General features: G+C 39.3%; 6 protein-coding genes and 2 long non-coding RNA genes across 14 annotated transcripts in view; 4 read left to right on the top strand and 4 right to left on the bottom strand.

Annotated features, from left to right (window-relative positions):
* polr1a (RNA polymerase I subunit A) overlaps positions 1-23,002 on the bottom strand; it is a 46,646-nt gene extending 23,644 nt beyond the window's left edge. Inside the window, exons 1-16 of the mRNA XM_082178073.1 lie at positions 22,831-23,002; positions 20,836-21,040; positions 18,888-19,037; positions 17,975-18,082; positions 17,808-17,893; positions 17,625-17,692; positions 15,605-15,685; positions 15,416-15,521; positions 15,173-15,317; positions 13,955-14,131; positions 13,712-13,834; positions 4,982-5,209; positions 4,165-4,419; positions 1,898-2,089; positions 697-846; positions 1-56 (exon numbers count right to left, since the gene is read on the bottom strand). The exon at positions 1-56 is cut by the window's left edge and continues 128 nt beyond it. Coding sequence (XP_082034199.1) covers positions 1-56; positions 697-846; positions 1,898-2,089; positions 4,165-4,419; positions 4,982-5,209; positions 13,712-13,834; positions 13,955-14,131; positions 15,173-15,317; positions 15,416-15,521; positions 15,605-15,685; positions 17,625-17,692; positions 17,808-17,893; positions 17,975-18,082; positions 18,888-19,037; positions 20,836-21,040; positions 22,831-22,907 — 2,207 coding nt within the window. The 5' untranslated portion in view covers positions 22,908-23,002. The remainder of the gene's footprint in view (positions 57-696; positions 847-1,897; positions 2,090-4,164; positions 4,420-4,981; positions 5,210-13,711; positions 13,835-13,954; positions 14,132-15,172; positions 15,318-15,415; positions 15,522-15,604; positions 15,686-17,624; positions 17,693-17,807; positions 17,894-17,974; positions 18,083-18,887; positions 19,038-20,835; positions 21,041-22,830) is intronic.
* Positions 23,003-23,451: 449 nt separating this feature from the next.
* Positions 23,452-34,928, top strand: ptcd3 (pentatricopeptide repeat domain 3). The gene is made up of 24 exons (XM_082178084.1): positions 23,452-23,602; positions 23,822-23,874; positions 23,976-24,006; positions 24,402-24,447; positions 24,575-24,643; positions 25,184-25,288; positions 25,377-25,500; positions 26,180-26,289; positions 27,330-27,412; positions 28,132-28,219; positions 28,714-28,774; positions 28,866-28,948; positions 29,975-30,119; positions 30,221-30,271; positions 30,382-30,471; positions 30,728-30,756; positions 30,841-30,947; positions 32,065-32,143; positions 32,216-32,306; positions 32,977-33,062; positions 33,503-33,651; positions 33,738-33,779; positions 34,494-34,652; positions 34,729-34,928. Exons 1-24 carry the CDS (start codon positions 23,511-23,513, stop codon positions 34,772-34,774), a joined length of 2,019 nt encoding a protein of 672 aa, XP_082034210.1. The 5' UTR covers positions 23,452-23,510; the 3' UTR covers positions 34,775-34,928.
* A 41,882-nt stretch (positions 34,929-76,810) lies between these two features.
* immt (inner membrane protein, mitochondrial (mitofilin)) lies at positions 76,811-95,517 on the bottom strand. 4 transcript variants are annotated; one of them, XM_082178080.1, is made up of 14 exons: positions 95,326-95,517; positions 94,273-94,337; positions 92,751-92,943; positions 90,788-90,938; positions 88,030-88,128; positions 87,334-87,435; positions 87,089-87,222; positions 85,191-85,294; positions 84,803-84,938; positions 83,484-83,613; positions 82,570-82,793; positions 79,916-80,047; positions 78,858-78,987; positions 76,811-77,928 (listed from the first exon to the last, which is right to left on the bottom strand). In XM_082178080.1, exons 1-14 carry the CDS (start codon positions 95,365-95,367, stop codon positions 77,321-77,323), a joined length of 2,250 nt encoding a protein of 749 aa, XP_082034206.1. In that variant the 5' UTR covers positions 95,368-95,517; the 3' UTR covers positions 76,811-77,320. The 4 variants fall into 4 exon arrangements, with proteins under 4 accessions (XP_082034206.1, XP_082034207.1, XP_082034209.1 ...); XM_082178081.1 differs by lacking the exon at positions 88,030-88,128; XM_082178083.1 differs by lacking the exons at positions 87,089-87,222; positions 87,334-87,435; positions 88,030-88,128; ... (2 more) ...; positions 94,273-94,337; positions 95,326-95,517 and adding an exon at positions 87,000-87,026.
* On the top strand, positions 80,545-82,529 carry LOC309504799. Of its 3 annotated transcripts, none has more exons than XR_014208167.1 (3): positions 80,545-81,853; positions 82,025-82,447; positions 82,494-82,529. It is a non-coding gene; the product is annotated as an uncharacterized lncRNA (long non-coding RNA). The 3 variants fall into 3 exon arrangements; XR_014208168.1 differs by having other exon boundaries at positions 80,549-80,639; positions 80,685-82,447; XR_014208169.1 differs by having other exon boundaries at positions 80,550-80,687; positions 80,730-82,447.
* Positions 88,135-89,388, top strand: LOC309504801. 2 transcript variants are annotated; one of them, XR_014208172.1, is made up of 2 exons: positions 88,135-88,400; positions 88,471-89,388. It is a non-coding gene; the product is annotated as an uncharacterized lncRNA (long non-coding RNA). The 2 variants fall into 2 exon arrangements; XR_014208173.1 differs by having other exon boundaries at positions 88,135-88,404.
* A 1,433-nt stretch (positions 95,518-96,950) lies between the features above and the next one.
* Positions 96,951-104,809, bottom strand: rnf103 (ring finger protein 103). Its single transcript, XM_082178072.1, has 4 exons — positions 104,232-104,809; positions 103,954-104,096; positions 101,458-101,573; positions 96,951-99,715 (listed from the first exon to the last, which is right to left on the bottom strand). Exons 1-4 carry the CDS (start codon positions 104,455-104,457, stop codon positions 98,347-98,349), a joined length of 1,854 nt encoding a protein of 617 aa, XP_082034198.1. The 5' UTR covers positions 104,458-104,809; the 3' UTR covers positions 96,951-98,346.
* A 1,315-nt stretch (positions 104,810-106,124) lies between these two features.
* On the top strand, positions 106,125-121,209 carry mxd3 (MAX dimerization protein 3). Its single transcript, XM_082178092.1, has 6 exons — positions 106,125-106,313; positions 106,955-107,057; positions 108,094-108,123; positions 108,962-109,076; positions 111,241-111,406; positions 120,012-121,209. Exons 1-6 carry the CDS (start codon positions 106,244-106,246, stop codon positions 120,125-120,127), a joined length of 600 nt encoding a protein of 199 aa, XP_082034218.1. The 5' UTR covers positions 106,125-106,243; the 3' UTR covers positions 120,128-121,209.
* Positions 121,210-123,483: 2,274 nt separating this feature from the next.
* prelid1a (PRELI domain containing 1a) lies at positions 123,484-132,741 on the bottom strand. The gene is made up of 6 exons (XM_082177355.1): positions 132,586-132,741; positions 130,593-130,708; positions 127,652-127,877; positions 125,560-125,673; positions 125,064-125,142; positions 123,484-124,145 (listed from the first exon to the last, which is right to left on the bottom strand). Exons 2-6 carry the CDS (start codon positions 130,682-130,684, stop codon positions 124,024-124,026), a joined length of 633 nt encoding a protein of 210 aa, XP_082033481.1. The 5' UTR covers positions 130,685-130,708; positions 132,586-132,741; the 3' UTR covers positions 123,484-124,023.
* Between the last annotated feature and the right edge of the window lie 11,438 nt (positions 132,742-144,179).

Genomic DNA, 144,179 nt, shown 5'->3' with positions numbered 1-144,179 from the left:
CCGTACTGAGCTTTATCCAGAACCCCCATCAGGAGCTCGCCCTGGCGGATCACCACCTGACACACACACACACACACACACAGACACACACACACACACAGACACAGACACAGACACACACACACACACACACACACACACACACACACACACACACACACACACACACACACACACACACACACACACACCACATCAACACACCGGGGAGAACACAGTCAAACACTAATGCACAGTGTTGGGGAAAGTTACTTTGAAAAGTAATACATTACAATATTGCGTTACTCCCTTAAAAAGTAACGAATTGCTTTACTTAGTTACTTTTTTAGAAAAGTAATAAATGTTTTATTTAACATGTTTAGTTATTGGAGGTTTGCACAGTATTCTGATTCTACATTTCACTGATTTTATTCATTTTGAGGAATATAGAATTTTTTTTTGTGCAAGTAAGATGAGTGAGATGTGTTATTTATTTGAAAAAGTAACGTAGATATTTTGTTGCAAATCGGAAAAGTAATGCGTTACTTCACTAGTTACTTGAAAAATTAATCTGATTACATAACTCAAGTTACTTGTAATGAGTTACCCCCCAACATACCCCCATCCATACAGAAGTTATGCATTAATGGAATTATGTGCAACAGCTTTCGGAGCAACTGAACTGAAGCCCTGTTACAGAGTGTATTCCTTCATCACCTGGGATTCACACATGGACTCGGGATTGTATCCTGGAACAGATCTGGGAGGTTCCTTCACCCAGGCTTTACTGGGAATCTTCGCCTTTCCTGTCAAGTTTAAAGGGATGCAGTTTTCTGGGATGACGTTCAGCAGAAGGGTTGACACCACCTTGGAAAAACAACAACGAAATGTTGGTACTCATGCAAGTCCAAGAATCAGTTTTCGGGCTTCTGGAAGAACGCATTCGGGAGTCGCTGCATGAGCACAACAGCTCAACACACACACCACCAGTCAAACGCCTGGGATCGCTAAGGGTTTTCAGTAAGAAGTCTCTTCTGCTCACCAAGGCTGCATTTATTTGATCAAAAATACAGTAAAATGTGAAATATTATTCTAATGTAAATCATCTGTTTTCTATGTGAATATCTAGTAAAGTGTCATTTATTCCTGTGATCAAAGCTATAATGTTCAGCATCATTACTCCAGTCTTCAGTGTCACATGATCCTTCAGAAATCACTCTAATATGATGATTTGATGCTCAAGAAACATTTATGATTATTATCAGTGTTGAAAACAGTTGTGGACAATTTCTATTTCAGGAGTCTTAGGAAGTACAACAGAACAGCATCTATCTGAAATATAAAGCTTTTGTAACATTAAACACGACCGGTCAAAAGTTTGGGGTCAATAAGATTTTTTTTTTGGGGGGGGGAGAAGAAATAAAAGAAATTGACATTTTTATTCATCAAGGATGAATTAAATTGATCAAAAGTGACAGTAAAGACATTTATAATGTTACAAAAGATTCTGTTTCAGATAAATGCTGTTCTTTTGAACTCTATTCATCAAAGAATCCTGAAAACATTGATAATAATCATAAATGTTTCTTGAGCATCTAATCATCATATCAGAATGATTTCTGAAGGATCATGTGACACTGAAGACTGGAGTAATGATGCTGAACATTCAGCTTTGATCACAGGAATAAATTACACTTTACTAGATATTCACATAGAAAACAGATGATTTACATTACAATAATATTTAACATTTTACTGTATTTTTGATCAAATAAATGCAGCCTTGGTGAGCAAAAGAGACTTCTTTTAAAAAACCTTACCGATCCCAAACGTTTGACTGGTAGTGTGTGCGTGAACACCTCTGATGACGATGTGAAAGTCATGCGTCTGAAGATATGTGTGATGATGTGAAGATCACCTGCTTCCCTGTCCAGAGCATCACGGGTTTGACGAGCGCGGGCCGGAGGAGCTTCACCCGGCCGGTCTTGTCCGTCAGGCCTCGGTAGACGAGAGCCGTGTACTGATCCCGTGTGAAGAAGCACCCGCGGATGGTCATGCTGGAGCCGGACACCATGTGGTCCTGGATCAGGCCAGCCAGAGGCTTCCCATCCTGCAGGAGAAGAGCAGTACCAGTGAAGCCTTCCCTAAACTACACACAATTACAGTCCTCGGGTGCTCCTCGCGTGTCGGGCAAACATGAAAAAAAAAAAAAAAAAATATATATATATATATATATATATTAGGGGTGTAACGATACGCGTATTCGTATCGAACCGTTCGTTGGACCATTTTTCCTGCCGACCAAAATTTCGTTATTTCAAATGAAGGCGCGTCGCGGGTGGCAAGCGCGCTCATAGAGGCTGGCGCGAACACAACATCAACTGGCAAATGCAATGCAAGGAACGAAACTGAGCTACTCTTATTGTGTTTGTGTGGACCGTTTATCAGTTTTGACCTGTGAAGCGGGACTCGCGAGCCCTATGCGCAAGCCTGATCAAGCAACACCACACAGCGCTAAGAGATCCAGACCAGTAAAGAAAGCATTTGAATTTCAAATGCTTTTTGAATTCGCTACAGAAGTAATAACATCGCTGCGAGATCTAGTGAGAAACATGCACATTTCTCTGTTATTAACGGATCAAACAGTGCTGACGTGGAAACCAGGAAGAAACATCGTGCCATGAATGAACTGGCCGGTGTCCACAGATCAGCAACATTCACCATGGATTTGCTGTAGTAACACTAAATGCAAGGTATGGAAGTTTGTCAGGAATAGTGGGCTATAATGCTTTCAAGTAACATTACGTCTGTTTTATTTTGACATTATGAATACAATTGCTGCCCTCAAATGTTAATCTGAACTAAAATAAACCTTTGTTTATAACTAGTCTACTACTACAATATTACATTTCATTTTGTCCAAGGAGCTGTTTTGTTTTATATGCTCATAAGAAGAGTCAAGTATAGCTCCATTATTGCTCAGTAAAAAAAATCTAAAAAAAAATCTAAAAAAAAAATCATACTTTATGATGTTAGTTTCATTAAATAAAAAAATTAAATAAAAAACTTCATTCAAGGAAATTTCTCTGGCATTTATTTATTTTTGCTGTAGCCTATGGAAAACGTACCGAACCGAACCGTACCGAACCGTGACACAAGTGTATCATATCGAACCGAACCGTGAATTTTGTGAACCGTTACACCCCTAATATACTGTATATATATTTTTTTTTTATATCAATGAAATTAATGAACTATATTTTAGTTCGATAATGTTTTTTATTTAATATTTTGCATTTTTAGGGGATTTTATGGAGCTACATTATATTTATGCTGTATTTACTATTTATAATACATTTATTCACTTTTTGGTAAATCTTGAATGCTTCAGAGCTCAGACTTCAGTTTGATCTCTTTTCAAAGACGACACTTGCTGAAGTGAAAAAAAGTTTTTAAAAGAATTACGTAAAAAAAGTTACAGAATTTTACGTTTATTGTTATGAAAAACGCACAAAAATACTTTTTTCAATTTTTATATGAAATGTATATTTTCATAAACATGTTTTACTCTAAAACAGTGAGAAAATAAAAGCCATAAATCTAAACCAGTGGTGCTCCAGATGTGCGGCTGATATGTCAGTGAATGAGCTTTCAGTGAGAGTGTGTTCGGCTGCAGTACCAAACGCTTCCACTAGAGGAAACTCCTCTCATTCATTTACAATGCGCTCGTTTCTGACCGCGAGGAGCACCAGTGTTTCTTTCAGGACCATTTAACCTGTTCTAGTCATGTGCATGATTTTTGTGTGTTCACACAGCAAGTGCCAAAACCTTTACCAAGTTTTGGAACATTCCGATGAAGAAAAAAAATGTTAACACTTTACAATAAGCTTCATTAGTTAAATGTATTGCTCATGGTTAGTTCATGTTAGTTAATACATTGTTACTTTATTTGTTAATCTTTGTTAATTTCACAGTGCATTAAATAATGTTAACAAATTTCAATGAGGTATAAGTAAATGTTGAAATTAACAAAGATTAATAAATGCTGTTTAAGTGCAGTTCATGCTAACTAAAGTAGTTAGCTAATGAACCTTATTGTAAAGTGTTTCCAAAAAAACATTTAATGCAAACTTTTTCAGTCAAAAATGTCCGAAGAGCACCAGATTGGCCAGTGGTTTGACTCACCTTGGGCACGAGGTACTGCTGGTCGGTGCTCACGAGTGTGTAGGCCTCGGCTCGGCCCAGCTCGCTCTGAGGGAAGTGAGCGTTCATCTCGTCCCCGTCGAAGTCAGCGTTGTAGGCCTTGCAGTTGGAGTAGTGCAGACGGAGCACCTTCTCCCCGGGCAGGATCCGAGCGCAGTGGGCCTGGATGGACGGCCGGTGGAGGGTGGGCTGGCGGTTCAACAGGAGCACATCCCCGTTCCTGATGTGACGGTTCACCTGACAGAGACATTCCTCATTAGATCCTCAAATAACATGAAACGCTCAACTATCGAATTGAGAGCTTGCAAATTGAATTGGAGATCTGAATCGATACCCAGCCCTAGTGGTGAGGTTGCAAATTGCACCCAACAGAAGTTATGGTGGCCGACAGGAAGTGATGTCGTCGTCTGAGACGGCAGAGAGTAGCCAGTTCAGCGATGAGGTTTCTTTACAAAGATTAAGAAATTATGTTTACTTAATTATTCAGTAAAATGATGTTATTGCGAATATTATTGTCACCTGCTCATCATTGTGTCAGTGTTTTATTCGCTGGCTTTAGCTGTAGCTTCTTTACACGAAGAACAACACAGTGACGAAACACGTTTGTCCGCTCAGGGCCACCGTAGAAACATGGTGACGCATTTCAATGTAAGGGTACCCGGCTGATTTAATGGTCATGAATGAATATCATCAAATAAATATCAGTGATTTTACAATGCGTCTCACGTATCCAGCTACTATACTGTCATATAAAGCCTGTCCCGATAGCAGCGTGTGTTAGTCAGGCTAGCGGACTCACGATCTTCATGGGCATCTTGTGCTGGCCGGTGGAGGGGGTCATCAGCTGCTTGGCCACGGCCTCTCTCTGGGTCGCGCTGGAGCTGCTGAGGATGGTGCGTGACCCGTCTTCATTGATCACCATGGAGGCCCCGGGGTGCACATCGGGCCCGTTCAGCACCGCCTGACGCAGATCCTTCACGTTCCAGGGCGTCACCGGCTGCGGGTACGTCAGCTTCGTAGCAAACACCTAGAGGAACCGTATGGTAAACAGTTGTGAGATTTGGCACACAGATAGAGGACCGTCTGAACACTAACCATAGCAATTTTCGAGTCTCTAACTCAATCCCTCTAGCGCCACCAACTGGCCAAATTTGCACTCACGGCTCAAGACGATTCGATTGCTCACTATGATGTAATTTTCCGTCCCACAATTTTTCCGCCCTACTTTTTCCGAACGTCTCCTAGAATATTCGTCTGGTTTTCATAAAAATCAAACTAGATCATCTTCAGATCATGGCAACAACAAAAACCCTCAAATAATGAATTGAAAATGAACAAAATGAAATCTCGAAAACGTTTAACAGTATTCAGACCAAACTTGGTGTGTGTTGTGACAACCATGACCTGAGAATACCTGCACAGTCTTGGCACAGTGCCACCTAGTGGTCAGGAGATATGAAAAACTGACGTTTTTGTTTACAGGGTATCTGCACAATTTTTTTAAAGTAAAATGTAAGGCTTTTTAAGACCTTTTTAAGACCTGAAGAAATCAAAATTACTACCGTACATTAGGGGTGCGCAATATTGACAAAAATATGTCTAGATATTTTCAAAGTTTTGTTGATAATAATTAGATGATATTTTACTGATTGTGTTTTTGTACTGGTAGCCTGGCTGGTTTAGGCCTGTTGTTGACAGCAAACCCACGATATTCATATTTTCTATATTCTATGCAGTGGTCAGTTCACAGTAGTGACCGAAATTAACATTTTTATTAAGGGGCAATATTTGCCACCTTAAATTGATTTCCAGGGGCAGTTTCACCTATATATGGACATTGTTTCTAAACGTATTCAGAGGTATGCATCACCTTTTATGTCAAATTCTAACATTCAAATTAAATTATATTAGAATAACACAGTACCAATGTCAAAATAAATCATTAAATTAAAATCCATCCTTGCAGTGCAGAGGTGACACAGAAGCGGCATCAAAACTGGCATTAGCCTACTATATTTACACTTCATTTACAATTGCATAAATAAAGCTATTCAATATTTAAATATGAAATGATTTATAATTTTAACGTTTTAATTAAAGGATAGGCTAGCCTGGGAAAACCCAGACTACTTCCGGCGAATTTTAATTCTGTCTCCAGGATAGTCTGGAGAAGAGCCCATTCAAACTAATTTCTGTGCCGCCGAAATCGCGGCACCAATCAGAAACGTTTGGGGAGGGATTTACATGATGACGACAGCGCAGCGACGCTGAAGGAGATTTCATTACAAAGATGGATGCCGCCGTGGAACATCACTCATTCGAATCATAGACAGTATATAAACGAATCAGTTATCGCGTCTGTTTTGAGCGATTTAAACTTACCGTTTTCGTTAAAACCGGAGCAAAGAACAACACTCGAAGCATACGTCACCTCCTTCATCGATCTGATTGGTTTTATGACTATCCAATTGCGACCAGAGGAATTTGAGCTACGTCGGTTGGTGACTCCCCTTTGGAAATGATTTGTCTACATAGCTTCCCCAGACCCTATACTCAGTTTCAACTGAAAAGGGTCTGGTTTTAACCAGGCTAAGGATAGGATACTTTAAATATGAAACTAAAACCACCAGTAGGTGGCAGCAAGTCACTGTCTTAATAAGCAAATTGTTGGAGTCAACCGATTTGTTCAAACGGCTGATTCATTCAGAAAAACAAGTGATTGTTCATTGAATCGTTAAAATGATTCGTTCAAAACGCGGATTTCAGTAAAAAGATAAAAATCATCTGTTGGACCACGGCTTCATTATGAAATTCTCATCGGTGATATAAAGTGAAAATTGACAATATTGTGTCCAAAAAGTAACTCACAATGTTAACTTTGTTAATTTAACTGTTGTATAAAATAAATAGCACATTTGCAATTGTGCACAGGAAAACGGCACTCTTGCTCATGTGATATTCTAATATAACAACATAATATGATATAAATATAAGACAAAAACTCATTTGGGCACATCTATAACTGCACTGACACATCACGCAGTGAAAGCAAGCATGAGAGAAACGCGATGTCAGCTCACACTCGCAGTGCCTCGTACATAGTTAAAACAATGATTACAATATCATCATAGTTCATAGACAATATCGCACACTCCTAAGCACATAAAGAATGAACTTACAATTGAACTGACATTTACTCGTTTTCTTCTCTCCTCTGGCGTGCAGGAGACAGACGTAGGCTAATATGCTGCCGTAAGTGACGCGAATTGTCACGTGAACAAGCAAATCCACAAGATAGAATTAAAAAAATAATACGTAGGCCTACGCTAATTAGATAGTTTTAATTTCGAAAGCATTTAGATAAGTCTAAGTCAAAGTGTCATCTAAAATTTAAGACCTTTCATAAGTAAAAATAAGTCATTTAAAAAAAAAAAAGTGTATTTTTAAGACTTTTTATGGCCTTAAATTTAAAAAAATCTAATTTAAGACCTTTTAAGACTTTTTAAGGATCCGCGGGGTTTAGTACTTGCCAGTTTGGGCAAAAATCACAAATCTCTTTAGACAGATGCTTGCAGAGTAGGGCTGCACGATCTGGGGAAAATGTCATATTGAGATTATTGAGGTCAATAATGCGACTGCGATATAATAAACAAATGGTTCATGAGTCAACTTGCTTAGTTCTCAAGGAAAATGCACACACAGATTAGTGATAATGGTGAAATATGTATTTCTAAACTCAGTGTTTTCAAATTAAAATAATATTTTTTACAAAATTAAATAATGACATCTTTGCATTACTGCAAACCTGTTATTGTCCCAATAGTACAACAGTATAAAATAAATAGGAACATTTGTATGCTCATGAAAATAAGATGTTTTGAACATTCTGTCCAGACAAACTTGAGTTTTGTCCCAAATGACACACTATGCACTCAACCGTGCAATGCATGATTTTATAAGATTATTTAGTCATTCATCATCGGAGTCTGATGCTCCGCCCCCTCCTCTATGTAATTAAAGCTGAGTCAGTCGATTGCATGAAGTGTCCAACATTCCACACTTAATTAAGTCAAGTCAAGTCAAGTCAAGTCAAGTTTATTTGTATAGCGCTTTTCACAATACAGATTGTATCAAAGCAGCTTCACAGTATTAAATTAAAATAATACAACAAAGTTTGTTTCAAGAGGAATTTATTGATTGATAAAATAAAATAAAATATCCCCAAAATATCCCCAACTGAGCAAGCCAAAGGCAACAGTGGCAAGGAACCGAAAAACTCCAAGTGACCTAATGGTGTCCTAAAACTCCATCAGGTGACCTTATGGAGAAAAAAAAAAAAACCTTGGGAGAACCCAGGCTCAGTCAGGGGCCAGTTCTCCTCTGGCATTTATGAGCTAGAGGCCGGATTGTAGTTTGAACTGTAGGATTATATGAATGCCTGGCTGAAGAGATGCGACTTTAATCTAGTTTTAAACTGGGAGAGCGAGTCTGAGCAACGAACAGTATCAGGAAGACTATTCCAGAGTTTTGGAGCCAAATGTGAAAATGCTCTCCCTCCTTTGGTGGTTCTGGATATCCTAGGTATGACCAAAAGCCTTGAATTTAGTGATCTTAAAGAGCGCGATGGATTATAGGGCGATAGAAGATCCGTTAAATAGACTGGAGCTAAGCCGTTTAGGGCTTTATAAGTCAGTAGCAATACCTTGTAATTAATACGGAACTTTATAGGTAACCAATGCAGTGATGATAAAATCGGTGTTATATGATCATATTTTCTTGATCTCGTAAGAACTCTAGCGGCGGCATTTTGGACTAACTGTAGTTTGTTTATTGAGGATGCAGGACAACCAGCTAATAAAGCATTACAGTAATCCAGTCTCGAGGTCATGAATGCATGAACTAACTTTTCTGCATCAGAAACTGATAGCATATTACGTAGCTTAGCAATGTTTCTAAGGTGGAAAAAGGCTGTTTTTGTAACATATGAAATATGATTTTCAAAAGACAGGTTGCAATCGAGTATAACACCCAGGTCTTTTACTGTAGCGGATAAAGTAACAGGACATCCTATGATGTTAAAGTTGTATTGTGTGAGGTTTTGTGGGCGGTTTTTTTAACCGATAAGTATTACCTCTGTCTTGTCTGGATTTAATAAAAGAAAATTACGCGTCATCCAATCTTTTATATCTTTAACACACTCTGTCAATTTGGAAAATTTAGCGTTTTCATCCGGCCGTGATGAAATATATATTTGAGTGTCATCAGCATAACAATGGAAACTAATTCCATGTTTCCTTATAATATTTCCAAGTGGCATCATATATATGGAAAATAACAGAGGGCCTAATACAGATCCCTGCGGCACTCCATAGTTTACTGGAGTTATGATAGATTTTTCTCCATTTAAATAGACAAAATGGTAGCGGTCAGATAGGTATGATTTGAACCAGCTTAATGCTTGTCCTTGAACACCAGTATAATTTTGTAGTCGTTCTAAGAGTAATGTATGATCTATAGTATCGAACGCAGCACTAAGATCAAGTAAAACTAGTATTGAGATACAGCCTTGGTCAGAAGCTAAAAGTAAATCATTTGTGATTTTAACGAGCGCAGTTTCAGTGCTATGATGCCAGACTGAAACTTTTCATAGATATCATTTTGTTGCAAGAAAGAGCCCAGTTGAGCGGACACCACTTTTTCTAATATTTTAGACATAAATGGAAGATTTGAAATGGGTCTATAATTTGCTAGATTATTATGATCTAATTGTGGTTTCTTAATGAGTGGTTTTATAACTGCCAGTTTAAATGTTCTTGGAACATGACCTAAAGATAAAGACGAGTTAATAATATTGAGGAGAGGCTCTTCCACTACAGGTAACACTTCTTTCAGTAGTTTAGTTGGTATAGGATCTAATAAACATGTTGTTGTTTTAGATGAAGTGATAAGTTTATTTAACTCTTTTTGTTCTATAGTTGTAAAGCACTGTAATTGTTCTTGCGGGGTGATAATTGAAGCTGAATTATAAGGCGCGATTGAAGATTGAACGTTTACAATTGTGGTTCTGATGCTTTCTATTTTCTCAGTGAAGAAGTTCATGAAATCATTACTACTGAACTGTAACGGGATATTTTGTTCGGGTGACGTCTGTTTATTTGTTAGTTTAGCCACGGTGTTAAATAAAAACCTTGTATTGTTTTGGTTGTTTTCTATTAGTTTGCGGAGGTGCTCAGCCCTGGCCGCTTTTAGGGCCTTTTTATAACGTGACATACTGTCTTTCCACGCGATTCTAATGACCTCTAAATTAGTTTGTTTCCATTTACGCTCTAAAATACGTGTTTCTCTCTTTAAAACATGCGTAGTATTGTTATACCATGGTGCTTTATTTTTCTCTCTGACCTTTTTTAATTTAATAGGTGCAACCACATCCAATGTTCTAGAGAGAATGGTGCTCATAGTGCTAGTTAGTTCTTCTAGTTCATCTGTTTGTTTGGGTTCAGGCAGCAGCTGAGACAGATTAGATAAGCAATTTGAGAAATTATCTATGGTGGATGGAAGGATTGTTCTGCCTGGTTGATAACGCGACGCCGCATGACATATTACAGCAGTACGTAATATGCAAGTTACCATGTAGTGATCAGTGACTTCATCACTTTGTGGAATGATATCTATATCGGTTGGATCGGTTCCATGTGATATAATTAAATCGAGTGTATGATTAAGACGATGTGTTGGTCCGGTGACGTTTTGCTTGACCCCAAATGAATTTAATACATCTGTAAACGCAGCTCCTAACGCATCATTTGGATTATCTACGTGTATGTTAAAATCTCCAACAATTAGTGCTTTATCGACATTGACTAATAGGTCTGAGAGAAAATCTGCAAACTCTTTTAGGAAATCAGCGTAAGGCCCTGGCGGTCTATATACGGTAGCCAAGGCTAGAGATAATAGGGATGTTTTTCTAACATCTAAGAGCGTAACATTTAGTACAAGTACTTCAAATGAAATAAACTTATAACCCGTTTTCTGAGTAACATTTACAAAATCTTTATAAATGGTTGCAACACCTCCGCCACGACCAATCAGACGGGGCTCATGCTTATAACAGTATCCAGGAGGAGTAGACTCATTAATACCGAAATAATCATTTGGTTTAAGCCAGGTTTCAGTAAGGCAAAGTACATCGAAGCTATTATCTGTGACTATTTCATTTACAATAACAGCCTTAGGTGTGAGTGATCTAATGTTTAGAAGACCTAGCTTTAGAAATAGTTTTTGTTTACCAATAGCAACATTTTCTGTTTTAATAACAATCAGATTTTTCCTAGATCCTGCATTAGATTTATTATTTGATCTCACTAAACGAGGAATAGACACGGTTTCTATGCAATGTTCTACACTAGTATTTATATCAGTTGAATTGGTGCAGCAGAGACTATGATTTGGACTTTTGGTTACTAGTCAAAGGGTATTTAACATTTTGGAGATGTTATCTGACAGAAGAGCCGCTCCGAATCTGCTTGGGTGTAAGCCATCAGCACGGAAAAGCCTAGGACGCTCCCAAAACAGATTCCAATTATTTACAAAGAGCAGTTTCTGCTCATTGCACCATGACATTAACCATTCATTTAGCGCAAATAATCTGCTGAATTTTTCATGCCCTAGTCGGTACGTGGGAAGCGGTCCTGACACAATGATCGTTGTTTCAGGCGATGTGCTGCGTACCGTATCGATTAGATTCCTGAAGTCTTTCTTCAGAATCTCCGTCTGGCGCAGCCTGATGTCGTTCACTCCCGCGTGCAGGACCACAGTTCCGACGCACTCGTCACCGTTCAGGATCTCGGGAACGCGAGCAGCGATATCAGAAACACGAGCACCAGGAAAGCAGTGACTTTGCACCTTACTTTTACCTAACGTAGCGTGTACGTGCCGAACGATGGAATCGCCGATGATCACAGCATCGTGTTCTGTTTCGCGTAGAGGGGAGAAGCGGTTTTGTGTGGATAACTCGAAAACCGGGAGGGTCGGAGAAAGTCTTGGTCTAACCTGACTCGCGTCTTCCGCTGCGGAATCACCCAGGCTTCGTGGTGGCGTGTTGGAGCCGGAGTGAACGAGACCATGGTTTAGTGGTAGGGGTGTAAAGTAGACGCACGATAGGCCAAAAAAAAAAAAAAAAAAAAAATGTATGACTAATTAACCGGGCATTTAAAGCGCTCTTTTCATTGTGAACACACTTCACACAGTATTCATACTACAAAACATGTCGTGTAACAGTGCATAAAGGCCCGTACACAACGGGACGAATTTCGCGCGCGATATTCGCCGACGTTTAACGCCTCGTGACTAAACAAAGGGCGCCAATGTGAGTGTGCACACCGACGCGAAAAACGCCACGCGTAAAAGCGTAATTTTTTTTTTAACGCCTCGGGTTCGTTTTTTGGGTTTGACGCGCCGTGTCAAAAACTATCCGACCAATGAGATTGCCGCTTTTGCTCACGTGTCTGGAGCTTCTGAAGTTACAGTAAAACACAGCTTGGGGGCGCTCAAACACAAAACGGTCTTGCCGAGCACACATACGTAACAGCGAAGAAGATATACGCTAAGTAGCGTCTACACTGCCCATAGACAGACACTGCCGGGAAGAAATGACGAGGAAGATGCAAGGCAAGATGAATGTAGAGCTGATGGTCTCGTTGGTGTCGGAATAAAGAACTATATGACAAACGCGACAGCGACTACAAAAATCTTGTTAAAAGAGAACTGTTATGGAGTGGTATTGCAGAGTATAGACTGTTATGGAGTGGTATTGCAGAGTATAGACTGTTATGGAGTGGTATTGTATTTCTGTTTTTCATTAAGCGCCATCTAATGTCAGGGAATAAATTTGCATGTTCACTCGGCTCATCGTCAGCGAAAAACGCTTGGGTGTGAACATAAAAAACGCGTTGAAAAACGCTGGCGAATAACGCGCGCCGATATTCGTCCCGGTGTGTACGGGCCTTAAGGATGCGTATTGGGACACACTTTTGGTGTGTGTCATTGCCACCCAAAACTGACCACACCAAATAAAAAATTTTGGTCAAAAACAATTGACACTGAAAGTGATTGTCCATTTTGCTTAAAATCGTCTCCAAAAGCATTTTATTAATTTTTGCAGTTGGTCTGACTTTTGCTCGTTATTTTGTCTCTGTGGTGCTAAGTCCTTTAATTGCTGCTTACAGCTATATTTATTTTATTTAGTAATGTCCTGATTAAGCAGTTTCACATTACAGCTGTTTACATATACACAAACCAGTTACCCTTGAATTGGATGACTGAGGTAAACTGTACTTGTTTTGTCTTCTGAGAAGCATGTAAATGTCTTATATAGCTTTATTTCTCTATTAGGTAAGTAGTTGTTCTATAGGCAGAATCACATACAGTCAGCCTGACCACCCAGAGTGGGTTTACTTTGCGATAATGACCAGCTGTCCACACATTATCCCTTACATATCATACAAAAACTGGTAAAAATCTGGAAACTCACCATTGGTATTCCAATCTCATTGGTTTCGATGTACATATCAGGACAAATGACAGAGCGTGCAGCGAAATCCACTCGCTTTCCCATCATGTGCTTCCTGAACAAGCCCTCTTTCTTCTCCAAGAGCTGAGGGACACATCCAGAAGAAACAAACATTATTGCACACCTTTTGATTTCATGATGGATTCTGGGCTGTACTTCACAGATAGCCTTGAGCAGGAACACTAGGAGCGGTCACACACTGACCTGACGGACGCCTGGGAACTTCTCAGTCATGAGCTTGTCCATGTCGCTGTCGAACACGATGTTGACGTGACTCTGCAAGCGGATCCAGGAGCTGTAGAGCTTGTCTGTGAGAGTCACTCCAGGAATACCCACTAAGAAGGACTGATCGATCTCGCTGCTCTCTGTGGCTTCATCACCCTGAACAAAACACACATTCGTTGTCATTTGATTCAAACGATTCAAGTTCACTGTATTATGAATTTTTAAGGCCAGACAAGTAATTTGTTGAGGTCAATTTGTAAAGAAGGACTACACGCCTGCACACACGTATATTCAAAATACCTCAAAATTCACTGAAAATTACTTAAAATAAATTTAAATGATTTATGAAGCATTTCTTCAAAATTCACATGATATTCAGAATTTTACCCTGTTGATCAAAGAACATCATTGATCATCACATGATGGGCATTTTGGCATAATTGTGTGTGTATCTGGCAGTTCAAGCACAATACGCCGCTAAAGTGAGCTACATTCAGGATTGTATGCTGTCTGAGAGAGGCGTCTTTCTGTGCGGCACTTCCGGTGTGTGTGTGTGTGTGTGTGTGTCAGTCAGCGCGAGCAACACATTGAGAACTTTTTCATGGCTTATTGTGCTTAAAGTCCCCCTGTGGTCAATAATTGTATACCTTAACACTCATCTTTGATCACCAAAATGACATATTTAAAAACGTATTCCTTGAAAAACAATTATTCATGCCTTAAAATATCTTCAATGTAACTCGACACCCTTGCCTCATTTAGTATGCATGGTTCTATGAATATGCAAATAAGCACCCACCTCCACTCACTCATGACAACATGGTTTGTCTTAAAGCATATTAAAAACACCACATAGACATATTAACAACATTAAAAGCTGGATTTCCACCACAGGGGGACTTCAATAACTCTAACATCAAGCACATTCCTCTTCATAATCTCATTCATGCATGTTTTTTGTTTGTTGTAAAAACGGAAGTTTGCCCAAATATCTGCTTTCAAGAAGTTGTTTATGAACATCAAATGCAAGTGTGATGCATCATAAAAAAGACTATATTAAATTCCACAGCAGGAATGCTTGATGAAAATTTCCACATACCTAAAGAAAGATTCATGCAATACACTAAATTGCTATAATTCACCATGAAAGTCATAAATTAAGTGCATTAATCACTTGTTAACAGAAGTTCTTCTCACCTCATTCATCTCTCCGTTGGTTTTCTCAGCAGCGATTAGTGCGAGCAATTTCTGAATGGTGTAATTATCCTTGATCACGTACTGCAGGTTTACAGTCTGTCCGTTGGTGAACATCTGGTCTCCCAATCGATTAACAGGCCTGAACCTATCAAATGCCACACACACACACACAATCAGCCAGCTAAAGATCTCTCTGTGAGAAGAAGAAACTCTATGATCATCTTATACAGGACATAAACTGACTTGCATGGAGGAACCACCAGCACATCCAGGAAGAAAGCATCCGGGTTGAAGTCTGTCCCCGAGTCGCTCATGTTAAACCCTGATAACAGATGCTTCAGGAAGAAACCTGGAGAAGTCGTAATGATCCGTCTCAGAAAACATGCTTTATTTGCATTACGAATCCTAGAGAGAAAGCTCAGCCAGTCTTACCGTCGTTCTCCCAGAGTTTGAAGATATGCTCTCGCGCCACACTGGGAGTCAGGAACCCACGCTTGGTCAGCTGGTGATCCTCTGGAAGCGAACGCAAACACACGGACACTCACAACACACACTGAATCACGTCTACACACAAGATCTCTGAGAGGATTACTGTACTGTACTGGTCTGGGTCACATTTCCCATATATATTTCCCAGACTTCCCTATTGATATTTCAGATTCTATCTAACACAGGGTTCCCACACCTCAGTTAACTTCACATTCAAGGACCTTTCAAGGACTTTCCAGGTCCAATACCCACAAATTCAAGGACTTAAAGGGATGATTTCGGAGTAATTTCAAACTAGGGTCCTTTGCACCCTGACCTCGAGCCCAAAAATTTTTTTCCCATCTAATATGTGAACACAATGAAAAATTACTTTTTAACCTGGCTTTATCCAATACTCAGATTTCGTTTTTTTTTTTATATGCAAATTAGCGCATATTTAATTAGATAGTGCCTAATTTGCATATTTAAACATTAAATTACAGAAAACTTGTAATACATTTTTTCTCATCTTAATGTAGGTAATCAGCTGGGAAAGTTTCATGGTGATATGTGCTAGTTAAAAATATTACCCTATTCACCTTTAGTGTCTCGCCTTAAAGGAATAGTTCATTTACAAATGAAAATGTTGTCATCATTTACTCACTCTCAAGTTGTTTCAAACCTGTATGAATTTCTTTCTTCTGCTGAACACAAAGGAATATATTTTGAAGAATGTCAGTAACCAAACAGTTTTTGGACCCCATTGACTTCCATAGTATTTTTTTTCCTACTATGGAAGTCAATGGGGTCCAAAAACTGTTTGGTTACCGACATTCTTCAAAATATCTTCTATTGAGTTTTACAAAAACAAAATAAATTCATACAGGTTTGAAACAACTTGAGAGTGAGTAAATGATGACAGAATTTTCATTTGTAAGTGAACTATTCCTTTAATGGCTTCAAAATAACTGGTAAGATATAGTGAACGAGTTTAGCACCCTGACAGATGCTCTGACAGATACTGTTGCTGACTGACAGACTCACGCTGTTGAATGTGTTTGAGATGTGGTGCTTTCCTCAGTGCTTAACTTATATTTCACAGGGATATTCTCCATCTTTAAATGTTAGAAAGTCAAACAAATATGTCCATTTCACTGTCAGGAGAGGATGAGCTTCTGCAAGAGAATCTCCACTAAAACTCAAGCTTCCGTGAACGAGCGCCAACAGACAAACAGTAGTGCAATAACTCTGACTAAAATATACATATTGCTGAAATATTTGTTGTTGGAGACAATAAATGTGTAATTTTAAACCTACAAGCATATTTTTATGAAAGTGACCATTATAACGGGGTAATAAAATTCAGGCTAATATAATTTTGTTCTTCTGTTTTTATTTTCATTTTTAGTTTAGCCTTAAAACACAATATATATTTTTGTTTTTAGATTGTAATTTTACAATGTTAGACTGTAATGTGATTTTAACCACCTTTTTGCATCATACTATACTATGTCAAGTCACTATATTTGTTTCCGTTTCCTTCAATATCAACATTGTTTGTAGGATATCACTGGCCTGGATGTGAAATAAAAAAATATTTTAAATAAAAAGGCCTACAGATTTTCTTTATCCAAATAGAAAAACGTAGAAAGTACAGAGATATATATCGCATATCGCCATTTAACCAAACAATACAGAGATATGAACAGCCCTACCATACACCTGTGAGTTTTGCAAAGGGCTTTTACAGGCTTTTTTGTTTATTATAGTTTTATTATAATTAGCTACTCCCAAAAAACTGGTCACTAAATGATCACAAACTTTCAGCTCAAAACGCCATAAAAAACAAGGGAAAAACCAATATATTCCCAAACTTTCTTCCATACTAATCCAGACCTGGACATTACTAACATCTGATCCACACTGCATAATGTTCTGATGGCTGATTTCAGAAAGAGCGCATACAAATACGATCTGAACTCACCGGCCTGTAGTGAGATGGATGAGATGATGAGTTTGCTGTTGTGTTCTTGACGCACGGTCACTCTGATACTGAAAGACACACACACACACACACACACTTTCTCACAGCAGCTCTCACACAAAGCGTAGAGGGTATGCTTCACTTTAAAAATAAGAGAAAACAGGAAAAAGTTGAGCTCCTCACTTGCAATTCGGACATTTCCTTGCGGACATGTGTGTTCTCCAGAAACTTTGGATGAGACTGATCTTCTTCTCACAGACATGTCTGATCTGAAGGCAGAACAGATGTATGAGATGCAAATATAAGCTGCACAGAGACAACACTAGAGAAGAGGTGAGTTTGGGACTCACAGGAGCAGTGTGATGCTTGTCTGGCCTGGCTTTCAGGATGGGGTTAATAAACGCATCTAGAGTTTCTTGGATTTCTCCTGGGGTCGGCTGAGCATTGACCTCCAGCAACTAACAGAGGGAGACAAAAGCACAACATGTGAGCACTTGGGTCTCAGAAATAGGGTTGCGTATCGTTTCAATTTTAATTTTATGCTTATCGAAGGTAAAAAACAACAACCATTAGATATCATTCACATTTAGTCTTATAGCAAAACATTTAATTGTATCTGAATATCATGAACAACTCTACAGGATAAAGAACACTTACAAGAGGAGCGTTTACCTGTGGTTTAAACACACCACAGAAAAACAACTAGACTAACTAATATACACTTCAAGCATTATTAAAGACAAGCAAACACTCAGTCATTAAAAAAGAACAAATAATAAATTAGCAATCGCAACAAATAGACACAACTGAACAAATATACGACTGAGATAAACAGTGTTTTCAGATGTTCAGGTCTTCAGGTTCAGAAACTAATCAAATGTAAAATAACACTGCACTTTATTAATAAAATATACATTAGAAATATAGTTACAAAAGTAATTCAGTGAAGAACGAGTGCATTTTCTCTGTCTTTTGTTTGATTAGTGTTATTATAGAGACGCCGCAGGAATATTAGTGCTGTCACTTTAAGAGCTGCACTGACACACACGCCTGAAGAAAACAGTGGAAGAGTCTCGCGCTTTAATGGTTTAAAGTCATATTGAAATGCTCACAAAGGAATCGATAAGAGGAATTTAAATTTAAATTTTATAACAAGTATCCGATTCCTGACCTCAAGTATTTGATTCCAGAATTGGAATCAATTTTCGACTCCCAACCGTAGTCATGAATAAGCTGACGAGGAGAGCTTTGAGCGTGTCTGACCTGATTGAGCACTTGCTCGAGCTCGTACGCCTCGTTCAGTGCTCCCACATCCAGGAGCTTCAGCTGGCCCAGCAGCAGATGCAGAGCCGACCGCGGACACAGGATGAAGTGGCACTGGAGGCACGAGCCCCGGATGAGCATGAACAGATTCTGTAAAGAGAGGGAGATTAGGGCTGGAGGATACACTTTAGACATGCTAACTACAGGTTACTACATGTCAACTCACTCTCAGTAGAGTATTAGACGACTGTGAGGTTAGGGTTGAGGTAAGTTGACACACACACTGTTGATCAAACGTTAGGGATCGGTAAGATATATAAAATAATTCTCTTCTGCTCACCAAGGATGTATTTTTAAAAAACACATATAAGTGAATATATAGTAGAGTGTAATTTATTCCTGTGATCAAAGCTGAATTTTCAGCATCATTACTCCAGTCTTCAGTGTCACATGATCCTTCACAAATCATTCTTTCCTGATCAATTTAATGCGTCCTTGATGAATAAAAGTATTGATTGCTTTTATTTATTTCCCCCAAAATAATTCTTACTGACCCCAAACTCTTGAACGGTCGTGTTTAATGTTACAAAAGCTTTACATTTCAGATAAATGCTGTTCTGTTGAACTTTCTATTCATCAAACAGAATCCTGAAAAAAACCTCTACATTTCAACATTGATAATAATCATAAATGTTTCTTGATCATCAGATCATCATATTATACTGATTTCTGAAGGATCATGTGACACTGAAGACTGGAGTAATGATGCTGAAAATTCAGCTTTGATCACAGGAATAAATTACACTTTATTAGATATTCACATTGAAAAAAGATGATTTACATTAGAATAATATTTCACAATATTAATGTTATTTTTGTATTTTTAATCAAATAAATGCAGCCCTGGTGAGCAGAAGAGACTTCTTTTAAAAATTAACAATATTTCCGATCCCAAACTTTATATGGCAGTGTAGGTGCAAATGTACGTAGTCAGTAAAGTTAACCATTGAAATAAAGTGTTATCCAAAACTATTCAATCAGACAGGATCATGATCTCATCACAATTCAGTTGTTTTGTTTTTAAAGGGACAGTTCACCCAAAAATGTCAATTCTGTCATTATTTTCTCACACTCGTGTCGTTCCAAACTCATCAGACTTTGACTAATCTTTGAAACACAAATGAAGATCTTTTAATCAAATCTCAGAGATTTCAGTCCCTCCACTGAAAGTCTGTTCACCCAAAATGTTCATTAAACGATTGTAAAATAAATACATATTTAGAGAACGCGGTTTGAAAACGTAATATTTAGAAAATCAGACTTCTGAAGAGACTCGAACACTTTATATGATGAACAGAAATAATTTAGGCTTTTATTCACATAGAAACATTATTAATTAAATCTGTTCATCATATAAAGTGATTGAGTTTCTACAGAAGTCTTATTTTCTAAATATTACGCTTTCAACCCACGTTCACGCAACAACCTCTGGTCTCATGAACGTGCGTTGGAGATTAATATTTTGTAAATAAACTGGTAAATTGTTTTTTTTGTTTGTGCAAACAAAGCACTAATGTCGTTTCATAAAATTGAGATTAAACCACTGGAGTCGCATGGATTACTTTAATGTAGGGGTGTAACAATCATGTCACAGTATATCACAATACAAAAATGCAACAATATGTTTGTGTGAAAAAATTTCAGTATCGCGATATGTATCGAATTGTGACATGAGGGTCTCGTTACACCCCTACTTTAATGACGTCTTTACTACCTTTCTGAGCCTTGAAAGAGGTAGTTGCGTAGACTGTCAATGGAGGGATAAAAATCTCTCAGATTTCATCAAGAAGAACTTCATTCAAGGGTTTGGAACGACATGAGGGCGAGTAATTAATGGCAGAATCATCATATTTGTGTGAACTGTCTAACCCGTGAGAGCAGAGCTTACGGTGAAGAAGAGCGGGTTGTAGACGGGCAGCGGCAGCTCCACGAGGCCCAGGTGTCCCGGACAGCTGTCGTAGTCCTGCATGCAGGTGGAGCAGATCTCCTTACTGTCAGCGGGACCCAGAGCCAGATCATACAGCCCGTTCGGGGCCGCGTTACCCACACCGTCCAGCAGCTCCGGGTTAGTGACCGTCTTCACACTCAGCCTCCTGAGACACACACACAGACAGACAGACAGACAGACAGACAGACAGACAGACAGATACACACACACACACACACACACACACACACCAGAGGATGACAGAAGGTCAGCTCATCTACCTTCATCTCTAAGAGCTTTATACAACTCAGATCTGGTTTCAAAGCAGCTTCACAGGAGAACAACAAGTACATGTTCAAATTAACTAACATTTAACTAGATTAATACATGCTGTATAAGTATAGTATATTATAATGCATGCTGTAGAAGTGTAGTGTATTATAACACATGCTGTATAAGTATAGTATATTATATTATAATGCATGCTGTAGATTAGAAGTATAATATATTATAACACATGCTGTATAAGTATAGTATATTATAACACATGCTGTATAAGTATAGTATATTATATTATAATGCATGCTGTAGATTAGAAGTATAATATATTATAATGCATGCTGTATAAGTATAGTATATTATAACACATGCTGTATAAGTATAGTATATTATAATGCATGCTGTATAAGTATAGTATATTATAACACATGCTGTATAAGTATAGTATATTATAACACATGCTGTATAAGTATAGTATATTATAATGCATGCTGTAGATTAGAAGTATAATATATTATTATGCATGCTGTATAAGTATAGTATATTATAATACATGCTGTATAAGTATAGTATATTATAACACATGCTGTATAAGTATAGTATATTATAACACATGCTGTATAAGTATAGTATATTATAATACATACTGTAGAAGTATAGTATAATAATACATGCTGTATAAGTATAGTATATTATAACACATGCTGTATAAGTATAGTATATTATAATGCATGCTGTATAAGTATAGTATATTATAATGCATGCTGTATAAGTATAGTATATTATAACACATGCTGTATAAGTATAGTATATTATAATACATGCTGTATAAGTATAGTATATTATAACTCATGCTGTATAAGTATAGTATATTATAATGCATGCTCTAGATTAGAAGTATAGTATATTATAACACATGCTGTATAAGTATAGTATATTACAATGCATGCTGTAGAAGTATAGTATATTATAACACATGCTGTATAAGTATAGTATATTATAATGCATGCTGTAGAAGTATAGTATATTATAACACATGCTGTATAAGTATAGTATATTATAATGCATGCTGTAGAAGTATAGTATATTATAATGCATGCTGTATAAGTATAGTATATTATAATACATGCTGTAAAAGTATAGTATATTATAATGCATGCTGTATAAGTATAGTATAGTATAGTATATTATATAAATAAAGTAGTCAACATTTAATGAGGATCAAAACCTTTCATCAAAGTTATACATGAATTTTGGACAATACCCGTTCTTGTCTTAGCACAACTTTAATCCACTTCAAATGTTGACAACTGTATAAGTATATTCTTAGTTCATGTTAACTAAAATATCAACAAACGAGCCCTTATTTGAAAAGTGTCACCATTTCAGTGCGAAAACTGTGTAAAGTAAAGAGTTATGAAGTAGTGGACCACTTTCAGGAATGATTGAGCTTCTTGATTGTGTTACTGCTTATATTTGACTCAAACGTAACTTAATGTTTTAAAACAGCATTTAGCGTGACAGTATATTGATCATGTTGTCACGAAGCTCCACATGTGTTGTTAAATGAACTGTGTGTTGTCTGGTAATAACGCTTGGAGTCTTTAGTTTACAGTAACGTGTAACTAATCTCCGGCTAGCTGAGCAAGTTAGTTGTGCAAGTATTATTATCATTACCTTAATTCCTTCGCGTCGTACAAGCCAAACGACATGCCCTCTAATCGCCTCCATGGTGTTTCTTTTGAAAACTGCATTTTCTTAATAAACTATGTACATTATAATAGAAATCTCTCTGTATTCCCCATGTGCGTCAGGTAGAGCTGTAACATGTGGGAGCGCGTGCTGGACGCATGGACGAGACCAAAGAACACGGAGGGGTAAATTAGACAGAAACATGGACAAAAGCGACAGAAGCAGAGACGTTGACCTAAGGAACAGTGGTAAATATTAATTATTTGCCAGTAAAACACCTGCATATTAATATTCTACGGGGATGTATGACGAATAACAGTTTTTATTATTATTATTGTTTGGTCAGATGGTATATCCCGGCCGTAGAAAACATATGATTGGTAGAATTGAAATTAGTTTGGAAACTTTCAGAATATTTTTTTTTAACTCTTCGCTGTTTATTTGAATTCAATGGTTATTAAACTTTCTCAGTGTCATTATCAAGACGTACATTATTTTCCACACCGCGATTTAAGTAGAATTTTAACGATCACGTCACATGATACCTGTTACTTTTCTCAGCGCTGATCAGGATGGACCAATGATAGCCCGAGATCGCTTCAGCGCTTCCTGGTGTTTTAAAGGAAGCGTTAAAGCGGACGGTTTTCGATCGCACACTCGGTGTCATGGCGTCCTCCTGTTCGCGAGCTCTCAGGCATCATGCTTGTAAGAGTAGCAGAATATTGCGCATCCATCTGCAGAATTCATGGCCTAATAGGTAAGATGAATGCACAAGAACAGGCTTACTTGCGCCTTTTTATTAAATGACATTTTTGTCATTTCCAAGCATTTAAAGAAATAACTGGTTGTCTCTAGGTCATTTCAAGGGGCTGTATGTGTCAGCTCACGTCGGCATATGATTAATAACTTTCCAAGTTTTACCAGAATATGAAATGTTTTATTAGAATGAAATAGCTCATTATGGGTTTGATTACAGGAGTTTTGCTCTGAATTCTGCTGCAGACCAACAGCCTGCCGTTTCTTCACTAGGTTTGACAACCCATTTCTGTCTTTTAATAGGATAATTCATGTGCGTTGTTAAATTAAACTGCATTCTAATCAGAAATAAATCTTTTTATTATATTTTTTAGAAGAAATAGTCATTCCAAAGAAGAAAACATGGTATGTACTGTTCTGATCAACACATGAAAGATCACTTGTGTATTTTGTTATAACTCATTAATTCACACTGTCAATTAATTTGATTAATTATTTAATTGACTTATTTGACCGGATGCACAATACAGGTCTGATATTGGACCAGTTTCTACTGGCATCCCTTAGGACCTTTTACTTTTTACTCTTTAGTCTTTATTTATTCCTGCTTGACCAACTTTTATGAACTCTTGGTATTAAGTATCACTTTTATGCCGTTGACACACAGATCTATATTCTTTTTTAATACACCAATTTAATATTGTTGAATTATTTTGTATTTTCTTGTATTTTTACCTTTGCGCTTTGAGAAGCTCCTTTAAAGGCGCGATAGAATTAAAGTGTATTATTATTATTATCAGGAGTAAAGAGGCAGTCTTACAGGCACTGTCATCCACCGTGAACAGGGTATGTTAATCAGACAACTCCAACATCCATGTTATAAACCTATTTGTCATCTAATATCATGTAAACATGTTACTGTGTGTGTGTGTGTGTGTGTGTGTGTGTGTGTGTGTGTGTGTGTGTGGTCTAGGATCCTACAGCATCAGATTACAGATTCCAGGATGATCCATATCTCGCTCCAAAAACATCATTAGACTTTGTGAGTAGCTCATAAATATTGAACTGGCTATCAAACCATTAGAGAAGTTCACAATCGGCATATGAATAAAAACTGGCTAACGTTACTGAATGAAATGTTGAACTTTGAGGTGTGGATGAACTCGATCTACTGTGTTTCTGTGTAACCTACTGTAACTCGTCTGTGTTTTGATCCCATCCGGACGAAGACTTTGAGAAAAACATAATTTTCTCCGCTTTTTGCGCCAAATGTTGCTATTTATGAATCTTACCCACATTCAAGTGTTGATAAAAAAAAAGAATGTTTGAAGCTAGAATAAAATGTTTAAAAAAAAAAACATTTCTTTTCACACATTGCATGTTCAGATATTAATACAACAAAATATTCTGTGGCCGATGAAATTTTTGTGAAAATGGTCAAAAACGCTGTTGGTGGCTGACAAATTTAGTTTTTTTAATGCTGGCAGGGAAAGAGTTAATGTATATGCTGCATGTATAAGTTGTGAGCATAGTTGCACATTACATGAAAACCCACACTGACCTCTTTATTTCTCCCACACAGAAATTATTCTCCTTGTCCCAGGAGTCAGGCATAAATGCTGCCAAATATTTCATCAACAAATACCCAAATTACTTCCAGAAAGACTATGCACACCCTCATATTCCCGTGAGTGTCCAGTGCTTGTGTCCGATGGTTTGCTTTGCTCATGCGTGTGTGTGAATGTTGTGAAGCATCTGCTGTGTTCTGTTGGAAGTGTCTGATGCCGGAGACTCTGGAGGCTCAGATAGAGGAGGCGTCTGAAGCTGCGCTCGCAGAGAGAGTTCACCTGAGGAAGGTCAAAGCCGCTGTAGATCTGTACGACCAGCTGCTGCAGGCCGGTGAGTCTGCGTCTGCGTCTGAGTCTGCGTCTGAGTCTGCGTCTGCGTCTGCGTCTGAGTCTGAGTCTGAGTCTGAGTCTGAGTCTGAGTCTGTGTCTGTGTCTGTGTCTGAGTCTGCGTCTGAGTCTGCGTCTGAGTCTGCATCTGTGTCTGAGTCTGTGTCTGAGTCTGTGTCTGAGTCTGAGTCTGAGTCTGAGTCTGAGTCTGAGTCTGTGTCTGAGTCTGTGTCTGAGTCTGTGTCTGCGTCTGAGTCTGAGTCTGAGTCTGCGTCTGCGTCTGCGTCTGAGTCTGAGTCTGCGTCTGAGTCTGCGTCTGAGTCTGCGTCTGAGTCTGCGTCTGAGTCTGCGTCTGAGTCTGCGTCTGAGTCTGCGTCTGAGACTGCGTCTGTGTCTGAGTCTGTGTCTGAGTCTGAGTCTGCGTCTGAGTCTGCGTCTGCGTATGAGTCTGCGTCTGAGTCTGAGTCTGAGTCTGCGTCTGAGTCTGCGTCTGAGTCTGCGTCTGAGTCTGCGTCTGAGTCTGCGTCTGAGTCTGCGTCTGAGTCTGCGTCTGAGTCTGCGTCTGAGTCTGCGTCTGAGTCTGCGTCTGAGTCTGCGTCTGAGTCTGCGTCTGAGTCTGTGTCTGTGTCTGTGTCTGTGAAAGTGTGTGTGACTGCCTGATGATGAGTGTGTGTTCTGTGCAGGGACATCAGTGTCTTTGGACGTGACGAATGAGCTGTTAGAGCTGATCTGCTTCTATGGAGATCGTGATCCCGCACAAGAGAACGTCCCAGAACAGAGGACTGAGGAGACGGTAAGGCCTCTCACACCATAACACACTGTTTAAGATGCTCTGTTGCTTTAGCAGCACTATTCCTGCACGTGTGGTGTAGTGGAGGGGTCCTATTCTGCTGTGTGTTTAGTGTGTGATGTTGCTGTTTGAGCATGAACAAGCTCTGAGTTCTTCTCTATATCAGTATCAGTGTTTCTGAACTCCTGAAACATTCAGTTATGAAGACATTGTAGTCTTGAGTTTCTCCCGGGAACGAACACGTCACAATATTTCTCATTTAACCTTTTTTTTTTATTTTTTTTTTATTGAAATGAAATTAAATAAAATAAAGATTTTTGGACAAAAAAGTATAATTTTAGGCTTCGGGTCATTTTGAGCCTAAAATTATACATTTTTGTCCAGAAATCTTTATTTTATTTCATTTCATTTCAAAAAAAAAAAAAAAAAAAAGAATGCACATTTAATAATAAATAAATAATAATTTAAGGCAAGCTCATTCCTCACATTCTTTCAAATTCAAAATAACTCACAATTTCATGCATAAACCTTTTAATTCAGCTCAAAATATCTTACATTGGGAGTCTTTGCCGACCTTTTGAGGAAAATAAAGAATATAACATGATATTTCATGACTCTTGCCACTAGATGGCCTTATAGCTCTATATGGAGCAAATGAGCTGTTCCTCTGGGTCATAAAGTCAGTTCCCTTCAGTATGCATTTCAGATACACATGTAGACATTATAAAATATTTTATTGGTTTAGTATTTTTAGTTTGAATTTTGGGCATTTTTAGGTTACTTTTCAACCACAACTCTTCGAATCAATTAAACTTTTTTGTGTGTATTAGTGGTTCAAGTGCGACAAAAGTCTTAGGGTCTTGGACCCCTCTTTTACATAGTTTCAGCTCTAAAATCAGTTCGGATAAAATAAATAATAAAACATAAATGTGACTATTGAACCGATGATAGTGCTGAGTTTTATAAAACCAGTGAGACTTCTGAGACCTTGTGTAATGGTGATTATTCTCCACATGTCTATCAACTCCTCTTACCCATGGAAGCCTCAGGAGGACGTCCAGGATGAACCGCAGACTAGAAAAGGAAGAGGACCCAGAGCCTCAGACTCACTGAAGACCCCCTGGAAGTGAGTGATCACGTTTATCTGATCAAGCCTGGTGTATATACTCTACTGGTCTGAAGTGTGGAAATAAGATTTTTTAATATTTTTGAAGGAAGGCTCTTCTGCTCACCAAGCTGCATTTATGTGATTGAAAATGCAGTTAAAACATTAATATTGTGAAATATTATTCTAATGTAAATCATCTGTTTTCTATGTGAATATACAGTAAAGTGTAATTTATTCCTGTGATCAAAGTCACATCTTTACTCCAGTCTTCAGTGTCACATGATCCTTCAGAAATCATTCTAATATGAGGATTTGATGCTCAAGAAACATTTATGATTATTATCAATGTTGAAAACAGTTGTGCTGCTTCTTATTTTGTGGAAACCGTGATACACTACCATTAAAAAGATTGGGTAAATACATTTAATTCATACTTTTATTCAGCAAGGATGCATCAAATTGATCAAAAGTGACCGTAAAGACATTTATAATATTACAAAAGATCATGTGACACTGAAGACTTGAGTAATGACGCTGAAAATTAAAGTATAAAAATACTTCACAATCTAAATTTTGTACCTTTTTTTTCTCAAGTAAATGCGACTCAAATTGAATGTGAACAAAATAATCCTTGGTATTGAACAATTTTGACCGGTAGTGTGTCTGCGTGACAATACAAAGTTGAGATGATACCCGGTCGTGTCATAAGAGGCCACTCTGTCTGTTTGTTCCCACAGAGAGAATAATAATGCTGAGCGGATCTTTGCACATCTGTCAGAGCCGAACACACGCTCATACAGCGCTCTGATCCGGGGCATGGTGAAGGTAACGCGTCGGGAACTTCTGCTCGGGATGCACGATATATCCACCGCCATATCGCTATCGGACCATATATGTGTTCATTTTCCATGTTATCGGCCTGATAAGAAAATGTGGCCGATATATTAAAGCTGATGAATAATGTATTACTCCCTTCAGCTGAGATGCTTCAGATGTTCAACATGATGGGTTTTAATTGCTTGAAATAAGATTTGGAATCACTTCAAAAAAGGAAAATACAGTTCAAGTCTGTAATATAAGCTACATATTATTATAATGAGATGATTATAATTGTGTGTTTGGGTCATGGCTTTTAATGGTGGCTTTTGTTTTTGCAATCAGGCTCTCAAAAATGTACATTTATCGACCAATATATCGGTTATCTGCTTTCAAATATAAAGAATTATCGGTTATCAGCCCAAATGTTCATATCTGTGCCTCCCTAGTTTCTCCACTAGTTTGATGGCAGAAGATGACTGTGTGTGTGCTTGGTTTGACAGTGTGGCGCGTATGCGAAGGCGTTCAGCACCTACACGGACCTGCTGAACCACCGGCTCACGGGTGAGAGGGACTGCGTTACGCTTCAGATGCTTGCTCAGTTACTAGGATTTAGGTTTTTAAAGGAGATTGTGTTTCTGTTTTGTTCCTGTAGCTGATGTGCACATCTTCAACGCCCTGATCGCAGCGGCCCCAGAAGTACAAGAGAAATACAATGAGAAATGGGAGCTGATAGTGGTACGTGACTTCTGATTTCAGTTTACATGTAGTGCTCAATTAAACATAAGTTGAACTCCAGATTTGTTCAATTGTTTCAAAGTATAATTTTTTTCCCCTTTTCACAAAAAAGAAAAAGTTAAATAAACCAAACAAAATTAATAAGGGTAAAAAAATAAAAATAAAAAGGTAACCAAGTATATTTAGGGAGAGAGGACATGTGTCTTAGTTCAATTCCATCCTTAATGACTAATTATTATAATCTCAGATGATTTATGAGATTTATTATTACACACACATGCAAACATACATTATTAACATATACATTATAAATTAATCTTCATCTATTGATGTATAACAGCCAAATCTGACCTTCCTTCTGATACATATTCAACCCATTTCCTCAATGTTTCCAGAAAAACATCATCAATCTCTTTAAATAAACAAAAAAATGATCTTTTCCATCATATAACTCTCTATGGTCACATCTACCCAGTCATCTAATGTTGGTCTCTCTCGTTTAACCATTTGTGTGTGATTGCCTTCTTACTGGCTGCCGAAAGCAGGCCCATCATAGCACTGGGCGGTATACCAGTTCATACCGAATACCAGTGTTTATTTTGTTACAGAGTTTTTATATGAATGTATCTGAAGGGAACTGACGGTCTTTAGAAAGGTTTCGATGTTATTTTAATTGAATCTTCCCATATAAAGCCGCTCCTACAGCGCCTCCTGCTGGACCTCTTTTACACAGCCTTGCAAACCTGTATTAATACCAGTGTGATTTCTTCTACAATATTCACTCATGACAGTAAAATAGGGCGTTTAAGCCAATCTACTGCAGTACTTCCTCTCTCAATCAGTAGAACATGTGTTAAACACCCAGTCATGCTTGAAGAAATAAAGTAAAATACCGTCATATACCGTGAAGCCGATATCATTTTTGAATTAAAATGTAAATTTTTGGTCCCACTGCCCAGCACTAGCCCATCAGCAAAGCCAGCTTGTGCATCAGTGTGTGTGTGTGTGTGTGTGTGTGTTTTGCAGGATCTTCTGAAGCAGATGTCGGAGCAGAAGGTCAAGCCGAACCTCCTGACGTTTAACGCTGTCCTGAAGGCTTTGAGACGCTGTGGTGCTTTGGGGAAATCTCAGGCCTTTCCTGTGATCAGCGAGATGAAGGCTCTTAACATCGGTGCGATGACTGATTCTCGTTTATTCATGCTTTACAGAAATGAAGTGGTTTATGCTTATTTAATTTTGTTGTGTAATTGATTCTCTTTCTTCTGATTTCAGACCCCAGTCTGGCCTCTTACAGTCACATGCTCAGCATATTTTATAAAATAGGTCATTTGATGTCTTATAATAACAATTCTCTCCATTCTCTATATAAAAATATGCATACATGTACATAGGATCACATGATCATGCATTTCCCATCATGCTTTGCTCTGCAGGTGCCCCAGTTCAGGGCCAAAAAGACATTCTACAGGAAGTGATGTACGAGGTGTCGGGGAAGAGCTTCAGCCCTCAGGACCCTGATGATGGTATCTGCTTATGATCACAGTGGGGTTTGCTGAGCAGGGCCTGTCCTAATACACACACTTGTCTATTTACATGATGTATTTCCTGTTTATCAGACATGTGGTTAGTCTTGCACACTTACTTCCTGTCACACGAGTGCTTTCACTTGGCCAACACTGGAAGTGTGTGTATGAGGACTGACCCTAAGCATTATCTTCTGCATGTACTAAAGCTCCTACAGAACTCCTGAATCACAGCTGTAATGCTCTTGTTTTCCAGCACAGTTCTTCATCACTGCCATGAGAATCGTAAGTGCACTGAAACACGACAGGGCTTTATGGGAAACGCCACATAGCTATGAGCGTGACCCTGTGTGTCATCTCTGTCTACAGTGTCTGGACACCAAGGACATTGAGCAGGCGTACAGGGTCCACAAGCTGCTGGGAGTCGGGGAGAACTGGAGACTTATGGGAAATGATTCAAAGCAGAACATCTACTAGTGAGTATATTCCTCGTTAATGAAGAGCTTTCCCTATCAGTTCCTCCATCAAAGCCTCTTAAACTCAGTCCAGCTTATTCCTGCGTGAGTTATGACTTCTGTTACGCTGTAAACACTCAGTGAAAGGCTCGCTCTGTGGACGCAATAAGAGAAAAATGTTTAAACTGGGTACAATGAAGACATTATTCCACTCGCCCTTCAACCAACGAGCATTAAAAGGACATTTAAAGTGTAAAGCATCAACAAGGTGCTTCAGCAGATCATGAAGAACCCCAGCGCACGAGTCTTTCCACTGCAGTAACAGCCGGGTAAATATCACTACTGTAATAATAGACCTCATGCGCCAGAGAAACGAGAATAATCTTTAGAATATTGTCTTTTAACTTCTGTTTTTGCGGTTGCTCTGTATATCTCTATGGCATTCGCTATCCAGGAGTAATTTGCTTTTGAAGTGGATTTACTTAATGTAAAGTTAACAAGAGTTATCATGAGGACTGTAATGTTTAAAGCAGATGACTTAACAAATGTCAGTCGACCGGGAAGATTTTAAAACGAGCCGTTCATTAATAAACACGCAAGATCGCTGTGAAAATACAGACCGAAGTCAAGAGACAACGAGCGCAGCGCTGGAAAGGGGCGGGGCTACAGAAGGGGCGGGGCTACGGAAGGGGCGGGGCTACAGAAGGGCTATAGGCTATATCTGTGTTATGTAACATATAAAAATGCAAAAATGTTCATTAACTTCAGCATTATGTGATACTGTTTCAAAGTGTTTTGACAGATTATAAATAGTGAAAACAATCCGGGAAAGAGACGTGAGAATTTGAGGAGAAGAAAATGAGATTTTTCTGTGTATTCCAGTGAATTATTAATGGGATATATCGTTAATTAAATCGGGAGAACAGACCACAGATGTCTGTTTTTTTTTATGTCTGAACATAAATCATGAAGGAAAACTGACTTTATTTGTTGGGCAACCTTATGATTTGAAATGATTCGTGTCAGTCTTTTTGAATGGAAGTTCCCCAAACCGGAAGTGCCACCCATAATTCAAAGCGCAGTAAGGTGGTGTTGCGTCTAACCTACTCGTGTGTGTGTGTGTGTGTGTGTGTTCCAGCGCGCGCTTCTTCAGTCTGCTGTGTCTGATGGAGCAGGTAGACGTGGTGATGAAGTGGTACAGAGATCTGATTCCCTCAGTGAGTAACACACACTCATGCTCTGCTTCATGTGAGCGCACACAGGATGTGACATCATTGATCTGGTTGCAGGTGTACTACCCCAGTTCTAACGTCATGACGGATCTACTCCGAGCGCTGGACACCGACAGCAGATTAGATCTCATCCCGCAGATATGGAAAGGTGATTGATTGACAGATTTATGTATTATGGGCCGAGCACTGAAGTGATGTCACCTACTGTAATGCTGCTGCTTCTCCTCTTGAGCCTATGGCATCCCATAGATCCACTTGTGGGAAAGCTGTGAGATTTGGCACACAGATTGAGGACCGTCTGAACATTAACCACAGCCAATTTGGAGTCTCTAGCTCAACCCCTCTAGCGCCACCACCTGTCCAAATTTGCACTAATTTATGCTAATAACCTTTGAACCATAATTTTCCGTCATTAACATTTTCTTGCCATTTGGGAATTTCTGAAAAATCTACTTTTTCACGAATTCAATTTGTATGAAAATTTAACCAGATCATCTTCAGGCCATTGTGACAAAAAGTTCTTGAATATCACATGAACGAATGTAATGAAGAGCACGCCAAAGTGAACGTGAGGCTTTATCTCCACAACGCTTTAGTGTGTTCTGACCAAACATGGTGTGTGTTATGACAACCATGACTTGAGAATACCTGCACAATTTTGGCACAGTGCCACCTAGTGGTCAGGAGAAATGAAAAATGGCCATTTTTGCTTTTAACTTCAGAATAGTTTGGCCAGAAATCATCATAAATCGAAACAGTTGACAGACAGTGGTCGTCGGAGAACTCCTGAAAAACACTAATAATGTGTTGTTGCACAGATATCAAAGCGTTGGGCCACGGGAACAGACAGAAGCTGGTGGAGGATCTGCTGGCACTGATGGCCAGAGAGACACACAGTCAGCAGGTACAACCGCATCACTAGTTCAGTTCAATTCACATGTATTTGTATAGCGCTTTCCACAATATGCATCGTTTCAAAGCAGCTTTACAGAAAATACACGAGTCCACATTACAGTTTAGAGTGATCTGTTATCAGTCTTAGTTATGCCTTTCAGAAATGTACATATACAAATCACAGTTAGCTAAAAATGTTTTTAACAACTCAATAATGTATGCAAGAAAATGCATTTAAACAGTGTAATAATTTAAGGCAATGTAATAATGAATACATGTTTGTTAACAAATGATTATGACAGAATAATGTAGCATTGGTGTCAGATGATCTGCATTGGCTGATATAGGAGTCTTACTTCTGCTTTTGTTGTTAAAATTCCATGCATTGTCATTGGAAGCCAGTCAGTGTCAGTCTGAACGTGTGTGTGTGTGTGTGTGTGTGTGTTTCAGGTGCAGGACTCATTGGCCGACTGTGCGCTGGACATTAAGAGCATGTACAGCACCGGTGACCGAGGGAAGGTCCTGATGAGCTGGACGGCCGGTTCTCTCAGTGATGTCATCTCTGTTCTGCTCGCGGCTCACAGGACATCGGCCGCCTGGTAACGTCTCCTATGGGATTCTGTGATGTGAAAAATTGAGTTTTAAACGCCCCTCAGATCTGTTAATTTCACTTCTCTTCATTCAGGGAGACACTGAAACTCTTCAAAACCCACAATAGAGTTCCCAGGTAAGAGCCCGCTCATTTTCCCCATGACTTTTCCAGGCATTTCTGATTTTGCTTCACAAGCATCAAGATTTTTATAACGTGCCAATATGAATCACTAATGTCTATTGACTAGATGTTAATGTAGCAATGTTTGTCCCGTGCACTGTTACTGAAAGGCTTTATTTCAAGTCCTGATGTGTTCAAACAAAGCAGAACCTTCCCGTCTCTCTCTTCAGTCCAACACAGAAGTGACTTAAGCTGCAGTTCATCCACTGGCCACTAGAGACCGGCTGCAGAAGAGACTCAATCCCATAAACCCCCATGTTAAAATGCCCAACTTTACAGCAGAAACAAACATGTTTACAGCCCGTTTTGGTCTATATAGATAATTTTGCCCTTCATGACGACTGAGGGGGGTGAATATTTTAATAACTCATCCGTTTAAATTATACTAAGCCTTAAGGTTCTGCATAATTAAGGGCGTGGCCAATTGAGTGACAGGTGGATTGCTCTGATGTCACTACTAGCCGTTTGTCTGTTAGCGTCACGTCACCTCAGCTAATCCGCCTCGCTGCACATTTTCGGTTATCCAAGATGGCGACGGCCGGCTCCGCCCACTTTGGGCTTCAAAAACGCTCTTCAGAAACACTACGGGTGACGTCACGCACACTACGAACATATGTTTATACAGTCTATGGTTCAGACTTACGTGTGCTGTGTTTGTGTGTGTGTCAGTGCGGATCTGCTGAACCGGTTCCTGACGTGTGTGAAGGAGAGCGGTGATGTGGATCAGGCCGTGGAGCTGGTGAAGATCTCCGCCGGCTTCTGTCTGCCCGACACACACACACTCATCCACAGGATCCAGCAGGAGTTCGAGCTCTCAGAGCAGCACAAGTACGTCTCGCCAACATCGACGTTTTAGATGAATTAGAAGATTCAAGAATGTGATTGTAATCTGGTCTTCTTGCAGGAGCATCTTGTCGGATCTGGAGATTCAGACCTTTAACAGCGATTAAATCTCGGGGCGGTGAGGACGGATCACAGCGGTATCTGAGTATCTGTTGAAATGTGCTGCTCTTCATTTACTGTATACTTAAAATACTTCAACATGTTTGGCACATGCAAAATTGTAACTTGAGATAACTCAATAAAAAAAATTGATAGTTTAAAGTCTTTAGCTCTTTTCCTCACTGGGGTTTTGAGTCTGGATTCTGGCTCTGAATGTATGACCTTGTGTTTTTGCCCAAACTAATCTCCAATAGTACTGATCAAACACAGGATTGCAGTTCATTGGAATTATGAAATTTCATATATAATCGACTTTATTGAAATGTTTCGTAGTCCTGCTATTTTAATGTCGATGCCAATGGGTGTGACAGAATAGGGGTAATAAGAGCATTACTCTAGTAGTGTAACTGTCATACGGTGTGCAGGTGAAACCTCACAGTTACAATAACTTATAACATTAAAGACACCTTTCTACTGAGTCTGGAAAACACCTGGAAGAAGACACCCAGGGTTCCTGATCTCCTGCTGAACATGCCGTAGTCCTGCATAAGAACTGGACAGAGAAATACACTGCAGCGTCCGTAACGTAAGACGCCCGAGAACGAAGGACAGATGATTGTCCTCGCAGTGCCAAACCATGTGTGAACATGTTTCACAAGTTCTTGTCACTATATCACTTCTGTCATATAACAGTCTTGAGTCTCAGACCTTCTCAATGATATGCGTTTTGTCAAGATTAGAAAAAGATTTGATGATAAAATACTGCAGTAAATTGTGTAATGTGAAACATGACACCGCCCACTAGGGGGAGGAGCTTGCTAAAAGGTTTTACAGTTTTTTTAGTTTCTTCTGAATTGCTAAAACGTATTGCTTGAAACCATCACCCACTTTCTCAAAACCTTAAACACAAAACCAAATCTTCAAACCACATTCAGAGAACCTCTGACTCTTCTGGCAACATCAAACAATGCCTCAAAACCATTTTATCTGTGCTCAGATCATACACACATGAGTCAATATTATAAACACTACAGATTATTCATTAGACACATAAAAAAATGGAGAACACAGAATCCAAGGCATGCAGTTACAGGAAAAAATATATATATTGTAAGAAAGTAAACAAAATTTGCAATTGCGTAAAAAAGTATGAGGTGAATAAATTGTATTAAAGTACTGCAAGTATTCTATTGGATATCACTGAATGTCTGTATATTCTGCCCTTGTAATGCAAAAGCCAAAGCCAAAAAGGTTTAAAAAAATTAAATAAAACTCTTAAATCAAAAGAGTTCAAAATCAAGGTCAATGAGAGATTCATTCTGCCTCAGCATCATCTCAGTGCAACATGTTTTAGTGAGTGGGAATGTGTTCAGAGTTTTGCTAAAAGAGTGCATGAGATTTGCAAACCTGAAGTTGTTTACAGAAAGAACTTGATTTACTCAACAAATTGGTTTAGGCTATTGAGAATTTGGTTTAGTGTTTAAAAACTGTAAAATACATTGGGCAAATTCCAGTGGGAAGTGAGCATCCCTGCCCTACTCACTCCAAGGGGAGAACATGGCCATAAATTATTGACTTAGTTATTTAAAAGATTTCTTAAAGAGTCATCTAAATGTAAATGTAACAAACTAACCGAATATTGTCCAGTGTGTCATTTCTGTAATACTCTATCAGCACCACACAGAATTCCCTAAACACACGGGCTGTTTCTCAAAACCAAGAATGCAAGGAACGGACTTGTGTTCTTGGGGAGAACGCTCTTGCTAGTTGTTCTTGGAAGAATGAACTCACAAGGTGACGAGCACTCAGAACGCTGCTGACAGTTTGAGACGATGTGTTCTTGCTGGTATTGCGCAATAATACCCCCGCACAGACGCCGTCTGCATGCAGTACCCAAACATAACGCGATTTAAATAACGGTTTAAACGGGTTAAATAACCCAAACATAACTCCTTCCTCGAATGCCGTTCACACAAGTTACCAACCGCTGCATCCTCTGTAAAATGGGCGTGTCAAGAACACTTCCGGCCGGGATTTTTAACCGTTCTTGCCAAAATGCAAACTTGTGTATTGGGACCAAGCGGCAACCTCCCCGTCTCTCTCTTGAATCCAACACGGAAGTGAGTTAAACTGCAATTCGTTGACTGGCCGCTTGAGGCTGATGTCAAAAGTGAGTCAAATCTATATCTCCCCCATGTTAAAATGCCAAATTTTACAGCAGAAAAAAACGTGTTTACAGCCTGGTGTCTGTATGTGGCTTTGGTCTATATGTAGCAGGGATATGTTGTTACACCAGATTATAAACCATTTTATTTATATTTTTATTTATTTGTATTTGTTTTGGGGTATTTTATTTTGAAAAGTTTGTGTGCTCTTATTAAACGTAAGCATCACAGTATGCACGTCGGCTGACGTCATGCGTAGGAGTGAGGTTCAAACAGCAGTGCAATCGGAGGTTCGTCCTCTTTCCTTCAATGTCTCTTGAGGAGAGGTAACGTTAAAAGAGCTGCGGTTTAACAGTGCCTGTATGTTTGTGTTTTATCACACAGGCATAATTAAATCATCTTTTGCACAACCAGCTTTGTGTGGGAAAATTATTTTATTCAAAACCGTTAACAAGAAAAATAACACAACGCAGAGGAACAATCGCTACAAAACTGGTGCCGTGACCCATCGATTGGTTGATCGTTGTCGACCGCTGGGATTGCTGACGTCGAGTTTGACTGGAGCTGTGGGGTGCTGGTGGAGAGACGGGTCTTCAGTTAACTGTTGCTGTTTCTTCGGTGGCGTCCGGATGTTAGACGGTTTGTGCTGTGTCTAGGAGGAGACTGCTGATGAACTGTGTCACGTGAACTCGACGTTGAGATCGCATTTTCAGACTGTTGGTCTGGTGAGTTGTGACTAAGCTGTATCAAGCAAGCAGCGTGCTGGATCATTGAAGAGTGTCACCGACTTATTTTATTTATTTTTTGCCTGAACTGTTTGGATGAAGGTACTTTGCATCATCAATTGACTGGTTCTTTGATTGGAGAACTGTGAGACAAGTGAATTTTTTTCTTCTTTTTTTTCTTCTTTTTTTTCCTTAATTTTCTAAGGAAAATTGAATTTTATTTCTCTGAGTTAAAACTGGTTCATTACCATTGATTTCTTTAATATTTGTGTGTTTTGAGAGTGTATTCTGACACCTGAGGGGAATGGCTGCTAGACACAGCGATTTGGGGTGGGACAATACATTTACGGCTGGTAGAGGGCGGGGCAGTCTTTTGGATATGCCTGACAAAACTAGGCTGTTTGAGGATCCTGAGTACTGTAGCACAGGCCGGGGTAGAACAATTGGTGGTTCTGCCTATGAAAGAATCGATATGCGGGGTAGTCCAATCGCTGCAGCCAGTAACTATGAGTTCGCTCCGCAGGAGTCAGAAATGTCTGGTCAGATGAGTAGCCTCATAAAACAAATTGGCAGTGAGATTGGGCAATCAATTAGAGAAAGTATGATGAGGTCTGAATTATCCATCTGCTAAGAGGTTCCAAGAAGGTTCAAGTGACCATGTGAATGACCAGTCGAATAGTACAGTCATTGATGCTTCAAAAATGAACTTGATCCTGAAAGCTGAGGTGGCAGCACCACCACATTTTAGAGGAGATAGTTCGGACAAATACTCGATCATGGAATGGGAAGATATGATGAGGGTATATTTGAACAAACTTGAGGTGAAGAATTCTGAAACGGTTGATGAGATAATGAACAGAGTTATGGGGCCGGCCAGAGATGTACTGAGAGTATGGCTGCGCAATGGTTCAACGGCTCCTACAGTTGACTCTGTATTTTCTGTTTTGAAGCAGCACTTCGGGGACCAGAGCAGTTCGGGTATTCCGTTGGCTGACTTCTATTCTGTGAGGCCATATCCCAGAGAGGGTGCTTGGGATTTTTGGATACGATTAAACAAGGCTGCGGATGTAGCTGAGCAAAGTTTAAGATGGGAAGGTAGGACTCTGGATAACAGGAGCAAAGAGGTAGCAGTTATGTTCATTCGTAACTGCCCTGACAAAGAGTTAGCTTTTGTTTTCAAGAGTAAACCTGCACAGTCATGGAACGCATCTGAGGTGCAAGAGCAGCTTGACGAGTTGTTAAGAGAGAGGAAGTTGACAAATCAAGCGGTCAAACAATTCACCACGGTTGTCTCAGAGCCAGATGTTGATGTGTCTATCTCGCCTTCTAAGTCTGAACAGAGTGCGGGCGTAACTGACGAGAATGCATTAAACAAAGTCTTGTCTTTGCTGGAAAAAGCATTAGTGAGCAACTCTCAGTCTGTGCAGGGTCCCTGGCCTAAACGTACGGGCAATAAGATTCGAGAATGTAGAGTGTGTCACAGCAATGAACATAGCACGACTGCTCATTGCAAAATGTATAACTTGTGTTTCAAGTGTTTTGCAGCTGGACACGCAAGCTACAACTGCGACAGTCACTGCGACAGTCAGCAAGACAAGGTCACGTCTCAGGGAAACTAGATCGCTCCCTTCGGGCAGAGGGCGAGGTGGGGTTGTGTAGTAATTCCTCTGAGACTGATCTTGAGTCTGTTTATTCCTTTTACCGTGAAAGCATTGACAAAACAAAAACAGTAGTATTTCAGAACAACATGCAAGTTGATCAAAGTAGCAGTTTGTTTTATGCAAGTGTGTTATTGCAGGACAGAGTTGAGCTTCAGGGGATGTTGGACAGTGGCTCCATGGCGACTACTCTGAGCGCGGACGTAGTTCCTCAACTCAGAGACGCTGGGGTGCTGGACCAGGATATCCTGAGTTCTTCTGATATTGTCCTGGTGGGTTGCGGTGGAAAACAAACTAGTCCGGATGGTGTATGCAATCTGAAGCTTGAAGTTTATGGGGCCAGTTTCAATGTACCGGTTCTGATTGTGAGGGGTCAAAAAGACCCAATTATACTCGGCACCAATGTCTTGAAGCCTCTAATAAGTCAGATGAAGCATACGGAGCAGTTTTGGAGGGTGGTAAATAGACCAGACACGGCTATACTGAGGTCAGCTGTGACACTCCAGCCGAGGAGTGAACACCTTGTTTGGGGTCGTTTGCCCCCAGGGTCGGTGCTGTCCGTAGGGAGCACAGTAGTCATCGAACCAAGTACTTCACGTTGAGTGCATCGAAATGTGCTTGTTGGGAGGGTTGTTTCACCTTTGTGGGGTGATGGTTGGCTGCCAGTAAAAATGATCAACCCGACCAATTCAGAAAGTTTGTTGAGGAAAAACGCGAAGGTGGCCGATGTGTATCCTTGTGTTGCTTTAGAGGACCTCGAACAAACGACGGACTGGGTGGTTAGCCAAAATGCAGGTCTGGTATGTTCTGACAAGTCGTGTGGTAGCCTAACTGTGAGGGACTCTACATGTGGATCAAGTTCAGTGGGTGACAGCAGGTTGGATGATCTGGGGCTGAACAATCTTAATATCAAAGATTGCGAGGTGTCATCCTTTTGGCAAGCTTGTTGACCTAGTCGAGAAATATGAGTGTGTGTTTTCCAGGCACAGTTTGGACTGTGCGAAGGGATTTTGTCATCGAATCAGAGTTACAGATGACAGGCCCTTTCGTCTTCCATACCGCCGCCTTTCTCCTGCACATTACTTGAAGTTGAGAGAGACTTTAGATGAAATGGAGGACAAGGGAATTATTCGGAAGTCGAGCAGTGAGTTTGCGTCACCGTTGGTCTTAGTGTGGAAGAAAAATGGTGATTTAAGAATATGCACTGATTTCCGTTGGTTAAACGCACGCACGGTGTAGGATGCTCATCCTCTTCCTCACCAAGCAGATGTTCTGGCAGCATTGGGTGGGAACGCATACTTTAGTACCATGGATCTGACTTCTGGGTATTATAACGTCCCGTTGCACGAGGATGACAAGAGGTTCACGGCGTTCTGTTCACCATTGGGGCTCCATGAATATAATCGATTACCCCAGGGATTGTGCAACAGCCCAGCAACATTTATGAGAATGATGCTGACTGTGTTTGGTGACCAGAACTTTTTGAGCCTTCTTTGTTATTTAGATGATTTATTGGTTTTCGGGAAGTCTGAGGAAGAGAGTTTGAAAAGGCTTGAGATGGTGTTTCGGTGTCTAAAAGACCACAATTTGAAATTGTCTCCTTCGAAGTGTAGGTTTTTGAGGAAGTCTGTAAAATTCTTGGGTCATATTGTGTCTGAAAAGGGGGTGGCCAGTGATCCAGCAAAAATTGAGGCCATTGTGAGTATATCTGAAAAAGATTTGATGGAGAGTGATTGTGTTACGCCATCAGCAAGTAAAATCAGGTCCTTCTTAGGTATGGTGGTGTACTACCAGCATTTCATAGAAAATTGTTCCATGGTGGCTAAACCCTTGTTTCAGCTTTTGACAGGACAAAAAAGACCCAGAAAGGGAAGAGGTGTGAAAGGATTGAAAAGAAGTCGTACACTTTCTCCGGCGGATTGGACTGATGAGTGCAGAGCAGCTCTGGAGAGTTTGAAGTCTGCTTTGGTGAGTCAGGTTTTGCTTGCGCCGCCAGATTTTTCTAAGCCGTTTCTGTTGTCTGTGGATGCCTCCACTAGTGGGTTAGGGGCTGTTTTGTCTCAGGTTCAGGAGGGATGTGCTGTGGCAAGGCCTATAGCTTTCGCGTCGAAATCTTTGAATCATGCGCAGTCAAAGTATCCAGCACATAGACTTGAGTTTTTGTCAATGAAGTGGGCTATTTGTGATAAATTCAGCCATTGGCTGCTGGGACACAGGTTTACTGTGTGGACTGATAATAACCCACTTAAGTACATCCTCACAAAACCCAAGTTGGATGCGTGTGAACAACGGTGGGTAGCAAAGCTTGCGCCTTATGATTTTGACATTCAGTATATCCCTGGCCCCAAAAATGTCGTGGCAGATGCATTAAGCAGGGTACCGTTTGTGACTTAGAGAATTTTGCACAGATTGACAAGGACACCTTATGATATTTTGTTGCATGAGGCTGAGTCTGTCGCTGTTGAGCGGGTGCAAGACATGTTTCATTTTTCGTGTGAACGTCCGGATGGTGAAGAGGTAGAGGGGCTGTTGGAGTCTACAGATGTAGGTGGAAATGTGAATGTAGGGTCCACTCACCTAACGGGAAAAGTCTCTCACCAAGATTTGTCAGCTGTTCTTCATTCTCACTGTGACTGGGAGCATGGTGCAGCCATTAGAAGTATGTCGTTTGCGCAGCATTTAGAGAGTTTGGGGGATGTAGAGCAGAGTGAGCTCCCTAGTCTTACCCATGAGGAATTGCTGGTGAAACAGAGTCAGGATCCTGCGATTGACTGAGTAAAGTTCTTTGTGGAAAGAGAAAGACGTCCGTCTCGCAGAGAAAAAGTGTTTGAGTCTAAAAGAACTGTGAAGATACTGTGCCAATGGGGTAAACTTACCTTAAGGTTGGGTGTTTTGTACAGAGTTTCTAAGAATCCAGTTTCTAAGAAAAAGACTTACCAGTTTGTGGTGCCGATAGCTCTTCGAGGTACTGTTCTGAAGGGGGTGCATGATAACGCTGGTCATCAGGGTCAGCATCGCACACTATGGTTGGCTAGGCAACGGTTCTTCTGGGAGTCTATGGAAGAGGACATAAAGACATACGTTAATGAGTGTAAGAGGTGTATTTTGAGTAAAAGGCCTGAGCCAGAGGCAAGGGCTCCACTCGTGTCAATTCACACGAGTGCCCCTCTTGAAATGGTGTGTATTGACTTTTGGTCAGTGGAAGATTCTAACAACAAGACGGTTGATGTGTTAGTGGTCACTGACCATTTCACAAAGCTCGCTTGTGCTTATGTGTGTCCGAACCAGACTGCAGAAGCTGTTGCACGTGTCTTGTGGAACAAGTTTTTCTGTATTTATGGGTTTCCGGGTCGAATACATTCCGACAGGGGTGCGAACTTTGAGAGCTCACTCATGGTCGAACTGTTGAGATTGTCGGGTGTGGGAAAATCGCACACAACCCCATATCATCCCATGGGTAACGGACAAACAGAGAGATTTAATCGTACTCTAGGGGATATGATTCGTTCGCTGCCTCCAAGATCTAAAGTCAAGTGGCCGCAGATGTTGAACACTCTTACTTTCGAGTACAATTGTACGAGGCACGAGACCACTGGGTTTCCACCATTTCTCTTGATGTTCGGCCGAACACCAAGATTACCAGTGGATGTTCTGTTTGAAAATGTCATGTTGCATAGTGAGACTGTTAATGTTCACAAGTATGTTCAGTCTCTTAAGAAAGACTTAAGGGAAGCAATGGTAATTGCACAAGAGCATGCTAAAAGGCAACAAGCAAAACAAGCGGAGTATTATGATCGTAAGGGTAAAGGTCATTCTCTTGAGTTGGGTGACAGAGTACTCCTGGCGAATAAGGGTGAACGTGGGAAAAAGAAGTTAGCGGACAGATGGGAAAAGGTGGTGTACGTTGTTGTGGCAAAAAGGGGTGATCTGAACACTTACCAGATAAGGAATCCTGGGACGGGTCGTACCAAGACGGTGCATCGTAATCTATTGATGCCTGTCAATTTCCTGCCGGTGCCAGCTTGGAATGATGGTAGTGATGGTGATGATGATGTTGTGGATTCCACTGTCTGTGTCTCATGTGATGGAGATGATCAAACTCAGAGTGATGTTTTCAGGAAAATTGACATCGCTAATTTGGTAAGACTTTGTAGGCCTATGTAATGCAGAATCTGGTGTAAAACAGTGGGGGTGGATGTAGCAGGGATATGTTGTTACACCAGATTATAAACCATTTTATTTATATTTTTATTTATTTGTATTTGTTTTGGGGTTTTTTATTTTGAAAAGTTTGTGTGCTCTTATTAAACGTAAGCATCACAGTATGCACGTCGGCTGACGTCATGCGTAGGAGTGAGGTTCAAACAGCAGTGCAATCGGAGGTTCGTCCTCTTTCCTTCAATGTCTCTTGAGGAGAGGTAACGTTAAAAGAGCTGCGGTTTAACAGTGCCTGTATGTTTGTGTTTTATCCAAGCGGCAACCTCCCCGTCTCTCTCTTGAAACCAACACGGAAGTGAGTTAAACTGCAATTCATTGACTGGCCGCTTGAGGCTGGCTGCAGAAGTGAGTCAAATCTGTATCTCCCCCATGTTAAAATTACCAACTTTACAGCAGAAAAAAACATGTTTACAGCCTGGATCTCTATGTGGCTTTGGTCTATACAGCTAATTTTGCCCTTCATAACAACTGTGAGGGGGGTGAATTTTTTTATAACTCATCCGTTTAGTTGATTAATATTTAAAGTTCTGCATAATTAAGGGTGTGTCCACTTTTGAGTGACAGGTGGATTGCCGCTGATGTCAATGCTAGCCGTTTGTCTGCTGTTACTAGCCGTCACTTCACCTCAGCAAATTTTAGCTGTTGAACTTGCCATCTCTGCAGTGTTTGTGCTTTTTTCGGGATTATTTCATACAATTTAATACACCCATTACTTCGCCCACGGCTTAGGATTCCGTTGTTGTCGTCGAGTATCGTTCGAGAGAACAACCAGCGCTGTATTTCAGTTGTTTTCCTCTGTGAACATGCACTAATGGATGTCTGAAAATGCATCCATCAAAATGTTCCTTCACTTAAAAGAGCTTAATTATCATATAGAGAAGATTACATCCAATCTCAGTAATATGAAAATAGTATCACAGAGGCACAGGTGTCACCTATAGCTTGGGAGTGACTGAGGGCAATCGAGAACCATCTTGATTAAAGGGACTTCAAACAATCTTATCACTTTAACCTTTGGCTGTTCTTATTTGAAAGAATAACAGAGAACCTTCTGTTGGACACTAGGGACCATGGGGTGTCTCAATTTCATTAACATACAGACCACAGCTGTTGCAAGAAGAGCAACTTCATTTACATTAAGACCAGGATAAAAGGTTTAGGATGGGGTATGTTCGGGGTTCATTCTGACGCTGGTGAACCCAAGGTGCTTTGTGTACCTTGCCACTGCTATGCTGTAATAAACTTCATTTTTTGAGATCTTCGACGTCCACTTCATTTTTTCTTACATTGGCGAGCCAGACCCAGGAATCGACGGATTTCCAACAAAAAAGGGAAAAGGTAAGAAAAAGCTGTTTTCTTTCATTTATGCTGTTTTTGTCAAGGAATTCCTCGGTTTAAAAAAAAATCTAGAAAAGAAAAATTAAAGACAGAAGAGATCGAATTTGGTTTATTCAGTATTAGCAGGTGGAGTTTTAAGCCTATTCCGTACATTTTTGTTAAAGATTCTAACGTAACTGAATAAGCCCGAAGCAGTGTGGTAGCAGACTTGTATTGGAATTGTTGTTTCTAAAGTAATTGAAACAAAGTGCTTAAGTGTAAAGTTTCTAAAGTAACTGAAATTTGGTGTTGGTCTCTTATAATTCTGTTAAGATTCTAAAGTAATTGAATAAACCCGAAGTAGTGTGGTGACAGAGTTATTTCAGATTGGTTGTTTCTAAAGTAACTGAAACAAATGTGTATGTTTCTAATGTACTTGAAACCGATTGTGAAGTTGTAATAATTCTGAGGAAATTCTAAAGTAATTGAATAGACCCGACGCAGTGTGGTCACAGAATTATTTCACAACTATTGTGTGTTATAGCATAGGCTAGACTAGTGAGTCTGATGTGCCGTGACTTTGTGAAGTTTAAAACAAAGAACCCGAAGCAGTGTGGCTTTGCCCGACGTACTGTGGCATTGTTTTAAAATTCATAAATATAGTTTGAACCCGAAGTACTCATAAGCAAGCTGTTTTAAGAAAATAACATAAAAACCCGACGTAGTGTGGTTGTGTCCGACGTACTGTGACAGTGTTAATTTTTTTGATATTGTTTAAGCCTGACATACTGTGGCCAAGTTGTTTTAAGAATATAACATAAAACCAGACATAGTGTGGTTTTGTCCGACGTACTGTGACAGTGTTGCATTTCTTAACTGTTTTGCGTAACGAAATTTAAGGACCAATGGATTGTGGCTGTGGTTAAGTTTAGAAGCCTCAGGTAGTGTGGCTATTTTGATCATTTGTGTCCGAAGTACTGGAGCTGTGAATAATTAGACTAACAGATATCTTAAAGGAACTAGATAACGTGTAGTCATTTAAATCAGACTTTGTGAATAACTATTAGATCACGAGATATTTTAAAGCTTGATAAGACTTTTGAAAATGGAAGAAATTATTGTTAAATACATCGCTAAACACGGTTCTCAGGGAATGTTTGACGGAATAGAGAATATTGTTGATAAACCGTACAAGTGGGCTATCTCTAAGTTTGAAAATGATCCCAAAATGCCTAAGAACAAAAATGGGAAAATTGCTAATGCGCTTCAAGCACTTTTTGCTTCATACAAAGTAACTAGGAGGAGAGTAGATGAGTTAGAGGCTGAAAATGAGCGACTCAGTGTTGGGGTAATTTCTACAAAAAATTACCTGGCTAGTGAAACGATATGGAAAGAAGAAAAGATCAAGATGCAGAATGAGATTTCACTTCTTAGAACTAACAATAGTATGCTTAAATCATCTGTGGAAACATTGTCTAAAAATTTGGAGGAAGCGAAGGCGGCTTGTCAGTTTATGATAAAGAATGGCACAACTGAGAAAAACCCTGGTAAGACATTGTTAGGTGTCACATTGTGTAACCCGGTTCCAGAGATGCCAGATTTGCAGGAAGACAGTGCTGAGGGTTTGGAAAAAGATTTTCAGTCATTCAGTAGCCAATACTCTGACTGTAGAGTTAGATTTCCGATGGCACCAGTTCATTCTACTACGACTACGCCTGCTAGAGAAGGAAGGGAGGAACCAATGACCACTACCATAGTCCGAGGATTTAATCCAACTGAACTAGATGCTGTGATCAAGAATATTGGGAAATTTGATCCAGCCAAACAAGATCCATTAGATTTTCTAAAAAACTTGGAGGAATATGCTGAAGTTTACAATTTAACAGATGGTGATGCATGCGTTTTGTTAAGAATGTGCCTGCCTGACACTTTGTCTGGAGCCTTAACTAAGAAAGTAAAGGACAGAAATGCTAATAAGTCAGAGAGGAAAAAGGCACTGCTGGATGTCCTAGGTGTGATGTCAGTTAATTGGGATAAAATATCTGAGATGCACATGAGGAAAGGGGAGCATCCAGCAGCATTTTCAGAACGATTATTGGAGATGTTTAAAACTTTCAGTGGCAATCCGGACATTACTAAGAATGATGTCACTTTCAAGTCTGCCTTGATTAACAAAATGTGACAAACTCACCCGGTCTGCTGTGACAATGCATGTGACACCACTATCTGAATATAATGACATTATTGCTAAAATGACACAGTTTTACAACAATAATGTTCATGCAAATAGTAAAATGAAAGCTGCCAAATCTAGACATCCAGTTGCTGCCTTTGGTGAGAGAGAATGTTCTATTACATTGCCTAATGGTTTCTATCAGGGACCAAGGAGATTTGCAAGAATAAATTCAGAAGGTGTTATTCTTTGCTATGCATGTGGAAAAGCTGGTCACATTGCTAGACATTGTCAAGACAGTGAGAGACCTCTTCAAAACTTTGTCTGTCATGCATGTGGAAAGGATGGTCACATTGCAAGGGATTGTTTGGAGAAAAGAAAGGAAGATCAGGAAGTTGTTTGTTTTGCTTGTGGGAAGGATGGTCACATTGCAAGGCACTGTCAATTTTCACACAAAAGAAAGATGGACTATCGTTGTTTGCTTAAGAAAATAGGCAATTTAGAAACCAAGTTGGCACTGTTGAAAGGAAATAAAGAAGTCATTCACACCTTGTCAAATATATCACTGCACCAGCAACATGACTGTAGCTCAGTCACAAGCAAATGCTGATGCAAATTAGAATAAGTTTTTGATAGTAACACATTGTAGAGAAAGGTTTACTATCAAAAGGGGGGTGATTCTTTATGATTCTTTGATGTGATTCTTTATGATTTTTGATTTGTAAAGTGTAATTTTATGACATTAATAATGTTTGATGTTTATTTGATTAAACCTTTGACTTTAATGTTTTGAATGTGAAAAGATGATTGTGGGGAAAAGGGGGGGCAACTTCTTTTTGATTATCATTTCAGATATAAGCATAAAGATGTTTGCCTGAAAGGAGTTACCTCATGTAGAAACATGACATGGTCGTTTGAAGGACGAGAAGGAAGTACTGTAGAACCAGTGGAGCCAGGGGATTTTCTCATGAAAAATTACAGAATACAGAGATTTCCAGACCTGCAAGATCATGAACTGCAGGCCTAAAAGACCTAAAAACCCTGAAACCCACCATGGGATGGATGGAACTGATGAAGAGGCACAGACTCGAACAACACCAGTGACTGCTTCTAGAAGGACTTATGGTCCAAGTGGAAAAGAATGGACAATGAGAAGAGAAAGAAAAGGAGATTTCAGAAACAAACCATTTCTGAGACTATGGACAACAGTCTTTCCACAGAGGGAAAACAAGTGGATAAAGGATGTCCACATGGAGAAAATGGACACAAACACACACGTGCACAGTACACACACACACACGCACATTTTATTGTCTATTGATTGTTGATAGTTTGAGTTATCAAAACTAAACAATATGCTAATATCACTGAGGCAAAGGAAAGATTGAGACATTGTGAGAGCCCAACAAGGCCTTGAAGAAAGAAAACAAATGCTTGATGGACACTTTGAGATATGCCCTATTCTGGTTCAATTTGGAATGTCACATTTCAAATGGCTGTATGTATCTTTCTTATTATTTGCCAATGCATAATGCTATTTGTTCCATGTTGAGACGTAAGATTGAAGATAATTCTATGATCAATATTGAATGTTCCAATTGAATATGATGGTTTTTGATTACCTCTAAAAAAAAAAAAAGATTTTCTTTCTTAAACACAAAATATGATAATTCTGCTCAAGTGAAATAGAGCCATAACTCAGTGTGCAGGAGGTGTTTGACCCTATGACGGGTAAGATTCTCTGATGGCCATAGATGGGAACGACCTAAGCCACGGGCTACACCGCCACTGGGGCACCTGCCCACCAGGTTTCGGGAGGTGTTATCTATGAAAAGGGAGTGGTTGTGATGCTACTTTGGGCCAAGAGCATCAAATGGGGGTCTATAAGAAATTATGGTCTGTTCCAAACCACTTCAACTCCAATATATATATATCAAAATGTTCCTTCACTTAAAAGAGCTTAATTATCATATAGAGACTATTACATCCAATCTCAGTAATATGAAAATAGTATCACAGAGGCACAGGTGTCACCTATAGCTTGGGAGTGACTGAGGGCAATCGAGAACCATCTTGATTAAAGGGACTTCAAACAATCTTATCACTTTAACCTTTGGCTGTTCTTATTTGAAAGAATAACAGAGAACCTTCTGTGGGACACTAGGGACCATGGGGTGTCTCAATTTCATTAACATACAGACCACAGCTGTTGCAAGAAGAGCAACTTCATTTACATTAAGACCAGGATAAAAGGTTTAGGATGGGGTATGTTCGGGGTTCATTCTGACGCTGGTGAACCCAAGGTGCTTCGTGTACCTTGCCACTGCTATGCTGTAATAAACTTCATTTTTTGAGATCTTCGTCGTCCACTTCATTTTTTCTTACAACATAGACAGTATATAAACTGGACACAGCGACCCCATTGGATTCAACGGAGACAAGTGAAGTCAATTAGAAGCACTTACTTCCTGATGGCTAAGCGTACTGCGCAGACTCACACTGAGCTTGACGACGTAGATGTGACGTGAGCAGCCCGTCTGTCTTCTAGTAGCTGTGCCGAGAGAAATCTGATTCATTCCCTTCCGAATCTTGCAGAGACGGAGAGCGTGAGTAGGAGGTGTCCATGAGCTAGGAGCAGAAGCAACTTTTGCTAGGTATTCTGATTAATTATTTTGTCACTTTGCCTCCACGTCCCCCCGATTGCCCGCGAGCTTCTCCTCCTGTCCATACGGTAATTCTCTACTGTGAGACAGAGAGTCGCGTGGTTATGACGCAATCGTTAGCCTATTTTTACAAAAACTGCTTCTACGGGGCCATACCGTAAGATACAAGGTAATGGAGCCTTTTATACATTTTCGTGTTTCTTTAGAAATAAATAATGGACAAATGGAGTCTTTAAACGCCTCAGATGTAAAGTTATTCGCTGTCAAAGTGACGCCAAAATGAATGGGAGTCAATGGGATGCTAACAGCAGGTGATGGTCCGCTAGCCAATGGCGGCGCCCGGGGAAACTTCAAAATATTATGAAACTCTGCCCCCCTGGACCAAGATGGCTACGGCCGGCTCCGCCCACTTTAGGCTTCAAAAATGCTCTTCAGAAACCTATGGGTGACATCACAGACACTACGTCCATATTTTTTTACAGTCTATGATTGGAACAGTACTTGGGCAGCGAATGATGACGTTTCACAAGTTCACAAGAACACAAGTACAGACAAGAACGCATATTGAGAAACGGCCACAATTTAGTCAAGCCGCTACTAGCACATACCTGAGGCGCTAGTCAATGACGCAAGAGGGGAGGAAAAGACGTGACGTATCTCAGGGTACAGCCAGAGCCATAGAGAGAAAAGAGGCTTGTTTGAGATGCGCCTTGCCTCGCCTGAAATGTATGCGAGACTAGGCGGCTGCAGTGAGAGGAGGAGTGAAAAAAGCGCAGGCAAGCCGGACAGATCTCTCTTCTCGTAGTGGATCTGACCATTGCGAGATCAAAGATGGATATCGCAGGATTCACGCTCGTGCACAGTGTTGCTAATAAACTGGTTGTAATTCAAGTTCTGTTGCTTTTATATGAAAATAAATAAAATGAACAAGACACCCAAAGTTCTTGTTATTTAATTCCATTCCAAATACATGTTTATCAATAATTTTTCTTTAATACAGACATATGTGTTTTTATTTATTTTATTTTTTTTATAAAAATTGAATTGCATAACCCAAAGAGATCGCACTGTCAGATAGTTTGGGAATATTCACACATAACATATACACATAAAACATGATATTAGAGTTTTAAAATCAAACATTTTAAAAGAGAACAATACATCACAGTTGTTTAAACCAATGAGCATTAAGCTGTGTCGTCAGTAAGTCGTTTCCCATCATGCTTTTGATCAGCGCAGTCGGTGGAGAGCAACTGCGCTCGACTGCAGAATCCGACACGTGCGGCTTGCGCTCGCAAGAGATTTTTGACATACGTCAGCATGACATCAGAGCCAGGCGGACCGCACTCGGACACATTTCTAACCGGCATGCATCTCGCGCTGATCACCGGTGATCGGTTCTGCGCAGATTTTGCTCATCTCAAACAAGCCTAAGGTGTGTTCGACATCGGCTGCGGCTGGATGTAACCGATCGGCGAGAGTAGCCGCGTGCAGGCGGGGAGGAGCTGCAAACGTGAAGTCGGACACTTTCTGGTTCCTTACACTAGGCTTGTTCGACTTCATACAGCTCTGCGCAGACCGATCGGCGGTTGACTTGAAGCAGTGCATGCCGGTTAGAAATGTTGTCCGACTTGATACAGCGCCGACGCCACGTGACTGTGACATATGACATCAAAGTACCGCGAGAGCATTTCGAGAGTAGCCGGAGAACTCAGCCAGCGCAGCTTCTCAAGAGCGGCTGCACTGGGCTGCAGGAGGGCTGATGACGACACAGCTGTCCCACGATTGGCCGGATTCACCGCATGACAACAATCACGTGTGTTTCGTGTTTATTCGAACACCCTTTAGTTACTCTAAAGCTCACAAATCAGTTTTTTATAACAGTAAACACTCTTTTCATGTCGTATGTTATGTGTCATGTTTATCAAATTAAAACTGATTAAAAAACGTATAGACTCCACTTCATTAATAGTAGCAATTATGTTGAACTGTATTCTTGTTCAAACAGACGCTGTATGAAGCAGTACATAAAGTAGGCCTATTGAATGAAAATGTCTCTGAAAATCTGTGTATTATTTGGCCAATATTACATTTATTTCACTTCAGCTGTGGTAAAGTACGCGAACACCACGTGAGCGGTCACTACGGGAACCAGAAAGTGTCCGACTTCACGTCTCCGTTTGCAGCTCCTCCCCGCCTGCACGCGGCTACTCTCGCCGATCGGTTACATCCAGCCGCAGCCGATGTCGAACACACCTAATTCTGAGTTCTCCGGCTACTCTCGAATCGCTCTCGCGGTACTTTGATGGCATACGTCACAGTCACGTGGCGTCGGCGCTGTATCAAGTCGGACAAAATTTCTAACCGGCATGCACTGCTTCAAGTCAGCCGCCGGTCGGTCTGCGCAGAGCTGCATGAAGTCGAACAAGCCTAAAGAGTTGCGACACTCTTTGATGTCGCCGCTATGGCTGTCACGTGGTTCATGTAAGCCCCAATAGTTCCAAAACATACGCTGGCGATTGCATTATTGAACGGTAAATATAAAATAAAACACACACCCAAGTACTTTTTCAGCTGTTATAGCATTATTACATTTTGTTAATGTCAGTTTTGCATTTGGACATAAGTTTTAGGCTATATTTTTGGAGGGAAAAGGTTAGTGTTCATGTTCGCATGGGTAGTAGCACCGGCTTTAGCGGCTCTAACTTAACTTTTCCATATCATTCATCTGATGATGGACGTCTCATGATATTTATTTTAGAACAACTGGGCTGTATTAGGCTATTGATTCCCGTGATTTTGCTTATAAATTCCGATTCAGCCATTAGCCTACCTTCGTGATCACGCAAAGAGGTCTGCCGTGGCGGTCCGTTCAGAATTCGCTTAGAAGCTAGCTCACTTCTTCTGATGAAAGTGGCCACCCCCAGGACCACAACGTGAAACATGATCATGTTAAGACTAAGAATATTATTTTAATATTAAGCCATACACATATTATCAAAACTATAACAGATTAAAAACGAATTTACGCTTTTATGTTTGGATATATAGTGCAGAGTGAAGATTTTTCTCTATGGCTCTGGGTTAGTGTACAGAGTAGGCTAAGAGTAAGGGTAGCAAGTAACTTAAGCAATTAACTAACAAAACACTTGAAGACAAATGAAGGTTTTCAAATAAAATATTTTTTATTAAACAATGGCAGACAACAAAAATGTGTGCTTGTGTGAGTGTGTGTGAACAAGAAAAACAAAAGCCAGGGGCAGGTGATCCATGAAACAGACAGGACTGGTGACGGCCATAACAATCCTAGGTCCAGCATTGTTCTCACAATCCGCTTCACTCAAGACAACAAAACATAATGAAAAGTTAGTATATCCCAAAAAAATTAATTAAATAAAAGTTGCTATAAAGGTGGTAGCGATTCATTACCGAACTCTTACTGTCACAGCTGACGAAGTCGCGCTAGCTAGCAGGCAGTGCTTGAAAATTGGTTGAAACAACCAACATAAAATATAAATAATTACGCTGTGCATGTACAAATGAAGACCAGTATAAGCATCGCAAAGGGCCTCTGATACAATATAGACAGTTGACAATTCAAAAGAGGTCGATATTTCAGCAACTTAACTCTGGAACAACTCGACGCGCAGCAATGTAACTTAAGTGAATGGTGTCCAACGCCCAAATGACAGTGTTTGGAACTAATCCGATCTTCAAATCCCGGAAGTAGGCGGTTAAAAGCGCCGCCATTTTTTACAACGGAGGTCTATGGGAGTGTCGCAACTCTTTCTCTCTATGGCTCTGGGTACAGCCAACCAGCATTAAAAAGCCCATCCTCCACCCTGATAGGTCACCGCATCTGTCACTCACTTAAAGGTGCTCTAAGTGATGTCACGCGTTTTTTAGGCCAAAACATTTTTTGTCACATACAGCAAACATCTCCTCACTATCCGCTAGCTGCCTGTCCCCTGAACACACTGTAAAAAAACGCGGTCTCTCTAGACACCACAGGCTCAACAAACGGCAACAAAAACAAACTGGGCTCACCCGCACCACGAAACACAATAAACAGTGCTCCAGCCAATAACTGGCGAGAAGTATTTGAGGGTGGGGTTTGGGGGTTAGTGCGCGTGGACATGAAGGGGGTGTGGAGGAGAGAGAAGCATGCAGAGGGAAGTTTGAATTATGGCCGACACACGACCAAAGAGATGACGTTCCGATGAACAAATTGCAAAGACGAGGGACAAGGATAAGGAACGCGTGAAGTCCCGAATTTACATAGGAAAAACCCTCGAAAGGTGGCGAGAACTCCGCCAGAAGGGCTTCCAATCCGACATTCAGTTGCTCTGTTTTTGCAGAACAGGTAAATCCATTTTTCTTTCTAAATTGACGTTCATGTTCGCCAAACCAACACAAGGATGTGTTGCAACATAATACAACATATATGTTTCTAGCAGCTAGCGATCAATCTCTATTGTAAATGATCAAGCAAATTCACAGTAGGGCGACAATTTGTGTGAATGATTGTTTTCACCCATTGTTTTTTATGGATTTGAATGTTCATTTATAGGCTATTGACAACTTTGACTAAATTTGTTTACGCCGCCGCCGTTGTTTATGCTCACTGGGAAACGCGACGCTAACGTTATCTTGCTATTATTGCGTCCTTGTATGGGAGTTATAGTTATAACCTCAGGTGGCGAAACGATTTTAAGACAATGTTTCTCTTTTTCTGCATTCTGTTCTGCAATATATAAAAGCATTTATCTAACTTGGCGACATTACACATTGAATGAAGTATCAGTAAAACTTAACTTTGTTTTTAGTGACTACTTTGACTTTCCTTTATGCCGGAAGGGAGGGGAGGAGGGAGGAGACGGGATGAGGAGGAGGGAGGGTCTAGCTAGCCTCCGTTTTGTTTGACAACAATTCGAATGTCAACACTCCCATCATCACTTAGAGCACCTTTAACTAGTTCTGTCAGACTCGCACACCACTGACGAGTAGACCTACACGATCAACTACAAGTTGTTCTTCCACAACTGCTGCAGTGCCATTTACACTACTACAACTCAGCTTTTCATTATCAACATGGTTTAAGTTACTCACTAACCCTAACGCTCTCACTCTCCTCCAATCCATTGTCCTGACTCGTCTCAGCCACCGGAGCTCTGTCCAAGCCTGACTTTTCCTCTGCTGATTTCTGCTTCAACTTCACATCTTTGTGCACTGATGATTCCTCCGTCTCACAATTTTCGCTTCTGCCGAAGTTTTCTTTTGAGGGCACGAGAGTCTTTTATGTACTAACTCCCCACATTCAAAACATCGCAAACTCTCCGTACTTGCAAATATCAGATACGAACTATTGCCATCGTTCACTCTAAACGATACATCCAGTAATTTATCCGGAGAACTCAAAAACATGAACACTTGTCTCCTAAAAGACAGCACATGTTTCAGCGCAGGATTTTTACATCCTAAGGAAACCGGTTTAACCTCGCTTACAAGTTGATCATTTTCGTTAATATCACTCCGCTGTTTGCTCCGGCTACGAAAGTGATCATTTCAAACGTCCCTCCGTTCACTGAAAATGCGGTCATTGTGAGAGAACTTGCAAGATTCATAAAAGTTACAACTTTTATGAATCTTGCAAGTTCTCTCACAATGACCGCATTTGAGACGCTCTTTTATAACTTTTATGAATCTTGCAAGTTCTCTCACAATGACCGCATTTTCAGTGAACGGAGGGACGTTTGAAATGATCACTTTCGTAGCCGGAGCAAACAGCGGAGTGATATTAACAAAAATGTATTTCACCCACAAACCGTTCTCAATAACCTTGTTGACCAATGCTTCTGTTTTAAGAAAAACAACTACGGCTTTATTCATTCTCGAAGCCGAGACGATATTTCCATAGCCTAACTGCTCACCAACCGCTATCACAACATCTCCACCTAGCACTGGCCTCTGGAACACGCCTGAACCCACTGCGGAGGGATAATGGCGTCCTTCACCTGTGGACGACACACCTGACGCCAGGTGACCCGCGCACGCTAGGCCTACTTACTAGAACCCTAAATTAAACTTTACAAAGAGTAAACTAATAAAAAATCAAGAAATAGAAAAGAAAAAACACACAAAAGAAAATATAAAGAACAGCGCACGATAGAAACACGCTCCCTTCTCACTCCCAGCATGCACTCAGAGAGAGAGAGAGAGAGAGAGAGAGGATGAGCCACATATATACTGATGGGACACATACAGGGCGCTCGTGCATTAGTCTTCATCAGTCATTAATGTGCTCCTCTCAGTAATTAAGACACAGATGTAAGTGTGGAAATAATTATGAATGTGAGATACTGACTTTGTATTTAGAGGATTGATACAAATACAGAAAACAAATTCTTTAATTAATAATTGATTACTTAGGCCATATATCTTGAAAATGAAAGATACAGTTTAATTTAATCAGAGAAAGCTGATTGACAGAGTATTGACATAGACACATCAGAAACACATTAAATAAAAGGCAAGTTTACTTAAACTAAAAGTTACTATAATATTTTGAATGTTCGGTGATTGTTAATAAAAGATAAACATAAACATCTGTCAATTTCAGGCCTATTAAATACATTTTTTTTTTTTTTTTACTGTATGCTGAATGAATTACAAATTTCATCCCCAGAAATGTAAAAATAATAAATATATCCAACAAATAGAGGCATCAGTATCAGTGTTGGTCACACACTGGACCTCATTCTAGTACTGGAGTACAGCAAACATGTAAAAGATCTGTCTTAATGTCTTTAGCTGCATTCATTTGGAGATTCAATGAAATTGCACTATTTAATGTTGGGTGCGATTAATCTCAGTGTGTGGTTAATTCATTCATTTGTTTAATCGGTTGACAGCAATAGTTTCTGCATATTTGATATGGTCAAAATATTATGTCATCACAACGAGTCTTAGCAGACCAGCTCAGACTAAACTGGTCCTGTCAGGTTGAGATGTCTGAACACTGGGATTCTGCCTGAGGACCAGCACACACAGCAGAGGGTCTGAAATCAGTCTCACACTCACCAAGATATAAGGAATAAACCTAACATGAAGAGACTGAGGAAAAGAACTATTAAAGATTAAGAAAACATATGGCACGTAAAGCAGCAGAGTGAATATGAACACAACCCAAATATGACGATCTGGTTTTCTGGATGTGTGAGAGTGACGATCAGCACAACACAGAGCAAAACTAGATATTATCCATGTGATCACTGATATAATGAACAGTGAAAGATAAAAAATACGAGAATATAGCAAAAAAAATTGACCAATAATGATACAGAGAAACACCAGTTTGTAGAAAGCGATGAAAAAGGGTGAGGAGAAAACTGAAGCAGTGTCCAGTGGATATTTCACTGAGAGAATTCCCTCTAGCGCCACCAGCTGGTTCAGGACGAGACCACAGAGTCTTGAGAAGGACCATGAAAAGTAAGAAACACGAAATGTCCAATTTCCAATCCAGTCGAGCTCATTTAAGAACAGTTTTAACAGTATATAGGGACTCAAGAAAATCTCAACACAGTCAGTGAGGAGGAGGAGGATGATGAAGGCTGAAATACGGTGTCCATTCTTTCTGTGATGTATTAGATCGCTGGCAGACCAAACAAGAGCTGGTAGACCTGCACACACACCGATGATGGTGAAGATGGACCTTCTGACATGTATCTGCTGCCAGACCAGATTCCGGTAATATGGACCATATTCCATATTCCAGTCATTTGTATAATTTGCCATATTCCAGTCTGTCTTTGATCTGTTTGCGATATCCAGCTGAAAATATGTAATTAAATAAATGAAAAAGTGAAAAATGAGTATCTGCTGAATAAATGCTGAGCAACTTTCAGAAGTCACAAAGCTCATTCCAGCTGAACATACGACTGAGAATATTAATGCATTCTACCCCTTATGAAACAAAAATATATGAGAATATACTGCAAAATATAATGTCATATATTACATAATAGATTTCCATATGGGAAACTAGTGCTTATATTTTTCAATATGCTGCAATATATGCATTGACTGTGTATGGCTGTATATTAATATATAAACATTTATAAATGAAGACAAAAAATAAAATTACATGAAATATACAAAGTTTTATCCTTTATTGTGTACAAATACTGCACATACATGTTCCCAGATAAATGTGAATGTATGTTCAGACACACACACACACACACACACACACACACATATATATACTGTACACACACACACACACACACACACACACACACACATATATATATATATATATATATACTGTACACACACACACGGAATGAGTTACATCAGATTTCTAGTTCCCAGCATGCTTTGCTTCTGACTGTTAAAGGAGAGCAAATGTTAAAATGAAGTATTATTTAATGTTAAAAGGATAATAGGATCTGTTAGTGTGTAATGCTCTATTATTTTGGAGTTTAAAAGGTTTTCTGGTATGTGTGTGTGTGTGTGTGTGTGTGTGTGTGTGTGTGTGTGTGTGTGTGTGTGTGTGTGTGTGTGTGTGTGTGTGTGTGTGTGTGTGTGTGTGTGTGTGTTGGGGTCATTGTGCTGAAGAGTAGAGCCTGTGGTTCGGTTGACGATTGGCCGAACACCATTAAGACTATAATTATTATATTTTAAAAGTAATGTCTGTGCTCTCTTCAACACAGTGATAGTCTCTTGGCTAAATACTTCAGTACATGCAGGTGTGCTTGTGCCTTTGAAAATATGAAACACTTATAATGTAAATAATTAAAATATATAATAAATATATTACATTATATATTTCTGTGTTTATGTTGCATGACTAAATATATCTGCAATATATTACACATGCAGTACCATATCTGATCACATATACATCTATATATAATGAAGTGTATTTCTGAATATAAAATTACATACATTATGATATATTAGTACATATATTGTCACATTTTTCGATATATAAAAAGCGGCAATTCCTTATGTATTATTCTATATATTGTACTCTGTATATTTTCAAATATACTGTTAAACCATTTCATATATTGATCATTCATATATAGGGAATTATATATTTTCATAAGGGTAGTCTGTATCACATGTCATGTCAGTTCATCTTTAATAACTAAAAGTGAAGTAAAATAAACAACCATGTCTTACCTAGATATATTCAGGAGATTTCTGCAGCGCTGTGCTCATGGCATGAGAACGTTTGCAGTCTTGCTTGATTTCTTCTGTCTGTGTTTTTGCTATTTCTTCTCTTTTCTACTGCTGGTTTCTGGTTTATCTGCTGGTTTGATCTCAGCTCTCACTTCTGAGCTCTGACTGTGGTTTCAGTAAGAAACACAGATAATATCTGCCTAAACCATTTTTACTTAATGTTTAAAAGCTTTAAGTGAAATTATATAGCACCTCTGTAAATGTAGTGTAGAAACATTAAGTCTTTCCCCATGATTTTCCGTCATTCATCAAGTTTTTTTAATTTATTAAGTTTTATTATCATACTGGGAATTTGTCCTTAGTTAGTGCACACACATTAGGAGCAGTGAGTAGTGACATTTCCTACCACTCTTGAGAATGGAACCTACGACCTTTGTGTTACAAGTCTGACTCTCTAACCATTAGGCCGCCAATAGAGAAAAGATCATATTAATATAATAGACACAGACGTGTAGTGGAAATAACATAAATTGACATACCTTTGACGTTTAAATTGACGTAAAAAAGGCCTATCACTGAAACCACAGTCAGTATTTGTGAGCTGAGAACTGCAACCACACAGAGTTCAAAACCACCAGATAAAACCACCAGAAACCAGTGGAAGAGCAACACATTCTCACTCTAAAGTGCTTTGCACATCACTATTGTAGTTCAATAGGCAATTCATAACAAATTTACAATTCAGTCAGGGCCACTTTCGTCAAATGTATATTTATTAGAATTAGAACTAGAAAAAAAAGTTAGTTGAGACAAACTAAGTTGGCTTGAGAAATCCGGACCAGAGTGTTTGAAGAAGTTTAAAGTAGTTTAAAGTTTGATAGATAGATTAGTTAGAAAGAAAGAAAAAGATTAGTTAGAAAGAAAAAGAAAGATTAGTTAGAAAGATAGATAAATCAGTGTTTCCCCTACCATTATATAAGGGGGGCGCCCCGCCCTCCTAACGGCTCGCCCCGCCCCCCTTGAAGGTCAAGTCAATTTAATTTGATTTTCTTTATAGCGCCAGATTACAATTTGTTATTTTATTAAACAAACTAAATAGCCCTTAAGTAATATGTTATTTATCTTATTTCCACGATGGCATGTCTTTTCTGTCTGTGTTTGTGCGTTTACAATTACCCCAATGAGTGCGCACGCGCGCGCACTCACACACAAACAAACACTTGCGTCACATACAGATGAGCACTAGCGGACAGAGAGCGCGCGGCGGGAAATATGTCGCGTCAACCAGATGAAAACATATTTGCGTTTTTTAAACGCTCACATATGGCGAGTGGATAATGCCTTTTCTAAGACTACCCTGAAGAAGGCGAAGGAGCAGTCTACCCTTCCGTCGCCGTCAGTCCGTGTCTATTTTTGAATGGGATTGATAGAGACGTCAGACGACAGACCGGCGGCGACGTCATGGCGGCGTCATGGTAGTAACGTATACCTTACGGCGACGTGGCGACGGCGTACATGAGAAATGTATAAAAAATCATAACGTCTGAACCTATGGCGCTCGAAATGTTCCATTCGGCGACGAGACTGACAAGCACGACAGATAACACACGTGTATACGTGCGTGTACGTCTCCATTTGTTTTATATGGAGACGTACACGCAAATATCACGTCACGTAGACACGTCAATAACGTGTAGCTGTTGATCTTTACAGACGTGACGGCGGCGTCACGTTAGAATTTAACGTGTGGATAACGTCTGCCCGTCTGCACGTCTTAACGTCTGTACGTCTGCACGTCTTAACGTCTGCACGTCTGCCCGTCTGCACGTCTGCACGTCTGCCCGTCTGCACGTCTTAACGTCTGCACGTCTGCCCGCCTTATTTTCCTTATTTTCTCATAGGCTACATTTAGGCTACTGTTATAGACATTATAGATAATCTTATTTTGGCAGTTTACTTAGGACTAAATTGGATTTATTTATTTATATGATGATGAATGTCTGTTAAGTATGCATTTTGTATCCCAATGATAGATAAAAGTATATTGTCATGTATACGATCTTATGAGAGACAAATAAAATGGGCTAGTAAAATTCAGAAAAAGTGGGTCATATATTTGTTTGTTTAAGATTTGTTAAAGCCCTGCAGCAGCCGGTCTGCATGCCTCAAGTTCATTCATAGATGCTGCATTTAGTATTAATTAACCATCTGAAACCACTTTAAAACGTATTGGATTTTAAACTAAAATGAATTATCATACTTCTGATTGCTGGTTACTGCTATACTTATTCTGAACAGGTCATTAATCATTCAATTTAAAATAGTTTAACATAAATATACTATTTAATAGAGCTACACTACAGTTTTTATAAAGCCTAGCACTCTATTAAATCTAGCCTAGTCATACTGCAAATTTTTTTGCTACTATGTTAAGAGCATACAAATATATCACCCAACTCAGGCAAAACAATTGACAGCCCTGATAAATAAAGTAAAAGGCTTAAACGGATGCATCTTGTTTTCACCTGCAGGAAAAACAAACACTTAAAACAAAAATGGCAGTAAATGACCACTAAAGTCAGTAGGTGGCAGCAGAGGGACACTCATCTGCTCATTAGCCATGTCCACTCCTTGATATACTTGTAAGAAGTTTCAGTAAGTCTTGGGTCATTTATTCCTGTACATTAAGGGCTCAATGCATTAACAATTTCTGAAAGGAGCAATGTTCGATATAGTATACATTTGCTTTTGTAAAATATTTTCAGTGCTTTAAATGTCTTACAGATTTGTATGGGTTCTGCATGCATCTTTGGAAGTTATTCCACAAGATAAATATTAAGTAAAATGTATGACTGAATAATTTTTTTTAAATGGATTTTTATGTCAAAACGAAGAGTTTGTAATGTCATTTGTAGCATTTTTTAATAACAGAATAATAGACTTAAATAGTCAGAGTGTGACTGCTTTATTCTATGGTATTGTCTGCATGCTGGTCCTTTTCCTGTCTAGCACATGAAATACCCATACCTTTACTCTGCTCTTAAGCACACAATAATCATAAATGCTACACTAAATCTTTAAATCCTGGGAAATAAAGTTTGTTACATAAATAAGAATTACAGTAAAAAGCATTCACTTAACAATTTTGCAGTTAATGAAGTACATGTTATACAATATGCTCAGCATTTTGTGTTCAGTATTTTCAGATTTAAACTATATGGCTACGATTTATATTTATGTTCTTTATATCACAATGACATACATATGTACACATCAGGGTTTCCGTTGAAATGTCCGACAAAATTAAATCTCTCCGGTCAAATTGTCCGATTAAAATTGCCTAATAATCCCGCCCCCCAACTCAATCTGAATTTGAGAATAAGCCTAAAATGTATAAAGCAAAAATACACCGACCTTTGGCTATGTTATAAAGGAACAGGCTCTACCGTTTTAAAGTTATTAAACATTATTACATGGCTTGGTTGAATTCCAATGTGGAATGCGGTCTGTTATTTCTTGATATCAGACCGCTGAAGCACTTGCGGCACCAGGATTTTGATTAGGTGGGCCTCCAGAAAACTGGATGGCCCAGTTAAAATAAGCCAAAAAATAAATAAGAACGGTTTCCCCTTCATCTCCGTTTCAGCGCTTTTCTGGGCACTGAGGACAGCGACTCAGTAGCCAACCTGAATTTAATGCGTAATTAGCATAGGTAAAAAAAAAAAAACACTTAAACAGGATTTTTTTTTTTGCTTTTTTAATACAATTACAATTTCATTTCATTTATTGTTTAATAAAATTATAGGCCTATTATTTTTAGTTTATTAACAGCAACAACAGCTGTAAAGATGAAGTTGACGATCGCCATCTCCTTAGTGAACGCGCATATAGAGAGAAATGCACATGATCACATAATCAGAGAGTAGCCTATTTCTTTTAGTTTTAAATTGTTAAAAAGACATTTCAAGCTTTCTTAAGATATATTTCATGTCTGTGAGGCCTATGCTGAGTTTTGTTAGATGAGATGCGCTCCAGTTCACGAGCAATGCAAGTGACCGCGCGGGCGCCTGCATGATTAGGCCTATATCGTCTGCTATATTTCCAGGCAATCGGTTGATAAACATTTTTTTAATTAAAATTAAGATACAATTTATACAAAACGAAATTCACTTCAGAAAAGTCTTTCTACAAAACAAAACTTAATTAAGTGGTCAAAATCATGTCTGACCCGCTCCATGTCTCTCGATATTGCGCATCCTATCTTACTTGTGCTGTTCACTTTTCATAATCAACATAAATAAAAAAATAACATTATAATATTTTAACAAATATTAAACTAAATGAGCTTAATGGCTACAACACTTATAGTATACGTAGACTCTCTATTTGTACAAATTGCTGCACATTCATTTTATTCTGAATTTTGCACACATAAGTTGAAAGGCATTTGTTTGTGCATGCATAGCAAAACATATCTGCAACATTGATCAAGTTTCGCTGATAATTATGCGTGCATTTATTAATTATTATCTTAATGAATAATGAAACAAGGACGAAGCATATAAACTGCGTTGTTTGTTTAGAATGGAATGGATCGCAAATAGATCCGAATGAAGAAACGAACCATAGTAGAAAATGTTTTTTTTTTCGTCTATTTGAAAGTTAGGCTAATAAACATGTTGCATTCGGCCTGATTATGTAATTTTTTAAGTTGCATAGCCTGCCTCCAGTTTTCCTCAACTTTACTAATTAAGTATCTTTGACCAGCATATCATCAAAATGTCCGGAAAACGAAACCTCTGCCGGTCACTTGTTTTCTAGCGGAAACTCTGGTACACACACACACACACACACACACACACACACACACACACACACACACACACACACACACACACACACACACACACACACACACACACACACACACACACTGTATATATATGTGTGTGTGTGTGTGTGTGTGTGTGTGTGTGTGTGTGTGTGTGTGTGTGTGTGTGTGTGTGTGTGTGTGTGTGTGTTACATTCTCTATAAAGTACATTTACTGTATTACTGTATGTAAAATGCAAGTGGAGTACGTATGTATACTGTAGTATTACAGTACTGAAAATAATGTCTGATTACACACCTGTAAACGTTTAAATGATTGAAGACACTGTTGTTCTCCCAACATTCAGCTGTAAGGTCATGATTGATAACATTGTCTGCAATAGTGTCCTTATTTCATTAGAAACATGTCCACAATCTTGACCTCTTCCACTATTTTGCCTCTGTACCCTTCTTCCACCACACATCATTACTCCTCTTCTTCCAGACTGTTGACCCTGTTTGTTTCTGTGTTGTTCTTCCATTATCTAAATGTGTGACACAGAGTTGTGCTCTGTCAATATATGCTTGTCAAATGAAGCTTCAGGAGATGCACTTCTGAGCTATTTCAGAGACCTGGTTGATTTAATGCTTTACATTCCCCTTCATTAGTGAAATGCAAAATGTATAGCCAAGACACTGTCATTAAAATGTTAAAATGTAGCATGTCATGGGAACCAACAACAGCACATACATTAGGCTATACCCATATTTCTATTTATAACGCAGCCACTTTAAATTCACATAATGTTTCACATCTGAGTAACAGAAATATAATGATATATATATATATATATATATAATGAAAATGAATTGCCAACATGCCAAGAATATCAAAAAATACCAAGTAAAACACAAATTTGTAAATATTTGTTTGAATGTTTCTGTAATGAGCAGTTTTTAGAAAACCAGAATGCCTGTAAATAAACAATAATAATGACTGGCATTTCACACAAAAGTCAATGAAAATACAGTTCCAAACATCGCCACAGCAGAACAATTGTCTAAAAGGAGTAGTTGTGTGGGTGTTAAATATATATTTGTATTTTTGAAAGAATAGGTTGAACATCAACCAGTAATCTCAATAGAACAGGGCCATGGCGCCATCTACCGGCAATTTTATATTGATATTTAGTAGTTTAATATTTATTTAGCCTCCGTTCATTTCGGCATTTACAACTCGGTTTAAATGAGCTTGCTAGAAGTTCATAGAACGATTTTTTATAACATAGAATTTAAGAATATAATTAAGTAATGCATCCACTCTACTATAGAGCTTTTTTATTATTATTATTGTAGCCTATATCCTATTTCATATTCCCACATGCTCGTGCATAATTGATATTGCAAAATAGGCCTACATTCAAAGCTTTTTACTGTTGAGATTCGTTTTTTTATGTATCCAAACCTAAATAGTATTTTCTTAATATCCTTCGAGGATGTTAAAAGCTAGGCCTATGTTAAATAGCTATTAATGTGATTTTCTCTGCTGAAAATTACTTCATCTAATTTAATAATAGCTTTAATAGCTAAATGATCAAGTCTTCTAGCCCACACTGTTCGAACAGTGTCTCAAATAAGACAAGTCCATTCAATTCAATTCAAATTTAGCTGTAGCCAAGCGCTTTTCACAATATTGTTTCAAAACAGCTTTACAGAAAATGCATTTCAGAAATGTACATAGAAAAATACAATTAGTAAGTTAGTCATTTATTAATCCATCATACAAGTAGCTGCATAAAAGTACGTGCGCTATTTTTAAATTAGCCAAGGCACGTTTTGCGTTCAGACGTGCAGACGTTAAGACGGGCAGACGTTCAGACGTGCAGACGGGCAGACGTTAAGACGGGTAGACGTTCTCCACACGCACGTTAACACGTCTTTAAGCTTGGTTAGGAAAGAAATGACACAAAGCGAGCGCCATAGAACCAGGCACGTCGCCTAATAAGACGCCTGATACACACGTCGTCCCTCAGTACTTCGCCTAATAAGACGCCTGATACACACGTCGTCCCAATATTATAATGTTATTTTTCCCATGTTGATAACGAAAAGTGAATATAGCATGAGTATTGGATTTGCAATAGGCTATATCGGGAGACATGATTTTTGTTTTGTTTTGCAGGAAGCCTTTCTTTAAAGTGAATTTTTTTTTATTATATTTTAATTTTAAGCAATTTGTCATCAACCAATTGCATGGATTTATTAAAAAAAGAAGCGAATATTCCATAAACAGGCTCTAACTTGTTGGTCTTTCTACAGCAGTGTTTCAATAAATGGTCTATCTTTTCTAGACAGAAAAGTTACAAACAAAGTAGGCTAATAAAAAATCTTTTATGTGCAAAATCTATCCCTGCCTCCAGATACAAATGGTCCCCCTTGTATGAAAATATTAATTGGAATAGAGCATGGAGTAACCCACATACATTTTTAATTACAAACAAAGTAAAAGAAATATCATTTAAAATTATTTACCATTATTACCCCTGTAACAAGATTATCTCTAAATTTATACCGTAGACGAAAAATGCAGCTTTTGCTTTATGAAAACGGAAACGTTAGACCATTTAGGCCTATTCTATAATTGCTCACATAGCTCTTCTCTGTGGAATGATATAGCCTAATGTTTCATTAATGGACAACTTGGCTCAAACATAGCCAATTATCTAATTTTGATATCTTCTTTTACTTTTCTGACTCAAACTTCTCTGTACAATATATAGTCAACTTAATAATTTTGCTTGGAAAATTCTTTATTCATAAATCGAAGTTTATGAAAAACTACGGTGACGCATTGCTGCCACATAAGCTACATATTATTTTTTCCACTCAATTATGTCGAGATCTTTTGTCGTTTTAACGACATCTTTTTCTCGTAATAACAAGATCTTATGTCATTAAAACGTCATATTTTCTTGGACTTATAAGGACATGTGTAGCCTAGTCATGTACAAAATATGTCTTTATCCACATAAAATTGATAGCCAATCATGTCTTTATCATACGTTCAAAAAGCTGAAGAAATAGCAGCCCCCAACGGACATTCATGTTAAAAGATCACATTATGTACACACATAGGCGGAGTTTGACATTCGAGCCAGGGGGGGCAAAAAAAAAAAAAAAAATTCATTGTAGCAGCTGGGACCTATAGAAGCTTGTTTCCGCCACTGAATAATAAATAAATAATAATAATTGCGACCCCTATAAAGTTGCAAAATGGGAGATATAAAGTTAGAATTGCGTGATATAAAGTCGCAATTGCGTGTTATAAAGTCAGAATTGTGAGATATAAACTATTCTGAGGTAAAAAAAAAAAAAAAATTCATCGACTTTTTATCTCACAATTGCGACATCTCGCAATTCTGACTTTATTTCTCAGAGATATAAAGTCAGAATTGTGTGAAATAAAGTCGCAATTGCGAGAAAAAAAAATCAGAATTCTGACTTTATAACACGCAATTGCGACTTTATTTCACGCAATTCTGACTTTATATCTCTGAGAAATAAAGTCAGAATTGCGAGATGTCGCAATTGTGAGATAAAAAGTCGCAATTATCTTTTAAAATGTTTTATTTTGTGGCGGAAACAAGCTTCCATAGGGACCTGCATAGCCTATCAATTGGGGAACTCAGCACTAGCACATACTGTATGGACAAAACAAACATGCTAAATAAACACATATTTATTTTTAACCCAAGAAAAAACAGTACAACAATACAATCATATTTGTAAACAGGTAGAACTTCGCCACTTGACTTCGCATCGCATCTTCGTTCGGACACAATTGGGATCAATGAAATGTGGACCACTTTTGCACTGTTAAAATATTATCTTCAACCAAAACGAAAAGATTTTTAAGGTTTTTCTTTCCTTTTTTCAAAACACATTGTGGCAATGAGAGTGATTAAAAAACAAGTTATATTTCGCATTTTGTTGTACTTCATGAAACATTTAAAACATTTTGAGAGGGAAAAATGAACACAATACTCTCCACTTTTGAAACATATTGAACAGCATATTGAAAACAGTGTGTTGAGTTTCTCCAGCTTAAGCAGTTATTTGGCAGAGAAATAAAACTTACAGACCTAGACATTGTCCAGACTAGTGCAACAGTAATTTTCGTTTTTTGCGTCCTGCATATGCGTCGATAATGGTCTCAGGTGAGAGCATAGGGGTGAGAGCTTGGCCGTAATGTCGCTTTCGATGTGAAGTCACATGACCCAGAGCCCCGAATCTTTTTTTTTTTTTACTAAAGCAGTAGGCCGATATGAAATCAGATGTATTACCTACCACCATTTAGTTGTTTTGTGTTATTTAAAATATTTATAATATATCTTTTTTTTAAAACAATGCAATTTTTTTTTTTTTTTTTTTTTTTTTTTTTAAATGCAATTACCCGTTTCACCAGGGGGGGCAATGCTCCCCCTGCCCCCCCGCAAACTCCGCGCCTGTGTACACACCTTATTAATAGCAGATGAGCCCAGAATACGAACATTGTGTTTAATTGCATATTAGGCTAAGCGTTTTCCTCCCATAGAAAACCATTATTATAAAGAAAAAGCTTAATGTCGCTTAATAGGCTACTTCAGTGATAAAGATCAAATGTACACACCTTATTAATAAACCATAGGCCTACTATCCTACAGAAAAGCAGATGAGCCCAGAATATGAACGCAATGCATTTAATTATAGCCTACGTTAAGCGTTTTCTGATAGAAACCCTTTATTATAAAGAAAATAAAGGTGGCTCTTAACGTGTCTTTCTATATGGGAGGATGGCATTGCGGTGCACAGCAAATCCTTTAAATGGTATTCAATGCAAAACAAAAATGAAAAATAAAAGTAGCCAATAAAATAAACAAATTATTGTGGCATTAATTAGCCCACAAACAATATTTATTTTAAAGACTAAACGAATTTGTTTAAAGAAAAACACCAGCGTTGGGCGTTTATCTGTATAGGCTAAGTGTTTCAGCCGCCCTTTTCAAACTGGCGCAATAAAATGCAACAGAATTTGATCATGAAGAGGACTTATCAGTCTGGCATGGCCATTCGCTCTAACGTTAACCTAGATAAATGTTCGCTATTATTAAGCGCATATCCGAGTGTTTGTGCGGAGTGTGGAGCGCGGAGTGTGGAGCGCGCACTGCATGACACACATGGACGCGCCGGGGCCATCACTCGCATTTTCCTATCAACAGTGGAAACAACTTAAAATACTCCATCATTTCTGGTCATACAGAAAAGAATAATACATCAGTCACAACTACTTTTATTTGTGTAAACTCTCAACAACAAGAAAACGTTGTGCTTTTGTAAAATAAAAGAAAACGAACAGGGCGCGCTTTCATGATCTCTGTCAATTGGAGCGCGTCTCAAAAATGAACTGAAAAACAGTGTATAGACAAGCCTCACAGACATGAGAAATATAACTATCTATATAAAGTTTATAAATAAAAAAATGTCCACCAACGAAAAAAAATCCAATCGAAAGCAAATACGGTATACCATCTGATTATGTGATCCTGTCCGTATGAAAGGCGCATCTCTAGAGGCTAAATTACAGCGGAGATGTGTTTGCAGGCAGCCTACACTGATTTAGAAAAGTCTAGTTCATTAATAAACAATTAAAATGCTTCATTATTTTTTTCATACACATTTATATTATCATTAGCCTACTTTTGCCGGTGCTTTGCGGCAAGTTTTATGCATGCGCTTGAGCGCTGAATAAAGGCTATAGCCATATATAGGCCTACACCCAGGGTTGAATCTAAACGTGCGATTAGTCCTAATTGCTTAAATAAATGACTACTAGTCTAGAAAAAACCTTTAGTCTATGGCAACTATAGCCTACATTTAATATTTGACATTATTTAATTAGTAATTAGTATCCAGCTCTTTACATTAAATTAGTTGAGTTAGCATAATTAGTTAATGAACAAATAAAATAATAAAATAAAGTTTAAATTAAGATACTACCGGTAACCATATATTTCTATATAGCATTGCTTATTCCACCACACAAAGGACTGTTTATAAGGTAACACTCCGTTATACATGTGAAGATTGTATATGGCTGTATCTTGAAGATTTTTGTATTGTATCTTCTGTTATAAAGATGAAGATTGACATTTCGTTAATTAAACAAAATAACACAATGTTGTAAAAAATAAACAACTTATGTTCTGTTAGATGTGTTTTTTTGTTTAATTATATTTCTAGGTAATGAAGATATAGCCTATTAACAAAAATAAATCTTAGGATATAATATATTATATAAAAAAACCTTATAGGCCTATGCGCCGGTTATATATATAAAATATATTTTTTAAAAGGGCCTCATTGATTCATTTTGCCTGATTGGGGGCTGCTACTATTGCTTAAGCTTTTTGAACGTATGTGTGATAAAGGCGCTATAGGCTGTCAATTTTATGTGGATAAAGGCATATTTTGTACATGACTACACATGTCCTTATAAAGGCAAAAAAAAAAAAAAAGATGTCGTTTTAACGACATCTCGTTATTATGAGAAAAATATGTCGTTTTAAAATGCGTCATCGTAGTACTGCTCTTGATGTAAAGTGTAACAATTATCGTCAGCCCTCTTGCGCCCTCTGTTGGCATTTGTACTTAATATACATATGTTCATTGTTTATATATTTCTTCATGTATTTTAATAGTGTTGTTAAATAAAATAAAATAATTAATTACTTTTAATAGCCTACTTTATTTGAACCAATTATATTGCCTCGTTTGTAATATGTATTTAAGTCATACTAAAGGCTATTGTTCACTTCATATCTATCTTTATGACCAAAAATAAAATAGTCGACACTGACAGCCTTTTGAACATTTGAACATGAACCTACATTGTTTTGCATTTTGTGACTAAAAGACTATTTCCCTGTCTTATATTTTTTCATTGTTGATTTATTGAAAATAATATTAAAATACTTTCTTGTCACCTTCTCCTGTAAACAATATCGTGAATAGTTTCATATTGTGTATTCGCCCATTATGGTCAACTGTGTAAATTAAAATTATTACCACCTTCAAAAGTAAAAACTCAGAATGACACAATTACAATTACAATTAATGAATTTATCTGTTCAACTTTAAAGTTGTTGTTAATAATTGTGCAAAAAGTTGTGACTTTGATGGTGTATAATTTGCATAGTCCTCATATCCAGTAGAAAGTGAGTGAATAAAAAAAATAAAAATAAAATACTGTTCATAAACCATTCAGAGATGACATTAATGACATACACAACTTTGTATACAATACAAAATTTGTATCAATTATATTTTCAATGTCATCAGAATACAAGAAAAGAATGATTGATTAGAAAGATAACAAAGGAAAGATAAGAAAAGCTAGGGAGAAAAATAGATATTATTTTATTGTGATGCGACGTCACAGGTTGGTGTCACGCGTCTGTGGTGCGACGTTGGAGTCACGCGTCTGTGGCCCTGTCCCAAATGGCACACTCCGGACTTGTGGACTTCCTCAGAGTCCACACTTTGGTGACGTCATGTAGTGCAGACCTATAGGGCCCTTGGCGCGAGTCCACGAGGGCGCATTGAGAGGTATTTTTGGGACAGACTCGATCGGCATGCCGGAAATAACGGTCTGGTTGTTGTTGGACAGGAGAAATCACATTTTTGCGCTCCGACGTCTTATCTGCATGTCCACTACACAGCCTAATTTTACAGTTCTATATTTTGATATTATGCATATCACCTGGGCATTAGACAATAGATAAATCATGCTTATTTAAATGATGTATACAGTTGTACATAATAATACATAATGTTCCATTTGAACTAAGATTACAATTTTAAAACATAATTTAAACATATTTTTTTCAATTTACAGGTTTCAATATTCATACTATGTTTACATATGACTCAGTAAAGCCCTGCCATTCGGTTCTATTTATTTAATGAATCATAATGCGATCGTATTATTAAACACGCTATTGTTATGTTTGAGACATCAACCACTGGTCGATGACCATAATGTTTGTATAAACTGTAGGTAACAACTGGTAAAATGTACATTTAGGTCATAAAAACAGTAATATTTTCTTCACAGCCATGTCAACAATTATCCGTGAGTGAAATCTCCTCCCATCTGTTGTCTGATTGGCCTTTCGCAAGGATTCCTGGGTAGTTAAAGTGCGTGGAGCCTGCATCTATGCGGGCTTCGTGGAAGACCGCTTCAAGGGTACAAAGGGGGCGCTGCTGAGCACACTTCAGAGCGGTAAAATGCTGAATGGGACGGCCTACGGACTCGTAGACTCAGCGAGCACGCGCAATTCAAGTCCACGAGACCGAAAGTCCGCATGAAGTGCGCCATTTGGGACAGGGCCTGTGGTGCGGCGTACCCCTTCTGTCACGTAAAAGTACACGACTGTCGACTTCGGTAAGTTATCCGTGGCACTATCCACTCGTCATAGGCCGGGAGGCTGCCCGTAAACTCACCGATCTCCGCCAGAACAACAAGTCAGTATCCGACTATTCCATCGAGTTCCGGACCCTGGCCGCCGAGTGCAAATTGAACGAGGAGGCGCTGTGGGACATGTTCCTGCATGGGTTGGCTGACTGTGTTCAAAAGGAGATTTATACGTTGGAGTTACCAAGGAGTCTCAATGAACTAATCGGATTGGCGCTGCGCGTGGATGCGCGTCTTCAACAACGAGAGAGTCGATCACACCAGATCCTGATTCCAGAATTTCCTGAGTATTCCAGTATCAAATCAAGTCAAGTCAAGTCAAGTCAAGTTTATTTGTATAGCGCTTTTCACAATACAGATTGTATCAAAGCAGCTTCACAGTATTAAATTAAAATAATACAACAAAGTTTGTTTCAAGAGGAATTTATTGATTGATAAAATTAAATTAAATATCCCCAAAATATCCCCAACTGAGCAAGCCAAAGGCAACAGTGGCAAGGAACCGAAAAACTCCATCAAGTGACCTAATGGTGTCCTAAAACTCCATCAGGTGACCTAATGGAGAAAAAAAAAAACTTGGGAGAACCCAGGCTCAGTCGGGGGCCAGTTCTCCTCTGGCATTTATGAGCTAGAGGCCGGATTGTAGTTTGAACTGTAGGATTATATGAATGCCTGGCTGAAGAGATGCGACCTTAATCTAGTTTTAAACTGGGAGAGCGAGTCTGAGCAACGAACAGTATCAGGAAGACTATTCCAGAGTTTTGGAGCCAAATGTGAAAACGCTCTCCCTCCTTTGGTGGTTCTGGATATCCTAGGTATGACCAAAAGCCTTGAATTTAGTGATCTTAAAGAGCGCGATGGATTATAGGGCGATAGAAGATCCGTTAAATAGACTGGAGCTAAGCCGTTTAGAGGTGGGAACACGGTCAGCCCCCCCGATCGATCAAGAACCCATGCAGGTTGGTCGAGCTCGACTTTCCCGGGAGGAGAGGGACCGTCGGAGGACAAGAGGACTTTGCCTTTACTGTGGCACGGCTGGACACTTTCTCATTGACTGTCCAGTAAAAGACCAAGCCCGAAAGTAGAACGGAGGTTACTCATCAGTAACTCTCCTCCCGGTAAGACTGAATGGGCAGACCAGTTCCACATCTGCCAGGCATTGGTGGACTCAAGATCTGAGGGTAACCTCATAGACTGTTCTTTGGTCGAACATCTTCATATTCTGGTCACTTCACTTGAGCACAAGATTTCAGTCAACGCCATTAACGGACAGGTACTCCCAGGCATCACTCAGTCTACATGTGTTCTCACTCTTATCACCTCTGGAAACCATGCCGAAAAGACTTCCTCATCACCAGTTCACCATTCGCACCAGTGGTATTGGGACATCCGTGGTTGGTTCAACACCAACCCAGGGTGGAATGGGGTCAGAATACAGTTTCTGCCTGGAGTGACCGTTGTTATGCCTCTTGTCTTGTGTCTGCTTGTCCGTCTGTTTCTTGTTCTGTGTTGAAGGAGTAGCCAGTGAATCTGTCTAACATGCCACCTGAGTATCTCGACCTGAAGGAAGTGTTCAGTAAGTCCCGGGCTGCTTCTCTTCCTCTGCATCGTCCCTACGACTGTGCTATAGATTTATTGTCAGGTACGTCTCCGCCTAAGGGCAAGTTATACTCGCTCTCTGTTCCTGATATATTTCTGATTCTCTGGCTGCCGGGATCATCCGTCCTTCTTCGTCTCCCGCTGGCGCGGGGTTCTTTTTCGTGGGGAAGAAGGATGGCTCCCTGCAACCGTGTATTGACTACCGAGGGCTGAACAACATCACTGTAAAGAATACCTATCCTTTGCCGTTGATGTCTTCAGCCTTCGAGTGGTTGCAGGGAGCGTCTCTTTTCACGAAATTGGACCTACTGCCTACCATTTGGTCCGCATAAGAAGGGGGGATGAGTGGAAAACGGCTTTCAATACCCCCAGGGGACACTTTGAATAGTTGGTTATGCCCTTCGGCCTGTCCAACTCCCCCGCCGTTTTCCAAGCACTCGTCAATGATTTGTGGAGAGACATGGTCGATCAGTTCATTTATGTCTACCTGGATGACATATTGATATTTTCTTCATCTCTCCAGGAACATGTTCAACATGTCAGACGAGTGCTTCAAAGAGAATGGGCATTTTGTCAAGGCGAAGTGCGCATTTCATGTACAGTCAGTCCCGTTTTTGGGGTACATCGTCTCGTCCGAGGGAGTGCGCATGGATCCTGACAAGGATAAGGCTGTGGTAGATTGGCCAATTCCAGATTCCCGCAAGGCCCTGCAGAGGTTCCTGGGATTCGCCAATTTTTACCGACGTTTTATTCGTAATTTCAGCCAACTAGCCACTCCTCTGACTGCCTTGACCTCCACCAGAACGGCGTTCAGGTGGTCTAATGCTGCGGAAGTGGCATTTACCAAACTCAAGAGCCGCTTCGTTTCAGCTCCCATTCTTGTAGCCCCTGATCCTTCACGTCAGTTTGTGGTGGAGGTAGACGCGTCAGAGGTGGGGGTAGGTGCAGTACTTTCCCTATTAAACAATCGCATACATTTTAAAATATTGCCGATTACTTACAAAGCACTAAATGGTTTAGCTCCGCAGTACTTGAGCGAGCTCTTAACGCATTATAGTCCTTCACGTCTATTGCGATCTCAAGATTCCGGCCAGTTGATAATACCTAGAATATCAAAATCGACTGCTGGCGGTAGATCCTTTTCCTATTTAGCACCAAAACTTTGGAACAGTCTTCCTACCATTGTCCGGGAAGCAGACACACTCTGTCAGTTCAAATCTAGACTAATTACACATGATCAATTTCTATTATTCAAATCAGTTAAATGATTATTAGGCTGAATAAATTAGGTCAACAGGAACCTGGAACACTTCCCATAACACCCAATGTAGTTGTTACATCCTAAGAAGAATGGCATCTATGCTAATATTTGTTGGTCTCATCATTATTCCGAGGTTACCATAGTCAGATGGAGGACCTGCACCCTAGACATGACCACAACACATTCCTGAGTGTCAGCAGAGACTGTGTCTACTGGACAATCCCCTAAACACAACCGCCATCTGCACAGATCCTCAGCAGAGACACAAGAAGCAGAACCAGGTCCTCCACACAGACCCTATGGCCAGCTTCAGCTCCATTCCAGCGCGATGAATCGATCTTCAAGTAGAAGGAACTGGATTAATATTTTAATGCTTCCAATCCTGATCTGTAGCTTGCTTAGTTGGGGACACTTAATTTTCCACAGTATTATTGGTCTGCCTGTACTGATGCTACTCTATGAGAACTGAACTGAGCTGGACGATGACAATTAATTTTTTTGTAGAACTTCTTTATAGATGAAATTCATTTAAATGAATAATTGATGGTCTTTACAACAGAACTGAATCAACACTGAACTGACTTTAGCTGAACAACACCCGAAATGCATAATTTTCCTGTCATCTCTGTAAAGCTGCTTTGAAACAATCTGTTTTGTATAAAGCGCTATAGAAATAAAGGTGACTTGACTTGAACCAATCTCTTCCGCTTAACTAGTTACAACATGAAATAAACATGAATGAAGATCAGAAGGTCTGTTAAAAGATACAGTGTGTATAAGAGAGTGTCCTTCACTTGGCTGGATGTTGTCTTTACCATTATCCACCACTGTTGTCTTCTCTGGACGTCCAGGCCTTCTTGTGTTGCTGAGCTCACCAATGCATTTTTTAGTCCTGTACCAAATGGTTGATTTGGCCACTCCTAATGTTCCTGCCATCTCTCTGATGGATGGCTTTTGCGTTTGAAGCCTGTTTCACGTGCATGATGTGTGTTCACAGCAACAGCTTCCAAATACAAAAGTAAAAACACCAGACCTTTTACCTGCTTAATTGTTGATGAAATAACACCTGTCCATGAAACAGCTTTTGAGTCAATTGTCCAATTACTTTTGGTCCCTTGAAAAAGAGGGGTCTACATATTAAAGAGCAGTAATTCCTAAACCTTTCCTCCAATTTGGATGTGAATACCCTTAAAATTAAGCTGAGATTGTGCACTTTAAGCCCACATTCATTATTAAACAGTAATTTGAGCATGTTTTGGTAAACAGTTAAAATAACAAAAAAATGTGTTAAAAAACTCATCTTTGATCACCAATATGACATATATATAAAAAAAAATGCCTTAAAATATCTTGAATGTAACTGCCTCATTTAGTATGTGCAGTTCTATAAATATGCAAATGAGCCCCGCCTCCACTCACTCACTCAGCTCAGAGATCCACTGGTTGACGATCACACGTTGATCTGATTGGTTACAAGGTAGTTTGTGACGTCAGAAACACCAGTGATTTCAAAGCGTGTGTTTGAGACTGTCTTTGGTTCACTGCAGTTTTAAGGAGAAAATACTCAGCAATGCTGTCGACTTATGAATTTACACATGGTTTGTCTTAAAGCGTATTAAAAACACCACATACACACATAAACAACATTAAACGCTGGATCTTCACCACAGGGGGACTTTAAGATTAAAACAAACCCCTGCTAAACCAGATCCGACTGTTTTTAAAACTCACACATGCAAATAACTGAAATGCCATTCTTGTCAACAACCATGATTTATTGATCTCCAGTATTGAATGAGAAAAGCACTGATTATTCTCAACAATCTGGATTAATAAACAACCAGTAAATATTTAACTTTGAAACTGAAGAGTTACACGTGCATCGTGAAGCGGTGAACAGGTTACCATCCGATGACCCGGAGGCACTTCAATCATATACAGTGAGTGCCGCCACTGTCAAGATCAACACAACCTTGAGATGTGTTTCTCCGCGTATATGAGGTGCAGCTACTGGCTGTTCTGGTTGGTATGCCACTTGAGAACTGTTTTAAGGGCAAAGACTTCCTGCAAAAGTAATTCGGACAGATTTCTGGCTAGCACACAAAACTATTAATAAATTAATCAGCTTGAGCAGAAGGCTCCGTTAACAGCGGGCAAATGACACGCCTCGTAATTTACATAACCTCCACAGAGTGGGTGTGGCTAAGGGGCCAGTGGGTGTGGCTAAGGGATATGTGGGTGTGGCTAAGGGCATGTGGGTGTGGCTAAGGGACCTGTGTGGTGCCCAACCCCACGGCATTAGCATACGCCGAGAGCAGGCTGATCACCTGCTTGGTTTCTAAAGTGAGCCGGGCTTCTTTGAGCCAGTCCTGCGCCACGCGCTGCGACTCGCCGCGTAGCTGGTTGATGAACTTCGCGGCTAGTTCCAGGTCTCCGCGCTCGATGCTGTAAGTAGCGTAGGCGAGCAGCTTGAACGTGTCGAGATCTTCGGCCGCTAGTTTAGCCGGCGGCGCTTCTTGCTCTCTCTCGAACAAAAGGACGGACTGCAGGTAGGATAGGAAGTACTGGTATAGGCTGTTGCGGGTCTCGTCGATGAGTGCCACGCGGCGCGCGAGCCGGCGGATGTCGTAGAAGCGCGCGCGGAGGCTAGCTTCGCTGTAGACGCCTCGGCTCAGAGACTCTTCGGGAATGGCGGTGGCCAGCGCCTGGGCGAACTCGTTTTCCGCACAGGTTTGTTTGATGGCGAGCACAGCGCCCTCTAGAGGCTCGGTGGGGGAGTCGGCACCGGCGGACTTCAGCGTGTAGTTCAGAGCCTCTACGGAAAGCCACAACTGGTGAGCCTTGCGGGCCTCTTCCTCAGCAGTCACATGACCTTCGAGACAGGAGAGAACACGTCAATCGAAGGTCAAACGCAAGCCGGATGTGGCTGAAGTTTTAAGAACTTAACTGAACGATGTTAACAACCATAACTGGCCTGGTACAAAATATGAAATGTCTCAATCAGACAACAGACAAGTACCATAACATAAGATAAATAAAATATAAATAAAATAAAGAAATAAAATAAAAATATGTTTAAAGAAATAAAGAAATAAAAGACTAGGGGTTTTCAGCGAGTTTAAGATCCTCTATCAAAGTAGATACGATTAAGGCCTTCTTTTTCTTCATTCATTTTAGCGATAAGAAGTAATGGCACAGTTCCTCATGAAAAACGTTTGGTAGTGTTTTCAGGAATCTGTTCTTTTGTAAAAAGAATTTCATGTCATGCGTTTCATCTGTCATAAAAATACCAAATATTACATTTTCCTTTGTTAATACAGGTAAATCTTCAAATTTAGGAAACCAGTAATGCGAATCCTCCCAAAACGCACAGGCAAATGTATAATCATAAACCAGATGTTCTGTTGTTTCAATCTGATCAACACAAAAAGAGCAAATCGACATCTTAATCATTCTCTAGATGGATATACTCCATTAAGAGCTTTAAAGAGCACTTCTTTAGCTTATGGTGCAACTGGAAATTTAAGATATTTTGTTCTTAAAATCTTAACTTCAACACTGGTTTTAGGAAGACAGCGCGTTACGTTACTGTGAGGAACGTTTAAGACGACATCTGGATTATAGATTGTGGGATTGCTTTGATAAGGTTATCATACTGTTTTCTGTCGAATAAATTACATTTTGAACAGAAAGACTCAAAAGACATAACTCGGGTATTATCTGAAATATGCAGCACAAACCATATTCCTGTCTCCCGCCCATTTTTGTATGTGTGTGAAGAGCGAGTTTAGGAAGGCTTACTGTCGATGGCCTCCTCAATGCCCTTGAGTCGGGCGTACGCTGCGTTCATGTCCAGTGTGAAGGTGTCCAGCTGCTCCTGGGTCAGTCTGCGGTAATGAGTCTCCTGCTCCATCATCTTACTGCTCAGGACCTACACACACACACACACACACACACACGTTTAGATGGATATCATCATCTCTTTTCAATACTGTTTCAGTAGAAGTGGAGAACACTAGAGATAGTTATGGACATAATGGATTAGTGTTGCTACTAAAATGAAGTAGCATCAGAAACCGAAACACCAAGTTCTATTATTGTTGTTATTGTTTTACCCTCTTCTCTAGTTTTAGGCCTAATCACATCTGGCAAAGGAACTACCGATTAAAACTAGCCTTCGGGCTAATCTGGGTACATTTACATTTGTAACGTGTGTAATATGTTAATATAATATAACAGGTTAAGTAAAAATATAGTATGTAATGTTATATATATTTATCAAAACGCTCCTTATTTTTCCATCTGACTGTCGAGTTTATGATCACTGAACGGCTTTTCTGAGGTAAACATGACGTTATATTGTTTTATTGACGTCTTTCTGCGGTTGAAACACTGATTGATGGATTACATGAGACATGACTGAGTTCAGTGAGTTGTTCTGTATCTTCTGATGTTCACTGATGTGTATTTGCTGCTGTAACTAGTAGTAAAGAGGAAGAGATGATCGCTTCATCTGTCACACACACTGAAGAGACACAAACACACATTTACTGACTGAATTAAGTGATGAAACTGACCATATTTGTTTCTTTTTAAAGTCTCAGCTTTCAAAGCACGAAGCTTATTGCGCTTAATTGAACGGCAGTCGCTACAAATAATGCTTAGTAAAGTTTTGTTCACGCATCCAATGAAAACAGCTCAGACTAAAAGTTCGATTCTAGGGGTGTAAGATGTAAATATTGGTTGATCAAAGGAGAACTGACTAAAACTGAGTCAGTCAAACAGGAAGCCCATCTCATTTCTGTCGTGAGGAACTCCTCTAACTGTTAAATGAGCGATTGATGTGTATCTGTGCGCACCTCTTGAGCCTCCTGGCGCAGCTCCTGCTCCTGGACCTTCAGCACGTCCCTCAGGTGATCAGTGTGAGCCGCCGCCTGACGCCTCAGCTGAGTCCTCATCTCAGCCTCCAGCACCTCACGCACCTCCTGGAGCTGACACACACACACACACACACACACACTTTAAAACTGCTCCAATTTTAAAAAGTTCCAATTTCATGCTATTAAATCTGCGTAAAAATTTCTCGTCAGGCTTTCTCAAGTTGGAGTAATGATGCTGAAAATCAAACAGCTGTCAGGAATAAATTACATTTTACTAATATATATATATACACATAGAAAACAGCTGTTTTACATTGGAATAATAAATTTCACAATATTACTGTTTTTTCTGTATTTTTGATCAGATAAATGTAGCCTTGATGAGCTGAAGAGATTTTTTCAAAAACTAAAACAGTAATATATCCCAGCATTTGAGTGGTGCTGCGTTTGGCTTCAGCGTGTGAGTGTGTTTAGCGTGTGAGTGTGTTGCAGCGTGTTTAGCGTGTTAGCGTGTGAGTGTGTTTAGCGTGTGTTTAGCGTGTTAGCGTGTGAGTGTGTTGCAGCGTGTGTTTAGCGTGTTGCAGCGTGTTTAGCGTGTTGCAGCGTGTGTTTAGCGTGTGAGTGTGTTGCAGCGTGTGTTTAGCGTGTTAGCGTGTGTTGCAGCGTGTGTTTAGCGTGTTTGCGTGTGAGTGTGTTGCAGCGTGTGTTTAGCGTGTTAGCGTGTGAGTGTGTTGCAGCGTGTGTTTAGCATGTTTGCGTGTGAGTGTGTTGCAGCGTGTGTTTAGCGTGTTAGCGTGTGAGTGTGTTGCAGCATGTGAGTGTTGCAGTGTGTGAGTGTGTTTAGCATGCTAGCGTTTTTTAACATGTTAGCATGTGTGTTGCAGCGTGAGTGTTTAGCGTGTGAGCATGTTGAGTGTGTGTGTTGCAGCGTGTAAGTGTGTTTAGCGTGAGTGCGTTTCACCGTGTGCTGCAGTGTGAGTGTGTTTCAGCGTGTGAGTATGTTTAAGTGTGTGAGTGTGTTTAGCATGTTAGCGTGAGTGTGTTTAGCATGTTAACGTGTGTGTTTAGCATGAGTGTATTTAGCGTGTTTCAGTGTTTAGCGTGTGTTTCAGCATGAGTGTTTAGCGTGTGCGTGTGTTTCAGCGTGAGTGTTTAGCGTGTGCGTGTTTCAGCGTGAGTGTTTAGCGTGTGCGTGTTTCAGCGTGAGTGTTTAGCGTGTGCGTGTGTTTCAGCGTGTGAGTATGTTTCAGCATGAGTGTTTAGCGTGTGAGTATGTTTCAGTGTGTGAGAGTGTTTAGCGTGTGAGTGTGTTTATCGTGTTAGCGCGAGTGTGTTTCAGCGTGAGTGTGTTTAGCATGTTAACGTGTGAGTGTTCAGCGTGAGTGTTTAGCGTGTGCGTGTTTCAGCATGAGTGTTTAACGTGTGCGTGTGTTTCAGCATGAGTGTTTAGCGTGTGCGTGTGTTTCAGCATGAGTGTTTAGGGTGTGCGTGTGTTTCAGCGTGAGTGTTTAGCGTGTGCGTGTGTTTCAGCATGAGTGTTTAGCGTGTGCGTGTGTTTCAGCATGAGTGTTTAGGGTGTGCGTGTGTTTCAGCGTGAGTGTTTAGCGTGTGCGTGTGTTTCAGCATGAGTGTTTAGCGTGTGCGTGTGTTTCAGCGTGAGTGTTTAGCGTGTGCGTGTTTAGCATGTTAACATGTGAGTGTGTTGCAGCGTGTGAGTCTTTAGCTTGTGAGCGTGAGTGTGTTGCAGCATGTGAGTGTGTTTAGCATGCTAGCGTGTTTAGCATGTTAACGTGAGTGTGTTGCAGCGTGAGTGTTTAACGTGTGAGCATGTTGAGTGTGTGTGTTGCAGCGTGTGAGTGTGTTTAGCGTGAGTGCATTTCAGCGTGTGCTGCAGTGAGTGTTTCAGCATGTGAGTATGTTTCAGCATGAGTGTTTAGCGTGTGTGAGTATGTTTCAGTGTGTGAGTGTGTTTAGCGTGTGGGTGTGTTTAGCGTGTTAGCGTGAGTGTGTTTCAGCGTGAGTGTGTTTAGCATGTTAACATGTGAGTGTTTAGCGTGAGTGTATTTAGTGTGTGTGTTTTAGCGTGAGTGTTTAGCGTGTGCGTGTGTTTCAGCATGAGTGTTTAGCGTGTGCGTGTGTTTCAGCATGAGTGTTTAGCGTGTGCGTGTGTTTCAGCATGAGTGTTTAGCGTGTGCGTGTGTTTCAGCATGAGTGTTTAACGTGTGCGTGTTTCAGCATGAGTGTTTTTAGCGTGTGCGTGTTTCAGCATGAGTGTTTAGCGTGTGCGTGTGTTTCAGCGTGAGTGTTTAGCGTGTGCGAGTGTGCTTAGCATGTGAGTGTGTGTGTTGCAGTGTGAGTGTGTTTAGCATGTGCGTGTGTTGCAGCGTGTGTGTGTTTAGCGTGTGAGTGTGTTTAGCGTGTTAGGGTGTGAGTGTGTTTCAACGTGTGAGTGTGTGTGTTGCAGTGTGAGTGTGTTTAACGTGTGCGTGTGTTGCAGCGTGTGTGTTTAGCGTGTGAGTGTGTTTAGCGTGTGAGTGTGTGAGTGAGTGTGTTGCAGTGTGTGTGTGTTTAGCGTGTGAGTGTGTTTAGCGTGTGAGCGTATGTTTAGCGTATGAGTGAGTGTGTTGCAGCACCTTCTTCTCCTGCTGGATCCTGATGTCCTCTCGGCTGTGCTCGAGTGCTGACACCACGGCTCTCTCCTGCGCTCGCTGGTTCTCCAGCTTCTGCTGCTCCAGCGCCGTCTCGATGTGGATCTGCTCACGCACGCGCTGCTCCGCTAGCTCGCGGTTCAGCTGGTCGATGCGCCGGTGCGCGTGAGCGATCAGGGAGTTCAAGTCATCGGCACTCAGCTTTCCCGCTGGCAAACACAACAGAGCAGAGCTGGAACTAGGTTGGCTAGGTTTGGCATGAGTGGATACACTTCAAGCATTATTAAAGACCAGTAAACACTCGCTAATTAAAAAAGGCCAAATAAAAAAATTTGCATATCGCAACAAATAGCTACAACTGAACAAAGATATGATTTAAATATGACTTCGCAGTCCTACTTAAAGTTAAAGTAAAGGACTGAAAGCGGTGCTCGCGCTGACGGACACACAGATGAAGTACGAGCACAGATGAGCCTCTCACATGAGATCGCCAGTGCAGTTTTCTTCCACAGATACACACACAGTTGTGTCAAAGTGCACATTATGTGGAGTATTAAATGTAAACAGAGTCTGTCCAACGCGAACGAAAACAAATTAGAGAAAATCAGATGTGTAACAGTATATTAGACCAGTGCGTTCATTCTTAAAGGGACAGCAGCCTCATAAACTGTAGCCTTCAGTTTCATTAATGTTAATAATATTGGGGTGACTCATTTTTTTTTACTGTCAACCGCAGTCAAATATGAGAAGTAACACAAAACTGTAAACTACAATCAAATCAATGCACATATCAAATGAAAATTTGCTTAAAAATCGAGAATCGATTTGAACCGAATCGTGAGGTGCCAAAAGATCCCCACCCGTAGTAAACTGGGCCATGTGTGTGTGTGAGATCTTACAGAGTCCCTTCCAGTTGGCCTGGATCTCCGGTGTGATGTTGGCGAGCTCCTGCTGGAACTGAGCTTTGGCTTCGTTCACCAGCTCACTGTACTGAGACACGACCTTCGCCTCCGACTGCGCCGTCTGCACCTGCACAACACACACACGCGCACACACACGCACACACACACAAAAACACAACACTCAGGTGTGAGACACGCACTCCAGACGGGACACACTGATGCGTCTCTGTGGGTATAAAGCTAAAGGGATTACAGGCTCTACTCTCATTCATACAGTCAAATCAACATTATTCAGACACCTTCAACATTTCTCACATTATCAGTTTATTCGCTATAGTTTAGAAAATGGTGATAAAATATGAGCAGAACTCAGTTGATATTTGACTGGTTTTGTCCGTCCTTCTGTTAGACTGTCTCACACATGAATTATGTTGAATATCTGTCAGCTGTTAAATTTAACTACACAATTAGATAATACCAGTTTAGCTCAACCAATCACCAAGCAATGCTTCATTTTGTTCAGTCTGTGTGTAAAAAGAGAATTAGTTATTAAAACACTTCAGCAAAACATGATCAGCTCAAAGTGTCTGAATCATTTTTGGTCCCAAAAGTTTATAATTGTTACTGGTAGTCCCTGTATGAAGAATATCTGGGTATAATATGTCACAGTTTACTTTATTTTATTCCCTTAAGTTTAATAAACATCAGCTCTGTGATTGGTTCTAATTTCTTTCATCTCCGCTTTCTTGCTAAAATTAAGCCGTTTCTATCCGAGAAGTCTCTGGAAGTCCCAATCCATGCTTTTACTACGACTAGGCTGGATTATTGCAAGTCCATCTATTATGGTACATAACTCAAACTTCTCATATACAAATGGTTCAAAATGCATATCTATAAATCTCTACATAATCAAACGCAGAGCTATCCGTCTATTACTACACCTCTATAATCCCTCACGGGTTTATAAGGTCTGAAGATCAAAACTTCAAACTCCAAGAGCTGGCTCGGGGTGGTAGAGCTTTTTCTGTGGCTCGTCACACTTTTTTAAATACATTATAATGTCTTGTTTTGTTCTTCTCCGTTTCCTTTCATCTGTCATCGTATGGTCTTCTTCTTCTGTACTGCCTTTGGTCAGCCTTGCTGCGGTCACTAAATGTGCTTTAGAAATAAACTAAACTGAAACTGATTTTGCTCTCCTCACTTGCTTGAATGAACTATAGTGTCCTGCACACACTAGTAAAAAAAATATCACAAATGATATCTGGTGTGTGAGTAGTTTGTGGTTTGCCTGTATTAACACAGATTGAGATCCTCACCTTGGTCACTACTTTATCCAGATCCACGATCATGCTGTGCAGGTTCTCCTCGGCCGCCAGGATCTGGGGTCTCGCCGAGTTGATCTTGGTTTGTTTTGCGCTGTTGATCACTTCCCGAAGCTTCTCTAGCTCTCCTCTAAACACACACAGAACAGGACAGTACGAGTAAGCCTCTCTCTGGGCAGGATACTCCATTAGATGATAGAAAATACACACAGAAACATTTCATTTCTAACAAAAATAAGAAGGTTGTGATATATATCATGTATATATACCAACATTAACATGACAAAACAGCTGATAGGGTGAAGCGAGGCTCCAGTAACTGTGTCCTCCTCTATATCCGTGTGTGTGTGTGTGTGTGTGTGTGTGTGTGTGATGATCTCACTTGGCTTTCAGCAGGGCGTCTCCAGCCTCATCCACGGCTCTGGTTCTCTCACTCAGAGCATCAGTCAGAGCTTTCCACTGAGCAGACTTCTCATCTGGAGGAGTCTGCGCACACACACACACACACACACACACACACACACACACACACACACACACACACACACACACACACACACACACGTGTTATGACCAGCAGAAAACAGCTTGTCACAGCTTCAGACGTCTCACACACATGGACCGCCCACACTCGTTTTCTCATTATATACTGCAGCATCAGCTCTTTTCTCACAATAAGGATTCAGTCTCCAGGGTTCCCACTCTAAACCAAATGTCAAATTCCCTGACTTTTCCCTGACTAAAAAGATGAATTTCCATGACCTATAATGAACGGCAAAACAGGCCGCTGTTTTGCGGAGCACCGAGCAGACAAAAAACAGCCACAGACAGTGTTTTAAATCCAAACAATTTGAGCCGTGGATACATTAATATTTGAACTTGAATGACTACACCGTATGCAACCAACCGACTGGATGTGAAGTATTAAGATCAAAGCTATGAGTGTAAAGTTTGAAAAACTGATGTTTTCATTAAAATGTTACAAACACTAGGCTATTTCTGTAAAATGGTTATGATGATTATTTACACTACCAGTCAAAAGGTTTGGACAGTAAGATTTTTTTTATGTTTTTTAAAGAAGACACTCCCCAAGCCTGCATTTATTTGATCCAAAGTACAGCAAAAACAGTACAATTTTGAAATATTTTTACTATTTAAAATAACTTTTCTGTTTGAATATACAGTAGTCAACATTTGAAGTGGATCAAAAAAGTGCATCAAAGTTGTCCTAAGACAAGAACTCTTAAAAATCTTACTGTCCGAAACCTTTTGACTGGTAGTGTAGGTCTGAAATAATTATTTGATAAATATTAATTATTTAAGTCCTGGAAAACCCATAATATTTGTCCTTCAAAAGTAATGTTGGTAGTTTATCTAATGTGCATATATTGATTTATTAATTCTACCATGGTAAATTAATGAAGGTAATGGCTGCGCATGATCAATTTTAAAATTATGTGCTACTGCCACTAGGGGGCGAAATGCGACAGTCGTATCCTAATATCGTGTGCAGTGAAAAGGCTGCTTCCCGTGGTCCGTGACCCTTTTATAATTATTATTATTATTTTTTAGTTTACCTTGTCCTAACCTGACGTGACAAAGCTACAAGACGACAAAATCAATCATAAACCACAGCCAATCATAACCGCGCGTGGGCTCTGTTCACAGCTAAACACGAAAACCAAACGAAATTAAACAAAATTAAACAGTAACTGTACGTTCACATCGCCGCCGACTTGAGCTGCAAAGAAGCTCTGGCCGCCCTGTCAAGGACGCTTGTCAAAAAGTACGGGGAAGCTTGTTGACGCTTTGGCTGCTCTGAAGTCTGTGTCACACCATGAAATGTTATAATGACAGCATTTTTATAACCGTTTTGGTCACATTTGGTCAAAAAAAATAAATAAAATTAGCTATTATTATTATTAATAGTGAGTGCGCGCGGCCTCTCTCTCTCTCTCTCTCGTGATTGGTCTACTCTGCTCTGATTGGCCAGATGGTCCAGTCTGTTGTGATTGATTGATCTGCTCTGCAGTGAGTGAGTGTTCACCTGTGAGTCCATGGCTTCTCTGAGCTGGTCAGTGTGTGCAGTGAGTGTGTGTGAGTGAGTGTGTGTGTTCACCTGTGAGTCCATGGCTTCTCTGAGCTGGTCAGTGTGTGCAGTGAGTGTGTGTGAGTGAGTGTGTGTGTTCACCTGTGAGTCCATGGCTTCTCTGAGCTGGTCAGTGTGTGGAGTGATGGCAGTGAGTGAGTGAGTGTGTGTGTGTGTGTGTGTGTGTTCACCTGTGAGTCCATGGCTTCTCTGAGCTGGTCAGTGTGTGCAGTGATGGCAGTGAGTGCCGCCTCCTGGGCTCCGATGGCCTGAAGCGTGATCTTCGCGGAGCTGCTCAGAGACTCCTCCAGCCCCGCCGTCAGAGCTGCAATCACAGAATATTCACAATATTACTGTTGGTGAGCATAAGAGACGTCTTTCAGAAACATGAAATAATTGTGTCCTCTCCACTGGTCGAAGTGTGTGTGAGACTCACCTGTGAGCACGTGCTGCTCCGCTTGATCCTGTTGCTCCAGTCGAGCGCTCACTTCCTCCGCGGGTCTCTCCGTCAGCACAGGCTCATGATGACACTCTTCAGCTACACACACACACACACACACTGAGATTACACACAGATTACAGCGGAAATATAATCATGTTTCACAAAGATGTGAGTTTGCCATCGCAACCAAAAAAAACAAAAAAAAAGGGTGATGTGAAATAATGAAAGACAATAAATGCATCTTTCTAGTGCGCTGACTTCACTGGCTGCATACCAACACACACACACACACTCTCTCTCTCTCTCTCTCTCTCTCTCTCTCACACACACAATTGCCAAATTGATTCATAACCTGATGTATCTGTTCAGTTTCAGATGATCAGTTCTCCTCAGACTAACATTCAAGCACATTGGTCACAGAGCATTAAAAAGAAAAGAGGATGGACATTAGTCAGTTAATGGGAAAGAAGACTGGTTAGCACATCGTGTTAGTAAAGAACTGAAGAAAACACAACGAACACAACAGATGTTAGCATGAGTCACATGATCACACTGAGGATGGATGGCGTTAGAGAACATGCAGAGAGGAAGAGACACTGATGCCCAACAACTGATCTGATGCGCTCACACACACACAGGGTGTGTATCAGTTGTCGGGAGCAGCAGGCGTGTGTGTGAGCCGGTTCTGACCTGCCGGCGGCGCGTGGCCTTCATCACTCGTACCCGGCGCGGGCACAGAGGGCACATCGCTGATAGCAGAGATAATGTGAGCGGCCTCTGCTGAGGCTTCTGCAACAACAGTGGCACTCATGAGAAACACACATCTGATCCAGCAGAGCAGTCGCTTTAGTGTGTGTGTGTGTGTGTGTGTGTGTGCTTTAACTCTTCTGCAACAACAGTGGCACTCATGAGAAACACACATCTGATCCAGCAGAGCAGTCGCTTTAGTGTGTGTGTGTGTGTGTGTGTGTGTGCTTTAACTCTTCTGCAACAACAGTGGCACTCATGAGAAACACACATCTGATCCAGCAGAGCAGTCGCTTTAGTGTGTGTGTGTGTGTGTGTGTGCTTTAACTCTTCTGCAACAACAGTGGCACTCATGAGAAACACACATCTGATCCAGCAGAGCAGTCGCTTTAGTGTGTGTGTGCTTTAACTCTTCTGCGACATTTCTGAATTTTCAAAAGTTGTGAGCATTATTGTAATTTTATTACAACTTTAATTCAGAAATGTAACCCTTGAGCACCCTTATGGACACGTGTCTTCTTCAGTTGTTGCCTGTGTTATTAATGCCAACTGCATACATTTTGGCACAGGTGTGTATTTCTATTGGAATTTTACTATTTCACCCTCATTTCCTTTAATAAATGTATTTTTTTATTTTGACAATTTTGTCCCAAATGGTGCCATTTCGCTTTATTTCCGTTTTCTGCTTCTGCATTTGATAGATAGATAGAGATAGATAGAGATAGATAGAGATAGATAGATAGAGATAGATAGAGATAGATAGAGATAGATAGATAGATAGATAGATAGAGAGATAGATAGATAGATAGATAGATAGATAGATAGATAGATAGATAGATAGATAGATAGATAGATAGATGCCATGTCAGCATCTAAGGCTATTTTCATGGCAAAAATTAAATTACAAAATACAAATATCATATAAATACAATAAAACCAAGCAAACAAACACCAAAAGTTTTTTTTTTAAATGAAATATGATAAAAAAAAATCCAAAACCTTTTCAGGCATAATCTTACTAAACAAGTCCTTAAGTGAAATAACTTCATAAAAGAGCATTCTACTTGTATTATACCCAGGACAGTCCAGTGAAGTGTTTCACAGAGAGGGGAATCTTACAAAACATGCATAAGTTGGGTCTGCATATTATAGAGCCAGTTGGATAAATTACAGCTACGGTGTCCCAGTGAGTTTCACTGGCATCTAATGGGGGAAATCTGTTACTGCACCCAAACACACTCTCGAAACACGACTTTGGCTTTGATTTTCTAGCAGTTTCAGTGTTTAACATGTTTCATAAAATATTTTTTTTATTTAAAATAATGTTCATAAATCATTTTCATAAGCAACTTTTTTTTAACGAAAAATACTCAATGACCAACTCCTTCTGGTGAGATTCTGAAGAGTGCATGTGATGGGCACTTTACTATCCCATGAGGCCACAGGAGAGGATTTATAAATGAGAGATTTTCAGAACCAACACACCTGTCAATCATCCAACTCACTGTGCTTATGAGCAATTATTCCAAAACAGTCCACTATATTGTGATATATATATATATATAAATATATATTCTTAAATACTTGCTCTTGGTGTGAATAGAAGTCGGTCCTAATATTACAGGCAATAGTTGTGTTTGTACTATACAGACCTAGAAATATTTGATTACAGCTGAACTATTATTTCTATTTGCAGACCTAAATTATTGTCGCTGTGCCATAAATCCTAATAATTCTATATCACACAGTGCATTACATCAAGTGAAATCTGCATGATCGTGAATTGCTCTTCATTTCAGTTTGGTTCATGTAAAATGCAACAACTAAAACATTAATTCCTCATATAACGGCATCCTGAATATTGTGTGTGCTGGTCAGTGACAGAGCCATCTTTTAAAATCAGTTTACATTGATTTTTATCTTTATAAAGCCATTTTAACCTAAATAAATGTATGCATCATCTTTTGTGTCAAATTCTTACATTTTTTATCAATAAATTCTATTATAATAATAAGACATAAGTGGATTTAGAGGGACATGAATGTGTTTAATCACATGCAGAAATAATGTGCTGATGTTCTAAATATAAAATGCTGAATATTGATTAGTAATTATCTTTAAAAAAAATGAAAAGATACTTTAAATGTGAAATTAAGTCACTGTTACTGAGAAAGTCATTGAGTTTCTACTGATTCATTCAAACGGTTGATTCATTAAGCACCGAAGCATTTGACTGTCTTCATTTGCGAAATAGAGCAAAAACAGGCGATATTGTGTCTAAAATGTAAGTCACATATATATTATATAGATATTATATATAACTATATTAAGTGATATAAATATAAAGACAGAGGTATTTTTGCCCCTTATGTTGAATATTGAGGTCATTATAAAGGATTTTAATAGAGTAAATCACGCAGTGAAAGTGTGCGCTCTAAACGCACAAGTGCACTAGTCTCACCTACTAGACTACATGTAGTGTACGAGTGAAACGCTCTAGTGTCTGAGTGTGTTTCAGTGAAGTGAGGGACATTCTGGATAATGTCAGATCACACATCACTAAAACAATCATGATATTATCGTAGACTATATCTGTATCACACACCCCTAACTGACAGTAGACCCACTTCTGGAGTGTATCTGTTGGCCATGTGAGAGATGTGCTAGGGTCTGAGTGAGAGGAAGAGTGTGTCTCGCTCACCCTGGAGTGTCTGTGCCGGTGCCGGAGCTTCTTCTGCCGGTGCCGGTGCTTCCACAGGTGTCAGGTCAGACCTTGAGGCTTTGGCTTTCGGCTGCTTGGACTCCTTCAATGCTTCTGGCACTGAGGAGATCTGCAGGGGCTCGAACTTTCCCTGTTAAAAGAAAAATCCCTGTTCATCACTGATGGCCTACGTCCATCTGACAGAGGCACAGAGAGTCTGAATACATCAGTGACAGGGCTCGACATTCACACTCGTCCTGAATTTATACAACAGTTCAATAAACAAGTAGTTAATATTAAATCACTTACATTTTAGACACAAAATATTGACTGTCTTTGTTCCGTTTCAGCAGCAAAAATATTTCCACACAAAGATCACAGCAGAACCACAGCGTGTCTCACAGGAACACTCAGCCGTGGTTTTGATTCAGCAATTTGAACGCATGCATCGATTGAGTTAAAGATTCAACGACCCATTTATAACCACGGCCTTATTCCTGAATAAATCAGCCGTTTGAACGAATCGTTTGGATGAATGAATGACTCCCTTATTAAGACGCCGGTCATGTGCCGCCACCTACTGGTAGTGTACTTTCATGTTTAAAAGCATTTCTTATTTGTATTTTAAGGAAATATTTCGAATAGTAACATAACATTATTTAATGCAGTTATAATTTTTCAGTGTAAATGTGAATTCATTTGATTGGTAACAGCCCTATAGTGTCTTATTAGATCAAATCAAATTTGAGAATATAAAATGAAAGATGAATCATACATTTAATAAAATTAGGGGGAAAAACACCCTATATGCAGGTAAAAAATAAATAAAAATCCCCTTATGGTAAATATTAGGGCTGGGTAAAAAAAATATATCAATTTCTCGATTTTAAGCGATTCTCATTTTTACGAACCGATATCGATTCTTTAATCCCAAGAATCGATTAGTCATCCTGTTTTCAGCTGATGAATGAATGTAACATTGTAGCGCTGCATCCCATCCAATAAATCTCAATAATCTTTGTGCTTTGTTATTATTGATATGAAACAAAGTCTCAGATTTCAAATTACATCCATTTTCTTACAATATTCCAAAACATTAATAGCGTTTTGTGGCTGTGGCGTGAGATCGCTCTGGCTCAGCTCTAGAGAAGCACATGATCTTCTCTTCCGCCTTGATAACACCAGTTACAGCGCGAAATAAACATGAATGAGCTTCTGAAAGTGTGTTAAAAGATAGAGTACAACTTATCGAAGTCCGTATCATGTGACATGGAGTCGCCCAATCAGTGTTTCAATCGTGGAAAGACGTCAGTAAATCAGCTTGTAAACAATGTCATGTAACGTCACATTTAGAAAAACCATATCCAGTGACCATAAACTCTAGAGAGGAGCATTTTGTTAAATATATGCACCATATTACATATTCATTATAATTTTTAATGTTCTTCAATATTTAATGCATGTTTGAATAAATCTGGCAAGTTTTTATGACAGCCACCATTTAAATGTTTACATTTCATATAACTTTATTATTATAAAAATAAATAAAAGGGTAATTTAAGTGTTTGTATACAAATCAGTTCATTTTTACCTTCAATATGATAGTGGGCTAATGAAGCCCATAGGCTACCACTGACTCCCATAGTTTACAGCATTAGTGAAGAGATTTGTTAAGCGATTAGAAATTTTCCATGTATTGTACCTGATATCCAAAATAATCAATATTGAATCGAAATCGAATCGAATTGTGAAATTTGTGTCAATACCCAGCCCTAGTAAATATGACAAATGACAAAGCTCCGATATTGTGAAAGAATATTGCTTATATTTACACCACAAAAAATAATAATTCTGGACGAGAAACATGACAAGGCTTAAAGTCGAGCCCTGAATGATGGTCTCTGGTCTAACTGTCAGAACTGAAGACAGGCAGAGTGAAAGTGAAAGTGAGAGTAACTCCTACCGGTTTCTTCAGTAAAGGGACGGGTGGAGGGGTGGGCGGCCCAAGCACCATCCCAAACACTTGATCAGAGTAAGGAACGCTCTTCTCGACATTTGCACGAAACTTCGGGTCCCACTTGGCATAGAGGATCGTCCCGCCAACACCGCCACCCACCGTCAGGAGACTGGCGGCCACTATCTTCCCAGCAGAGGATCTGTGGTGCAAAAAGTCTGATTTGAGATGCATTCAAGTGTGAGATGTTAAAACTAAGAGTGTGTTTATACTGGAGTTCAGTTCTGGGCCAAAACAGAAAAGTATACATTTAGACCTGACACACACACAGTCATTTTTAACACAGAACCTAAAGATGTGGAATAAAAGGCATAAGGATTAAGAAGAACCAGGTAATCTTGAGCATTCTGTCCTTTTTAGGGTCGCATCTTGCGATGTCATGTCCTGTTTTTGGTTCGTTTGGATGTCTTTAGTTTGTCTGGAGGCTTGTTTGGTCGGTGCGCACCAGGGTTCGGATGGCAGCGTTCACACTTAATCAAATGAAGGGCACTAACAGAAGCAGTCGCAGCAGAGCTCGCTTTAATCCAACATGCCAAGTGTGAACACTGCCTAACATTCATTTCAAAGATGTCTAAGCTAAGCGCCAAACACAAGTAAAAAGCAAGTATATGACACAGTGTAACTCACCAGTCGGCCAGTAATCTTTTTATGAATCCTAACATGAACGTGAACAAACATGAACGACACTCGGGACAGTTGACGGGTCAGCGCTGCATCATCACGAAAGTTTAAGTCTTGCAAATTTTAATATTCAAGCACAAGACGATGTGAAGCGGAGCTCATTTCGTTACTCGGACAAATTCACACAAAATTATGTCAAAAAAGTATCCTAGTAAACATAGTCAGTTATGTCTTTAAATGGACATAAACAGTTGAGAAAGTAAACGCGTGTATCAGTGTATTAGATCCGTGCATTCACTCTTAAAGGGACAGCAGCCTAATATTCCTGCTGATGTCTGAGTTTATAATGTTAATCAAACAACAAAGACAAAAATCACTCACTGCTCTCGACTGAATAACTTTAGTAACTTTAATAAGGATTAATTAATAAGGATGTTTAATTTATACAGTGAAGACTGTGTAGTGTTATTTTACATTTGCTTACTTTATATTAAATTTCAGACCTATACCTGACAAACACTGTTTATTTAATCTGTATCTTTGATATATTGTATTTATTTGTGCTTTTGCTTGTAATTTGATTATTTGTTCTTTATTTAATTACTGACTGTTTACTTGTGTTTAATTATGTTTTAAATTTATATTAGTTAGACCAGTAGTTTTAGCTGTGGTATTGAAATTGGAATTGAAATTTTGGTGTCATTATTGTCAAAAAATAATTATGGCTAGTACATTTTCTTAAGTCACCGGTCACTGTCATGCTAATGCACTGTGTGTTAAAACACTGGACGTTTTAAAATAAATAAGTCAGCAATATGGTTGTGTGTGTGTGTAGGGTTAGACGAGGTACCCGGAGTCTCCAGCTGTGGTGTATCTGCGGCAGTGCTGGAACGGATGGCCCGACACTTTACCACACTGCAGAGAAACAAACACACAAACACACACATATCACCATCTCACACACACACTACATCAGATCAACAACTACAGCAATCAATATTCAAGAGATAGCTTTCTTCTACACCGGGCACAAACACTGTTTTACATCGATTAATAACAGATAGCCACTCATTTCAGATTTAAATGTTTTTCAGTATATATATATATATATATATATTGGTGGCTCTCAAATCAAGAAATCATCATTGTGTATCAGACATTCAGTAAACAACAATGAATGAATGAAAGAAAGAATGAATTAATGAATGATTAGTTTCTATTTCTTCAATGTCAGTAAGACGGGTGAAAGTTTATCAGCTTCTTTCCACAGCATCGATTATTCATGACACTCATTTGCATAAAAGCGCCATGCTGAACGTGACGTCAGCGTTTGTGTGGGAAACTTTCGGAACTTTTCAATGACAAGGTCACGTCCTTCTATTGGTCAAACCCAATAAACAGTTCACGGTCTGTAGTATAGATCTACGCTTAAAATGTTCTTAGTGAACAGGATGTTGGTCAAATACTGTTAAGTGTAAATAAAGGCGAATACATGTAAAAACTAAAGATTTTCAGACAGCTGTTGGCTAGCTAGTGTGTCAGAAAATATGAATCATACAACGGCCGCCCATTTTTACGCCAGTGTACATGCTAGGTTTTTATTGGTGGAGGGGGGCGTCACTCACTTAATCGTGAGATTTCATTGGCTCGACGGATCTGCCTATCATATTATAAACGCCTCTTTCGACGGCACGTTACGTCGTTTGACGTGCGCCACCTAAACTACAAATAACAAACCTCAACTGAATGAAATCCTCAACTCATTCCGGTTTAGTTTAATATAATCCCCCGTTAATTAAATAAATACTCAAGGGGTTGGTGTTAACCGTAGTGTAACGCCATGAGTCCTCGGGCCTCGCTGTGTGTGGGTCACTGAATGACCGCTCGCGCAGGATAAACTCACCCGCGCTGCAGCACGCGCCCCTTTCCAACACACGCGCAGCATGATTCTGAGTCCCGGACTGAAGATCAGAAATATGCGACCAGTTTCAGCAAAACATTATCAATGTGATCAACCTCGACAGCGACTAGCCCCAGCACACTGTAGATTAGCTCCAGCAGCAGCACTGGTGCGCGGTGTGACAGAGCAGCGCATGCGCAGTAGGCACGCCCAACGTCGGCATACGTCACGAGCTCGTCGAAGAGAAAATACTCAGATGCGAAATGATTTCATTCGTTGATTCTCAAGTGTTCACTCATATCCAAATGATACTCATTCTTCCATTAAATACACAGCTTATAGAAAGCATGGAGCTTTCATTGAGACAGCTGAGGTGTAGAGGTTACACTTTATGGTAACACTTTATTTTACAGTGTCCTTGTTACAAATGTTACATGTACTTCCCATAGTAATAACAGTAAATTATGCATAATTACATGCAACTAACTCTTCAACCTAACCCAATCCTAACCCAATATTAAGTACATGTAGTTAATTAATATTACTCAGTACTTAAATATATAATTACACTTTAACAATGACACCTTAAAATAAAGTGTAACCCACTTTATTTTACAGTGTCTTTGTTACACGTTACATGTAGATAGTAATTACTAATTATGCTTAATTACATGCAACTAACCTAAACCACACCCTAATATAAATGTAGTTAATTATTATTAATCCGTACTTAAATGTATAATTAACTGAAACGGACACCTTCAAATAGTGGGTAACACTTTATTTTACAGTGTCCATGTTACATATGTTACAAGCACTTACCATAGTAATGACAGTAAATTATGCACAATTACATGCAACTAACCCAAAACATGTAGTAAATTAATATTGTTCAGTACTTACAATGAAATTTTACAATGAGTAACAATGACACCTTAAAAAAAGTGTAACCCTGTATTTTAAGGTGTCCGTGTTACAGTGTAATTATACATTTATGTATAATTGTGTGTAAATGTATAAATGTAAGAGTAATAACTACATGTACTGACACTATAGGCTCAGGTTGAGGGTTAGTTGCATGTAATTATGCATTTAGAATTATTACTACAGTACAGTAACTACATGTAACATGTAAAATAGTGTTACCGAAATATCTTTCTGTAATTTATTTATTTTGATGAGGGTTGTGGATTTTAGGCAAATCTCACTTGGTCGCATTTTACCCTAAAAAAATTATTTAGAAAATCTATACAAATATATCTATAGCATAAAGTCATGGAAAATGTTTTTTTTATTAATTTGCACTGTGTCGTTGTTTTTAGCACAATTAAACCTTAAATTATCATAAGAACAATGCAAAATGCTGTAGTCTCATTCTCATTAGTACTGTAATATGAAAAATATATATTAATATTAATAGCACCTATCAATCAATAAACCGTAACAAACCACATTAATAACTGTAAATATAGTGTTTGCAATGAAGTTTCCTGCATGTAAATGACAATATCTGCAATAATTAATGTGTGTGTTAATTCATATTTACTATATTACATGTACCATTGATCTATATGGGATGTATATTCAACTGAAGTGGTCGTGACTGGACAAAACTGAGCGGATCCACATTGTAACACCGGTGAGAAAACGGGACTTTATTGAATTGAACATCATTACAGGTATAAGTTCCCAAATCACTTGTAGACTCTGACAAACAGCAGAGGTCAAAGGGGTCAAGTCTGTATTAGTGTTAATGCCAAAAAATGCGGTTCGAAACATAATAAAAAAACTAACATGCTCCAACAAGACAAGAACATAAAATGCAGATGGAGCCATGAAGAAAAGCCATGTGGTAATTGTGCACAGGGCAGTTTAAGTCAAGTTATGTAAAGCTATCACTTTTTCTCCAGAAAACAGAACATCATATGCACATGCCCAGAGTGTTAACCCTTTATAAAGACTCGCATCTCCCTGATGATGTAGTGAGGGAACTCAATCTTAGACAGATCTTTCACATTTTGGAGACACACTGAACACACGATGTGATTCTCAGGTACAGGAACACATGGATTTTTCTTCGACGTCTCACTGGGATTCATGATGAGTGCTACAACAGAAACGTTAACAGCCAATATTTTAATAATTTTTAGCTTTTAAAATCTTTTTTTTTTAATTTTTTTTTTCACCCAAATCAAGTTTTTTCCCTTTAAGAAAAAAAAAAAAAGATTCAAAAAAATATATTGGGAAGTATGCGTTTTTTTAAATTAAACACTGTGCAAAGTTAAAACCACCGACAAAAACCCCAGGAGCCAATGTTATGAATCTAAAGACTAAACACATCAAGTCATTTGTTTGTTTCTTCTTTTTTAAATAAGTGCAGGGAGTGGTGTTGCCAGAAGTACCGACTTCGGTACCAAATTGATACTGAAATTTAAAAAATGCGCTGCTTTGAGCGGACTCGTAAACTCCTCTGATTGGCCGTTGTGTTCGCGAGCTCATCAGATATGTCTGTGATTGGCTAGAATGATCAGTGCTTCAAGAACATGTTGTAAATAGACATCAATGAGGCGAGCGAGCGCTCACACACACACACACACACACACACACACACACACACACACACACACACACACACACACACACACACACACACACACACACACACACACACACACACACACACACACACACACACACACACACACACACACACACACACACACACACACACACACACACACACACACACACACACACACACACACACACACGAGCGTATGAAAGCAGGAGTCTATCAGCGGACCGGTCCTGCTAGTGCTTTCAAAACACTCTCAAACACTCCCGTGCGCTGATCATTGTAGCCAATCACAGACATACCCAATGAGCTCGTGAACACAACGGCTAATCAGAGGCGTTTATGATTCCGCTCAACACGTTACATTTTTTACATTTCAGTATCGACTTGGTACCGAAGTCAGTCGTTTTGACAACACCAGCGGGAAGCGAGACGTAAACGGTTCCGGGTTATTCGGGATCCAGCGGTTCAGTTGCGCGCGGTCTCACGGGTCGTTTCTTGTTCGACGGCCACCGGCACACGGGGCAACAGTGCCGCCCACCGGCCAGCCAGACCACAATGCACTGCTGGTGGAACACATGACCACACGGCAGACCCATGACCAGGCAATCCGTGTCAAAGTTCTCCAGACACACCACACACTCGGTGCAGTGGAGCATCCCACACGGCCACCGAGACCAGTCCGGGTCCGGCTCCGGATTACCATCCGAAGTACTCGAGTGATGCGCTTCCGGGTCACCGTTCGGGTCGGGACTCAGTCTGAACTTCCAGGTTGGCAGGTTCTTGATGTAATCTGTCGGAACAAGCGGGTGAAGCCAGAGATCGGGGAATGCCAACCTTTCCAAAAGGAAATTAGGATCGTCATCCCAGTCGGACTCAAAGTTCTGGAACGAGGCTATGGGATGCACTAGGTAGCTGGTGTACCAATCCCACAGACTCGACAACCACTCGAGGTTGTTGGCGTTTTGGTCTTCGTTGCTGCATCTTCTCTTCTTCTCGAAGTAGTCGATGAGAAGCCCGTGAGCGAGATAAGTGCTGAGGAACAGAGCCGGGTGGGAAGAGTAAAAGGTCCAGTCGGATCGGACCCACGAGGCGATGGTCGTGGTGTCTGCGTAGCGCAAGAGTTTCAAGCTGTACTCGTAAAAGCTATCCAAGTATGGGAGTTGGAGAAAACCGAGGATTGGCAGCCAGGAGATGATGAGTAGCGAGTTATAAGTGCCTAGCGTGCTAATCAAAACCACAAAGCGTTTAATAGTGGCTCCTTGCGTTATGAAAAGATCCATCCAAGCCATTAGATTAACCATGACTAAGCTTAAAATGAACAAGTCGTTGACCTCCGGCTGCACGGAGCGCAGGAACGAGTCCATGGCGTGTAAGGAGATGAACTCCCCGGTGCTGTTCCCGTATCGGTAAATGCCTTCCGGAGTTTTGAGGATGTACGAGGGCGTCTGCTGAACCCCGATCTCCTCCAGAACGCTAGTGTTCTCCCAGTCGCGCACGTCCACGAAGATGAACTCGATCCGCCCGGTGAACTTGATGCTGAGCGCGGAGAAGAACGCGGGGGGTTGGAGGAGCCTGGCGAACAGGAACATCTTGACGGGCTGCTTCTCCATCTGATACCAGTCGTCCAGTAAGCGCTGGGAGACGCGGATGGTCTTGATGCGCGAGGCGACGTGCGCCGTCATCCATTTAAAGATGTGCTCGGTTTCGATGCGCCTGCCGTCGTACTCCTTCAACATGACCTTCCCTTTGGAGGCGTAGGTCTGCGGGACCGACATGATGAGGGTGGACTTCATCCAGCCACGCTTGTGGCAGTACCTGACAACAGGGAATGAGGGGAAACAATCAATGCATTTTTCTCTGATAATGACACCATATTTTGGATTTGGATTTCTTTGGATCAGAATGGAGCGAAACTTTCTCAAGGTTTTGGCACTTGCTCTGTGAACACACAAAAATCAAGGACATGACTAGAACAGGTTAAATGGTCCTGAAAGAAACACTTGTGCTCCTCGCGGTCAGAAATGAGCGCATTGTAAATGAATGAGAGGAGTTTCCTCTAGTGGAAGCGTTTGGTACTGCAGCCGAACACACTCTCACTGAAAGCTCATTCACTGACATATCAGCCGCACATCTGGAGCACCACTGGTTTAGATTTATGGCTTTTATTTTCTCACTGTTTTAGAGTAAAACGTGATTTTGAAAATGTATATTTCATAAAAAAAAAATTAAATAGTATTTTTGCACATTTTTCATAATAATACACGTAAAATTCTGTAACTTTTTTTGAGTTCACTTTTTAAAACTAGTTTTACTTCATCGATAATCTGCCGAGTGTCGTCTTTGAAAAGAAATCAAACTGAAGTCTGAGCGCTGAAGCATTCAAAACTCACCACAGTTTAAGTTGGAAATTACATTTTCAGGTCTATTCTCAAAAAGTGAATAAATGGATTATAAATACAGCTTAAATATTATTTTACACCATAAAATCCCCTAAAAATACAAAATATTAAATAAAAAAACATTATCGGACTAAAATACAGTACATTAATTTCATTGAAATAAAAATAATAATTCCGGTCATTTGTGACCGACACACGAAGAGCACCAGAGGGGTAAATACAAGAGCACCAGAGGGGTAAATAATTCACATATTTCTTGTGTGGCTTTCAGTAAAAATATGTGCTGAGATGAGAATGAAGGAAGAAAGTCTTTTTGAAAATTTGAACAAAAACTATGACGGAAATTCCCGTGACGTGACTAAGACGAGGAGACACCCAAGGCCAGTAAACCATAACCCTGACTACATCAACATGACTATATACACGTCAACCAATAAAGACGAGATTAAAATGTAGTTAAAACTTTATTTGTGTCAAAAAAAGGTCAAAATATTATAGTCTGCTGTACAAGCCTCTACGAGCATTCATGTTTGCGGTTGCCAGATGTCAGAGTTTTTCTGTTCATTTTCTACCCGGCGTTTTACTTAAGCAAATGTTTCCTCAAAATGATCAATATCACACTGGATCTGGGCATTTTAGTGTTGTTGTTTGTGTCAATTCCATTATTAGGTTATTTGTCATTATTGTAATACCGTACTACTATTGCAGATGTGCTTAATCTTTGCAATCTGGCAACCATGCGCTCTCTCGGCACTGCGCCGATGATCTGAGAACAACGACAGACGAGCTGGAGTTCAGCGATCTTCACTGAGAGGTTCTGCTTCAGGGAAAGTGTTATTCAGTCAATCTTCGTTCTGTCACGAGCTGCTCGCACAAGATCTGCCATTAAACCGTCTCACTGATGAACTGTAATAAATCCAAACATGAATCTCTCGGCTATATTTTGTTTGTGACTGTGGCTGCTGAATTTGCTGTTTTTTAATAGATAAAACACAGCCTTAATATATATGTATAAATATAAAAGGCATGACTGGTTCGGAGGTTAACTCCACACTCTGCATTTCAGACATGCCACGCTTGGTTGATCAGCTCACAGGAATGTGAAAACCCTGCTTTCAGTGGCTAGAGGACGACAGCAGGACATGTGGTGTTTCTCACCTCGAGTCACTGGAGCAGTTGAAAGTGCCCGTCCGAATGCCAAACTGGGAGACTTTCTGCACCATTTTGCCCCAGTTGGCCGTGCTCAACAGCGGGTTTCTGTCCTGGGCTATTACCTAAGAGGAGGACAGTTATCGTTTATATACATATATACATACATATATATATATTGCACACACACAACATGCCTTCGATTTCTATTTTATAGTTTATATAAACATAGACACATGTCTCCAGAAGGAGCATTCATGTCTACTTAGTGTGCAACAACAGTCAGGATTACCGGCTCATTTTACAGCAGAAACTGCTTCTAAATCTTGTTATCTTCAACACTTCCTCTAGCTCAGCGTACATGAGAACGGGACAGAGACGTTATCCTTCAGTGACATGAGTAGGCGGAGTGAGCTGTGCTTTCAGTTTCTGAACCGCCTTTAAAGAATAGACTATTTCCTAAATATGTAAATGAAATCGTTCTGAACAGCAGTAACAGCATCACAGTGGAGTAAAGCTGCCATACAGACTGATGGTGATATTACTATAAGCTATTGTTGTATGCAAACTGAACATGTCTCCACTAAATGTCGGTTCGGAATGATGTGAGAGTGAAGAAACAATGGCCAGTGTTGGGAGTAACACATGTTATGTAATCAGATTACTTTAAGTAACTAGTCAAGTATTGCATTACTTTTACAACAAAATATGTGTTACTTTTCCAACTAAGTAACGCAGGTCACAGTTTTCCCATGTACTGACTGACGGCTCTGCTGTCCTCATGTAGAGAGGGATTGTGGGTAAGTCCAGAGGTGTGTGTGTGAGAACATGATGGGGATTGTAGTTCTATCTAGACTAATGTGAGCATGTACTCATCTCACTTTGCTGCTGACCTTTGATGATCCAATTCATCCATACTAATGAGCAAAACTGACTTTGATGAACATCACATTTGTGTTTCATGTTTTAATTGCTGAAGAGTGTTGAACAGCTGAAGGTGTGTTTGAGCGGCGCCCTCTACTGTACAGGAGTGCATCTGCATTTCCATCAGCCTGAGGCTTTATTGTTGTTATTAACTCTTTCCCCACCAGCGATAAAAAATTTTTTTTTTAAAGTTAGCCACTATCCGTCAGCGTTTTTGATAATTTTCACAAAACTTTTATGTCTCTCAGAATATTTTGTTGTATGAATATCTGATTCTGAACGTGCAATATGTGAAAAGAAAGAACAGCCCCTCTGCTTTTAAACGTTTTATTCTTTCTTTATCAACACTTTAATGTGGGTGAGATTCATTAAAAAAACAAAACATTTTGAGCAAAAAATCATGTTTTTGTCAAAGATTACGTCTAGATGGGATTCATAACGATGATCATAAACACAGTCGATCGAGTCCATCAACATCCTCTTCATGGGTTCAACACTTCATTCTGTAACATTAGGCAGTTTTGATTTATATGCGGTTTAATGTTGCTTTATTATACGTGAGCGTCAGCAGTGCTTCTATCGCTTGTTTCTGCTTCTTCTCCTGTTTTGACCGGGAGATTGTGAACTCTTGCAGGAGGTGTGTGATAGCGCCCCCTACAGTATAACAAGTCTCCACGTTCCCATTACAGATTTGCGCAAAACTTGTGCGATATTTTCTAAATGTCGATAAAAAACGATTGCGAAATGACAGTGTTTCCATAACCCGATGTAATGCGACTAAAACGTCATTTATTTCTCCTGCGATAAATCATTCTATAAATCATGGCGACGGATGTTAGTAGGTTTACGTACATCTCAGCCACCGCATTAGCCATTATTGTTAATCAAAGAAGACTTACGTATTTTATCCAAGCATTGATGACATGGAAGTCCTCTTCTACTGAGAGCGGCTCATATGAGGAGTGTCTGGGTGTTTCTCCCTCATCTCTGCTTAAAGCTCTTGATAAACTGGGGCATTTCTCTGTTGTCTAGAATCCAGTATTCCCTTTGTGTTTTATGAGTTTAATAAAGAAATCGGTCTCGTTTTCTGTCCAAACCTACGCTCCTTCTTTAAAGAAAGATCAGCTAGGCTACACTAGGCGACCAGTAAATGCGAAATATTCCTTTTTCGAACAGCCTGAAAAACCTCCTCATGCGAGCGTAAAAACTTGTGTGCGATATATGGGAGTTTTTGTGCAATTTACGTGTTTCCAATGGGCGTATTTTCAATCCACAATATCGCAATTTAAAGGGTAATGGAAAAGCGGCTAATGAAGACACGGATTGCTGGGAAATTCTGTCAATGGCGGGGAAAGAGTTCAAATCAAGCAAGCCCAGCCCAGGTGAGGAAAAGTAACGCAAAAGTAACGTAAGCAACGCAATACTGTAATGCATTACTTTCCCCAACACTGAATGGCAGATTTGTGGGTGAGCGATCCCTGTAAATGAAAGTCTCTCACGCTTAGATGTACATTTAGCCTCGCATAACGAGTTTCCAGCTGTCTTTGAATATGGTCAGGGATTCTGCAGATCAATACTAACCTGAACTAACCAGATACCGTCTTTAGTGTCCTCCACTAGCTCGTAGAAGTGCATCTCTCCGCTGAAAGACGTGCTGGAGTCAGACCCAGTCTGCTGCTCCTCATTCTTGATGGCAGAATACAGCTCGCCTTGCATCAGCTCACCTTCAGGAGCAAACATGCTTAACATCAGCCCATACCTCACACAACATGCGTGTGTGTGTGTGTGTGTGTGTGTGTGTGTGTGTGTGTGTGTGTGTGTGTGTGTGTGAGACTCAAACACAACACACACTCACTCACCCGAGTTCTCCACCAACTCCCGCACATCCCTCTTCTCCGCCAGGCCCGAGTAACCCAGTCCTCGGCACTCCAGGATGGTCTTCAGCCTCCTGAAGCTCAGTGTCACTGGATCCACCAGCTGTGTGGCGAAGATCCCGGTCTCATACCACACGACGGCTTCGAAGAACCGAGCCAGGATGAACAACATCAAGAAATACAGGAGCAAAAAGAACAGTTTCCACCACATGTTTCTCGCAGACGGGAGATTTGCGTTGGCAGTATACACTTATATGTCTCCAGCGAGACTAACATCCAACAAACTACTTCCGACGCAGGGAATCGCTTCCATCGTCTGATATAATTATATAAACACTGGCGCAGGCCTGGGCTTCGAGGCTCGAGGCTGCGCGCGACGCACTGAACCAACCGCGCTCTTCATTCACACACACTCACTGTCCCGACAGCATTCACTCCTCATACTGCGATAACGATATTCTGTTCGTGATTCCCGGAGATGATAATGTGTGTGTGCGTGTGAGCAGCGCTGTCTGAAGGCTCTCTGGCTGACGGTCAGCTGGTGCGCATAACAAACTGACGCGAGTGACGTCACTTCCGGTGCAAAGGCGAGATACATCGAATGTGTTGTTAATCTCTTTAAATCTTGTATGCAAAAATGGCTTGAGTCTACTTTACACTTTCCTCTTTTTCTTGCTGAATTTAACTCTTGTATTTCATCCCTCATGAAAAATGTTTGATGCGTTATGACGACTTTTTCAAAGATATTATTTATCCTTATTATTGTGCTTTTCTTTTCTTTTCAGAGTAATTATATATTTAGGATCATTTTTGTTGTGGTTATTGTTCATTGAACCATACCAAGAGACACAACCATGTTTCATTTCCCTGATCATGTATGTATCATGTATACAAAAAGCGAGTTATTGCATGTAGGCCTTCTGTAAACTATTGCATGTTAGTTAATGAATGAATATTGTTATTTTTGATTAAATTCGTGAAAGTCGTGTCATGAAAGTTTGAAGTGTGTTCTTGAGCGTCAATAAAAACGTTTAACAAAATAAAAGCCCTCTGCGTTCTCACTTGTTTTCATCACTTTATCTGTTTGTCTCCGCATCTTAATTCTTAGCTCAAGTACCCGTGATGGTTATATTAATTATTATTTATTTATTTTGTATCATTTTAATTACGTTAATGAATTTGTATTTGATAAGAATAATTCATTTTAATTTCATTCAATGTCTATTATTTTTTTATTTAAGCTAAATATAATTGTTTAAAATATGGGTAACACTTTACAATAAGGTTCATTAGTTAATGTACCAACTAACAATGAGCAATACATTTGCTACTGTATTTATTAATCTTTGTGAAATGTTAGTTAATACAAATCCAGCTGTTCGTTGTTTGTTCATGTTAGTTCACAGTGCATTAACTAATGTTAACAAATACAATCTTTGCTTTTAATAACGTATTAGTGAATGTTGAAATTAATATTAACTAAGATTAATAAACGCTGAAGAAGTATTGTTCATTATTAGTTCATGTTAACTAAGTTAGTTAACTAATGTTACACTTATAGTTAAGTGTGACCAATTTATGTTAGCAGTTATATGCGATTGAATGCCTATTTTTGCGAGTTCTAATCTAGACTTTACAGTCTGTGGTTCTAAAGAGCGTCGAAAACGAGTGTCAAAATAAAAGTCCTAATTTTTGTCCTTTGATTGATCAGTTTCAATAGTTTGAGTTCACTTCACGAGTGTGTGGGGAATAATATTTGCCCATAATCTCTAGTGTAAGCTGCCATCGGCTTTATTTGAAGAATATAAGCGTAAACACTGCTTGTTTTTGTTTGAGGAGGGAGCGGTCGCGCGAGCGTGGAAGAGGGCGTGACGCGTCTGATGCGTTATGACGCGTTATGACGTGGCCCGCTGGATCAGCCGAACTCTCCACTGTAGATCAATAGATCCGTGTCGCTCTCGGCGCTTTCAAAATAACATTGTTTGTCAGACTCAGAAATGGAGGTAAATGCGTGCAACATCCAAGTGCTCCTGCAGGCAGCGGAATACCTGGAGCGGAAGGAAAGAGGTATTAGTCGCTATTTCCTTCTCAGGTTGTTTGTATTGAAACCGAAGCCGTTTCGGACAGTCTGCTGCTGTTTGTTTTTATTCTCCTTCGGTAATATTTGCACTAATTAATTCTTCATGTAGGCGTTGGGAGTGTTTTCTTCGTTGCACATGATTATTTTGTGTGTTTTTAGAGTGGTAAAAAGAGCTTTTATTGCTGATATTATTGTGTTCGGCTCTTGTGACCTACATTTCAGTTCTGTATTGTACACAATAAGGCGCGAAATCGTCGCATATTTGAAAATGTAGCAGCGCTGCGGATGTTCTAACGCGAGTTACAGTGTAGCAACAAACGCGTCACGAATAACGGATACAGTTCGCAGAATGGAACGCGGTGATTTCAAAAAATATGTCAAGTAGTTCGATGGCGCCAAAATCAGAAAGGGCTCTCACAGACACACACACACACACAGCTGATTTGATGAGATGCTGACACACAGCAGTTTCCTCTCTCTGTCTTGTATAGCAGACTCCTATGGTTTTAGATTTATAATCAGTCAAATGTCAGTGTACATGTCTAAAATGCCTTATTTGAAGCTTGTATGTAAGGATCTTGCATGAAAGGAAGTATGCTGGGCTCATGTTATGTATTGTATATTTCAGAGGCTGAGCACGGTTATGCCTCAGTGCTTCCCTTCTACAGTAAAGGAGATTCAGATAAGAGAAAAAAGCAGAAAACAAAGAGCCTTTCTCCCGGGAACAGCAGGTGAGTGTCAGGTGCACACACAGACATGATGCCCTGCTCCTTTGGACATTACTAGATTATTGTACAATTACAAATAATAAAAAAATAAAAGAAATTTATATTGTGCTCCGATCCTTCACTTGTGCTGTTTTTATGCAAATATATGATAATAGTTGCTTCCTCTTAGACTGCGTAAAGCGATAGTTCACCCAGAAAGGACTCCTGTGAGTCTAGTAATGAGGTTCATTAGAGTCTGATAAAGTAAAGCTGTGGCAGTGGACTCAAGTGCGTGCATTGGGATATTTATAATCAACTTCTTTACTTTATGATTTTCAATGTGAACACGTTACTCACACTATTACACTACAAAACACAGCAAGTGTACATATACAGTCAAACAATCATGATTCAGACACCAGATATCATTTCTGATATTATAGTTATAGTGTGAACAGGACACTATAGTTCATTTCTGTTAGTGAGGAGAGCAAAATAAAGTAAACTGTGACATATTATACCCAATAACTCTTCATTCAGTGGCTACCAGTAATATGGGACCAGTAAATTATCCAGACACTTTGAGCTGATCATGTTTTGCTGAAGTGTCTTTTCTTTAATAACTAATGCTCTTTTTACACACAGACTGAACACAATGAAGCATTGCTTGGTGATTGGTTGAGCTAAACTGGTATTATCTAATTGTGTAGTCAAATTTAACAGCTGACAGATATTTAACATAATTCATGTGTGAGACAGTCTAACAGAAGGACGGACAAAACCAGTCAAATATCCTCTGAGTTCTGCTCATATTTTATCACCATTTTCTAAACTATAGCGAATAACCTGATAATGTGAGAAATGTTGAAGGTGTCTGAATAATGTTGGTTTGACTGTACATGGGACGCACCTTCTGTCAAGATTCATTCACCCTCACGTTGTTCCAAATGTTCATTTTTGGGGTTAATAGTAATTGCACAGATCCTATGAAAATAAATGGCTGATATCCTTAATATGAACAACTATTATGGCAAAATAAAGCTATTTGTTTCTGTTTCAGGTCCGTTCACAATGAGTTGGAGAAACACAGGTGACCAAGCTTTACTCTCATTCCACTTGTGATCATGCTGTTGTTTCTTTCATGCAACTCTCTAGAGCTGAAACTAACGATTATTTAGATCATTTATTAGTTGATTTTTTTTTTAAAGCCCAATTTTCTTTTCTTTTCTTTTTTTTAATTGACAAAACACACTTCTCCACGTCCTGGCCAAAGCTGTCCAAACTAATGTGCCAACTGAATGCTATGAAAACATGAACATGAATATAATAGTGAATATATCTATATCTATGTGCAAAAGAGCTATAAAACAAAAGGACAGTTTAAATCCCTACATTAAAAATGAAGATAATAATAATAAAGATAATAAATAAAAACACAAACTCAGTGTTATCAGATAAGAGGAATGTTCTGCAGGAACACACACACATTCACTCCTGTTACTGTCATTTCTTTATCCTGTAAATGTTAGAAACGTCTTACATTTAAATTTTACAGTCTTTCCAGTCTCCTCTCAGTGTTAAACCTGACGCTTATGCATTAGCTTGAAGCTTAAGTAAAGCGTTCTCGTGTTTTGGTCAGCTTGGATCCCGCACCCGTCCCGCATCAGCTCACGCTGTTTCCAAAACTGTTTCTAGATGCATTTTGTCCATAGACATGCGTTATTCAGTGCTGTAATTTGACACAACTAGCAGAAGTTTTACGTGCACGCGACTAATTGTCATTGTCGATTATTTTCATTATCGATTTTATCGATTAGTTGTTGCAGCTCTACTCGGGTCTGGAGTGCTCAAACACTGAGTATCAGAGCTGTGTGATGGTTACAGGTGTATGTGTGTTAATGCATGTGTGTGTGTGTGTGTGTGTGTAGGAGAGCTCAGCTGAGACACTGCCTGGATCAGCTGAAGGAGCAGGTTCCTCTGTCTTCTGATTCTGCGAGGAACACAACCCTCAACCTGCTCAGACAAGCCCAGCTGCACATCAAGGTGAGCCGGTTCACCCACACACTGACAACAGCTGAACCTCCCGTCTCTCTCTTCAGTCCGACACGGAAGAGACTTTAACCTGCAGTTCATCCACTGGCCACTAGAGACCGGCTGCAGAAGAGACTCAGTCCCATAAACCCCCATGTTAAAATGCCCAACTTTACAGCAGAAACAAACATGTTTACAGTCTGGAGCTAAAAGTGGTTTTGGTCTATAAAGCTAATTTAGCCCTTCATGAAGACTGTGAGGGGGTGAATATTTTTAATAACTCATCCGGTTAAATTATATTCAGCCTTAAAGTTCTGCATAATTAAGGGCGTGGCCACTTGAGTGACAGGTGGATTGGTCTGATGTCACTACTAGCCGTTTGTCTGTTAGCGTCACCTCAGCTAATCTGCCCCGCTGATTATTTGTACGTCCGAGAACCAATATTTATTTAATGTTTTACTTCTGTTTTTCCTTCTTCGTATCATATCACTGCATGCTTTTAATCTATTTTTATAGCAGCAGCAGCAATAATATGCAAAATAAATTGACAGTCTAATGTTTTCAAATGGAGAACATGAATAAATGACACGGGAGTTTATCATCTTTGCATGAACGTAATTTGTTTTAAACTACAGTTTGTTGGGCAAAAGAGTAAAGACAACTAGATCACTGGAATAAATAAATATTGTCAGGAAAGTATAAAACAAAACAGTGAATTCATTATTCAATTCCAAAATGGCATGTTATCAGAAACATTAATGTTGTTGTGGTTTAGTTTTGAGAAGATATACATATCTGACTGCAAATAACCTTATTTTGCCCCATTGATTTCTATGCTCTTACACAATATTTATACTCTAGTATCGCAATCACTCACAGAGATATCACATTTATTTCCACATAGCTTTAAGGTCATAAATGACCATGAAAAAGTGAAATAAATAATAAATGTTAATACAATTTTAGTGACTTTTAGAGGAGTGGATCTTGTTGAGCATGCTGGATCAGAAACTAATGCTCATGAGCAACAGAGAGAGAGCTAAACTAGCAGTGTTCATTCCCACCGAGTGCACATACCCCCCCGGTGTCTGGTGGAGCAGATAAGAGGACAGAAGAAACCTGTCTGATAACAGCAGCCGTGCGAGGCGTTTGCTTTTCACATGCCTTTTCCCATCACATATCAGCTCAGAGAGGTGCTTACTTTAAATAAACACAATAAAATATTCAAAACGTGGAAATAAAGCGCCAAACGGGTATTTAATGATGAGAATAAAGTGTTTATTGTGTAGATGTAGGGAACGTCTTTAAGGACAAGGACAAGTAATGTCCTAATAAGGCGGCATCCATTTATAAGTTATAAGTGTTTTGTAATGTACTACAATACACTTGTGTGAATAGTGGCAGATACTATTTGCACCTCATAGTATAAATGGCATCTTACTACTATTTACACTGCTACTTTCAGTGTGTAAATATCATTTGTTTAGCCACTGCTTTAAAGTCCCCCTGTGGTCAATCATTTCATCACTTAAAACTCATCTTTGATCACCAAAATGACATATTTAAAAAATATTTCCTTGAGAAAATGTCTTCATGACTTAAAATATTTTGAATGTAACTCAACACCCTCGCCTCATTTAGTATGCGCGGTTCTATGAATATGCAAATGAGCCCCGCCTCCACTCACTCACTCAGCTCAGAGATCCACTGGTTGACGATCACACGTTGATCTGATTGGTTACAAGGTAGTTTGTGACGTCAGAAACACCAGCGATTTCAAAGCGTGTGTTTGAGACTGTCTTTGGTTCACTGCAGTTTTAAGGAGGAAATACTCAGCAATGCTGTCGACTTAAAGCATATCAGCGTCAAGCTGAAACTACATATCAAGCATTTAAGGAGCACATCTCATTCGAGCATGAATGGCTGTGTGTATTAAATTAATAAAGCAAAGCAAGTGACTGTACCTGATGTGCCCTAATGGCAGTCATGTGTCTCCCACATGATATCTGACAAACAATAATAAACAAATATATAGTTATAATAAGCAACAGAACATTAGCTCTAAATGGTTTCAGACCTGATTGATGGATTAGAGAGATGTGGTGTACAGGGGGACAGCACCTGACCCTGGTTTATTGAGCCACAGAGGTCTGAGCGTGTGTGTGTGTGTGTGCAGAAGCTGCAGGAGCAGGACGAGCGCTCGGAGCTGCTGAAGGGACGTCTGCGCTGGGAGCAGAGAGAGTTACGCACGCGGCTGGAGAAACTGCAGGGCGGATCCGAGCGCATGAGGAACGACAGCCTGGGCTCCACCGTGTCCTCGGAGAGATCCGACTCGGAGAGAGGTGACCCACACACACCTTACAGCTCAGTGCTCCTCACTAGGGTCATACATGAGCTTTCAGGGTCACATGTTTATTCAGGGCTGCTGATTTAAAGGAGTAGTTCACTTTAAAATGAAAATTAGCCCATGATTTACTCACCCTCAACCCATCCTAGGTGTATATGACATTCTTCTTTCAGACGAACACAATCAGAGTTATATTAAAAATTGTCCTGGCTCTTCCAAACTTTATAAAGGGAGTGAATTGCAACCAACAGATTGAAGCTCATCAAAGTGCATCTATCCATCATAATAGTGCATCTATCCATCATAATAGTGCATCTATCCATCATAATAGTGCATCTATCCATCATAATAGTGCATCTATCCATCATATAAGTGCATCTGTCCATCATAAAAGTGCATCCATCCATCATAAGTGCATCCATCCATCATAAGTGCATCCATCCATCATAAGTGCATCCATCCATCATATGTGCATCCATCCATCATTATAAAAGTGCATCTATCCATCATAAAAGTGCATCCATCATCATAAAAGTGCATCCATCATCATAAAAGTGCATCCATCCATCATAAAAGTGCATCCGTCCATCATAAAAGTGCATCTATCCATCATAAAAGTGCATCTATCCATCATAAAAGTGCATCTGTCCATCATAAAAGTGCATCTATCATCATAAAAGTGCATCTATCCATCATAAAAGTGCATCCGTCCATCATAAAAGTGCATCCGTCCATCATAAAAGTGCATCTGTCCATCATAAGTGCATCCATCCATCATAAAAGTGCATCCGTCCATCATAAAAGTGCATCCATCCATCATAAGTGCATCCATCCATCATAAAAGTGCATCTGTCCATCATAAAAGTGCATCCATCCATCATAAGTGCATCCATCCATCATAAGTGCATCCATCCATCATAAGTGCATCCATCCATCATAAGTGCATCCATCCATCATAAGTGCATCCATCCATCATATGTGCATCCATCCATCATTATAAAAGTGCATCTATCCATCATAAAAGTGCATCCATCATCATAAAAGTGCATCCATCCATCATAAAAGTGCATCTATCCATCATAAAAGTGCATCTATCCATCATAAAAGTGCATCCGTCCATCATAAAAGTGCATCCATCCATCATAAAAGTGCATCCGTCCATCATAAAAGTGCATCCATCCATCATAAAAGTGCATCCATCCATCATAAAAGTGCATCCATCCATCATAAAAGTGCATCCGTCCATCATAAAAGTGCATCTATCCATCATAAAAGTGCATCTATCCATCATAAAAGTGCATCCGTCCATCATAAAAGTGCATCTATCCATCATAAAAGTGCATCTATCCATCATAAAAGTGCATCTGTCCATCATAAAAGTGCATCTATCCATCATAAAAGTGCATCTATCCATCATAAAAGTGCATCCGTCCATCATAAAAGTGCATCTGTCCATCATAAGTGCATCCATCCATCATAAGTCCATCCATCATAAGTGCATCCATCCATCATAAGTGCATCCATCCATCTTATGTGCATCCATCCATCATATGTGCATCCATCCATCATTATAAAAGTGCATCCATCCATCATAAAAGTGCATCCATCCATCATAAAAGTGCATCTGTCCATCATAAAAGTGCATCTATCCATCATAAAAGTGCATCTATCCATCATAAAAGTGCATCCGTCCATCATAAAAGTGCATCTGTCCATCATAAAAGTGCATCCATCATAAGTGCATCCATCCATCATAAGTGCATCCATCCATCATAAGTGCATCCATCCATCATAAGTGCATCCATCCATCCATCATATGTGCATCCATCCATCCATCATATGTGCATCCATCCATCCATCATAAGTGCATCCATCCATCATAAGTGCATCCGTGCATCCATCCATCATAAGTGCATCCATCCATCATAAGTGCATCCATCCATCATAAGTGCATCCATCCATCTTATGTGCATCCATCCATCCATCATATGTGCATCCATCCATCATATGTGCATCCATCCATCATTATAAAAGTGCATCCATCCATCATAAGTGCATCCATCCATCCATCATAAGTGCATCCATCCATCCATCATAAGTGCATCCATCCATCATATGTGCATCCATCCATCATAAGTGGATCCATCCATCATATGTGCATCCATCCATCATTATAAAAGTGCATCTATCCATCATAAAAGTGCATCTATCCATCATAAAAGTGCATCTATCCATCATAAAAGTGCATCTATCCATCATAAAAGTGCATCTATCCATCATAAAAGTGCATCTATCCATCATAAAAGTGCATCTGTCCATCATAAAAGTGCATCCGTCCATCATAAAAGTGCATCCGTCCATCATAAAAGTGCATCCGTCCATCATAAAAGTGCATCCGTCCATCATAAGTGCATCCATCCATCATAAGTGCATCCATCCATCATAAGTCCATCCATCATAAGTGCATCCATCCATCATAAGTGCGTGCATCCATCCATCATAAGTGCATCCATCCATCATAAGTGCATCCATCCATCTTATGTGCATCCATCCATCATAAGTGCATCCATCCATCATAAGTGCGTGCATCCATCCATCATAAGTGCATCCATCCATCATAAGTGCATCCATCCATCTTATGTGCATCCATCCATCATATGTGCATCCATCCATCATTATAAAAGTGCATCTATCCATCATAAAAGTGCATCCATCCATCATAAAAGTGCATCTGTCCATCATAAAAGTGCATCTATCCATCATAAAAGTGCATCCATCCATCATAAAAGTGCATCCATCATAAGTGCATCCATCCATCATATGTGCATCCATCCATCCATCATAAGTGCATCCATCCATCATAAGTGCATCCATCCATCATATGTGCATCCATCCATCCATCATATGTGCATCCATCCATCCATCATAAGTGCATCCATCCATCATAAGTGCATCCATCCATCATAAGTGCATCCGTGCATCCATCCATCATAAGTGCATCCATCCATCATAAGTGCATCCATCCATCATAAGTGCGTGCATCCATCCATCATAAGTGCATCCATCCATCATAAGTGCATCCATCCATCATATGTGCATCCATCCATCATATGTGCATCCATCCATCATAAGTGCATCCATCCATCATATGTGCGTGCATCCATCCATCCATCCATCATATGTGCATCCATCCATCATATGTGCATCCATCCATCATTATAAAAGTGCATCCATCCATCATAAGTGCATCCATCCATCCATCATAAGTGCATCCATCCATCATATGTGCATCCATCCATCATAAGTGGATCCATCCATCATATGTGCATCCATCCATCATTATAAAAGTGCATCTATCCATCATAAAAGTGCATCCATCCATCATAAGTGCATCCATCCATCATAAGTGCATCCATCCATCATAAGTGCATCCATCCATCATAAGTGCATCCATCCATCATATGTGCATCCATCCATCCATCATAAGTGCATCCATCCATCATAAGTGCATCCATCCATCATAAGTGCATCCATCATAAGTGCATCCATCCATCATAAGTGCATCCATCCATCATAAGTGCATCCATCCATCATAAGTGCATCCATCCATCATATGTGCATCCATCCATCATTATAAAAGTGCATCCATCCATCATAAGTGCATCCATCCATCATAAGTGCATCCATCCATCATATGTGCATCCATCCATCATAAGTGCATCCATCCATCATATGTGCATCCATCCATCATTATAAAAGTGCATCTATCCATCATAAAAGTGCATCCGTCCATCATAAAAGTGCGTCCATCCATCATTATAAAAGTGCATCCATCCATCATAAGTGCATCCATCCATCATAAGTGCATCCATCCATCCATCATAAAAGTGCATCCATCCATCATTATAAAAGTGCATCCATCCATCATAAGTGCATCCATCCATCATAAGTGCATCCATCCATCATAAGTGCATCCATCCATCATTATAAAAGTGCATCCATCCATCATAAAAGTGCATCCATCCATCATAAAAGTGCATCCATCCATCATAAAAGTGCATCTATCCATCATTATAAAAGTGCATCTATCCATCATAAAAGTGCATCCGTCCATCATAAAAGTGCGTCCATCCATCATTATAAAAGTGCATCCATCCATCATAAGTGCGTCCATCCATCCATCATAAAAGTGCATCCATCCATCATTATAAAAGTGCATCCATCCATCATAAGTGCATCCATCCATCATAAGTGCATCCATCCATCATTATAAAAGTGCATCCATCCATCATAAAAGTGCATCCATCCATCATAAAAGTGCATCCATCCATCATAAAAGTGCATCTATCCATCATTATAAAAGTGCATCTATCCATCATTATAAAAGTGCATCCATCCATCATAAGTGCATCCATCCATCTTATGTGCATCCATCCATCATATGTGCATCCATCCATCATTATAAAAGTGCATCTATCCATCAAAAGTGCATCCATCATCATAAAAGTGCATCCGTCCATCATAAAAGTGCATCCGTCCATCATAAAAGTGCATCCATCCATCATAAAAGTGCATCTATCCATCATAAAAGTGCATCCGTCCATCATAAAAGTGCATCCGTCCATCATAAAAGTGCATCCATCCATCATAAGTGCATCCATCCATCATATGTGCATCCATCCATCCATCATATGTGCATCCATCCATCATATGTGCATCCATCCATCATATGTGCATCCATCCATCCATCATAAGTGCATCCATCCATCCATCATAAGTGCATCCATCCATCATAAGTGGATCCATCCATCATATGTGCATCCATCCATCATTATAAAAGTGCATCCATCCATCATATGTGCATCCATCCATCATTATAAAAGTGCATCCATCCATCATAAGTGCATCCATCCATCCATCCATCCATCCATCATAAGTGCATCCATCCATCATAAGTGCATCCATCCATCATATAAGTGCATCCATCCATCATATAAGTGCATCCATCCATCATAAGTGGATCCATCCATCATATGTGCATCCATCCATCATTATAAAAGTGCATCCATCCATCATATGTGCATCCATCCATCATTATAAAAGTGCATCCATCCATCATAAGTGCATCCATCCATCCATCCATCATAAGTGCATCCATCCATCATAAGTGCATCCATCCATCATAAGTGCATCCATCCATCATAAGTGCATCCATCCATCATAAGTGCATCCATCCATCATATGTGCATCCATCCATCCATCATATGTGCATCCATCCATCCATCCATCATAAGTGCATCCATCCATCATAAGTGCATCCATCCATCATAAGTGCATCCATCCATCATAAGTGCATCCATCCATCATAAGTGCATCCATCCATCATAAGTGCATCCATCCATCATATGTGCATCCATCCATCATATGTGCATCCATCCATCATAAGTGCATCCATCCATCATAAGTGCATCCATCCATCATATGTGGATCCATCCATCATTATAAAAGTGCATCCATCCATCATAAAAGTGCATCCATCCATCATAAAAGTGCATCCATCCATCATAAAAGTGCATCCGTCCATCATAAAAGTGCATCCGTCCATCATAAAAGTGCATCTGTCCATCATAAAAGTGCATCCGTCCATCATAAGTGCATCCATCCATCCATCATAAGTGCATCCATCCATCATAAGTGCATCCATCCATCATATGTGCATCCATCCATCATAAGTGCATCCATCCATCATAAGTGCATCCATCCATCATAAGTGCATCCATCCATCATATGTGCATCCATCCATCATATGTGCATCCATCCATCATAAGTGCATCCGTCCATCATAAGTGCATCCGTCCATCCATCATAAGTGCATCCATCCATCATAAGTGCATCCATCCATCATATGTGCATCCATCCATCATAAGTGCATCCATCCATCATAAGTGCATCCATCCATCATATGTGCATCCATCCATCATATGTGCATCCATCCATCATATGTGCATCCATCCATCATAAGTGCATCCGTCCATCATAAGTGCATCCATCCATCCATCATAAGTGCATCCATCCATCATAAGTGCATCCATCCATCATAAGTGCATCCATCCATCATATGTGCATCCATCCATCATATGTGCATCCATCCATCATATGTGCATCCATCCATCATATGTGCATCCATCCATCATATGTGCATCCATCCATCATAAGTGCATCCATCCATCATAAGTGCATCCATCCATCATAAGTGCATCCATCCATCATAAGTGCATCCATCCATCATAAGTGCATCCATCCATCATAAAAGTGCATCCATCCATCCATCATAAAAGTGCATCCATCCATCCATCATAAAAGTGCATCCATCCATCATTATAAAAGTGCATCCATCCATCATAAGTGCATCCATCCATCATAAGTGCATCCATCCATCATAAGTGCATCCATCCATCATATGTGCATCCATCCATCATTATAAAAGTGCATCTATCCGTCATAAAAGTGCATCCATCCATCATAAAAGTGCATCCATCCATCATAAAAGTGCATCCGTCCATCATAAAAGTGCATCCATCCATCCATCATAAAAGTGCATCCATCCATCATTATAAAAGTGCATCCATCCATCATTATAAAAGTGCATCCATCCATCATAAGTGCATCCATCCATCATAAGTGCATCCATCCATCATAAGTGCATCCATCCATCATAAGTGCATCCATCCATCATAAGTGCATCCATCCATCCATCATAAAAGTGCATCCGTCCATCATAAAAGTGCATCCGTCCATCATAAAAGTGCATCTGTCCATCATAAAAGTGCATCCATCCATCATAAGTGCATCCATCCATCCATCATAAGTGCATCCATCCATCATAAGTGCATCCATCCATCATATGTGCATCCATCCATCATTATAAAAGTGCATCCGTCCATCATAAAAGTGCATCCGTCCATCATAAAAGTGCATCAATCCATCATTATGAAAATGCATCCATCCATCATAAGTGCATCCATCCATCATAAGTGCATCCATCCATCATAAGTGCATCCATCCATCATAAGTGCATCCATCCATCATAAGTGCATCATAAGTGCATCCATCCATCATAAGTGCATCCATCCATCATAAGTGCATCCATCCATCATAAGTGCATCCATCCATCATAAAAGTGCATCTATCCATCATTATAAAAGTGCATCCATCCATCATAAGTGCATCCATCCATCATAAGTGCATCCATCCATCATAAGTTCATCCATCCATCATAAGTGCATCCGTCCATCATAAGTGCATCCGTCCATCATAAGTGCATCCGTCCATCATAAAAGTGCATCCGTCCATCATAAAAGTGCATCCGTCCATTATAAGTGCATCCGTCCATCATAAGTGCATCCGTCCATCATAAGTGCATCCGTCCATCATAAGTGCATCCGTCCATCATAAGTGCATCCGTCCATCATAAGTGCATCCGTCCATCATAAGTGCATCCGTCCATCATAAGTGCATCCATCCATCATTATAAAAGTGCATCCATCCATCATAAAAGTGCATCCATCCATCATAAAAGTGCATCCATCCATCATTATAAAAGTGCATCCATCCATCATAAGTGCATCCATCCATCATAAGTGCATCCATCCATCATATGTGCATCCATCCATCATTATAAAAGTGCATCTATCCATCATAAAAGTGCATCCGTCCATCATAAAAGTGCATCCGTCCATCATAAAAGTGCATCCGTCCATCATAAGTGCATCCATCCATCATAAAAGTGCATCCATCCATCATAAAAGTGCATCCATCCATCCATCATAAAAGTGCATCCATCCATCATAAAAGTGCATCCATCCATCCATCATAAAAGTGCATCCATCCATCATAAAAGTGCATCCATCCATCCATCATAAAAGTGCATCCATCCATCATAAAAGTGCATCCATCCATCATAAAAGTGCATCCATCCATCCATCATAAAAGTGCATCCATCCATCATTATAAAAGTGCATCCATCCATCATAAGTGCATCCATCCATCATAAGTGCATCCATCCATCATAAGTGCATCCATCCATCATAAGTGCATCCATCCATCATTATAAAAGTGCATCCATCCATCATAAAAGTGCATCCGTCCATCATAAAAGTGCATCCGTCCATCATTATAAAAGTGCATCCATCCATCATAAAAGTGCATCCGTCCATCATAAAAGTGCATCCGTCCATCATAAAAGTGCATCCGTCCATCATAAAAGTGCATCCGTCCATCATAAGTGCATCCATCCATCCATCCATCATAAGTGCATCCATCCATCCATCATAAGTGCATCCATCCATCCATCATAAGTGCATCCATCCATCCATCATAAGTGCATCCATCCATCCATCATAAGTGCATCCATCCATCCATCATAAGTGGATCCATCCATCATATGTGCATCCATCCATCATAAGTGCATCCATCCATCCATCATAAGTGCATCCATCCATCATATGTGCATCCATCCATCATAAAAGTGCATCCATCATCATATAAGTTCATCTATTGCCTGTTGTAGTGTGTAACTGTGATCTGGTGTGTGTTTGCAGAGGACGTTGAGATAGATGTGGAGAGTATGGTGTGGACCCTGGAGTGTGACGGTCTGGTCTCGTCTCACACTGGAGTGGACCACAGTTACTCCTCATCTGACCACACCTGGTTATGACTGATGCTCATCTTCATCCTCTTCATCTTCATCACAGAACAGCCTTGTGTTTCTGACACTGAAAACATCAGCAAACGTCTTCTGAGCATGACTGGAACATACTCTGTGCAGTGTATTCTCCACACTAATGGCATCATGGTGCTCTAGTCTCCGATACACTCACCAGATTCAAGCGTGGTGGGGATGATTCCCACTGAACGATTGCATTTTCACATCGGCTTGCACTTACATGTTTCAATACCCGGCTTATTTAATTCTGAGTTTTGATACGTTGCACAAAAGCGTACGCATGAGCACTTGCAATGTCTCTTTACATGTGTGTTGTTCCTAATGTGTGAGGTTGCAGATTATGTCAATGCATTTTGATCAAACTGTTTTGATACTGTTACTTTCTAATTGAAAATATATATAATTGGGGGAGGCTAATGTAACACTGCAATTCAGAAGGAAATAATGCTCTCTTTTGCAGATCATTTGATTATGTTTTCTTCTGCGAGTTTGTGATTGGGTAAAGGTACAGGTGACTTTAAAATGATCTGCGATCTGTATCATCCTGATGATTCTTGTTTTAGTCCTGTGCTTTGGTTCACTATGATGAACTGAAGTTGGTGCTGTTCAAACACATCAACAACTGTTATGTTGAGCCCTAAAGAAACAGAAAACAGTGAAGTGTTTTTAATCTTTATACTTTTTCTTTCATTTGTATAGTGGATTTCCAGCATTTTCCCCTTAAGATGTGTTAGTCTGCTCATGTTTTTAGTACATGCCTTTGTTGGTAGTCTCGACAAAATACACCGGCTGTATTCGCGAACTGTTCAGTATATGCTCATATCAGTCATTTATGCAAACTATTATGAACATGCCTTTTTGTTTAAGATGTTTGTACAGTAATTGTGTTATGTACACGGACAGATGTACGTTGTATATACAGTTCTGAACACCAAAAGCCTTATGAACGATTCGTTTGTCATTGGACCAGGAACACCTTTGTATTTATGTCTCTCCTTGTACTCATATGTAGCAATTTTATTCTTTTTTACCAACATAAGCATTTTGTACAAATAAATATTTTATGTATTTAATTTGACTTGTGGTTTTTGTGTACGTTGCACATTTGAAACTGTAAACTTACTTGATTGTAACACATTAGACTACAGTTAGACCTCAACCCTGATGATACTTCTGGAAAAACAGCCTCGTATTCAGTCATATCAAACCTGCCGGGAACACATTCATCTCTGAAGATTACTAAGATTTGTGAAGAAAATGTGAGCACTGCTGCCAAAGTGGCCAATTCTTGTATTTTATTATGGAATATTGCAGTTTATTTTAAATTATTTTTACACTTTATCTGGAAACACTTTATTTTACAGTGCCGTTGTTACATGTTACATGTACTTACCATAGTAATAACAGTAAATTATGCATAATTACATGCAACTAACCCTAACCCTATAGTAAGTACATGTAGTTGCTTAATATCACTCAGTACTTAAACATATAATTACACTGTAACAATGACACCTTCAAATAAAGTGTAACCCTTTATCTTAAGGTGTCATTGTTACAGTGTAATTATGTATTTAAGTATGGAGTAATTAATTACTACGTTATTAGTATAGGGTTAGTTGCATATAATTATGCATAATTTATAGTTACTATAGTGACCAGTGTTGGGAGTAACAAATTATTAGTAACTTGAGTAATTATGTAATTGGATTACTTTTAAGTAACTAGTAAAGTAACACACTACTTTTAAATTTACTACAAAATATGTGAGTTACTTTTTTAAATTAGTAACTTTGTTTCCCATGTATTAACTGACCAATCTATTGTTTCCTCTCTTGTTGAGAGTGATATGATGGGTATTGTAGGTACAGACTAAATGTAAGCATGCATTTAATCGTAACACTTGCTCAAAACGGATTCAGTATTCCTAGAAAATAATAAAAACGGTGAAATGCAAACTCAGATTATTCCGCAAGCCTGCAATAATTAAATGCTAAAAAACACTGTATTTAATCTGACTTTATTAACCAGTGTCCCCTGTAGTCAATAATTTAAAACCTTAAAGGGCTGGTATAATGCCCTTTTCACAAGATGTAAAATAAGTGTGTGTGTGAAGTTTTAGCTCAAAATACCCCACAGATATTTTTAAATAGCATGTTAAAATTGTCAATTTTTGAGGGTGAACAAAAACAAAAAAGTTTTGTGTCTGTTCCTTTAAATGCAAATGAGCTGCTGATCCCGGCACAGGGGGCGGAGCTTCACACCGACATGCACTGACAATTTAAAAAAATGTTAGCCTTTTATGTTCAAACACCCTTGCCTCATTTAGTATTCGTCGGTCTATGAATATGCAAATGAGCAAAAAACGCTTTGGTGGACACACAGCCTTAGGATTTGGTTGAGGGTTAGTAACATAATTATGCATAATTAACTATTATTACTATGGTAAGTACATGTAACATATGTAACAAGGGCACTGTAAAATAAAGTGTTGCCATAGTGTTCATCACTGAAATGATTTATCTGTGCACATCATTTTTGTTTTAGTTTACGCAACACCATTTTCTTCTAAAAACTTGTGCGATTTGGCAGTACATTTACACGACAACAGCGTTCTGGCGGCCTGAAAACAAAGCTTTTGAAAACAGAGTTTCAAAGTGCAAGTTTTTGTCCTCTCCAGGACCATAAACAATAAAACAGTAAGTTTGTCTTGACATTCACATTTCACATACTTATTATAAAGTTAACGAACGTTATCCTGAGCATTGTAATGTTTGAAGCAGATGTCATGACAAATGTCAGCAGACCAGGAAGCGGTTCATTCATAAATCCATTAGATTTGACCATCATGCCATGGGAATGCCGCGCTGAAAAGGGGCGGGGCTACACAAGGCATGTTGTTTCTTGAGAGTGACATCGCCAACAACTTTTTGTTGTTGTTTTCGCGGATCCATGTGAACAGCGATCGGTCAAGGGTTTCGACTGCATCGTTATTGTGGGAACATACCTTTAAACTCATTATTCCTGGTAATCTAGAATCAGAATAAGTTCCTCTTGCAGCATCTCTTCTCTAATGACGAGGGCGGAGCTATAACCTGTCACTCACATGAGATCAGCCAATAGCAAACCACAACCATCCAATCAACTCACCACAGACACAATCAAGCCCCGCCCACATTTGTTCTTGTTCCAGAAGCGTTTCACTCAGATATACGACACTATAGAGGAGAAAAGACCAGCGCAACTTCCCTTTCACCCTTTCATGCTTTAGTGTTACAAACACTGGCATTGATTCATAACAATAGTGATCACAGTGCAAAGGAAATAACAAATAAGAGAACAATATGTCAGATGTATAGAAAAGATTTATTGGTGATAACGGTTGAACACATTGTTAAGAACTATACAACATGTAAGCTATCTCACCTTTGCATTAAATGCATTTCTTGTTTCAAACACTCGACATCTGGCATTCTGAGACAACTTTCACAAGCCCTAATTATGAATTATTTTCACAATAATTCACTTGTAATCGCGCCGGCAATGACTGCTGGAACCATGGACCGTCAATGATAGAACTTCAATTTGAAGCAGCGAATCACATTGAGTGAATATGAAGATTCAAGGAGACAATGATGGAAATACAGCAAAATCAGAAAAAAATTAATTTAGCAAATCACAACAATGCAAAGTCTCATGTAAAATCTGACTTGATGAAGCAGGAGGAGGAAGTTGCCGCATTAAACCGAGTTCACTGGAGAATTTCAGTCGAAGAGCACATTGGTTTCACTAAATCCATACTGAGATCCAGAGGTAAATGCCTCTCATGTCCAAATGTGTGGGAATGACACGAGACGTTAGCGCTGGAAGAGCCGTGTGTTTCTTCATCATACATACTGCTTCTTCTGCGCTTGAGAGGCTAAATCCTTAGCCTTCACTTTAGCCGCGAGCGCAGTTTCGCGAGCCTTCACTGTCGCGGTCTCTGCTAGCGTCCGTGAGGGAGTCTCACCTGCAGGAGAACCACATACAACAGGTAAAGCATTAGTTCACTTCACAGTAAACATTTCCTGATCATTTACTCACTCCCATGTCATCCAAGATGTTCATGTCTTTCTTTCTCCAGTCGTAAAGAAATGAAGGTTTTTGAGGAAAACATTCCAGGATTGTTCTCCATATAGTGACTTCAATGGGGTCCAACGGGTCGAAGGTCCAGATGTGAGTTTCAGTGCAGCTTCAAAGTCTTATCTAGACAAACCAGCCGACATTTTATAACAGAAATAAACATTTATATACTTTTATCCACAAATGCTGGTCTTACTCTAGCTGTGATGCGACACACATTACGTAATCAGGTTGAAAGGTCACGCGTGTTCCGGTTTATAAATCTACGGTGAAAAACTCAATCTCATTTTCTCCTCCAATATCCTTTTATTTGTACCTTTTATTTGTTTATTTATTTTGTAAATGGCGTTTGACTCAGTCTTTGCACGTTCTCTTTGTAAACACTGGGTCTGTTCTTACGCCTACGTCACGCTTGACCTTTCAACCTGATTACGTAATGTGTGTCGCATCACAGCTAGAGCAAGACCAGCATTTGTGGATAAAAGTATATAAATGTTTATTTCTGTTATAAAATGTCGGCTGGTTTGTCTAGATAAGACTGTTATTCCTCGGCTGGATCGTGTCGAGACTTTGAAGCTGGACTGAAACTCACATCTGGACCTTCGACTCGTTGGACCCCATTGAAGACACTATATGGAGAACAATCCTGGAACATTTTCCTCAAAAACCTTCATTTCTTTTCCACTGAAGAAAGACAGACATGAACATCTTCTTGGATGAGTATATTATCAGGAAATGTTAATTCTGAAGTGAGCTCCTCCTTTAAACAGCTCCTGCACTGCTTGAACTCCAGCTGGCATCTTACCTTGCATCTTGGCCAGGGTGAACTCAAAGCCTTTCATGGTCTTGGTAACGTTGCTCTTAAACCGGGCAAGTCCGAATTCCTGAAAATGGGATAAAGATGGAAAGCACTTTGAATAGACTTCTTCTGGCAAGCATACAGTGAGGCAATTGAACTGCAAACTAAACACCACACATGAACATCCATCCATCCAGACTAGTAGCAAGTACAATGGCACTGCTTAGAAAAGTTATTTCCATGTATAATTACTGTTTTGGTGGCATTGTGCGTGTGTGTTGTCTTTAAGAAAATGAAAATAAAGGGATAAAAAATAAATAAAGTGACAGTCAAGACATTTATAATGTTACTAAATATTTCTATTTCAAATAAATGCTGTTCTTTTGAAATTTCTAATCATCAAAGAATCCTGAATTTTTTTTAAATCCTGATTTCGTTGATAATAATAAATGTAAAAAAATGTAATAAAATCTTTCTTGGAGATAAGCACACACTCGCTGACCTGCACAGCTTTAGAGAGGCCGTACAGCTTGGAGGAAATCCAGGCCTCTCTCTCGATCTCCGTCCAGCTGCTGTTCTCAGGGTTCACTTTATACACACACCGCTCCTCCACGCTCTACACACACAAAACACACAGTTAACCTCCTGTACCTCATGTCTAGTCAGGACAGTTAATAATTAAACTAAGCAGGAATCAAACTAAACATGTTTAAAATCACTATATTTACTCGTGCACTAGCAATTATTAGTCTTTTTTTATATATCGGAGGATGAAACCCTTCAGAGAAGAGTCTTTAAAGAGGACATATTCTGCTTTTGTCCATGTTCATCTGTGTTTAGTGTGTCATGATGCTGTTTGAGTTCTTCTCTATATCAGTGTCAGTGTTTCTGAACTCCTGAAACGCCTCCAGTGTAGTCTTGAGTTTCTTCCGGGAACGAACACGTCACAATATTCCTCATTATAATAATTAATGCGCAGAATAAAGGGGCGGGGCCTGGTTGAGTTAGTTAGTAGTGTGTTAAACTGGCGGTTATGGTAAGGGGCAGGACATTTCCCAAACACACTCGAAGCACTCGACCAATCACAACTAGGGATGCACCGAAATGAAAATTCTTGGCCGAAACCGAAAACCGAAAAAGAGGAAACCAAGGCCGAAAACCGAAAACCGAAACACCGAAAGAAATTATGCCAATTATTAGTACCATTGCATTTATGGCTATGACTGTGTACTAACTTTACTAAAATCAAGGCATTGCAATTGCATAAATTAATATTAAAGTTTCAAAGAATAAATCAATTAAAATTGTATGCAAATATTTATTTAGCACATTGCAAAGTATATAAAATTAAATGTTTAACTTGACCCCACTCATGTGTACATTAAATAATAATGTAAAAGCCTACTGGCCTGCAGAAATGTTTAAAAATTAAATGTTCTCTCATAAAAACAAAGTGCATTTAGGCCAATACTTCCATAGCCCATAATAATATCTGCAGCTATATGCTCATGGACGTGAGTTGCAAAAACCATAAACAGCTAAGGTAAACACACACACCTCTGAGAAATGACGGCTGCTCTGCACACACACGCAAGGTCTCTCGCTCCCTCTCTCTGCCGCGCGCGCGCTACGTATGCGCGCTCATGCTCGCTCGCGATTCCGGGAGATTTAAACAAATTTGCGGGCATCAGGGAGCCGCTATCAATACGCGGGAGACTCCCGGAACTTCCGGAAGACTTGGGATGTCTGTGTTTTGAAAATCGCTGTCCGTGGGTCACTCTCAGATATATTGAAATACGTCCACACCGCAGATATGTTGCTTCAGACAAGCACGTGCAGGTCGCGGTATCTGCTGTTTGCGTCATCACAACATTTCGGCCGTATTGTTTCGGTGATAAAAGTCTTTCGGCCGAAAACCGAAAATGCACTTTTGGGCCATTTTCGGCCGAAAATTTTCGGTGGCCGAATATTCGGTGCATCCCTAATCACAACACACTGCTCCAGCCGACCAATCAGAGCACAGTGTGCTTTTCAGAAGGAGGGGCTTCATAGAGACAGGAACTAAACAGAGCGTTACTGACAGACTGGGAAGAGAGGAGCCGCAACAATGGAGAATATGAGGAAAATAATCAACATTCAAGCAGGAAAACCTGTTCTAGTAGAGCCTGAAACATCATCAAGACTGTGTGAAAGAGCATCACAGGTCCTCTTTAAAGCAGCTCTTGGCCACTGACACCTCATGTTGTTTTTCAACATGTCATATTTCAAATATTTCCACCCTGATTCTTATTTTTTTCATCGATTCAAATGTTTTATTTAATAAACTCTTATTATTATTCTACTGTAATGCAGTAACGAAAATCTAGACACAATGTTTAGTCAGTTTTTGTTCCATTTCAGAAATAAAAAGGGGAAATTAAGTGCTTATTGTCATGAAAGTCAGAATGCACAAGATATTAATGGCTCTAAAAATAGTCATCATTGTGTTTGTGTAAAATCTGAACGCTTGTGATTTGGGGGGGGTGTTATCAGACGTGTTGTGAAGCAGCTGTGTGTGTGTGTGTGTGTGTGTGTGTGAGAGAGAGACGGCGCACCATCACTCGAGCGTGGCTGATGTTCCAGGTGAGGGTGGTCATGGTCCGGCCCTGAGGGTCCACCACTGAGTCCTCGATGATGTAGGCCTTCTGGGCCATGTGTGCGGGCAGAAACCTCTCCGCCCAGCGAGGAGCCCGGCTGGTTTTGGTCAAGAGACGTCTGGACATCAGGCAGTTGTCTGGAGTGACTTCCCGAAATATGATGTCTTCCGTTAAAACATGATTACTGGGGAATACAAAATTTTGTCAAAAAATTATTAAGTTAAACATACAAAGTTAAAATATATCCAAATATCCAACACACAAAAGCCTTCATGTAAAAAAAAAAACATGATTACTGGGGAATACAAAAAGAAAACAAAATTTAATTAAATATACAATGGTTATAAAACAATAATATTATCTATCTATCTATCTATTATATACATACAAATAGATTATCCTGCTTATACCATGGTCATTTGACAGCATAGACAACTTAATTGTTGAATATGTGTTGTAACTGCACCTGTAAGGTTTGGGGAATAATAATATATAACATGATGAATATGTGTTGTAACTGCACCTGTAAGGTTTGGGGTATAATAATATATAATAACATGATGAATATGTGTTGTAACTGCACCTGTAAGGGTTGGGGTATAATAATATATAATAACATGATGAATATGTGTTGTAACAGCACCTGTAAGGGTTGGGGTATAATAATATATAACATGATGAATATGTGTTGTAACTGCACCTGTAAGGGTTGGGGTATAATAATATATAACATGATGAATATGTGTTGTAACTGCACCTGTAAGGGTTGGGGTATAATAATATATAATAACATGATGAATATGTGTTGTAACAGCACCTGTAAGGGTTGGGGTATAATAATATATAACATGGTGAATATGTGTTGTAACTGCACCTGTAAGGTTTGGGGAATAATAATATATAATAACATGGTGAATATGTGTTGTAACTGCACCTGTAAGAGTTGGGGTATAATAATATACATTAACATGATGAATATGTGTTGTAACTGCACCTGTAAGGGTTGGGGTATAATAATATATAATAACATGATGAATATGTGTTGTAACTGCACCTGTAAGGGTTGGGGTATAATAATATATAATATCATGATGAATATGTGTTGTAACTGCACCTGTAAGGGTTGGGGTATAATAATATATAATAACATGATGAATATGTGTTGTAACTGCACCTGTAAGGTTTGGGGTATAATAATATATAATAACATGATGAATATGTGTTGTAACAGCACCTGTAAGGGTTGGGGTATAATAATATATAATAACATGATGAATATGTGTTGTAACTGCACCTGTAAGGGTTGGGGTATAATAATATATAATAACATGATGAATATGTGTTGTAACTGCACCTGTAAGGTTTGGGGTATAATAATATATAATAACATGATGAATATGTGTTGTAACAGCACCTGTAAGGGTTGGGGTATAATAATATATAATAACATGATGAATATGTGTTGTAACTGCACCTGTAAGGGTTGGGGTATAATAATATATAATATCATGATGAATATGTGTTGTAACAGCACCTGTAAGGGTTGGGGTATAATAATATATAATAACATGATGAATATGTGTTGTAACAGCACCTGTAAGGGTTGGGGTATAATAATATATAATAACATGATGAATATGTGTTGTAACTGCACCTGTAAGGGTTGGGGTATAATAATATATAATAACATGATGAATATGTGTTGTAACTGCACCTGTAAGGGTTGGGGTATAATAACATATAATAACATGATGAATATGTGTTGTAACTGCACCTGTAAGGGTTGGGGTATAATAATATATAATAACATGATGAATATGTGTTGGAACTGCACCTGTAAGGGTTGGGGTATAATAATATATAACATGGTGAATATGTGTTGTAACTGCACCTGTAAGGGTTGGGGTATAATAATATATAACATGGTGAATATGTGTTGTAACTGCACCTGTAAGGGTTGGGGTATAATAATATATAATATCATGATGAATATGTGTTGTAACTGCACCTGTAAGGGTTGGGGTATAATCATATATAACATGGTGAATATGTGTTGTAACTGCACCTGTAAGGGTTGGGGTATAATAATATATAATAACATGGTGAATATGTGTTGTAACTGCACCTGTAAGGTTTGGGGTATAATAATATATAACATGATGAATATGTGTTGTAACTGCACCTGTAAGGGTTGGGGTATAATAATATATAATAACATGATGAATATGTGTTGTAACTGCACCTGTAAGGGTTGGGGTATAATACTATATAATAACATGATGAATATGTGTTGTAACTGCACCTGTAAGGTTTGGGGTATAATAATATATAATAACATGGTGAATATGTGTTGTAACTGCACCTGTAAGGGTTGGGGTATAATCATATATAATAACATGATGAATATGTGTTGTAACTGCACCTGTAAGGGTTGGGGTATAATCATATATAATAACATGATGAATATGTGTTGTAACTGCACCTGTAAGGGTTGGGGTATAATAATATATAATAACATGGTGAATATGTGTTGTAACTGCACCTGTAAGGGTTGGGGTATAATAATATATAATAACATGGCGAATATGTGTTGTAACTGCACCTGTAAGGGTTGGGGTATAATAATATATAATAACATGATGAATATGTGTTGTAACAGCACCTGTAAGGGTTGGGGTATAATAATATATAACATGATGAATATGTGTTGTAACTGCACCTGTAAGGGTTGAGGTATAATAACATATAATAACATGATGAATATGTGTTGTAAATGCACCTGTAAGGGTTGGGGTATAATCATATATAATAACATGATGAATATGTGTTGGAACTGCACCTGTAAGGGTTGGGGTATAATAATATATAATAACATGATGAATATGTGTTGTAACTGCACCTGTAAGGGTTGGGGTATCTCTGCCAGAACGCCAGAAACACTTGGTCCCATGAGCTCTTCAGAAAGCCTGAACAGCTGAAATACTTCACCATTGTTCCCGCTCAACCTGTTAAAAACTGAAACAAAAGACAAAAACAGCTAATAATTGTCTTTAAGACAGGCATGGGGAACTCTTAACTCTGGTATATGAGTGCATGTGCATAACCTGATCTATGGAATGGCAGATATACATAAATAACATTATGAATATGTGTATAAAGTATTATACTGGTGTATATATAGTATTATAGTATAGTATTATATATGGCCTAGGACCTCAATACATTGCAGATATGCTCACTGAATATAAATCCACCAGATCACTCAGATCATTAGGATCATATCAGCTAGAAATACCAAGGGTTCACTCTAAGCAAGGCGAGTCCGCTTTTAGCTATTATGCTGGAACCAGCTTCCAGAAGAAATCAGATGTGCTCCTAGTGTAGTCACATTCAAATCCAGACTCAAAACACTTCTGATCAGCTGTGCATTTACTGAATGAGCACTGTGCCACTGTTCGTACGACTGATTACACTGTTTTATTTCTGCATCCTCCTTTTGATTCTAAACTCAAATGGCACTGAAAATTTAATAAGAGACAAACATAAATTCAGCTGTACAAAATATGATACACCAGTGTTTTGCCAGTTTATCTCTTTTATTTCTTTTATAACTGTCTAAATTGTTAAAAGGTACCGGAGGGGGATTTACTCATGATGGTCAAAGGATCACTGTGGTGACTGGTACGGGGATACTAGTCCAGATTAGTACAGGGATACTAGTCCAGATTAGTACGGGGATACTAGCCCAGATTAGTACGGGGATACTAGCCCAGATTATTACGGGGATACTAGTCTGGTGGGTTTAGTTAATCCATGGTACTGTAGTGGGGGAGACCCAGAGGGTCTGGATGATCAGATTTGTGAGCAAGTTATGAGTGCTCACCTTTTTTCAATTGAGGTCAAAATTGATCTCTCTAGAGACGTCCAGAGTTATATACACACGCCGAGGGAAAAACCACAGAAAAGACTGAACATCCTGGGAATATCTCAGAGTATCCACTGTACGTCCGACTGACTGCACTAATGCACTGATTCTAAACTTAACTCAAATGGCACTGAGAATTGGGTAAGAGAGAAACATAAACCACATAATTGGGGAAATTGAAAGATGCAAAATAAGATACACTGGAGTTTTGCCAGATGAGAAGTTTATTCCATGTATCATCTTTTTACTACTCTAATTCATTCCTTTTATACCTGCTTTTATTTTGTGCTTATTTTCTATGCAAAAGCACATTGAATTTCCATAGTGTGAAATTTGTATTCCTTTCTATGTAAAGCATTTTGAATAACTGTTTTAATGTTCCTTGCTTTTATTTTGTGATTATTTGTATTCCTTTCTATGTAAAGCACTTTGAATTGCCATAGTGAATGAAAAGTGCTATATAAATAAACTTGCCTTGCCTATATGACTGAAAGCTGCACACCTACACATGTCAGATGACTGACAGCTGGAGAATGCTATCTTAGCAAGCAGATCACTGACAATCTACACAAAAGATGAGCAGAAACCAGCTCGGGGGGTTTAAGAAGATCTAGATAAGAATTTCCCAGAACTGACTAGAGTTAACTCAATGAATCCGATTAACGCTGTTATTAAGAGAGTGTTCAGAGTTCAGCCAATGTGCCTAAAAACCCACACAGCCATAGAAATACACACTTTAATGGACACATGGACGGCTATGAAAATCAACTAATAGACCCTTTATATTATTAGGAGTATTAGTACTCAAACGTATTAGAGTAATAAAGTAAGAGTTGATTATGAGCTGTGAACCGGATGCTAGCTGAGCTCGCGGCTAACACATGTTCAACTGACACTCGCTTTCTGAATGACGATCTATCTGCAACTAACGTTACACCCAATGAAATAAATGTGAATGAGCACTTACCAGAGTAAACAGAGTGTGTCGTCGTCGTACGAGGTGATTTCTCTACTCCTACATTGCACAATCATTCGTGAGGCTCGTCTACACACGACTACGTGACAGAAGAGAGAAGGTCATGGTCAGACCCAGTCAGTGACGACACTTCCGGAAGACCACTGGACCTCTGAGTTACGCGGAGCCCACCACAACCCTTCAGTTATTAATATTACATCATGTTAACGTGGATTATAATCAAAATACATAAGTTCTAGAAGAGTCGTTTTGTGTACAAAAGAAAAGTCTGTATGCGCTAAGATGCAACAATGGGTTTCGGACCTTTAAATATCAAGGAGTTGGACATCAAACACCCGAACCCTCTAGCGGTCGAGCATGGGGGATTTACTGTACAACGAACAATATTACGTTTTGAATTTTTAAAATGAAATAAATGAAATGAAAAATGAAATGTTTGTGAAACATATGAAAAATGAAAATGTTTTATTTTATTTTAAATAAATAAATCCAATTTGATTTTGCTTTATCAAATTGGTTCGAAAATTCGACTTTTGGGTCAAAACAAAACAAAATCATTGGTATAATTAGAAAAGGCAAAATGTTTTATAAAATATTCACACGTGTGATCTGAATGCGAAATACTATAATACTGAGCGATGTGTTTTAGTCTATATAATTTGTAATATACACCCATATGCAAAACCTAATAAAATTAATTGTCTGAAAGTTCTCTTATAAGCAACTTTATCTCTCCCATTAAATGGCACCAATATGTTTTCCATGCACTGAACAGTACATCATTTTTTTAGAGGAAAAAAATTATGTAATTCACCAAATGTTTTTTTTTTTTTTTTTTTTTTTTCATGTTGCAAAGGTTGTAGTGCATTCCTAATGGCCACAGTAGGCTACTCAATTTTAATTATTATTATATATTTTTTAATTGCTATATAATTCACCTAAATTTTTTTTAATGTTCAACCTATTTGCCAGAGTAATACGATTTTGGTGCTGGTACAACACATATTGTTTACTGATTAAAAACAGTGGCTAATATGATTTTAGCATATAGGCTCCTCATTTTCTGTAATGAATAACGTCAGGGTTTGCCGTGGTGTTCACAGTATTTCAGTGCAGCCTGGACAACACAGCAGATTTTGTTGCAGCAGATAGGCCTATTTATAATGTCATGAAGTTTTGAACATTAAAATGATTCTTAACGCAAGGCATTGGGAGAAATGTAACCGTGGAGTTTTGTTCATTCATTCATTCTCCAAACAGTGAAACCAAACGCACTTCTTGGTTGTCATTCACATGACTGGATCTTAAAATGCGAACAGAAATGAACACGTGATTTCATGTATTGCTAGTAAACCTTTAAGTATTTCTTCTTAATTCATTATAGTAACCCAAACAATTGACAGTGATCAATAATTTAATAAATGCGTGCATAACCAATTTTATCATTACCCAGTCAATAAGAAGAGCTCAATATGATCCAATTACTTGAATATATTTTCTCAAAGTACTCCAGACTGAAATCAATATGAATAATTTTATCCAAACATGAAAAACACATAAATAACAATATAAAACAATTTAAAAAGAATAAATAAGATAAATAAAATAATAATAAAAAAGTTAAAACAATTTTTATAAAACAATTTGTAAACGTATTTATGATAACATTAACATAAAAAATATTTTTCTTACACAAATGCATGGTTTCGTTTCAGAAGGCCTTTATTAACCCCTCGATGCCTGTGGAGCACTTTAATCATTTAATAGATGCACTTTTATGATGGCTAGATACACTTTTATGATGGACAGATACACTTTTATGATGGATAGATGCACTTTTATGATGGACAGATACACTTTTATGATGGATAGGTACACTTTTATGATGGACAGATACACTTTTATGATGGATAGATACACTTTTATGATGGACAGAGACACTTTTATGATGGATAGATGCACTTTTATGATGGCTAGATACACTTTTATGATGGATAGGTACACTTTTATGATGGACAGATACACTTTTATGATGGACAGATACACTTTTATGATGGATAGATACACTTTTATGATGGCTAGATACACTTTTATGATGGACAGATACACTTTTATGATGGATAGATGCACTTTTATGATGGCTAGATACACTTTTATGATGGACAGATACACTTTTATGATGGATAGATGCACTTTTATGATGGATAGATGCACTTTTATGATGGATAGGTACACTTTTATGATGGACAGATACACTTTTATGATGGACAGATACACTTTTATGATGGATAGATGCACTTTTATGATGGATAGATACACTTTTATGATGGATAGGTACACTTTTATGATGGATTGATGCACTTTTATGATGGATAGGTACACTTTTATGATGGATTGATGCACTTTTATGATGGATAGATGCACTTTTATGATGGATAGATGCACTTTATGATGGATAGATACACTATGATGAATAGATGCATGCACTTTTATGATGGATAGATGCACTTTTATGATGGATAGATACACTATGATGAATAGATGCACTTTTATGATGGATAGATACACTATGATGAATAGATGCACTTTTATGATTGATAGATGCACTTTTATGATGGATAGATGCACTTTTTGATGGATAGATACACTATGATGAATAGATGCACTTTTATGATGAATAGATGCACTTTTATGATGGATAGATGCACTTTTTGATGGATAGATACACTATGATGAATAGATGCACTTTTATGATTGATAGATACACTATGATGAATAGATGCACTTTTATGATGGATAGATGCACTTTTTGATGGATAGATACACTATGATGAATAGATGCACTTTTATGATGAATAGATGCACTTTTATGATGGATAGATGTATTTTTATGGACTTCAAAACAGAAATGGCCATTCACTGCCATTATAAAGCTTGGAAGAGCCAGGACATTTTTTTAATATAACTCTGATTGTGTTCGTCTGAAAGAAGAATGTCATATACACCTAGGATGGGTTGAGGGTGAGTAAATCATGGGCTAATTTTCATTTTTGGGTGAACTATCCCTTTAAAATATGTGAAAATATTGGCCAGGAAGTACAGCTACTGGATAGCTACATCCATATATAAATATAGATTTACAGGAGTCAGTGGCAGAGAAGACGAAGCCAACAGCTGGATGAAGCCCAGCGGACACCTTGACGTCAATTTGACATCAACAAATAGTCAAGATTTTGACCACCATGTATGACATGCATGAATATGCATATTTTTATTATATTTTGTAATTATTTCCTTGTAGTTGTAAAGAGGCCCAACAAAGGTATCAATCTGACATGTTTTTTCTGGTCCCTACATCTCAGGTCAATATCATTGACATTAAATCGATGTTGATTTGATGTCAGGAAATAAGACGTCAAATTGATGTGAAATTTATCTCAAAACAATGGTGATCAGCGCGAGATGCATGTTTATATATATATATATATAAACATGTCTGTATTAAAGTAAAAATGATTGATAAACACGTATTTTGAATGGAATTAATGTTTTATCTGGTGGTTTAAAACTCTGTGTGGTTGAAGTTCTCAGCTCACAAATTCTGACTGTGGTTTCAGAGATTATGTTGATTAAAGGGTTAGTTCACCCAAAAATGAAAATTCTGTCTGTAATTACTCACCCTCATGTTGTTCCAACCGCGTAAGACCTTCGTTCATCTTCGGAACACAAATTAAGATATTTTTGATGAAATCTGAGAGCTGATCACTTCTCCATAGGCTGCTAGGTGGCCCAAACTTGCTGGCCCAGAAAAGTTATTAAAGAGATTGTTAATATAGTCCAAGTGACTACAGTGGCTCAATCTTAAGTATATCAAGCAACGAGAATACTTTTTGTGCGCAAAAACAAACAAAAATAACGACTTTATTCCACTATTCATTTCCTTCTCTCTGGGCCTCGTAGTGTTTTTGCGCAGCGCGTCTGTGTTACACGTCACCACGTAGGCTCACTATTGGCCGACGCTGGTCATGTGTGTGACGCGCAGCGCAAAAACACTACGAGGCCAGCAAGTTTGGGCCACCTAGCAGCCTATGGAGAAGTGATCAGCTCTCAGATTTCATCAAAAATATCTTAATTTGTGTTCCGAAGATGAACGAAGGTCTTACGCGGTTGGAACAACATGAGGGTGAGTAATTACAGACAGAATTTTCATTTTTGGGTGAACTAACCCTTTAAACATCAAAAGTACATCAATTAATGTTATTTCTGCTACAAGTCTGTGTTTTATTATATTATTATATTAATATGATCTTTTCTCTATTGGGGGCCTAATGGTTAGAGTCAGACATGTAACCCAAAGGTCGCACGTTCCATTCTCAAGAATATTAAGTAATGTCACTACTCACTGCTTCTTATGTGTGTGTGCACTAACGTGGATGGGTTAAATGCAGAGGACAAATTCCAAGTATGATAATTAAACTTAAATAAAAACGTAATAAATGACGGAAAATTGCGGGAAAATAGCCAACTTAATTTATACACTACATTTACAGAGGTGCTATATAATTTCACTTACAGCTTTTAAACATTTAAGTAAAGATGGTTTAAGTAAATATTATCTGTTTCTTACTGAAACCACAGTCAGAGCTCAGAAGTGAAATCTGATAAACCAGAAACCAGCAGATAAACCAGAAACCAGCAGATAAACCAGAAACCAGCAGTAGAAAAGAGAAGAAAGAGCAAAAACAGAGACAGAACGAGAGAAGAAATCAAGCAAGACTGCAAACGTTCTCATGCCATGAGCACAGCGCTGCAGAAATCTCCTGAATATATCTAGGTAAGACACGGTTGTTGTTGTTTTTTTCACTTCAAGTCATTAAAGATGAACCGACGTCATACAGACTATAGAATACATTCATATTTTCAGTCTAATGATTCTGAGTTGTATGTTTAGCTGGAATAAGATGCTTTGTGACTTCTGAAAGTTGCTCAGCATGTTTTAAGCAGATACAAATGTTTCACTCATTTATTTAATTACATATTTTCAGCAAAGAGATCAAAGCCAGACAGGAAAACGGGAATGTATCTATTTCTCTGGTTGCCGCTCCCGCTACAGATAAGGGTCAGATACTCCATCTTCATCATCATCGGTGTGTGTGCAGGTCTACCAGCTTTTCTTTGGTCTGCCAGCGATCTAATTCATCACAGAAAGAATGGACTCCGTATTTCAGCCTTCATCATCCTCCTCCTCCTCCTCCTCACTGACTGTGTTGAGATTTTCTTCAGTCCCTATGTACTGTTAAAACTGGTCTTAAATGAGCTCTACAGGGATGGAAATTGGACATTTCGTGTTTCTGTATCTTTATTGTCCTCATCAAGACACTGTGGTCTCGTCCTGAACCAGCTGGTGGCGCTAGAGGGAATTCTCTCAGTGGAATATCCACTGCACACTGCTTCAGTTTTCTCCTCACCCTTTTTCATCTCTTTCTACATACTGGTGTTTCTCTGTATCATTATCGGTGACATTTTTTTGCCATATTCTTTTATTTTTGATATTTTCATGTTAATTATATCAGTGATCACATGGATGATATCTAGTTTTGCTCTGTGTAGTACTGATCGTCACTCTCACACATCCAGAGAACCAGATCGTCATATTTGGGTTGTGTTCATATTCACTCAACTGGTGCTTTTTCTGCCCAGTGTTTTATTCAGTCTCTTAGTCTTTTCTCCATATACTCCTCAGTCTCTTCATGTTTGGTATATTCCTCATATCTTGGTGAGCGTGAGACTGATTTCAGACCCTCTCGTGTGTGTGCTGGTCCTCAGGCAGAATCCCAGTGTTCAGACATCACAACCCGACAGGACCAGTTTAGTCTGAGCTTTTTACTTTTCAATGTCTAGGGATGAAATTTGTAATTGCCATTCAGCATACAGTAACATACAGTAAGAAATTAATATATATATATATATATATATATATATTCTTCTTTTTCTTCTTTTTTTTATTTAATAGGCTTTAAATTGACATATTTTTAGGTTTATCTTTCCTTAACAATCACCGAACATTCAAAATATTATAGAAACTTTTAATTTAATGAACTTGCCTTTTTATTTAATGTGTTTCTAAAGTCTCTGTCCCTGTTTAAATTAAAGCTGTTTGTTAATTTAATTGCATTTTCAAGATAAATGGCCTAAGTAATCAATTACTAATTAAAGAATTAGATTATAGACATTTTATTCATTAAACATTTTTTATTCATTAAATTGTATTATTTTTTATTGAACTCTTTACTTGCTATTGTACTCATTCATCCAGATTCCTAAAACATTTTTGAGTCTCGCATAGGCCGGGTAAACGGATCTCATAATCACAAACTCATCAGTCTTGGTCATTAGACAGAGGCGATTGACTTATATCTTAGAAGGCCGTACTCTACTTGCTCATTCTAGAATATATTATTTAGTCCCCATTGATCTGAACAGACTATAAGACTATATCTAACCAGAGGTCATGACCATAACCATAGAAACAAGCTGACCAACTTAACTTCTTCTAATGGTAACTTTGGAAATATTATTAATAATAATAATAATAATGCGTTACATTTATATAGTGCTTTTCTCGGCACTCAAAGCGCTTTACATGGAAGGGGGAATCTCCTCAACCACCACCAATGTGCAGCATCCACTTGGATGATGCCACGGTGTAATATAGTGAGTATACAAGCTGTTTATGTTTGTACAATTTCTTCAATTCCATTATAATATAGTAAAATGTTATTTTTCTAATACTTTAAAATACTGTTCAATTTCTTATTTGTGCTTTCTGTTTAAAAAGAGTGTTTATTAAATTAATTATTTTCGCTTGGCATACCAGCGTGATGACGTCATCGCACACTTCAGTGGGTGGCGCGCGCGCACGTGATGCGCTTCATTCTGAGTAAATACACCATCACTGCAGCGCTCTCTCTTATTTCATTTTTCTTTAAAAGGGGCATATAATGCCATTTTTGTACAAGCTAATATGATTCTTTAGGATCTAAATGAAAAGTTTGTAATATACTTTAATTAAAAATTATCATTAGCATTGTAAGAAAACACTAATTTTACCCAGTAGCACCTCAATGCAGTACAGGAGATCCGGGGGGGCGGAGTTGGATATAGATATAAGGGGTGGAGATGGGTAGGTTTAGGTGTGGTTTTAGGGATCAGGGGGTGGAGATGGGTAGGTTTAGGGATTAAGGGGTGGAGATGGGTAGGTTTAGGTATATGTAAGGTGGGAGGAGTTGGATCTGGATCCGACTCCTCCCCGTGGATTTCACTGTTTTCAGCACGCCGTTTAAGTGCATGTGTCTTTAAATGATAATGAGCTTTGCTCACCCCGCCCCTCTGTTCTGTGCGTACACCGTTTGTATTAATAACACAATAACCATAACGCGTTGTTCATTATAAACGTGGGATTATGAATTATATTGAGAACGTCATACATAGAAAACATGCCGTAATGTACCCTGAGTGTAAACAGCCACATTCATCGTGAAGAGTGCAGCAAGCGATTTGCAAAGATTAATATAAAGATTAATATAAAGGTTAATATAAAGGTTAATAAAACGTTACACTCACTTCAGTTCTTCTGGAGGTGCAGCAGGAACACGAATAGTTGGTACCGATCCTTTTTTTCAGGACCCTTTTTTTCAGTTACTGACCCTCGTTTATAAAGCGGTCTGGTGTGTGAAATGATTTGCACAAACATGAAAGCATTGACGTTGATCGTGGGGAATATTCCCTTCGAAAACAAACTCAGCCACTGCGTCTTCAGCGGTTCGGATTTAGGAACATCAAAATGATGCTGTGTTCATTATTACACCCAAGAACAGAACACCACAATCGCTTAGACGCCATTCTGCTCATAGACTGTGCTCCAGTGAGTATCAACAATGACCGTGCCGGTCCGCACGGATTATGATTGACAGCTCGCTCATGAGCGAGGGCGGGTCTGTGTTGAAACGCTGCTGTCAATCAACAATCGTGGGAGGGGCGTCGATTCTGTGACGTCACACGATCGAACGGCTTGATTTGAGAGGGGGGAAAACATATAAGAAGTTTTTTTTTAAAAACACTGGATGGATTTTTATCATTTTATGATGGTTGTGTACAGGCACTGCCAACACACATTTCAGTACAATCAACTTATAAAAGTGCATGTACCATTATATGACCCCTTTAATCCTTATACTCCTTTTCAGGTAACTAAAACAACCTTCGGTTTTGAGTATAAACATTGTTAATGCAATACTGATGAGTTGTGTGTGTTTAAAGTAGTTGTTGTCTCATGTGTCATGAGTTTAGTATGCTTGAGCACATGGTTAGCATGAGCGCGATAGCCCGCTATTCATTATAAATGGTCATTATGTCGGTGTTATTTGTGTGTATGAGAGTACATGATGTTGTTTCAGTCTTATTTTGTTTGTAAAAAGCATGAGATTAGAGTGTTACTACCAGCTGTAAATGCCACACGTCGTTTTGGGGCTAGAGCACGAGTTCATAAATGAGTTAAATAGCTTGTTGATCATATTTTTCTTATTCCTTCTAGTGTGTTGGAATGTTTAAAGTCACTTATGTCTACAACGAGTCATTACTGTGAAAAAAAAAAGTGATATACATGTTGAGAATGTAATGTTTTGAGCTTTTGTTATATGCATATTCTCTTATGCTTGATCTGAGTAAATACATCAACTAAGAAGCCATCACTGCAGCGCTCTCTTTTATTTCATTCTACCTTAAAGGGGTGGTTCGGGATTTTTGACATCGGACCTCATTTTTAAGTCAGCCTGGTTGTTATTCATCAGTGGAGACATTTTTTTATTTTTATTATCCAGTCCTTATATTTGGATAGTTAGCCGATGCTAGGCTAGCGCGAGTCAATGGTAGATGTGTTAGCCAGCCATTAAAAAACGTTTTACCCACTCCACAGTGCACCAAACGCAAATCAATTATAACACTAGACCAGCGGTTCCCAAACTTTTTTTCCTGCGCACCCCCTATATGTCCCAACCGGGTTGGCGCACCCCCAATCCCCACTTCAAAAAAATAACGCAACAAAGCTTTGTTTTATCGCAATATAAAGACTCATGTTTAATCATGCGCAAATAACCAGAACACGCATGACAATAACAACATCAACAAAGTTTCAACATAATGCAACAAAGCTACGCACAAGCTTCCACTTTTAAGAGGACGAGTGACAGACACAGGCTCAGTAACAGAAAGCACGGTTATTTTCAGCCGCGTAATTTGATTTAAAAGCGAAATATTTTGTAACATTACACATGTGACATGTTTTAAGGTCACTTTTGATCACTTTAATGCATCCTTACTGAAAAAAAAAATCGGATTAACCAACACATTTTTGAACGGCAGTGTACATTCAGTTGGTCATTATTGCAATATAAACACTGTCAGAGTGATCAACAAGGTATATCTTCATTTACCAGTCGAAGACGGAGCAACTTTCTGCTCTTATGTTTACTCCGTGCACTGTCAAGGGCTTCATCATATCTATCGCGGTACTGGTCTTTGCAGCAATTATTTTACCGCACATACTGCATCGCGCGCTGTTGGCATCGAGCCTGGAGAAATGTAGCCACACTTTTGATCGACTTTTCCACATCTTTAGGGAATTGTGTGTGTGTGCTCGCGTCTCATATGAGTATGTGCGCGGAGAGTGTGCTCGGGTCACATTGAGTATGTGTACGTGCGCGACAGCAGCCGCTCGAGTTTGTGTGTGTGTGCTCGCGTTTCATATAAGTATGTGCGTGGAGAGTTTGTGTGTGCGCGCGCGCGTCTCATATGAGTGCGTGAGCGACTTTAGGTGTGTCGTTGTGCATTTCATATGTATTTGTTTTATCAAAAACTAATAAATTATTGTTGTTTTTTTATTTAAAATAAAAGGAAAAGGAATTTACAAAGGAAATGTTTACTGTTCATGTTTTTTTTTTATTGTGTGGAAAAATCCCACTTAAAAAAACAAACCGCCATTACATTTTTCCTCTCGCGCACCCCCTGGTGGTAGTTCGCGTACCCCTGGGGGTGCGCGCACCACACTTTGGGAATCCCTGCACTAGACTATCGATGTATATGTCCGTTGAGAGAATAATGTTAGAAATCAAACTTACCTTTCATCACATTGCATTAGTTATAATTTGTTCCCTGTAATCATAAGCCTTGTCTATATGGAATTATCGCTATTGAAAAAAACACTTATATAGAAATACCACCATTATGACGAGAGGTAAAGACGAGTTCTGTCTGATGAGGAGCAATGACATAGCCTACAAACTGAACATCCAGACAGAACTCGTCTTTACCTCTCGTCATTCTAATTTTAAGGTCCAATCCATTGAGTAAAAGTTTATCTTAAAAGAAGATGTCACTGTGAACTGGTGCGAGTAGTTCGACCACGTTACTAGCATTGGTGAAGGCTGCTCTCTTTGTCAGACCACTATTTTCCCCGGCAGGGTCCGTCACATCCATATGCCCCGCCTTGTCTTTGTAAAAGAGCCCCGCTGAGAAAAGTGTTTCAAGGGTGTCTTTACCATAATTAGTAAGACACTCTATCATACAGCGGTATGGATATGTGCTAGAACTCTGTGAAATGAGTCGATCTCCAAGCGATACGTCCACTTGTGAAAAAATAGTGGCTCCCGGATAGTTAATAAGCCCTACGGGATCGCCGTCTGTAATTTCCGTTCCATCTGCATAAGTGATTTTGAGACACATAAACAACAATGTGTTGTTTAGATCCACGTAATCCTCGCCATTCCCCGCAATAAAAAATTCCAGAGGGGATGTGTCAGATATCGCTGATAATGGTGGTATTTCTATATAAGTGTTTTTTTCAATAGCGGTTTGTGTCAGTGGTACAGTAAACAGATCCAGTTCGGTTTTTAAACACTCTTCTGACATGTTGTGTAGTAACGCCATGATCTAAAATATTGTTTTAACAGAACTCCTTGATCGTTTTGAAGCAGTACGCTTAGCTGTCTCCTTGCGCTTGCGTTTTACAACTGATGTTTTCTTGGGGGGCTGTTTTGTTTTCTTCTGCTTCTGGCCACTCCTCCGCACCCCCGGCGGTCTAGGTACACTCTTGCGTGCCATCACCATTAACCCGGATCCGTCTTGAGTATCGTAATTGTTATTAAATGATCGCGATAACGTATTACTAACAACGTCACTTAGTATGTTTTTCGCTGCTGATTTAAGATGTGGCTTGGCTATGCTAAATCCTCGTCTTAGTAATGGTATAGCCATTCTAAAGAGACCCCTAAAAAGTCCGCCCAAACCACGCCATACATAACTCCGCCTCCTGCATACCCCGGAAGTCCATTGCCTGCCTGATTCTGGTAATAGGCCACATAACGCATGGGATCAACATTGTGATTGTTGAAATATACCATTTTAATGAAAATGTTTTACTGGCCTAAAGTGTAGTTTAATGCACATTTTCCCGTAAGAAAATTGGACGTGCTGATTTTGATCGTCCTTCACTTCTATAGCAATATCTGCGATGACCGATTTGTTGATAG

Source organism: Leuciscus leuciscus (genome assembly GCF_965113295.1).
Source record: "Leuciscus leuciscus genome assembly, chromosome: 8".
Classification (NCBI taxonomy): domain Eukaryota; kingdom Metazoa; phylum Chordata; class Actinopteri; order Cypriniformes; family Leuciscidae; genus Leuciscus; species Leuciscus leuciscus.
Note: the sequence above shows the minus strand (reverse complement) of the source record. Positions and strands in the feature narration are given on the sequence as shown.

Bases quoted from the DNA above. Each gene is read 5' to 3' on its own strand.
- rnf103 (XM_082178072.1), bottom strand. From the start codon at position 104,457: ATGTGGTGGAAACTGTTCTTTTTGCTCCTGTATTTCTTGATGTTGTTC. The intron at 104,097-104,231 runs GTGAGTGAGTGT...TTGCTCCTGAAG, and splicing joins GGAGTTGGTGGAGAACTCGG to GTGAGCTGATGCAAGGCGAG. The intron at 101,574-103,953 runs GTTAGTATTGAT...TCCTCCTCTTAG, and splicing joins ACGGTATCTGGTTAGTTCAG to GTAATAGCCCAGGACAGAAA.
- immt (XM_082178080.1), bottom strand. From the start codon at position 95,367: ATGCTGCGCGTGTGTTGGAAAGGGGCGCGTGCTGCAGCGCGG. The intron at 85,295-87,088 runs GTGAACACACAC...GTGTGTGCGCAG, and splicing joins GAGAAGCCATGGACTCACAG to ACTCCTCCAGATGAGAAGTC. The intron at 77,929-78,857 runs GTAAGCCTTCCT...CCTGTCTCGAAG, and splicing joins CATTGAGGAGGCCATCGACA to GTCATGTGACTGCTGAGGAA.
- ptcd3 (XM_082178084.1), top strand. From the start codon at position 23,511: ATGGCGTCCTCCTGTTCGCGAGCTCTCAGGCATCATGCTTGTAAGAGT. The intron at 24,448-24,574 runs GTATGTTAATCA...TGTGTGGTCTAG, and splicing joins TGTCATCCACCGTGAACAGG to GATCCTACAGCATCAGATTA. The intron at 28,775-28,865 runs GTGAGAGGGACT...TTGTTCCTGTAG, and splicing joins GCTGAACCACCGGCTCACGG to CTGATGTGCACATCTTCAAC.
- mxd3 (XM_082178092.1), top strand. From the start codon at position 106,244: ATGGAGGTAAATGCGTGCAACATCCAAGTGCTCCTGCAGGCAGCGGAA. The intron at 106,314-106,954 runs GTATTAGTCGCT...TGTATATTTCAG, and splicing joins CCTGGAGCGGAAGGAAAGAG to AGGCTGAGCACGGTTATGCC. The intron at 108,124-108,961 runs GTGACCAAGCTT...GTGTGTGTGTAG, and splicing joins AATGAGTTGGAGAAACACAG to GAGAGCTCAGCTGAGACACT.
- prelid1a (XM_082177355.1), bottom strand. From the start codon at position 130,684: ATGGTGAAGTATTTCAGCTGTTCAGGCTTTCTGAAGAGCTCATGGGAC. The intron at 125,143-125,559 runs GTCAGCGAGTGT...TCCCATTTTCAG, and splicing joins GCCTCTCTAAAGCTGTGCAG to GAATTCGGACTTGCCCGGTT. The intron at 124,146-125,063 runs GTAAGATGCCAG...GTTCTCCTGCAG, and splicing joins CACCCTGGCCAAGATGCAAG to GTGAGACTCCCTCACGGACG.